Raw genomic sequence first — 144179 nt, 5'->3', positions numbered from 1 at the left:
AGTTTCTGTCTCACTCGGAAAGGAACGCTTGATATCCAGCAGCAAGTAAATTGTCTGACATCAGGTATCTCATTAAGGCTAATCAGTTTGTAAGACCAAAACTTTATCACATTACCTTTAGAAAAACATAATGAAGTAAGAATATAAAAGTGGTAGGAAGCAGAAAATACATTCAAAACATTGGAGCATCCAATGCTCAATTATTACAGCAAATAAATTCCACAGTTGGGTTTTTCCCTCATGTCCAGCGTCTATAAAACAGTGTAAATTGTGGCATCCTTACAGTACAGCTCAGCTCCGAATGATTAAAACTGGATTTAAACCAGTATGCGGGTCACTCATTGGTAGCGTCATTTTCTCTTTCTGACGTCCGTTTTTAGGGACATCATCTAACAAGACAGCTCTGGGCTATAAGCGTTTCTAAGCCCCTTGCTCTCTAGGCTCCCCTCGCGGGTTAGGCAACAAACAGCAAAAGCAAGGCTCTGTATTTCAGCAGCTTAAAAATTAAGTTTCTGCCCCATGACTTTTCTCTTCTCCCTGTTGCTTATTCCGTGTGCCTGCACTTTCAAGGGAACCAAAGCAAGCACCGTGAGCTGCGCTGGAAAACCCGTGATTTCAGCAAAAATCCGGTACTGGTAAACCACTCTTAGAAATCCTTTTGCTCTGAAACAGAAATTGTTTTATAACCCATCATGGGTGTTTTAGAAAATTTTAAACGGTGTTTAAATTTGGGGAAAAACTAAGGACATTTTATATCTTCAACCCTTATTACTAAAACTGTTTTCTCCCTATCGGAGAAGACTTTTGCAACAAAACGTTTAAGAAAAAAGTCATCAAAAATCCACAGTACAAAGAAATAAAACAGCGCTTCTGTCTACAACTTAACGCTAAACTAAATGTTTTCACTTGCATCGTCTTTGAAGCATAAATGAAAAAATGTCATGAAACAGGTCGGCGACCAACACTGAAGAACATTTATGTGCATCCCCTGAAGGTGTAATCAAAATAACTAGAAAGGATACAATTGCGTGTTTGCAGTTTTCTTCAATGTTTTCTAGCAAATAGAGATCCAGCAGTGCCTGAAATGAAAAATTAAAAGTTCTGAAAAAACGCCTGTCTTCCCTAAATCATTGGCTTTTGGGTGGGGTTTGGCGGGGAGGGCGGCCGTTTGTTGTTGTTCTCAGTGAACAGGACACTCACATGCAAGCTGGCAGGCGGGTATTTCCCAGTTCCTCCTGCATCTCTCCGCCACAGCTTCTCCACTTGGTCTCCTAACTGGGAAACCATTCCATCAACCATCAAGCAGTCCGAGTCCCATTTTCCTCTGGAACAAAAGGTAGCAAGGATTTGGACAGAGTTAAACACTAATTCCAGCCTCCCAGTGTGACGGCTTTCCTCCAGTCTTCTGCTGACTGCAGCCCTGCCCTTTAATCTCCCGATGGCACAAAGCAGAAAAAGGACACTAGAGGCTCTGTGCTTCGAAGGAACACACAAGCCTGTATGTAAGTTACTTGAGAAGTAAGCCAAGGAAGATGAACTTTGAAGTCAATACCTCCTACCCTGCAGCTTCCACCTTAACTCACCTTGCAGCCTCTTGGTCACAGTGCCATCGCCGAAGCTTGGTCAGGTCTTTATTCAGTTTTCAGTACAATTTCCAAAGAAAAACCTATTATCGGCTAATCCAAGGCATGCCGCCTATGTGCTAGGCAGCTAGTCCAGGAAAGAGAGCTGACGTTAGCAAGTGCCTTCTATCCGACAGCCAGGAGAGTGCGAGGCGTGCCAACTCCATGTAACTCCAACCATCTTACGAAATCACACCACGTACTTGTGAGAAGGGGACTTAGGCCAATACAGTTATGACCCTCTATTGGTCATGTGGTCATAATCGGTCATATGGAGGTGACTGATCCTGTCCTAATCACATGGCCTTTTTCAGTAGTCAGAAATTATACACATTAGCCAATGAATAAAGTAGACTACCGAAAAATGATGATACCAACCAGTGGTACTAAGCAGAGGTAGATATCAACATTTTAACACAGGAAAGTAACCTCTCTGTTCAACAGAACACACGTGTCACTGAAGTCAAGAGTATTGCTGGCAGCGGCATTACGCATAGCCCATGCAACTGTTGAGATAAAAGCCATTCCCTTCCACTTCTGAATTTGCCGTGGAAGTGTTCTAGAGTCTTCCTCTAGCTCTTACCTTGATAAACGCTCAAGTTTCTGTCGGTGACCAGTATAGTAGCTCTCAATCAGAGGATAATTGTAGAAAGGTCTTGACAAACGCGTATCGTCATCTACAGGCAACAAAGTAGAAGCAAGTTAAAGCAGTCATATCACACTTGTAAACGAAAATTTTTGCCTAAAGAGACAGAAGATCGTACAAGCTAAGCATCAAGAAGCCTCCAACTCTGAAAGAAGCCAATCCTCTTTCTGCCTTTGCTAAAAGAACTCTAAGAGACAAGACTCACTTCCTTCTTGCCCCAAGTGCCGTTTCAAGGTTACAGTTCACGCAGCATTCACAACATGTAGGGTAAGCTGAAGTTCACTATAAAAAAAACCACCCAGTTCTCAAAGGGAATGGTTTTAAAACTATTGTTTAAAACAATTGTTTGTGAGACAATTAAGGCTGACAATGGAATTTATAATCCATCCAACTAAAGAAGGATTTCCAAGGTGTACTTTCTCCTCAAGCAACTGATAGAAAGTTCAAAACATGCAGGTAATGCTCTCACTGTAAAAACAAGCATTCCGGTACTTGTTGTTTAATAGTACTTTGTTTAAAATCTCAAGTAGTTCAAGCTGTGGACACAAGCAGCGCCTTGATGTCAGGGGTCCATTGCTATTCCTAAAATCCACCCAGGAAAGAAACTGCCTGCCTCATTCTACGCTGTGTACTTGACAACCCAGCAAAATCTCAACTTCACCCACAGAACTTCAGCACACCCTGCCAGTGAACCAGCACGACTTCTTCCTGACGAAACCGTTACAAAAACATGGCTAAGCACGCGTTCGTGGGAGTCACTCACTGGACGGTCGCCTTGTTACAAACGTATGACAGGTCACGCTTACCTAAACCCTCTGGAAGGAGACCGGATCGACAGAACCAGATGACCACTCGTGCATACAAAGAAATGAGGCCGGTTACCGCTTGCTTATTTGTCACGTCTGCAAAACCTGAAAAAAGGCAGGAGATGATTAGCGTTATGCAATTCTGTTCATTTTCGCAAAACTCCCTTCATCCTACTAAACCAAAAGTATAAAAATAGCACATTAGAAATCTTTGTCTTTGCGTTTTTCATGCTGTATCGCTTTCTTATTTGAAGAAAAAACCCACTATCACCACCAAAACAAAAAGCAACCCCTATAAAGAACTAAACTCACTAAAGGCTAAAATAAAAAAAAAAAAAAAAAAAAACCCCAAAGCCTGAACTACTAAATGCACGCAGGAATAAGACATCTGTTTCTCACGTAGCAGAGATTCTTCTGATAGCAAAGGGATATTCTTTTCTTTTCTCAATAGGCCAAGAACCATTTCTAAGAGAAAAAGCTGTAGAAACTCAAGTAACTCACTTTGCATGTTACTCGTTTACGCTTCCTTCGTATTGTTTAGCAATTTGCAACACGGTGTCTGCATGCAACTAGAACTTGCTAGCTAAGAATTCAAAGGAATAATTTTCAGCAATACCACATTCGGTTGCTGTAATTTCAGCCCAGTTGCCTACAAAGCTTCTCTCTGAATGTAGCCTCCCCCACCCCCTTGCATGAGCTCCACCATAAACTGTTGCCCTGAACTCAATGCGTGTTTTGTGGTGGTCCCAAGCGCTCAGCTTTAAGCCCCTTCTCCCAGCTAAATGTGACTGTCTTCCAATCCTCAAAAACAACAAAAGCCCATGTTGCCACAATTCCAAATCTTAATAAAACATACCAAAGATTTTGTAGCACTACTACAAACCTTTTTCAGTAAGCTCTTGTGCTTCTGTGAGAAAACAGTTTAAGACCGTGCTAAGGTTGCTCAAAAGCAACTGGCAGCGCTGGAGAGACCGTAATGTCTGGGGGTCAATGAAGTTGCAAGAGCCATCAAACAGCGGAACACCTTTTCAAGAATAAATATTAAATCGTTAGCCGACAGAGCAATTCCAGAGTTTCAAGGCGCACTTCAAGGACCGCGTGCAATATCCTATAGCGGCGTATTACTGAGGAAGCTCAATCAGAAAGAACGACTTTAGGATTGCAGAATGACTACACTAGTACTCACAGATTTGGTCAAATTCTTCTTTTGTAGAGATCACTTGGTTCCATGTCCACTCAAGAACAAACCGTAAATTACCAGCAGACCTTGGCTGCTCTTTAAACAAAGAGAACAAAAAAGAAATGAATCAACAGGCTCCAACTCAAAGAGGTACCACGTAAAAAAACAACGTTCGAAGTATTACCTTCAGATATCCAATGTTTAATGCATCCAGTCAGAAGTCCCACAGAATGTGTCTGGACAGCAGCTGACAATACTGCTTCCAGCTGCTCCTCCTAAACGTAACAGACAAACTCAAATGAGAATCTTACCTACTTGCACCATGTGAACCATCAACAGTAAATGTTTCTTTCTAACTGTATACTCATTCAGACATCACAAAGTCAATCAGGACACAGGCCAGGAATGCCACATCCTTTCTCTTAATTCCAGCCACAGGCTGGACTGCCCACTGCTCTGAGGAACACATTAACATGCTTTTCCTCTGACATTTCAACTTACTGCAGCCTAATTCTAATCTTTCTTCGCATGCCTCTGCATTACAGTCTTCACGTACTGAGTTCCAACTATTTTCAGAAACATCCTCTGCTATCACCTGTTACGCATTCTGTGCATGTAGGTTTGCCATTGGAGTGCACGAAGGGGGCAGAACAAATACACTGTTTGCTTGGAAACACTTGAAGCTACAGCCAAGCAGTTTTCTAGACTGTGAAGACATGAAGCAGGTCTCATACCCAAAAACACTGTTAGAATTTTCAGTCAGCCAGAAAATTAAGTTATAAGTCAGCCAGAAAAGGAAGGTCAAAAAAAGCGTACCCCCTCCACGAGCAGTGCTGGCAAATTGGTAACAATGCCCAGTGACTGGAAAAAGGGAAACACTGCACCCAATTTTTAAAAATGGTAGAAAGGAGGACCCTGGGAACTACCGACCTGTCAGCCTCACTTCTGTGCCTTGGAAGATCGTGGAACAGATCTTCCTAGAAGCTATGCCAAGGCACACGGAGGACAGGGATGTGATTTGAGACAGCCAGCATGGCTTCACCAGGGGCAAGTCCTGCCTGACCAACCTACTGGCCTTCTATGATGGAGTGACTACACCAGTGGACAAGGGAAGAGCTACGGGTTCGTTTACCTGGACTTCTGTAAGGCCTTTGACATGGTCCCCCACAACATTCTTCCCTCTAAATTGGAGAGACAGGGATCTAATGGGTGGACTGTTTGGTGGCTGAGGAATTGGTTGGATGTTGGCATCCAGAAGGTAGTGGTCAATGGCTGCATGTCCAGATGGAGATCAGTAACAAGTGGTGTCCCTCAAGGATCCATATTGGAACCAGTACTGTTTAGGATCTCCATCAGTGACATGGACAGTGGGATCAAGTGCACCCTCAACAAGTTTGCAGATGACAGCAAGCTCAGTGGTGCGGCTGACATGCCTGGAGGATGGGATGCCATCCAGAGGGACCTGGACAAGCTCGAGAAGTGGGCCTGTGTGAAGCTCATGAGGTTCAACAACGCCAAGTGCACCTTGGGCAACCCCCAGTATCAATACAGGCTGGGGGATGAAGGGATTGAGAGCAGCCTCGAGGAGAGGACTTGGGGGTACCAGTGGATGAAAAGCTGGACATGTGTCAACTGTGCAGCACAGAAGGCCCACCATATCCTGGGCTGCATCCAAAGAAGTGCAGCCAGCAGGTCGAGGCAGGTGACTGCGCCCCTCTATTTCGCTCTCCTGAGACCCCACCTGGCGTACTGAGTGCAGCTCTGGAGCCCCTAACATCAGAAGGACATGGACCTGTTGGAGCGGGTCCAGAGGAGGGCCACAAAGATGATCAGAGGGCTGGAGCACCTCTCCTGTGAGGACAGACTGAGAGAATTGGGGTTGTTCAACCTGGAGAAGAAAAAGCTCCGAGAAGACTTTATTAGGGGTTTCAGTAGTTAGAAGGCGGTTACGAGAAAGATGGAGACAAACTTTTTTGCAGGGCCTGTTGCGATAGGACACAGGGGTAACGGCTTTAAACTAAAAGAGGATAGATTCAGTCTAGATATACAGAAGACATTTTTTACAATGAGGGTGGTGAAACACTGGAAGAGGTTGCCCGGAGAGGTGGTAGATGTGCCATCCCTGGAAACATTCAAGGTCAGGCTGGATGGGGCACTGAGCAACCTGATCTAGGTGAAGACGTCCCTGCTCACCGCAGGAGAGGTTGACTACATGATCTTTTAAGGTCCCTTCCAACCCAAACGATTCTATGAATTTTCTGAAATAACAGAAAAGAAGTGAAACATTTCCATTCTAATAGGTTTAAATTTTAGGCTCTTCAAATACTGGATTATAATGTAGTGCTAATCCTTTAGAAGAATAATTCACAGGCATGCACAGACGCGCGATATTAAGTAGTAGCTTGTCTCAGCTGGAGTTCTCATACTTCTTTCAGATGAAAGGATCCCTCAGAAAAGTTTACTTTGGGGTTTATTTTTTTCGGGGGGGGGGGGGGGGGGGAGGATGGGAGAGGGGAGATTTGTTTATTTGTTTGTTTTTTTAAACACATTGAAAAGTATCTTTCCCTTCCAGGCAAAATCATGACATTCAAAGCGATTTCTACACATTAGAAGACACATGAGATATTTCAACCTTTTCTGAATACTGGTTTCAGACAAGGAAACACACCAAATACTGCTCACAGTGGCAAACAAAACTGCAAAGCAAGCTTCTTGACCCTACTTCTGAAATTTGTCTTCCTAACACTCACAGGAAATCCCTGCTCAAATGCATAACAAGCCTGATGCAGAATCCAGGAGACAGGAAGAGGAGGGCAGCGGGAAGGCTGCTCTCCCCTTCCTGCTGATTGCTCCAGGGAAAGGTTGGTGCATTGCAAATGGAAAACCTATGGCAGGGGGAGTGAAGTCACTGTGGTGGCATAAAGCCCATAGAAGGTAGCGAGTGTCATGAGATAAAGGTGATTAAGGTGTTGCAGCTGCAAGAGGGCAGTCTCAGAGGAGCAAATTGGGCTACTGCAGCACAAGGCAGAGGCTACAGAGGTGAAGATCCGCCCGGAGAGGATGCAGAAAAGCCTACCGATGAAGGGAAAACGAGGGCAAGCCGTGAAGAAATTGCCAGGGAGAGCTGACAGCAGTAATCCTTTACCACAGCCCACTTCCTTGGAAGCAAATGATCACGTACAGTGCAGCAAGCCGACGTCTGCAAGAGCTCGCATCCCAGTGAGACGCCCCCATCGTCGGCTACTGCACTGAACCACTGCTTTGAGAAACTGACAGGGATGGGGGTTGCTCTGGGGGACACATGCGTTATGTTGGGCATGACCAGCACTGACTGCACGCTTCCTTGTGCGCATCTGTGTGTGGCACCGAATTAAGAGAGGGGTCTCTAAAGACAGATCTCTTAGGGCTGTTCCCAGTCAAAGTCACTACTTTGGATCTAAGGATACGATTACTTCTGCTAGCTCAGGTCAACACCTGTATTTCAAATTGGAGTATCGTGTCTTGTAGCCCCTCCAGCCCTGTCAGACCAGATGGATGTATTTCCCCCTTGATTCCCTCATAGGCACTCACCTGACTCAAACTGGATGGCTGGACATCAACTGGTCTTGGAGACAGCAAGCCAGCTACAAGACACCTATTGTAGCTATCCTGAATGGCTTCCCATATCAAAGGACCAGATTTCTTCAAAAAATTCAAGGTCTGAAACATCAATCGAAAACCACAGATTAAGACAGCATTGTTATTCCGTCACTACGCTTCTGGATAACCTCTAAAAGGAAGAATCTAAATGTTCACTGACACCGTCAGACAGCCTGAACCACTAAGATGCTTTAGGTTAGCAATCTGCGTAATTAAGTCTTTTCTACCTTCTCTGTCTATACACAGGCCTTGCTCTTTCCCTCAACACTGACACAAAATACATTCTATATAAGCTAAGCTAACATGCAACTTCACGCTTTGGAAGATCCTTTCTATGCCTGTTCGTATGGAAGCCGATTCACGTTGGAAACATTTAGTGAGCTGAAACTTCACTCAAAATTATCTGTCACAATCTGTGCCGTGGCTCAGAAGTTATAATTTGGCCGAGTTTGGGAGAAAACAAAATTTTCACTCCTCAAACAGTTATGTGATTTTTCATTTTCTCCATTCCCTCCTTTTTCAAGAGAATTGGGGATCAAAACTCTAACTCAAGACTATGCAGGCAGTTCGACTGAGGGGCAATAAAGAAGTAACACCTTGCCCCGCCTTCTACAGTGGTTTTGTTCTTGCTCCTGGAGCAACGTTGCATTCCTTTCTAGACATTCAATCCCCGATCGTGCTTCAAGAGGAGACAATGGCAGTTGTACAGTCCCAAGAGGGGACCTAAAACATTACCATTTGCATACAACTGGCGACAGGATACAGTTGCAACTATGCGTGTGGACGGGCAGGATGAGCGTGAAACGGTCCCTAACACGGAAAGCAGTGCAACAGAAAACTTAGAAAAGCTACATCTCCTGCCACTCGCAATAAAGATACAGTAAAAGATCACCTCCTTCTGGAAGCCGGTGCAAGTCATGTGAACGACTCCGGAGGTCAGCAAGCACGTACCATCTGCAGAAACAGGGAACGTTTGACAACCTTCCGTACTCTCACAGTTATGGCATGACCAGTTTACATTTTTTACACACCGGTATCTAGAAACATATAACTGAGTGCTTTGAGCTTCAGTTCACAGGCATTTCAGGCTATAACCAGCACCACTTCACCGCCTACATTACAAAAGCACCAAAACTCAGCCGGCTGTCAGATATGTTCCACAATAGTAAATACCTTGTCAGTACAACGTGATCAGAGTTGGGTTTGTGAGCGACTGGGTGTTTTTTTGGTTTGGTTTGGGTTTTGAATGACAAACAATGACTGAACAAGAGAACCAATGAATGGCATTTGACCTCATTTTAAGCTTATCACTCTCAAAAGCAGTGAAATACCTACCAAAGTTATAGTTGCCTGGATGAAAAAACCGCTCAGGTGGTGGATAAGAAGGAGGAACTCCCCGACTTAGACTCCGCTCATGGACCAGAATATCCAAAAGGAGCTTCGGAGAAGTCACGCTCACTACAGTATCCAGCGACCACAGTGCAAAATAGGGGCACTCATGAGGGAATTCTTCCGGCCTTAAAGAAAACAAGCGCGTAAGCTAAATGCCGACATTCAAATGAATTATTGGCAGGCATATGGAAAACTACTGAAGAAAAATCTACCTTAGTGAATCTGGCATTTGAGCAGAATACCAGCGATTAATGTCAAATACACCCAGGTAAGTAGATGGTTTTCCCTGACCGTACGTATTCACTTGCCAACTGAAGACTGAGACACTGGTGTCAGGAGACGTGACTGTAAAAGACAAGACATTGTTTCTGACTTGTAGAAAATACGATAGATCCGATATTTTTAAAACACCACTTTCTATTTTGGCTTCATTCTGTTCTGTCACTCGTGAAACACAACACTTCCTAAGAGTGATTACAGTACTTACGGAATAGCAAACATCTCTGTGATAGGTTTCAGTCACACTGCCCCTTTTTCTTGTCCCCTCGTCCAGATCACTGGTCAAGATACTAAAGAGAAGTGGCCCCAGTGCAGTGCCCTGGGGAGCACCACTTGTGACGGGCTACCATCTGGATGCAGATGCGGACATCGGTTTGAAGAAGGGAAAAAATTCTGGTCACATTCCTAAGCAATGGAGAGTTTGAACTTCTTGTTCAAAGATGGCAGCTGGAGGAGTAAAACGACTGACCATCATCATACAAACGGCCCCACCATACATCGCGATAGCATGTCAGCAAGCATAAAATAAAACATATATTTTCCCTTAAAGAAGTCCCACATAACTTAAGCATCCATTTTTTCTTCGTAAATAATCCCAACAATCTAGTCTATGCAGATAGGCAAGACTTTCAGACTGTGGGGACAGAACAGCATTCGTTGCTTAGGTTCCAAAAGCACTTCTTTTAAAATCACCAAACACGGACATCAGAACAAACCTTCATTTACGCTATCCTCTCCGTCAACGTCGCTGCGGAATTTTTCGACAGTCTGGCAGCTGATTAATTTAGTACTCATCTGGCCTCTCAAGGGAAAGACTCCACCCGTGAGATCTAAACTGAACTTTTCGCCACGGTATTCCAAACCCTGGGGGAAAAAATCAGAGAAGAGAGCAAAGGTCATTCTAAGATAAAAACATACATTATGGCTAAATATGAAAGACAGTCTAACAGAATAGGCTTATTATACTGTGTATTTCGCATGAGCCTATTTCTGATGGTAAATAGAAACTACGCCTGACACGCAAGAGAATGCAGTGTCAAATCGTAACGGGTAAGTTTGGCTGTAAAGGCTTTGCACTTTTTCAAAATTTAGAATTTCCCTAACATTATTCAGATCTAAACATGTTTTGCAGAATTCCTTGCGACATCCAAGAATGTTCTTTGTAAAAATAAATATATCGCTACAAAGAGATATCTAAAATGATGCAACACACATGCATGCAAAGCTCTTTGCTCCATGTCTTGATTGCAGAACTGATGAAGTTAGAGAAGCCCCAGCATTAGAGCAGCTAAAGCTGTCAAGAGGTATTTTCTATGGGCACACCACCAGAGTGACCGTGCACCCCTCTCTAGTTACTGTGAGAACTTCATACTGATTAGCAATCTTCTTTCAAGCCACATAAGCTATGACAGCTCCTCCTCTCATCTTGTCAGAGACTAACGGGTGAAATATCCCTCAGCTCCTTCACCAAGCACAGCCAACAGCAAAAGGGAAAACCAGAAAGGACACGGGGTGCACGTGGCCAAGGCTTTTAGCATCACAAATTACTACACAGTAAACAAACTAATTTTGAGATACACAGAAACCCCGGCACGATTGTGGTGAACCTCTGATAGCGCCATTTTTTAAGTTAAGCGTGAAGTGAAATACCGTCTTTCCAAATACAGCATTCATTCAAACTGTCTACCATACAACACATGAATGGGTGTACTGGGGACAAATAGCAGCTCTATAATTAAAAAAAAAAAAAAAAAAAAGAGGGAAAAAGAAACCCAACCCACACAACCCATAAACTGATAACGCCACATTCTACCCAAGTTTCCTAAACTTGCAGAGCTCTGAAACGAACTGGCATGAAACCACACATTCCCGTATGATCTCATAGGATACATCTAATTCACCTAATCTGAGAAGAGGCGAGCTTTCTCTTAATGATTCCAGGAAGTGTTACAAATAAATATGAAGGTTGTCTAAAAAGAAAAATTAAATAATTAAAAAAAGTCTTTCATAACTAAAAAGAAAATGCTTCTGAAGCAAAGCAGTGCATTTTAAACTTTCCACGCCGGGCAAAGTCATTCTAAGGAACTCCATTGTATGGGAGATGTTAAGTAATGACTCCATTGACTAGCAAAACACAAAAACAAGTTTTCAAACGAGATGCACTGGTCAAACTCTGATATCAAAGTAGAGAGTGTATACTCTGCCCATCCGCAAGCATTGTGCAGAACGAGGGTAAAGATGTGCTCTACGATCGTGATTTGATGCACCAGATTTAGCAACTGCTGCGACAGTACAAAAAAGGTCTTTGGAAGCATTACTTAAACATACCTTTCTGTTTAATTACTTAAGCAGACTTAAACCAGCCTTGAAGGCAATGGAGACAAGAGTTTGACACGCGTATAGAAAAACACAGTACCACATGTTCCATAAGTCCTATTTGTGACTTTTACCATGACACACAGTCAAAGAGGCACTGCTTCATAGCCTCAAACCTAATTCCTGGAACAAAAAGCACTGCTGTATTGAAAAAGTCTTTTGAGCTCCTATGAACTCTATCCAATGAACAAGGATCAACAGTAGATTCCTCCTTCTTCACTCAAACTTGGCCTAGCAAACGGGAGACACTTAAATTTTCTACCCCTGAAGATGGACAAGAAACTTGACTCAGACAGCCATGCAGGCAGACAGTCATGTAGTACTAACCAATCTGTGACTACAAGGAAGTGTTCTGAGACTAAAAGTATCCGCTGGGGAGCACAGGTCCCGCACATCAACAAAGATAAAGAGATAGCATCCAGCACGCGATGAATCACTGGAAGATCCTTCTACTTGGTCACCGTGATAGATAATGCATTTTAAAGAAACACCACCTTTTCCAAACACCTAACCTCTATCTATGCAAAAGCAACAGTGGCAAATGAGGAAGCACCTTTCCTACACATAAGCAAAACACTCAAAATCTAAATTAATCCAAAAAAATCAAAAGGCACAGTCCCTACAAAAACCAGAGTACCACGATACAAGAGTCACCCCTGTTTCGTTCCATAGCTATTGAGAACATGCAAGACAAAGTACCAAATCAGGAGGAAAGACTTGCTCTGAACTAAGATTACTGTCCCCTCAAAAAGATTTTGGAAGACTTCCAGGCGTACAACTGAATGGAATTACACATCTAACAGATGCGCCTTGTCTCTGTTAGCTATCTGAGATACAAGGATACCTCACATCTGTATTTTAAACGCATCCTCTTGGAGCCAGATCTAACATTTAGGTACACTCTTCTGACCAAATTACATATTTTCCTGGCTTTAAGAGTAGATTGAATAGGTCACCCAGCCAAAAAGAAGAACAAGTTATCTTTACAGCTACTAAGTGTCAGGATCAACACTGAAGAGACACTCTAGGTGCATTTCATGTGAAAAGTCCGGCTGACAAAGCTCTAAGAGAAACCAAGAATATAAAACCGAAGATCAGCAAAGAATAGAGTATGACTGTATTTTAAGAAAGGGAGAGAGACAGAAGCTTATTCAAGTCCCAAGCTTGGTTAAACCAAGCAATTCAAGGCCCAATCTTCTCTTCCTACATGCCATTCATTTGGTATTTCAGAATAATTTTATTTGCAAAAGCCGCGTCCTCTTCAGGAATTTCATTTATACGGGCTCTTTGCAGATGAATCTAGCTGGAACACACGACACTGCAGTATAAAATGGTATGCCTTCTTTCCAAAAGGTATGGACAAAGGCCGTGCCCAAGAAGACTCAGCAAAACATTATTATTTTTTCAGCCAGCTCTGAAGTTTGATGGTAAATCTCACCCCTGTAACTCAACTGATACTCCCTTAGAGAAAATTACTATTGTCTGCTTTTCCCACGCATGCACCTCTTACCTCATACATGACTTGTCCTGAGGCCACGCGTTTTCTGTCACCAAACGCTAACTGCAGCAGGTGTAAACTCACCACATCACCTTCACTGAAAAAGGGATAAATTATGAAATTTGGTTACAAAGCTGCTTTATAGTCCTCATCGTCGTGTTAGTAGACCTAGACGTTTTCTTAATAGCATGCTCCTGCTGAAAAGAACACCACCTCTTCCCAAAACATGATCATCGGCCACATTTAGCCACTGAAACATGAAGGAGGGCGTTTTGACACTAACAGCTTCAGGGGCAAAAGCCAACCGTACAATTGGAAAGCTGTAATATGTTGTATGGACTAAGAATTGTTGGAAATAGTTCTTCACAATGAAGAGTTCTCCATCAAAACTGCTTTGAAGTCAAATTTTAAAAGACTGCCACTCTACCAACAGCTGAGCTGATGGAATCGCTTGCTGATGCAGAAAGAGAGATCTCTCTGCCCTTCCCTTACCACCAAAGTTCCCCTCCCCCTCTTGCACACTCTGCACCCTTCCAAGTCCGATTTGATTCAGCAGAACAGCAGGAACCCGTTGGCTTTTCTGCTGAATCGTTTTCTGCCAGGGGAGCTGCACTGGCTCACCAAGGCTCCACAGACTGCTGACGCTGGCACAAGGCCATCGGCAATACTGTCACCGCCGCCTTTAGGGGCGGCAGGCTGTTGTGTGGGCACATCTGGTGTTCTAGATCTGCAGCCTCAACTGCTCCTAGTGGTATTTTAATACCACGGTGTGACTATCAAACAAATGATGAAGCGGTCATCGAGGAACAAAAGCAAACCATTTGAGAATGCGAGCAGAAGAATATGGCCACTGTTGCTTTGCCTTCTGACAGAAGGCAGGAACTAGTAGGTCCCTCTTCACGTCTGGTAAATCCTGTAAAAATTGCATTCTAAGTTTAACACCTTCCGTACCGGAAAGAATCGCAGACACACAACAAATACACATGTTCAACTGTATGGGAACAAATATCCTTAAAAAAAAAAAGAATTAATTCAGTGGCTGATAGTTAAAGTTTTTATTCACCTTTCCTGCGTAGACTGAACAGCCCACAAGTAGCAACAATTGCGAGGATCATTCTCAGGCTCTTGAAAAGTGACAGCATAGACAGGAATCCTCCCTCCTTCAAGCTGAGAGTGGTGCCTACAGGTTTAGGGGAAAAAAAAAGCAAAACGAAAAAGAAAACAAAAGGTGAGCCTAGTGGCCCAAACACAGGTAGTTTCTCGTTTCTTGGACTATGTCAAGCATTGTTCTTCCTGACTTCTGAACCTTATTTGTACCTCCACACTCTACTCTTGCCACCTAATTATTCCTCCACTGTCTATTTATGCATCCAACAGCTTCTGGGGAGTCAGTGCAGATCTGCTGAAGTGAATCCCGACCAGAAGTTAGCCAAATATTTCAGGTGAGATTGCTCTTTCGGCCAAAGCTGACATGCAGGAAAGAATACATTTTTCAGGCACAGGTCAGCTATTGAGTTTTCATGTCTCACTAGTTTCACCCTGGACACTTTAGAGAATATCGGCACCAAAATCACACCACTGACATACTTCAGCCTTTCAATGGATGCCCCAGTTGCAGTAACCGGTTCTGAAAACCCCAGGAAGCATGCTTTCCACAGTTCCTCAATCCACAGGCACAATAAGGAAAACAATCCTAGTCCACTGGGGAGAAGGCGGACCACTTGATCCAGGTATGACTGAAAAGTTATGTCAGAAGAGGATTTCTGAACGTGCCAAGATTATACTCATACTCATGTCAGTCCCTGAAAAAGTTCTCTTTACATTCACATACTTCCTTAAGCAACAAATCGAGAGCCCCACACCTCCAGGCATGGCCAAGTGTAGAGGCCTACTTACTCTCTCTTCAAAGTTTTCATATTCCAGAGCGACAGGTAGCCATCCGAGAAACCCACAACGAGCTGGTTGCTTCTGCTTATGTAGCACAGGGCTGATACTGCTGTTCCGGAAGCATTTTGTAGTTGAAAACAGAGACACCTCCATTCGCTGGTCACAGTTTCTCTTCTTTGTGCAACTTCAGCAGGATTTTTAGTGACAACTTCTAGATCTACACACACAAAACCAAGCAATAAATGAATACGTTATGCCATTTAGGCTGCATTTTAGGCACTGATGTGACAACCCCTATCATCTAATGCTACCGTGCCAGGCAAAATAGCCATTTATGCAACACTTTTTTTTGCCATTTCCATTATGTATGTCTTCAAAGAACATAAGAACTCTCGGATAAGACAAGTATTCTCACTCACGTTTGAAAGCTAGGTAAAAACGTAACCTTAATAACGTAACCAAATTCTTCCTGGACTCTGAAAAGCAGGAGTTTGGGCCTCGTGATGAAATTTGAAGTGGCACCTCGTGTTTGAAGTGGCACCAATTTCTGAAGCTGCTGTTGTAATAGCCAAAACGGTGTATGCAATCTGAGTACACCTATTCGAGATTTCATTCATCCAAATGCATGGGTGTTGGTAAGTCGGGTTTATTTTAAAAAACAAGCCCAAAATTTGCCCCAAGTCAATTAACACAAGCAGAAGAGCATTCCCGGGAAACAGGGCTCCTCCAACACAACTTCCTACCAGGCGGCCGCACCGGCTCACGTGGCAAAATTCCTACACCTCTCTGGCAAGAATCATAGTGGCACAGGGATCTTGGTGGGAGGGGGCATTTACAACACTGGGAGGAGCAGTCAGACACTCCCAGGTTTAATCAGGTCAGGACTATACGATGTCAAACTGCCACCTGTAACCAGTCGTCAGAAATGTCTGACACAAGGGTCTTCAAAGTGGGATGCATACTGTTTCGTTAGAAGACAGAAGTTTTCTTGCGTTTAAATTCATGTGGAAAAACTGCAGGCTTACCCAATGCTTCGATATCATTCTGAGTGCAGGAGCAATCATCCAAACTAAGGTCAACCAGAAGGAGGTGGCCAGCATCTGTAGCCACTGCTGCCACCCCAAAGAGCCATCGCAGACTCTGATGGAGGTGCTGAGTGCTCACGCTGGGTCCTCCGTGATTCGCTATGGGTTCTATAGCGGTTACCTACAGGAAAACTACAAGTTACTATTTGAGCTCTTTGACAAGCTCAATAGAAAAAGTAAATACAGGAGCATCAAAGCATTGTTTGCAATTAGATCAAGAAAAGAGACAAAGACAAAAAAGCCCCGTACAAAAACCTGTTACTGCCTTCCATTTACTAGATTTCCTGCGGGTAAGTGACTTAACTTCAACTTACATGGGGCATTCTATTAGTACAGCTTAGCAATTTCCATTTCCTACTTCGCAGTAATTAACTGGAGGAAAACACAGAAAATCAGTTATACGCAAGAAACTTTATCGTATTCAAGGGGCTTAAGACAGACAAACACAACTACATCGAGGTCTCCCACCGCTCACAGCCCACCAGCACCGCGATACAGTCTATGCCTTCTTTGACAAACGGGCGTTAGGATAAATCAGGGCTCGAGAGTCAGACGAGGCAGCGGCCAAGTTGCATGGGAGACACACCATTTCCATGGGAGTGAAACGTATTTAGAAAGCGTTGAAGGGAGAGACCAGCTTAGTAAAATTCACACTAGTCCGCATTTAGAAGAAAAGTAACAACCACATAAAGGAAAAGAAGCTTTAAATGCACACCAGCGCTTTCACGAATGTTGAGAAAAATGTTAAAAGCCAGCCTAAAGCAGCAGCTTCTCAGATAAAAAGGTGACTCCACCTAAAGGAGGAAGCGCACGCTGCTCTTTCACGTGCCCAGCAGTCTGCACGCAACTGTCTCACAAGGCGAAGACAGACCTTTCAGCACACGTTGCAGCACATCCCAGGACAACACTGACTGCTAGAGCAGAGACACGAGCACACGAAGACTCCTGCGCTAAAGCTGCACGTATTTCTCTCTCTCAGTGACCCCAATACGAATGCTTACTACTAGTCATCACACTGTAGCATTACAAACAAACAAAACTCCACCTGTATTCTAGCAAGTGAAACCAAAGCACCTGATGGAAAGCTGGCTAAGAAGTTAGTTAGCTAGTTGTTGCAGATTCTAAGATGATAAAAATGAATCTTCATGTTCTATTGACTTCCACCGATTCTTGTTTACATTAAGATAATGAGGCTAGGGGACACACATCATTTGAGTTTCTGGGATACAGAAGACAGAAAACATCAGCAACATTACACCAGTGTGTCCCATCTACACAAACACACTAGTCAGAGAGCAGAGATTCAAGGACTGCAGGCTGAAAGGTGACCTCCCAACAATCTGTCAGATAACTCACTAGAGGCTCTTTTTTCCTCTCCTAAGTCAACAGAAAAATGTGTTCTCCTCAGCCTGCTTGCTAGGCTGAGATTCAAGGCAATGTGTCGAAGTCATTTACAGCACAACTATGGAATTCTGAGCCATTTTAAAGACGGTATTTCTGATGGAAATCAAGCAATTAGGGCCAAAAAAAGGTGCTTTTCAATGCCTTTTTGTGGAAGGAGAGAATCAGGTAACTTTGTGCTCTACAATAAAACCAGAAAACTTGTTTTACTCTCAGTAAACTCAAACAATAATGGCACATTAAGCCCAAGATTTTACAGCAACACCGTCTTGACTGGATACTCTCAAGTGACAGGATGTTAACGCACAATAGAAAAAATACCTCCTACAAAGAGACGCTCCAAAGCTTGTCCTAAAACAGGCCTACGCAGCACCTAACAACATCAAAGCTTCGTTTCTCCAATGAAAAAGTACCTACCCTCCCGGGAAGAACAACTGCTTTAACCACTCTTGAGAGTCCAAGGTCGTACAGACAGAGAACACTTCCCTCTGCGTCTTCCAACCCAACCAGCAGTCCAGTTCTCTTCTCCCAGGAAAACTCCTTCACCACACGAACAGTGGGAGGCTGTTCATTGACTCCACTGAAACGGTACGCAGAGAGCCGCTCTCCTGTCACAGAGTTCACCACCTCAAGGTGAGGACCACGTGCCAACCACGCCAGGCCGTTTCTCCCTGTGAGAGAAAAGAAAGAGGACTGAAGCAAATGTCCAACGGAAGACTGAAAACAGCTGAAAAAAAATCACAGTGCCTGCCCCTTTCCTTCAATAAACGTACCTAGCAGAGGAAGACCGACCTACCTCATTCTAGTCAATGATTCAAAATCACCCGTTGAAATCCCCAAGCAATCCCTCCTAAAATTAACCACCTTGTTATTTTGCATTTGTACTTGTCATTCCCGCACCGAAGAATCTGGGTTGTTTGGGATAAAGATTACAAGGTCCTGATCGACAGCCTTTATACCATATTCGCCTTGGTTTTGCTAGAAATGATCTAAACGCATATGGGAATACAAGTCTTGGAGCGTAGAGGAAGAATTGAAGGCATTTTGTTTCACTGAACTACTGCCAGCCCAAAGGAAGTATGAGCTCAATTCCTGCATTTACACTCAGGTAGATAGATTCTACCTGGTCTTAACAGAAGCCTAGACCTCCAGATAGGCACCCAGCTCTACTGTCACATCACCTGGAAAGTCCACTTCAAAGTTTAACTACACTCACGTTTTAATATTAGCATTTGTCATCGCTGAAGCACCCTTTTTGTTCTCTCTCTCTAAACAGGATGCCCCTTAACAGCACCAACCTGACACAGCTGATACGATGACCTGAGGCTTCAGGTAGCCTCCAGGCAAGAACAGCTTTATACCGAGACCAAATTTAAAGGAAAATGCTCACCTCCAGAAAACCTCCCGCACAGCACAGAGCCGAGGGTTCCCTCATCTTCCCCAAGTGCCTGAAGAGTCACCTCTGGGAACTGCAGCAGACTGCTCGTTACCTCAGCTGTTAGGTCTTGCATTCTTCACTGTAAATACAGGAAAAAATTGCACAACTAGACTCACGCCAGCCAGAAATATTCTTGAGAGTGACACAAGTTTCATCAGTATGCAGTGAAAAATCCCCTAGACGTCACCTCTAGCTCTTTTCCTTGCAAATAATGGCACTCGGGAGACTTTTTGCTCTCCCAGCAGAGCAAAAGGAGAATCCTTTGCTTTTCTGATGCCTGTGAGATCACCAACAAAAAGTGACCCAGACGTATCAACAGAGAAATAACAGGAAAAAGCCCAATACACTGAGTTCAAGTCTACTCACACAGGTTAGGAAGATGGGAGCTGAGAAAAATCAGATTTTAAAAAGCTTCTCAGTAACAGGTACAACTTTCCATTTGTCCTTTCCCTTGATTTCGTACTTTACCCTTTGTTACTTATTGTCAGTTGTCTTCTAGCAGCCAAAATTACCATTGTTCTTCACCTTAGGTACTTATGACTTCCAAACTATTTCCAAAGAAAGGAGCGTAACACGAGTCACAGGCTGAGGATAGATTTTTGCATTAAAAAGCTCCAAGAAAAATAAACATGGAGAAATTACATGTTCAAGCAGAATCGCATTCAGCCAAGTCAGGGTTCAGGGACGTCAGTTTTGACTGACGGTAGTACCTGAAAATCCGTTTCAAGGGCCAACAATGCAATGGGCTTACTGACGAAAAAGCTAAAAATATGGCCAGCCGCAGCTGAAGAGATGGTTTCACAAAACATGCTGACTTCCCGGCCACCAAAAGAGAGGACTTGCCGCCGCCTCCCATCTCTCCATCTGCTCCTTTGTTCTACTACTGTACTCCTGTGGCTCACCTCGCACTGCCTTAACAGTGCCTTAGAGCACTTTAGGAGCCAAGTTCACTCCCTGAGCAGGCAGGAAACTCACCCAGAAAAGCAGGTGGTGTTCCACCAGCTTCGAGAGCTCAACTGCCTTGCAGAGACAACCAGCAAGCATAAGAGGTGGCACAAGGAAGGAGGCAGGACCACGCATCGGGAAGAAGGAGAGGGAATTTGTCCATCTCCTTTTTGTGGCAGTCAGCCCGGGCTGCTAGCTCATACCCGGGTGAAACGACACACTCCGTTTGCAGGGAGGGCTAAAAACCCCTTTACTTTTAGAAAGGACACCACCCAGGACACAGTCAGGCATCTTTTAAGGCAACTTTTAACTCCCTCTTGCACGGAGAGACTCCCTAGCTCTCTGGGAAAGGCTGCAGCTGACAGGCGTCGTTCTTTCCTTCCGCCAGAGGTGGAAGCTAAAGTGATTTCAGGGAAGGGTTATAAAAGGGTTTATAAAAGTTATACCAATTTTTGAATTGTTGTTAATGACTGGTTCCATGACATTTTCCCCAGAGAAACAGGAAGCAACTCACAAGCACTGGAGGAGCAGCAGATGGAAAAGTCACTTTCTGCACTCTCGTAGTCGTCAGGTTCAGTGAATTTGCACTTTGCCGGATTTTACTCCTGCAGAAAGAGGATTTAGCGAGTGAGTGAGCAGGTGATTTAGGGAGTACCACCGGGTCAGGTCTTTCCCGCTTAGGCAGAAAGCCTCCCCGCTCCCGGCGGTTTAGGCAAAAACCCTACATTTCATCCAAGCCCTAAGCTGTAGTCTAAAAAGCCACCAGCGTGACAGAGACGGTCTGTACCAGAATCCTACAATCGGCCTTATTTCACTCAAGTGCAGCCTACAGATTGTCTTGCAGAGTTTGTGCAGATGCTCCACAAGCACAAAGCTACGGCAGAAGGTGAGACGAGGAAAGAATTTCAGCTCTCTACCCCAACAGCCCCCAACAGCGAAGACCCTGTGTCTGATGCAGACCACAGATTTGACATCCCTCTCCATGAAAAAACAAACAAAACCAACACAGATCAGAACTTGACGCTGGAGCCACTTTACCCAGCTACCTCCTGCGGTTATTCCCCAACACGACTATACTTCCGTTCAAGAGTTGCAGTCCCCGTCTACCGTGGCGAAGCTCGCAGCAGTTCCCAAAGGCACTTCTGACCTTACGCTCTTTTTTACCTTGCTCGGTGCACCTGGACAGACAGACGTAGGCGCTGAGTGTCTCAGGACAGAACATACACGCAGCCTTCCCAGCACAGGGAGACAGTGGTGAGCAAGGCACTCCCAGCACACCACACCGCTCGCCTCTCCCAGCACGAATTCCAGAATCCCAGCACGGATTCCAGAATCCCAGCATCACAATGAAGAGAAAGGCCTTCCAGAATCACTGGAGGTCCTCTGGTCCAGCCCCCCTGCTCAGGCAGGGTCACCTACAGCAGGCTGCCCAGGACCGTGTCCAGGCGGCTTTTGCGTATCTCATTCTGAAACATACTTTGACAAAGAGCAACCTGACAAGCCCAACTGCAAATGCATTTGCAACACGTGCAACAGGCCCGGCTTGTTGGTGACTCTCTCCTGCCAATTTAAGGCTTCTCTCCACCACACAAGTCAAGCAATACCACACCAGCAAAGCCTTGTCACCATTAGTTCTCTAAAACTGTATCCGACAGCTTCCTAGGTAGAAGGCACAAAATTAACAGAAGCCTGATTACGTTCTATTCTATGCACATTGCAAATTTCCCACCTCCTTCATTTGGCAGTTTCCCATGTTGAAACAAAGAAATGGTCTGCAAGGAGCAACTGGGAGGGGGGCAGCGTATGGCCTTTCAGTGAAGCTGTGCCTTGAATGATTTATTAAGTCACCAGCAGACCCCTTCCTTCCCAGAGCAGCCTGTCGTGCACTCCTTGGCTCCTACACACCACAGCATCCTCCTGAAATGCTTCTGTCTGGCTAAGTACATTGTGTTAACATTGGTTGCTTCCAGAAGCATGCCCAAAAATTAAAAGCAGTATTAATTCAGGAAAAAAAAAAAAAAAAAAAAAAAGAACAAAGAGCACATCTCCCCACGTTGTGGGATGTTTATCTTGTGACTGGTTTTAAAGTGAAAATCTTTGGTTCTCCCTGTCAAGGACTCTGCAATGACACAAGTCTGAGCTGCTTTGACACGACTCGGTGCTTTCGGCAGCATCTTTTATTTCAGTAATCATTTTTATAACTACAAAATGAAAACAAGACAGTCAGGAAAACCCTCAGGGCCTTGGTTAAGGGGCCAGGAGCACAAGTTGTGTTCTCCTCTACCCCTCCAGCTGCAGGGTATAATGGGGGCAGAAATAGGAAGACACTCTGAGTGTGGCATCTCCAGGAGGACTTTGGGTATTTTGGTCATGGTTTGGTTTACATGACACCAGGCCAGCAGGCGACACACAGGGTACAGCGGTCTCAAAGGGGCAAAAAGAGTTTTGCACAGGAGTTGGCAGGGCTCATTGAAAGAGCTTTGAGCTACATTTGAAGGGGGAAAGGGATAAAACCAGGCTCACCAGAGACAAGCCTGGGGGCGGCACATCAATATTTGTGGGACAGCATGCTAGTGAGGTGCTTTGGTCTGCCATCGCAGGGGAGGGAGGGGATGGAGTGCCATGCGGTAGCAAAGACACAAGGGATATTGATGGGTTAGAAATCATGGAAGCACCTGGGAATGGTCAGGTAGAAGCTGGGGTTTTCCCACCGCCCCCCAAAAGGTGGTGGGATCAGTAGCACAACTGAAGTGCCTCTACACCAACGCATGCAGCATGGGCAACAAACAGGAGGAGCTGGCAGCCATTGTGCAGCAGGAAAACTCTGACATAGCGGCCACCACAGCAACACGGTGGGATGATACGCACGACTGGAGTGCTCCATCGGATGGCTATAAACTCTTCAGAAGGGATAAGCCAGGAGGGAGAGGCAGTGGAGCGTCCCTGTGTGTTAAGGAATGTTTGGGCTGTCATGAGCTTAATGATGATGATGACAGGGTTGAATGTATACGAGTAAGAATCAGGGGGAAGATGAACAAGGCAGATATCAAGGTGGGACTCTGTTACAGACCACCCAACCAGGATGAAGAGGCAGACAAAATATTCCATAAGCAGCTGGGGGAAGTCTCACAATCACTACCAGTTGTTCTCACGGGGGACTCAACTTACCAGATGTCTGCTGGAAATATCTTCGTCAACAACCTGGACGAGGGGATCGAGTGCACCCTCAGTAAGTTTCCAGACGACACCAAGCTGGGTGCGAGTGTTGATCTGCTTGAGGGTAGGAAGGCTCTACAGAGGGCACCTGGACAGGCTGGATCGACGGGCCAAAGCCAACGGTATGAGGTTCAACAAGGCCAAGTGCCAGGTCCTGCACTTGGGTCACAACCACCCCATGCAGCGCTACAGGCTTGGGGAAGGGTGGCTGCAAAGTTGCCTGGTGGAAAACGACCTGGCGGTATTGGTAGACAGCCAGCTGAATAAGAGCCAGCAGCGTGCCCAGGTGGCCAAGAGCATCCTGGCTTGTATCAGAACTAGTGTGGCCAGCAGGACTAGGGACGTGATCGTCCCCCTGCATTCGGCACTCGTGAGGCCACACCTGGAGACCAAGTCTCATGAGGAGCGGCTGAGGGAACTGGGGTTGTTTAGCCTGGAGAAGAGGAGGCTGAGGGGAGCCCTTCTTGTTCTCTGCAGCTACCTGAATGGAGGTTGGAGCGAGGTGGGGGTCGGTCTCTTCTCCTAAGTAACAAGTGACAGGACACGAGGACAGGGCCTCAAGTTGCACCAGGGGAGGTTTAGATTGGATATTGGGAAGAATTTCTTCACCCAAAGGGTTATCAAGCATTGGAACCGACTGCACAAGGAAGTGGTGGAATCGCCATCCATGGAGGTCTTTAAAAGGCGGGTAGATGTCACGCTGACAAACCTGGTTTAGTGGTAACTTGGCAGTGCTAGGTTATCGGTTGGACTTGATGATCTTAAAAGTATCCTCTATCTATCGCTCTGCGCTCCCGAGCCCAGCCAGTCTGGACAACACTTTGGTGTTTTCAGCCTTCAGTTCCCTCAGCAGCTTCTCACCAGGACTTGCCTTTATCACGGCTTTGGTCCTGATCATTTTTGTCCTTTTAAATATGAAAATATATAAAAGACAAAAAAGCACCTGTTACCCAGACAATCCCAGCAAACAAGATTTCCTGTCAAACATGATTTTTTTTTCTTCCTTCTTCTTTTCTTCTTTTCCCTGTTCAGAAATATCTCAGGTAGCTCTGGAACTTGACAGGTGAAAGAGTCTCGCGGCCACTTCGCTCCTCGGGTGGAAGTATCTGCTGCCCTCTCTTGTACCGCTACCAGCAATCACAGCCTGGTTTGGTTTGGACCCTGCCAGCCCAGGAAAATCCTTCTCTTCTCCAGCTAAGCCTAACGTGCAGCAACGTAGCCATAGCTGCTGTGCCTCTCATATGTGGGGCAACGTGGGATGGGAAACTTCAAAACCAGACCTCATCCACTCTAACTGCGGGTACGCCAGGTAGGCAGGCAAATGCCCTGCAGAGACAACGCCAGCTGCCCCTGCACAGAGCTGGCTCAGGCATGGGGAGCTGCTTGGTCTGCATTCGTCAGCACATGAAAGCAATTCAGCTCTTTGCAGGACTGAACTGGTGCGGGAAACGATAAATCTTCTGCTCCTGGTATCTCCTCGTAGCCAGGCAGCTGCAGCCACGCGGTCACTGAGCCATGAATCGCGTTGGGACAGCAGACATCTAAGTGCCTGAGCTCTTTTCAGGGGAGCTGGAATAAGAAGGAATAATTAGTGCTGGAGTCCCAGCGAAAGCCTGTCTGGAAGGACTGCAAAGAGGGCCGTTTTCAGTTCTGAGCCCCAGAAAGGCCAGGAGGAGAGAGGGAACCTTCTCTTGCAGAAGGAGACGAGGGACTGGGGAAGTGGCCGGGAAGCAAACTGCTCCTGGGCAGGAAGGAATAGCTCTGTGTGGCACTGTCGCTGGGATCCGGCATCGGGAAGCAGAGACAACCAACGCCTGGCAGCAGGGGTCATCTGTACGCTCTACGTTTCAACTCTGTGCTGCATTGCCGGGAGAGAAAGGGAAGGAAAGAAGCTGAATTAAGCCACGCACACGAGAGAGACCCAGAATTCTCAGGAAAAAGAGCTACCTCCGTCACATAACTTAGCTGTCAAAATATACGCCGTGCGTTAATAAGAATACAGAATAAGCTCTTAATATGCTGCCCTCCCTTATTGGCACATTCACCCTTTCCTTCCTCCTCAGCTGTCAGTCACTTTGAGCTGGTATCTCTTCTCATTTTGCCCAGCACCTGACCGCAATTGGCACCGAGACCAGAGCGGGAAAAACTATGAAAGTGTGCCTTTCAGCGTATCGTCAGGTTGACAGAGTTCCTTCGTAACAGAGGTCTGCTGGAGTCTCGGCTGCAGTCTGTGAGCGTATCAAACGTATTACCTGCCATTGGATTTTGAAGGAGGTTTTTAAAATTAGTTTTAAACCCTACCAAAAATGAGATAGGGATTAACATGGAAAAGATGACCATAAAGTCCTTAAACATAAAAGAAGAATCCTAGTGTCTTAGCAATCTGGCTATAAACTAACTCTTTTTAGCAGGTTAGCAATTTAGGAGAAAGAGAGACAGACAGATGAGAAGACAGAGGTGGTTTTTGTCAAAGTGAATACTGAAGGTGCTCAAATCCTGGTAACTCTGCCTTACGCTAGCACCAACGTAAAAAAAAACTCAAAACCACGTCGATGGTATTGGTACAAGTAACAGTTGAAGAATCTGTCCTTAAATTTGTTCAGAACAGTAAGAAAGTTAGCATTTGAAGAAACTCAGGTAAGCTGTTTGAAGACTGTCAGCATTTACAGTCAACATTTTCACATGTGCACGTTTTCTAGTTGTATTCTTCCATCTTTCATTTGATAGTACTTGCTTTAAGAAAAAATACCTCTTCAAAGGTGCTGGAGTATACAGTTAATTCACCCGAGACAAAGAGGACCCTGTGGGGGTTTCATCTTATTTAGGAATGCAACATCTGGTGCACAGGACCAACAGTAATCTCAGAATTCAGGAAATACAAATAGCTGTTTCATAATACTGCCTCGCTTTATGTAAAGAACACGGCGTTTATATAAAACAGGTGCTTCTGAGTTTTATAGCTGCATTTATCTCTATCTAGGTAAATTTTTCCAAATATGCAGAAAACTCTTGCAAAAGAAGTGGGGTTTCAATCTCTAACGTAGAAAGCGAGAGAGAGATTTTGTGTCAGCCACGTTTCTGGTCTGAAAACAGAAATGGTCTCCATTTTAGTAATGTATTTAGTAGCGTTGAGAATCTTTTGAGCAGCGGAAGGGTCCTCACCTCTGTGTTGCACAGAAAGCAACCTTAACTTTTAACCTACGCCCGCTTGCACCAACGTTAGAGCCATGCAATTCCATTTCAGCAGGGAAAGTGGGTTATAAATGCAAGAATCAATTTACCATGATGGTCCTGCTGTTTCTCCCCAGAGCAGACTGCAGGAGGTTCCTCAGGATCAAGCCCCTTTCTTTGCTGTAGCAACCTCAGCCAGAGCACTAAGGGAAAAGAAAGTGAAAATATGGGAACAGTATAAGCATAAATTTCAAAAGCAAATTTAAAGGGGGGAGGTTGAACTGGATTGTGATGACCATTTGAGACCAACTGCTTGTGGCATTCATGGTAGCTGTAGCTGTTGTTCTCATCTTATTCCCTTGTTCCATTAACCTCTTGGTCTGTGCGTAATTACCACAAAGCATCGGCTTCAAACTGTCCACATAAAAACCCCACTGCTGCCCTTCTCTAACCTTGAGCCCACCAGGCTTCCTGGTTTTAGATAGTAAGTCTGTTACCTAGGGAAAGAGACTTATAGCCAAAATTCGTTACTAAAATAACAACAAAAAAAAATATTGTTACAGTTAGTAAGGATAGAACATAAATTAAGATTGACTTCAATTGAGAACAGGGTGCTTATTTGGTCTTTACCACGTTTAGAAACTCATTCCCAGCAAGTTCCGCTTTCCAGGTAAATTTAATCTACATTGAAAGCTCACATCTTAATAAAGGTTTCATTAAGGGCAAGTCGTGCCTGACAGACGTGGTGGCCTTCTATGACGGTGCTACAGCATTGGTGGATAAGGGAAGAGCAACTGACATCATCTACCTGGACTTATGCACAAAGCACCTGACACTGTCCTGCATGACATCCTTGTCTCTAAAGTAGAGGGACGTGGATTTGACAGATGGACTGCAACTCTTTGAGTGGTCAACAGATCGATGTCCAAGTGGTGGGCAGCGTCGAGTGGAGTTCCTCAGGGGTAGGTACTGGGACCAGTGCTGTTTAACATCTTTGTCAGCGACACGGACAGTGGGATTGAGTGCAGCCTCAGCAACTTTGCTGTTGACAGGCACAAATACAGGCTGGGAGGAGAATGGCTTGAGAACAGCCCTGAGGAGAAGGACTTGCGGGTGTTGGTGAACGAGAAGCTCAACATGAGCCAACAATGCGCACTCACAGCCCAGAAAGCCAACCACATCTTGGGCTGCATCAAAAGAAGCATGGCCAGCAAGTCAAGGGAGGTGACTCTGCCAACCCTCCTGTCGTCGGCAGGGACACCTCCCACTAGACCAGGCTACTCAAAGCCTCATCCAGCCTGGCCTTGAACACTTCCAGGGATGGGGCATCCACAACCTCTCTGGGCAACCTGTTCCAGTGCCTCACCACCCTCACAGCAAAGAATTTCTTCCTAATATCCAACCTAAATCTCCACTCTTTCAGTTTGAAACTGTTACCCCTCGTCATATCGCTACACTCCCTGATAAAGAGTCCCTCCCCACCTTTCCTGTAAGCCCCCTTCAGGTACTGGAAGGCTCCTATAAGGTCTCCCCGGACCCTTCTCTTCTCCAGGCTGAACCCCAACTCTCTCAGCCTGTCTTCATAGGAGAGGTGCTCCAGCCCTCAGATCATCTTCATGGCCCTCCAGTGGACCCGTTCCAACAGATCCATGTCCTTCTTGTGCTGAGGACTCCAGAGCTGGACGCAGTACTGCAGGTGGGGTCTCACCAGAGCGGAGTAGAGGGGCAGAATCACCTCCCTTGACCTGCTGGCCATGCTTCTTTTGATGCAGCCCAGGATGCGGTTGGCTTTCTGGGCTGCAAGTATGCATTGTCAGTTCACGTTGAGCTTCTCATCCACCAACACCCCCAAGTCCTTCTCCTCAGGGCTGCTCTCAAGCCACTCTCCACCAGCCTGTATTTGTGCCTGGGATTGCCATGACCCAGGTGCAGGACCTGGCACTTGGCCTGGCTGAATTCCATGAGGTTTGCACGGGCCCACCTCTCAAGCCTGTCCAGGTCCCTCTGGATGGCATCCCTTCCCTTCAGCGTGTTCAGCGCTCCACACAGCTTGATGTCAACAGCAAAGTTGCTGAGGCTGCACTCAATCCCACTGTCCATGTCAGTGACAAAGATGTTAAACAGCACTGGTCCCCGTACTGACCCCTGAGGAACACCACTCGACACTGGTTTCCACATGGACATTGAGCCACTGACCGCAACCATTTGAGTGCGGCCCCCTTTTTTCTTCAAAAAGGAGGAAAGCACAGAAAGGAGAAAGAAGAAACGCACCACAAGGAATGAAACAGCTTGGCCAGGGGTATGGCAGAGCAGCCGGGTGGCTCAAGCAGCAAAACGATGCTCTTAGGTCCAGGCAGCACCCACACACTTCAGCCAACATGCCCAGAAGGGTCACGTTAAGAGAGCATAAAGGATGATTTTCAAATTACAACGAGCAAAAAAGAAATCAATGTACACAGAAAACTAAGATTTGTTAATACGGAAGCAAAGCGACCTCATTACCTGGTCATTATAGATTTCCAGCACGTTGAAAGTGATCTGTAAAGACAAGAAGTAATTAGAAGGTAAAACATATTTGGAAAAAAGCCACAAACTTAATGGAGTTTCATCCCAGATTACACAGATCAAAACTTCCCTTGATCCCAAACCCGTACATAAGCTTAATTCTTGCAGTTATTTATCAGATCCTTACTGTTTCATCACAATGCTGTTTCTTCTCCAGCATTTCCTCCTCACCTACCCTCATGTGCATAATCCTCATTGCTTTCCAGGTAGATGCCATCATATGTCTCAATGAGTCATTTTACTTAAGTTTTAAGTTATTAAGCATCTAAAGAGCATTGTAGAAAATTCAAGTGTGAATTTTTAATTAATTTTTGATAGCTGGGTAGGGTGGTTCAACCAGCATTTATTTTTTTTCTCTATCCAAGACCTCTATAAAATAGGCATAACTCTGCTTCAAATAGGGTTGTTTTTTTTATTTACGCATTGATACGGCAACCAAGATGGGAAGGAAGGAGTTTTCACTGTCGTGTTTATCACAAGGGCACACAGTGGATGACGATGTCAAAGGGACACAGAAACATGCTTACAAATGGCATCCTTGCATCATTTCTGCTGGTACAGAGCTGGGGAGGCTAGTTAGGGAAAACAAAGCGCTCTTTCTTAAGGGAAGTAACACAGGAGTAAATTGCAAGCAGCCTTCAGTGACCAGGGTGGTACTTCTGTAGGCAGAAGGCACTACTGCGCTAGAGCAAAGCTTCCTGCTTACAGATGTGCTAGAATCCACTGGACTGCAAGCACAGAAGGATACTGATGGAGTGGGAGCATCCATCAGCTACAGAAGCTGTACTGCAAGGCTAAAAACATTGCTCCTACCATATAGGAGAGGTACGGCACTATAAAGCTTCTGTACACTATAAAGAAGAAAGCATTAGTTTTCTCTACTGAGGTGCTGGAAAGACTTTCTCATGAATACCCTGTGCAAGAGCGAAGCTAGGGAACATAACAGACAATAAGGAGCAGCTCACTTTATGGTACATAAAGGAAGATCAGTGTTTGCAACAGCTCTTAAGAAAAGGTTTACTAAAAATGAACATTTTTGGTTCTCATGTTAGGGATCAACTAGTTACACCTGTGGCAAATTATCATTGTAGGACTTATCTGCAAATCTAGTTGTACTGCATCAATTTTGTTTTCAACATTATTTTATAGGATCCACTACGGCTTGTAGTGCTAAGTTGCTCCATATACTCACAGTTTCTCTTTTTTGCTGATTCACTGAGACTTTGAAAGCACAACCTGGAACGATCTTGGCAATAAATGACACTTTGTGCTAATCTCACTTGGTAACGCTTGTTCTTTTCCAGATTCTGGGTGGCTTTGAAGAGCTCTTCACACACAAGGGGCACCAGGCACCTGTTTGCACCCTATCTGATCATCAACTAGCTCTTCCCTGAGCCAGTCTGACCATACGTTAGCAGAGTAGCATTATAGCCTTGACAGGTGTTCTCCAGAATCCTTGACCAAGATGATGAAAGACCACTCTAAACAAAGGATCAAGTGCATCCTCTTCATAGATGAGCCAGCAAACGCATACACAAACGCTGCTGTCTGGTAGGAGTGCCCCCACTAAATTAGAAATTAACATTTGCAAACACACTTGAAAGTAATACTGAGTTTCACAATGATGGAAATGTAGACAAAATCTAGATAGTGCTTCAAACCAGTAAACGGATAAATGCCAGTCACTTGCATTACTCTTATATTAATGTTAATAAGAGGAGATAAATGAACCGACCAGTCTACAACTGTGTATTAGGTAAAACTGCTTTTAGTTGGTTCTTTGAATAAAATCTTAGCTGGCCTGTGCAACTGTTGGATCCTGCTGAAGCCACTACAAGACCAATAAAGGTTTTCCTGTGCCATATATGCTTGTGCTGCTGGGAGCTGATAAAAAAAATCACGCACTAACTTCCCGCATCCTTCTCTCTCTATTAAAATTACAAGTCACTCGATAATAATTCATGTTTTAGTCTGGATTTAAATCAAGATCAACAGCAATGCACACCACACCAATGACTGCCGTGGGATAAGCCTGCTCTTGAACCACAGCCAAGGAGCAAGTGACCTAAACAAACAGACACATCGGTAACCGTAACTTGCATTTTTCCCTCTACCTCACATATTGGTCATCCACACAGCACAGTGCTTTGGAAAATGCATTTTATTTTAGGAACAGCTTTAATTCAAAAGGAGCCACAGTACATTTATCTCCAAGCATATCAAAGAGACTCATTACCTTGACTACTTTGGTGAAAAAAGCATTCCTGGAATGGAAACCTGCAAATTTTGCACAGAAGACAAAAGTACAAACAAAATAAGAAACAAATGCTATCTTATTACTTGAAATTCTATTACTTCATAGTATTTTCAGGGTGGCCTAGACTAACAGGTTACAAGCACTGCCTAACAACTCACGAGAAGCTACCAACTGGCCTCTGCCTGTAGCTTCTTTTTTCCCCACCAGAAATCAACAGCTAAGCTATTTATGACCAGTTACATGGGAACTGATGACATTGCAGCAAATAAGTTTATTGCGCTGACAACCCTGAGAATAGTCTTCCATGAGAGGAAGTTCTGATTAAACCACTTGGTTATCTGTGGCCTTATTTGCACACTGGGCATGTACAAATATTAAGGCAAATAAACTAAGTCCATGTGAATCAGTCAATGCTTTAAGCACTAAACAGCTATCAAAAGTAAAATGGATTTGCTCTAATTCTCCTTCATGTTATAACCTGGAATTAATACTTTCATCAGCCTTGGCTTATAAACATTTGAAGAAAAAAAAAGTCTTATGAGTGTTTGTGTTAAATCTCTGAAGTAACTCACGAACCATTTCTACTGAAACGTCTATTTTCTTGACAAATTCCCTTCTAACAACAGCCCTTAATCTGATTAAAAGTCATTCTCCCTTCACTAATAACTTCGCAAATGTGTTTCCTGGAAATAAAATGTGTCATTACACCTACTTTTGTTCTTTCTGAAAGGTGAGAGTCTACTCCAAGGTAGTTAACCTTCCAGTGGCATTTCTCTGGGGTTACGGCCCCAAAGATACAGATGCACAATTTAGCTTCAGCTTTTAGCCGTCTGACATTAGATCAAAGCAGATGCAGGACAACACTCTTGAGAAAGTCTAGTTTTTCTTTAGGGCGAGAAAAACACACACCCCTCGAGCAATTCAATTTCCTACAGCAAACCTTCAGAATTGTTGTGTTTAGTGATGAACTGTACCAAGTAGCTCCCGGGAAATTCTCATCTTGCTCACAAGAGAACTGCTGCTCTATGCCCCTAGAGCTTTCTGCACGCATCCACCACAGCGGTGCGTCATCCCTCTTTCCTGCTCTTCTCTGGCACCACGAACATTAACATCCTCTCAAATACATGTGCAAGCACCTGCAAGTCTCTATTAAAGACTCCTAGCCTGCTCAGCCACTCATGTCCAAGCCATTTTAATCTTTTAAAAGGCAAGTCTCCTTCCCAATTCAACCTCACTGTTAAGCAGCACTGCCCATGCGCTGGATCCCTCTCACCCTTGTTGAAGTGATCTTTTCCCCTCTACCCTTCACATACTTGTAGCGAGCCTACACAAGAAAAACCCAAAGGAAAATCTATTTTCTCCACTTCGTTATAAATTCCTTGAGTTGCCGTCTTAATGCTGTTAGCTAGCTTCTTTTCCTTCTCTCAGGCTCTACCAAAAAAATCCCCAGTGCCTGCTTTTGCTTCGATTTCCTTCTACGTTCTTCAACTTTCTGAAATCCCATTTCCTTGTTATACGTTATGCTTACACTCCTGTTCTTCTTAAACTGCTCCCTGGGGAAACTGGTCAGCACACAAGTACTGTCCAGTGATCTAGGTAACTGGAAAAAAAAAAGGGGGGGGGGGGGGCGGGGAGGAAAACATTTTAACATGTAATTGGAATAAAACTCCATTAAGGTAAAAAAATTACTAGACTATTACAAACCTTTAGGAAGTTATTAAATCACATGCCAATTTTCTTATTATTACTACTGCTTTCTTTTTTCCTCCAAAGCATTGCCAAATGAAGAAAAATCAGCTGAGCTGGTTATAAAATTAAGAGGTTAAAAATGACTACAAATTAATAAGACTAGCTAATACGTTTTCATTTGATTCCATTAATTTTCAGACCAAAAAATATACTCTAGTATAAATGACAGAAACATGTTCAAATCCTATTAAGTGATCTTCATTAGCATTTCATCAGTCAATTCTAGTTGATCAGAAATCAGGAGCATTTTATAAATACTCTTGTGCCCTACACAAAACATACATTCAGATTTGACATCAATTTTCTTTTCCGGGTTTGAAAGTCTGACCTTTTACCTCATTTTCTGAGCTATTCACTGCATTTCTCTACTATGTGAATTTAAAAAAATATTGCTAGAACTTCCCCCACCTTTCCTCTTTGACTATATTTATATTGTAGTTCAAGTACAAAATACTCCGAGTAAACAATTACTAGCCTGACTGAAAGGACTCACTCGAACTGCCACTTTCACACTGTCAACATTTGTCATTCTTTTCTCAAGCTTTCATTCAGTCATGAATACTCCCAAAGAGAAAAATATCCAAGCGCATGCAGCTCCTTCTCTAGAATGACCTGTTCTGAGATAGAAAAGCCATGGCCCTAGAAGCAGCTTCTTTTACAAGCTTAGTCTGTTATTAATACATTCATCCATTATGTGTAAGGTATTAGTTAACCAATAAATTATTTCTTGGAGTAAATGTAGTAGTTTTTACTCATTGAAGAGTTTAATGTCAGGTTCCACCATTCCGTAGTCTTCAAAGTTGCATCCATGTATAAATTGACATACATAAAAATAATCCATTGTGTAAAAGACTGCACATCAAAATAGTACTTCCGTGTCTGTTTTTAAAAGAGTATTTTTTTTGAAGTTGCTTTTACAAATTGAAACCTTACAGGGACATTTACCTCATAACCCACAATTATTAACGAAAAATTATTCAAAAATACGGTTTGTAATGAAGATTTCTATACATTTTTGTACCTTTTTCAGACTACTACGTTAGCTTTACCATCAGGTTTTCAGTGCTGTGATATGCAGGCTTCAAATATTGCAAGCTATGTTTACAGACAATAATTATTTCAATTATAGTAGCATTCTTACTAACCTTATGAAAATAATTTTGGCTCAAATTTCAAACTATGTGGGTAATATCCCTTTAAATTTGATATGCTACTGTAAGCATCACACTCTCTATACAGTTAATTTTTTACTGACAACAAATTGTAAACAATGGGGAAACATCTGAGGTGTGATACAGTTTTATGAGCTAAAGAGCAGCTTTCCCAAAGTTTAAGACAAATACAAAAAAATATTGCACAGCTTAAAATACAATTGTTTACATTCTGACTTTGATACAATACAACTTAACTGTGAATGTAAGGAATTATCATTTTGTATTGTAAGCCCAATTATTTGTGCCAGAAGGTCAAAAATCATTTATAAAATTTAAACTAGTACATTTTACACGATTACTTGTTAAAGGACTTCTAAGCAAACTTTAAAAAGCTTAAAAAGCTTTTGGCCTCACTTTCGAAGGCTTTAAACACTCTTGCAAACCAACATTAACATTTCTGACCTATAAAGGCCATTCAACCCTATGTTCCCTCAAAAAGCTATCAGACAGTAAGCATGTTGTGAAGTATACATTTTTATTTAAACATTCCTAAAATAAGTTGTATTTACATATTATATAAATGTATGAAGTCTTACTATAAAATAGAAAACTGCATTGACGGAGGAAATAACACTCCATATGGAGTTACTTATTGAAGACCGTTTGTTTATGAAATTTTACAATAATTTATATAAATTAGCTCTTCCAAATTAGATGATTTTTTTTTTCTTTTTACTAATCCACACAGTTTTGATGACTTTACGAACAGTGGTGTGTGTACATTATAAACTTAAAAAACTGTTACAGCATCTTCCGGCGCACAACTGGCTTTGGAAAATTAGACAGTCTTTTTTTGTTCTTTCGTAGAGTCTTCTCTGCCATGTCTGCGGTTTCTTTCTGTTTGCTTTTTGTTCCATCTGCTGGAGTTCCAAAAGGAGAGACGAATTTTATTTCCACTGGTGGAGGTGACCAAGAGCCTTCTTTTCTCGTGATCCTAAAAACAGAGAGAAGTATCAAATTGATTTTTTGATTACCAACAGTATTCAGTAGAGGAAAACGTTTTGTAATTTTGGAATTACAAAAATCGATGCCAAAGAATTGTTTGTGGGCTTCTTTGAAGATAGGGTCAAGGCAGAAAACATAGAGAAACAAGCTTCCTTTTGCTTTCGTTCCTTACCAGACTGTCCCAAGCATTCTCACTCACTATTCGCGTGAGCTTTTAAAGCCCCCCTCCCTCCTCCCCCTGCTGGGATTTTAAGAGGCAACTCTCCTCAAACACTTTTCCAGAAGGAACTAAAGACCGTAAGAGCGTGGTTTCGTAAGGTGGAATGACAGGAGAGCACGCCATCATTGCAAAGAGTAGCATCCACTTGGCCTTTCCTAGCCCCTCCCTCTTCTGGTTCCAATAGAAAACTGAACCGTGAAGTGGGGAAAACGGTGCCCAGGAGACCAGCAAGCTGGACAGGCTCGCAAAGTCAGAGCAGAACTGTACCGCCAAGTGAGGAAGAGCAAGTGAGGTGGCCAAAAGCTGAATTGCTACCAAAATAAAGGAATGCAAGTAAGCGTTCAAAAAGCTTTTCATACTTGCTTGCTTTCTTCATTTTTGATTTTGCAGTTCTACCTCTCTTCAATTTTTGCTTTCCCACAGACTCTGTAGATTTGGCATCCTCCTCCTCCTTAGTCAGAAGCTGCTATGATAAGGCAACAAAAACATTACTTATTCACAAGTTCTTACACTTCTACAGAACACAGATGAATGTTTCTTTCATGAACAAGCCATGACAAAGGTACTGCCAAAAGCATTACAGTTTCCCTCCACAAAAACAAACCTTCCATCTCAAACTCTCACACCAACCTAAAAGCTGAAATTCAGAAATCAACAGATAACACACCCAGTACATTTAAGGAAAGCCACTGTGCCTTTTCTGAAAAGCAAAGCAATGCTTACTAATCCTTGACTTAGGTAGATTCAAAATTGATTTTTATCACTAGTTTTCATGAAGGAAAAAAAATAATAAGTTGTTCCCCTGATTAATTTCAAGTTCTCTCTTTTCAGATATACGTTCACAGAAAAAGGCAAGCCGTTGCAAAGTATGATTCGAAAAAGCATGACAGAACAAAAATTAAGAATGGGAGACAACTACAGTTTTACTTACCGGTTCTTTCCCAATTCGGGAAACGCTAGATACATTTTTTCTCCTGGACCTCAAAAGAGGAGGCGAAAAGACAAATTGAGAAGACAGGTCCGGGTCCAAATCCTTAAGCTGCACAGAACGGTCTGCTTCTCCAGCTAAAACCACAATGCACTGTTAGCATACACGGACACTAGACATAAAGGACAGTGACCTTAAATTGCAGCTGATAATCAAAAGCACAATAGCCTTCTGAAATAAAAGGTCCAATCAGGTTCATAAACACTCAATGTGGAGGTATTTTTCCCCTAGTTACTGCCTCTTAGGATCCATTCTTTGGCAGTACATAGTGAAACAAAAATAATGCGGTGCAGTGATTTTACCTACACTTAGGTAATCAAAGATATTGCGCTCAAGAGGCATCAGCAATCCTTAAACATCTCAAAAGAGTTCTTCTTATCATGTACTCTAATACAAAGAGCCCAATGCGCAGTAACGTCACTACCAAAGTATATGTCCATGAAAAACAGTCACATCATTAAACAGCTGGATAGTTTGTTACAAGACGCAGCTCATTTTAAGTTAAAAACTGAACAGGATTTTGGAAGCATGTCCCCTTTGTTTCTCCACTGTGGGGAAGAGATGTCAATCACATATTACCAGATACCCTCCAGTTTTTGAAACAGGTAGAAATTAAGCTCACGATAAAAATTCAGATTAAATTTCATATTACTCTACTCAGATCAGCCTCCTCCACCACTAGCCAGCCAGTCACGTAGAGTTCAGAAAACAGATGAATCATCTCCTCCCCAATTTTTTTTGTATGGTTAGATTCTTTACAACGCTTAAAAGCCGTCCTCACAGTCTGTTTTCTGTGGTTTACAAAACAGCAATATCCCCTATTTTGCGTATAAACATAATGCTCCTACCTTTACATTTCTTTGTCAGCTTTGTGAGAGGAGGGGAGAAAAGGAAGGACGCATTTTCCTCAACAGGCAGTTTCTGATGCACGGCAGTTTTGCGGGATCTGGTGCTCATAACGCGATCTGTTGAAGTTCTTGATGTTTCATCACGTCCTGATGGATTTAAGTCTTCAAGCAGCAAAGGACTGCCACCAGGTCCCTGGGGGAAGGCCCCCTCCCCTGTGCTCTCCTCCAATACTGCTCGTCTCTTTCTGCCCCGACGCCCTGTCCTTACTGCCGTCCTGGGTGGGGTTAATTCCTCCTTTGGCTGTGCAGGTGTTTGCTCATGAGTATCCGTTTTTTCTGGCTTAGCATGTGGAACTCTTCTGGTACTTCTCCTGGGAGTAGCAAGGATTTCCACCTTCCCGCCTGAATGTATGCCTGCCTGAGTAGAGAGAGATTGTGTCTCTGCCAAGAGATTTTGGGCCCCCTTCCTAGCACTTCTTCTAGGAGTCACAGGAAGTTTAAATTCTGTTTGAGGAAGTGACGATTTAGACAGATCAAGGTCAGAATTTTCTGAAACTTCTGATGAACTCATCTTTCTTCTTCTGCCTCTTTTAGTTGGCACAGGTAAAAGGACTTGGTCACTAGACTGCGCCTCTTGGTCCTTGACAATACTTTCAGTAAATTGTGAATTAATGCCCTTCAGTTTTCCTGCCCTTCTGCTGGGACTGACGGCTGGTTTTACCTTATGATCAGGGTCAGCCTGGCCAGGTCCTTGATCTCCTGCTGAACTTTTTCCTCCTCTAGTCCTCTTGGAAGCAGCAGAAGCAGTAATGCTACCCTCAGAAAGAGACGTTTCCTCAATAGCCTCTTCCAAGACTTCAGACGTAGCTTCCTTTGCTCTCCTTAATCCTCTTCTTGGAGTAACGGCTATGGACTGCGTACTGACGGACAATGTTTGTCCGTCAGAATGGCTGCTTTCTACTTTCTGTACGTTAGTCGCTTTAGGCTTCCTACCTCTCCTAGGAGTAACAGGCATCACAGGTGTTTGCTCACCTTGAGCATTTTCTTCTGTTTGAAGACCAGAAGTCTCAGGGGCTTCTTTGGCTCGCCTGGTACTTCTCCGAGGAGACAGTCCAACCAGAAACGGTTTATCTGCCTTCAGAAGTTGCTGAGCACCTGCAGATGGAATACTTAAACTTCTACTCAGTTGTCCCCTTGTGCGTGTTCTAGGAGTGCTAACATACTCCACTTGATGGATGCTGGTTTCATCTTCCACTCCTTCTGGCACAGTTGTTAAAGGAGCTCTGGCCTTCTGGAATCTAGTTCCCTTTTTTCCTATGGTTTCATGAATAGATTGTTCTACAACTTCAGACGTGAATTCTTTACTTCTTGTGTCTTTGATTACATCCAGTAAGTTCTCAGCAATAGCCACCTTAATGGGTTCAGGCACATATGGAAGCGACTCTACAATATTTTGAGATTCCTGATCATTAGTTACAGTGGACACTGAGTTTGTAACATGTTCTTGGTTTTCAGTATTTCCTAAACTGTTCACAGGTTTCTCCTCTGTTGTTGCGCCAGCCGGCTTAGAAGCATCTCCTAGTGTAGGGTCTCCCATCTCCCCTTCACCACCTTCTTCTTCCAAGACTAAAGTAAAATTACTCTGAGATATAAAAAGCTCTCCATCTCCCTCAGCTGCATCACATTCACCATCTTTATCGTCAGGCAAATCACATGCAAACTGCTGCTCTATAGGATCACAGGTGTATGGAAGATTGCCTGATGGATGTCGTTCACTATAGGGGGGTGTTTCCGGTGCCTCTTCAGAGATTTGTGCCTTAACCCCACTGTCTTCAATCACCTAAAGTTAAAAAAGATGCCTGTTCATGCAATAGTCATTACCAAAGAGACCGACTTCAAACTGACCCAGACGAAACTGAGGACAGTGAAATGCTGCTTTTCCTTTCGGATCACTGCTGGGTGTAAAGTCAGAAACATACAGTGTACTCCCTGCTACCGATGACAGCTTCTGTGTTTAAGGGACAGAGAAGAGAGTGTTCAGTGTACGCCATCGCGTGCTCCATTTACCATCTAACAGGGTAAAAGGCAACGATGAGAGAAAAGCTGAAAGTTCCAGTCGGCAACACTTTGTCAAACTGGCCAGCTCTCACATCCGACAGCTCAACCCTGCACTCTAAGGAGCCACTTGGATTGCCTGAGACAACACAGTATATTCTAAATAGCTCCACCTCGTGTTTTTATGGTGCGAACAAAGGCAGTATCTGTTACGTATTTCCAGGGACTCAGATGGTCAAGATAATTTAATCCACGTGTAAAGATCTTTTCCCAGCCCTCTAAGTTGTAGAGCTAGCCAACACCGGCAGAAGGAAGAAACCCCTCAAGAGCACTCCCCAGTCTCCATAGAACCTGCTCATTTTCTTGCCTCCTGCTTTGTCAAAAGTTGCTACAGCATCATATTATAGCAACGCGTCATGCTTCAAAACTAAATCCGAGAAATACCAGTCTGCATAAACTTTCCTTTTATGCTTACAACTCTATGAACAAGAAAGCGGTAAGCAGTTTGCCCTAAGTTTCCCAAGTCTAGAACCATCTTCTCTACAGCATTGTCCTAAATCCCAAAGCCCAGACGAGCTACATCAGTGACTGCCTGTTTAACTTCCTCTGCAATCTGGGACACCGAAACGCATTTTCTCTTACTTAAGACCAATCTATTTGTGGTACCCCTACCTTTCAGTTTGTATTTCACTCCTAACTATTACTAATTCCTGTGACTACAATCCTACAGGAAATTGACAGTATGCTCTGCATGGTACGTGGATTCATTGTGGATGTCCCCTAAAGAACTCAGCAGCCCCAGCAGAAGAAAGAATAATGGGACAACTAGAGAATCACCAGTGCTAATTTTCACTCCACGTGAACAACCTTTAAAAAGTCCTCTTTTACAAAGTGGAGATGTTGCAAAAAAATGCTGTTGTACTTAAAAAAAAAAAAAAAGAGCTTGAAGTACCTGGAGTAGCTGGAAATATCTTGACACTGAAATGAACTCACTGCTGGGATTTCTGTTTATGTTAATAAGGAAGAGAGAGGAAAGGATCCAAGCACCTAAATCATTCTGAAAATGAGTTTGGTTCCCGCATCATTTTGTCCTTTCGTAAACGGCCCCCAGCATCAACAAGCTGCACTCCCCAACTTTTTGTATCATCTTTAACAATTAAACTACTACTTTGTTAAGTCAAATAAGAAACGTTTACATTCCAGGAAACCAAATGAATGCACGGTTATTTTAAAAAATAGTTTAGACATTTGTTTGTCCTTCTACAGCTCTCAAAGGCCCAAGTTTTGACAGGTTCTATTTGGTGCTACAGGAGCAGAAAATGCACAGCAGAAAAAGGGATCTGCCCTTATGGAATGAGGTTTTCACTTGTGTTGACCAGCTAAAGAAACGCAGATGTTTTTGTGTGCCTTCTAATTGTCAGTAAGATGGGACTGTCCTCAACACTTGCAAAGCGTTTTCTATTTTGTAGAAAATGGGAAAAGAGTTTACTTACATTCGTTTCCTCAGTTTTAGGAAGATTGAGAGAAAGAGTTATTTCTTCCTGCAGAAAAGGAACATTTTCTTCAACTTCAGCTGCTTCCTGGTTCTGTTCTTCAGGTAAATCCACACACTTCCCCTCGAGGCGATTTTCTGAATGAGTACTGACCATGTCCTCACTGTCAAGGATACTTATCACAGCTGGAAGAGATTTTTATAATTTAAACTCAACTGCTGTATAAATGACACAGTTGTAAGCAACCAGAAGTAACAGACGGAGCAGGAGCCAACAATGGTAGTCTCCGTCCTGCCACCTATATTGGGCTTCCTCCAAAAACTAGAAGCCAGAACTATCTACCTGGTGAAGGAGGCAGCCCCACAATAAATTAAAAAAAAATACTAAAAAAAAAAGGAAAAAGAAAAAAGAGGAAAAGGAAAATCAGCTGGCAATTCCATAGAGAAGAACAACAAGAGAGGAAAGGGGGGCTGGAAAGGCACACTCATAGCGAGCTCTTCTTCACAGCCTGAACCCCGAGGATGCATCGTCTTTTAACGCAGGAACTCAAGCAGCAGATCCCTGTCCTGGTTTCAGCCAGACGGACTTAATTTTCTTTCTAGTAGCTGCTGTCTTTTGGATTTGGTATGAGAAGAATGTTGAGGAATGTAGATAACACCGACTGTTTCAGTTGTTGCTAGCTAATGTTTATATTGGTCATGGACTTTTTCAGCTTCCCAGAGAAGGAAGGCACCTTCCTTCTAGTGCCACCACCTAGGCACCACCAGGGGGATATTCCATACCACAGGCGTCATGCTCAGTACATAGATGGGGGTTGGCTGGGGCGGAGGGACGGGCAGGGATCCGCGATCACTGCTCAGGACAGGCTGGGTAACGGATCATCGGGTATTGTATCGTTTTATCTTGTATACCCTGTTACCATAATAATTATTATTACCACCATTGTTATGACTTTCCTCTTCTGTTACTGTTCTATTAAACTGTCTTTTTCTCAACCCACGAGGGTTTTTTCTGTCCCCTCTTCTCCCTACCCTATACTGGGGGGAGTGAGCGAGCGGCCGCGTGGGCCTAGTTGCTGGCTGGGGTTAAACCACAACAATCCCATACCACACAAATTAGTAGTGGTGCACAACAGCCAAATAAATACTGATCTCTCCCTCTAACATTTTAAATTCTACCAGTTTTCTCAATGTCTTTATCAAGAACTGGAACATTCGCTATGCGCCTTCTACAAGGACTTTGTTTGAGGAGGGTTTTTTCTCTACAGTTCAATGAAAGTTGGCAGTAACATGCTAGTACTACCTCAGTCTGAGACACCTCTAGTGGTATGGCCAACTACACATTCTACTTCAGGAGTCCAGCTACCTCAACTCACATAACAGCTCCAACGCACTGTACGTACACTCACCGTCTGTCTCCGGGGATGCAGAAAGCTGTGCATTTGGTGCAACTGCTATGGCTTTTTCTTCGGACGAAGAGGACATTTTGGACTCCTGGTAGTTTGTTTCACTTCTTGAACAGAAAAAGAGAAATGCCTCATTAAGCTTCAAAACAAACCTTGCAGAACTTTACTAATGACTAACATTCTCTCAAAAAGCAGCTGCAGCTTTTAAAGCATCTGGTGAGAAAAGGGCTTCCCTTTCCATAAACAAATAGATGCTAATTGAGCATGCAGAGAAAATAGAAATTAAGTGTATAAAACACTGCCAGAAAGTATTCAAACCCCCAAATAAACCCGCTTATGTTACAGGAACCTCAGGTGTAACTTTAAAAGCTACACAGTTTTCAGACAAAAGCAGGGCTTATGTATGTTCGCAGTATCTGCTTAATAACCCTCAAACTATAAAAAGGTTTACATAGCCTGTTGAATGAAGTCTTTATCACCACACTTTGGGCCCTGCAATGATTTGAGAAAAAAGGCTCAAATGGACAGCTAGTCAATTTGACTTATATCCATGCCAAATTAGTTCTGTTTCGCAGACAGAAAGGAATAGAAGGGCCGTTACCTAGGAGAACACAGGAAAGAACCCATTCCAGGTCAAAACCATAGATTTCCAACACAGCAAAGGCAGCAGCTACGTCTTGTGTGAACCCAAAGTCTGTTTTATAAACTTACCTTTCACATGCAGTCCCAAAAGTAGCAGCCTCAGCTGCTTGGAACGCCAATTTCACATCCGCAGAAAGCGCAAGACATTCAGCATTTGAATCTTCCACGCATCCTAAAAAAAAAAAAAAAAAAAAAAAAACACACACACACCAAAAAGTTGAGGAACTTCAATAGCAACAATCGCTCTCCAGGATCCTCCCGAATCCTCTCAGACTTCAGACGAATCGGGATGCGTACGGTGCACTGATCCTGGAGTACACACTCACTACTACAAACTGTTTCGAGACCTCAGACCCAGAACTCTGACACCTGCATCCGTGCAGAGGTAATAAAACACAAAGGTATAATTGCGAACACACAAGAAGCTGGACTGGCTTCAATGAGTTGAATTCAGCTGAATCCCTAAAGACCAACTGAAATGGGCTTGGAAAAGGCTGCATAAGCTGTTGAGCCAGCAAAATGAGCAAGCATAGCTGTAAGGAGAAGCATGTACGCAAGCAGACTCACTTCCACAAGAAAACTACGTAACTGAGCACTAACGAGGTGGTTAAAAAAAAAAGAAGAAAACAAAATAAGTCTATCGAGTCAAAGCATGCAATACAGTAAACTTGCTGTAAAAAACCTGCAGCCTACAGAAATACCCCTAAAACATAATGGGAAGGAAGTGCCTGGGAGACTTGTGAGTGCTCATTGTTAACTGTCGCACCCATCAGTAATTTAACCTTTTAAAGACACTTGAAAAATCCAGAGACTTAGGTTATCATAGGATGAAACACTCCAGCTTCTTTTCTTAGTTCTGATGAATCTGGTTGTTCCATCTGGAAAGGTTTACCTTCAACCATTTCACTGCCTTCTTCCTTCTCGAATTCTTGAAAATGGGCGGTTTCTTCAGTGGAGGAATGAGCTGCTTTAGCAGCTATAAAGATGACGTCATCTTCCAAATCACCAGGTGATTTTGCATCATGATACTCCAAAGTCGTTTGGTCTGACCTGGCAGAGATGTTACTATTTTCTTTGCTGACATCCATTTTCTCCAAACCATCTCCAGGTATGCTTTCTGAAGACTCTTCCGTTTCAGCACGATCATCCTCGGGATTGCTCAGAGTCAACAGAGTTGGTTTAGCTCTACTTTCCGACCAAGCATCCTCCACCACTCCACGATGATGATGCTCAGACGAAGGTCCAGACAGCACTTTAGCATCTTCTGTCACCTTTTTTTTTTTTTTCCAAAAAAATAAAATTGACAATCAGTAACACGCAAATGCTCTTTGTCAAAGCAAGAAATAAAAAAAAAAGGAAAAACAAACTGATATACAGTATAAGGATTACAAGCGTCAGCTTAATCAAGGTGCTACAAAATTAATTCTTATTCTGGCACTACGTTAGCTTTTGAAGCCAGCTGTCACAATTAAGCATGCTTTTGACGCCTCATTGAGTTTCCACGACCTTGGGGGATTAGGATGGAGTGAGTCTTGAAAGAGATCGCTTATACTGTCATCTCAAGGCGGTTCATTGGGTTCACTGCTGTCTCTTCAAGAAGAGGAGGAGCTTTACGTACCTAAAATCATAACTCAAGATTTCTCTTTCTTTACGTTTGCATTTTTCAACTTGGACGCACCACTCAAATATTTCACTCTTCACTATGCCCGGAGCATGGAACAAGGAAATTCATGTGCTCACGCTACAGTGTCAGTAAGAACTTTGTAGAGGAGAGGGAGCCTCTTGCTATAATTGAGTAGCTCTTTGTAACAGGCAATAAAAGGTATAATAAAAACTGACTGTGACAATTTGTTAGTACCTGTACGGAAAGCTCGTATATGTAGACACTAGCACGTGCCCCTGTTCTGCCCCTGATTTTGGTACGTTACTTCGACAACTGCAGGACGAGCTGAATGAGGGAATCCAAGCGAGAGAACAAAAGGAGGAGGGGAAGGGGACAACTTTCAGGTGCACCAACTTCCTTTGACCACTATCCGAATGCTACCCCTGGTGCAAGGCAAGAAGCAAAACTGAGCACCTGAGGGCTGAAGAACAGACAGCGCTACAGCTCTCTTCATCTGGGGTCTGTTTTTAACGTCCCTTTAGTAAATCCAGCCTTGCGAAAAGAGAGACTAGAAGGTAATGCAGCTCATGACTACGCTGCTTTCAAAGGTGTTTAATTCACCAAGTTTAACAAACCCAAACACCTGGCTCAATCTATATTCCTTTCCTGCCTGCCATACCACCCCTTCACAAGGTTTAGCAGGAAGCTGAACTAGCAATCGGGAACACTCACAGCTCCTAACGACACTTGAGTAAAAACCACCAAGATCACTGGTATGTATTATGAAGGTGTTCCTGCAGGCAGGTGATGCTACAGAAGGTCTAACACAGCCGTTTAGGACCAAATTCAAGTCTGCCATTCTGATTTGCAATTCCAGTTCTCAATTTAAGGAGGCAGGCAAACTCTATAAAAATCCAAATCCAAACACAGTCTATAAAGACTTTAACTGGAAAAAGATCACTCACTGCAGCCCAACTTACCCCAACAGTCCACGCTGCATTCGAGTTCTCCTCCCTGAATGATATCCTAGGCTCCTTTGCTCGTAAAGGAGGAGTGACCGATCGTCCCGGAGACGCGGAGGGAGTAGCTAGGGGAGTGGTGCGAAGACTGGATCTGAGAATAGACTGAGGAGTAAACCCAGGAAAACCAGAAGCAGATGTGGCCAAAACTTTAGCTCTCTAGGAAAAAAAATAAAAGCACTTAATTTAAAACCCATTAATGTTCAAAACAGGCGGCTTCCCTTGTCAGAAGTATGAGTTTAAATTACAAACTAAGGTTGCACCAGCAGAGAGGACCATGTTTTGCCTCTACACTGCTCTTTTTCCAAAAGGTACAAAAAATCTTAAAACATAACAAGCATTTTTTTATTGGGTTTTTTTTTGCTTTTTTTTAATGCCAACATAAAACATTATTTTTCAATTTAATTTCCTGAAGAAACAAGGATATAGCATTTTGTTGTTTGCAATGTTATCTCCCATTCCAGTACTTTCAGCAATTTCTACACTGCTCTTCTAAAAGGCATAAAATTTCAAATGTTACACCACATACAGTGACTGAAAACTCTGCCACGTGAAGCAGCAATCAGCAAAGCCATAGTGATAGCTTATCTTTTCACGAATTAACCAATCCCCATACTAGACTAAATTAAGTGGCACTGCTGTAAAAGCACCTCCACATCTTCACCTAGAGGCGTTCATTCAGCTCTTCTTACCTCAACCCGAAAAACAGTTTACAGTATTGAAAGGGTTTAAAAGGAGAATAATGAAACTAGCTTAATGATATGGACAACATGTAATAAGAAAAAAAAGGTTGTAACTCAAGAGATCAAAACTATTTTGTTCAGGTAGGCAATGGCAAAAAGATCAACAGCAAGAAGATAGGTCAAGTGTTATTTCCTTGCATGATTAAGAGTTTGATGGCAGCAAGTGGAAATACAATTTAACACAAAACCTAAAATTACTGTAAAAAGCCATCACTGAATTTGACAGAGTGATATCACTTAACTGACATCATTTAGTTATCACTCACTTAAGTGGATTAATAAACTGAAGCATATACATCATTGTTTGTAGGGATGCCAGTCAAACTACACAGAGCTACCGAGCACTTCAATAATGAGATGGTTGAGCTGAAAGTTGCATCTTTAAGTTTCTCAGCACACTGAAAAGTCCAACGTTAACTTACCTTGTTCATGCAACATAAACAAATGTATTCAAAAATGCTATGGGACAACCTACATGCTGCAATTAAATTAGAATGACACCTTCCCTCTTGAAGACTGGTCCAAATGACCTGCTTCCATAAGGACTATATATACAATAACAACATGCATATTGAAACTATTCCACAATTTGAATGCCACAGTGTTTGTGTTAAATGCTTTGGAGGTTTCACTTTAAACCAAGTTTACAGGCTTTTGGTTTATTTGGTTGTTACTGGCTGTTTTTTTAAAGTACAAACCTTAACCACAACAGGAGTCTCGAGTAAATTCAGCTCTGATGCTCCTAAAAAATTCTTTTGTGAGACAGAACCATGCATATCTGATCTCAATGGGCTGGATGCCATGAATGAAGTGGAAGTTCTGCATGGTGAATGCCAGCTACCACCCTGTGCTGGAGAACATGAAGGAACTGGACGAACCACCAAATCCAGCAATCTGTTAAGACAGACAATTTAAAAAAGGAAAATATATAAATAAATGGGGGAAAAAAAAATCATGCTGCATTCAAGAAATCTGGCATGACACATAACAAAAACATTCAATCAACAAGAAATACAGGTGAGCCTCACTGTTCAGGTGATTTTCCTTTTTTTAATTATTTCTCTACATTTCATAATTAATTTACCAAATCATTGCCTCTGAGGCAAGAGTAATCCCATTTCAAGTTGCACAAGGCACATAAGTCTCACGTCAGAAGAAAAAACATCTACATTTCTATGCTGGGACCACTTCAAATTCTCCACTTAGTCGTGTCCCTAAGCTGACTTTCTCTTTAACACTTACTCAAAATTGAATACAAACAGAACACTTTGAAAACACAGAAAGTCTGAACACACACAGACATACATATATATCTGTGAGAAGCAACACCTTTTGGAAACATTAATTCTGTGGCTGTACTGTACCTGGAACGTTTCCATGAAGATTTCGTAACTGGCGTCCCAACAAATGCATCGCGCAACTCTGCACCAGGGAGAGGATGTGTTATGGCTGGTGGTCCTGTAGCTCGAGGTCTAGAATTAAAAGGAAAATGTAACTGACTGTCATTCCCCTGAAGTCCACACGTACCAGAACTCAAGTTCATTCGACCACGCCACTCATAGGAAAGTCATCTGACAACTACGAGCCTCCTTCCTGCTCTTTATAACTCTGCCAAATTTTAAGCAAAAAGGGCAGAAACAAAGCAGACACTGGGCAGGAGGTGGTAAAACAGGACTATTTGATCCCACAATCAAGTCTATCAATATCTGTACACCCATACCTTGATGGTAATCATAGTCTTAGTTTCAGCTACCTTAAAACCTGTAAACACACTTCCTGGAATGTAAACATATATGTATTTCCATAAATGAGATTACCATAGCAGAGAAGCTCTCTATCCAAACAGTACTTATGAAGTATTGATTCTTAAATGTAATACGTTGAATGTGCAAAAAAGCCAGATTTATTCAGGTGCACCTTCCCTCCAAACACTCACGTGGTGTAAAAGGATTTTTCTCTCTCTCTCCAAACAAGGAGATCAAGACTAAACTTTGTCAAAAGGCTGTTTACCTATCAACTTGTGAGAAACCGGTTTCCTGCACATTTCCTTCCCAGACTTCTCCAATTTTAGACAATACAGTACTGATGAAAGTTGCTTTCGTATGCACGTTCCCTGCATTAACTTGTTTTGTTACTGTGGATAATGGCGTTGGTCTTGAGACTGGAAAGCAAGAGGGGAAAAATATCAGCCTGGTGCCATCAAAGAGGCGGATATTGTCCACCATATTTCCCCCCCTAAAAGTTACCTTCTCTTAAGACCGATGAAGGCAAATGGTAAGGCTTGGTTCTCTCTCCAGCCAGCTTCCTTTGAACTCGTGGAAGGATCTTGCCATACTGCTCTAATATAGAATTTCTGGACACTGCTCTCTCTCTCAAGCGAGGATCACGATCGTTCTGATGAAGGAAAAGAATAAAGGAAAATATTAACTAATTACAAGTAGTTCATTTCACAGACCTCTCCGTGCTATTTCGCATTAGTGAGCAGATTTCCTCTACGGGTGTGGTAAAACACCTCCACTGCACAGAACAGCGGCAAGTTCTACCCATCCGCACACACCGATTTCACCTGGTACTTTTAGCAAAGTGGAAGGAAGACTGGAATAGCAACAGAGCCTACAACTTGAAGTTAAAACAATGCTGGCACTCTGCAGAACCTTCTTCTGATACACCTGTTACCACCTGCAATTTTCTGATATCACCTGCAATTTGCAAACGACTTACTACATAGCAGGCTTTCCCTTGTTCTTCCTGAAACGCCAGTGCCCTGAATATACGGGACAACTGGAAATTACCCTGGACAACATGATGTGAAGATTAAAACAAGCAAGAAAAAGCGACCTACGCACACCACCTGGCCACATGACAGTTTTCAAATGCAGGACCTACGACTTCCAAAACCACCTTAGAAGTTTGAGTCACTGGAAAACTATGATTCCAGAAAACGGCAAACGCGTCACAAATCCAGAACACAAGTTCATGTAACACAAAATGTAATCTGGCTATTTTGAGAAATAGAGGTTAGACAAGAATTTTTGTCATAAAAGCCGTGAAATGAAAGTTGTGGAATTGGAGAGCACACTATAACTCGCAGAAATTAAAAATACAAACAAAGCCCACACAAATTTAACATGTGGATTGGCATCTAGCCTGCTCTCAGCTAGAAAAATACAGTTGCGTGCAAGACACAAGCGATGACGTACAACCTACTCGTCATCCCACAGGAAGGAGTGACACAAACAACTTCCAGTAATCTAAGCCACGCATAACATACGTATCTCAATAACGGAATGGTAAGATTGGCTGATGGGAAAGATACATGTTTATTCCTCAGATGCAAACAAACTGTTCTCAGTGGGGTCAACAGTGGTGTGTAACATTTAATTTATAGCTTCATAGAGTAGCTTTGGAGTAGTGACGTATATTGGTCAACATTTAGCTTCAGCTGTAACCAAAGGTGTAGAAAATTGTTCCGAGTGTTTCAAAGACTGGTATGAAAAAAACAAAGCAGGATTTTTATTGAGTACTATCAAAACCAGTTAGTAACACCCAGCAGAAACGTGCACGCTTGACAGAACAGAACTTTCACGCTTACCATAAGATTTACATTCATGGATTGATTCAGCTCTAGTGCTGCAATGTAGTTGGCACGCTGCAGATGGTGAACTAAAAGGAATTCTTGATTCTGAACACCAGCACTGGTCCTTAAAAACTTCTCCAAACACTCCTATGAGAAAAAAAAAAATCATTCCAAAAATCTGTTATGGCTCTGCCTTTTCTCTTTTCAAAGAGACGATGAACATTTTTCCTTGCTCCCACTTACTTGTTCGGTGTCTGTGAAAGGCAGCTTCAGTAACTCTTCCATCAGGCCCATCTCCCGGCACATTTCGTACATGTGTTTTAAGAGGTCTTCTAAGTTTGCCTGAGTGGCATGTTGGTGCAACAGACCCCAAGCCTCCACCATGCACCTGTAATTAATTTTTCAGACGTAAAGGGATGTTAATAGCATAAGCAAAGAGATGCCCCAAGAGTCTTGTACTCAAAGTTTAAAGGAAACTTAGGGGATGATGATTTCTATTCTTTGTTCTCCATTTTCACAAGATTTGCGTGACAAAATGGTGGGGTATATTTCTTTACCTATTGGAGAGCAACACAGTGAGGAGAAGCTGCACTTCCCCGCTGCTTGACACTGACGGATTCATCATCTGGATATATCTGAGGGCTTGCCTATGCTCCCCTTGGCACAGGAGGGATTGAATAATTCTCTTGTGTTGCCATGACGCGGTTTTGATTGTAGCGGGATGAAAGAGCAGGGCCAGTGAATTCTGTACAAGTTAGAGATCGGGTTTTAAAATCATTTTCTAGATTATAGCTTTGTACTGCAATGTATGTCTAACTCAACTCTACCATACTTACTTCGTAATCATTGTGATCTAGAAGCCAACAACCTTGAACAAGTTTAACAAGACCCCAAGGGATGCCAAAGGCAGTTGGGAAGGAGTCGATTGAAGTTTCTGTCTTATTCGGAAAGGAATGCATGATATCCAGCAGCAAGTAAATTGTCTGACATCAGGTATCTCATTAAGGCTAATCAGTTTGTAAGACCAAAACTTTATCACATTACCTTTAGAAAAACATAATGAAGTAAGAATATAAAAGTGGTAGGAAGCAGAAAATACATTCAAAACATTGGAGCATCCAATGCTCAATTATTACAGCAAATAAATTCCACAGTTGGGTTTTTCCCTCATGTCCAGCGTCTATAAAACAGTGTAAATTGTGGCATCCTTACAGTACAGCTCAGCTCCGAATGATTAAAACTGGATTTAAACCAGTATGCGGGTCACTCATTGGTAGCGTCATTTTCTCTTTCTGACGTCCGTTTTTAGGGACATCATCTAACAAGACAGCTCTGGGCTATAAGCGTTTCTAAGCCCCTTGCTCTCTAGGCTCCCCTCGCGGGTTAGGCAACAAACAGCAAAAGCAAGGCTGTGTATTTCAGCAGCTTAAAAATTAAGTTTCTGCCCCATGACTTTTCTCTTCTCCCTGTTGCTTATTCCGTGTGCCTGCACTTTCAACGGAACCAAAGCTGTGAGCGGCCCTGGGAAACCCATGATTTCAGCAAAAAATCCGGTACTGGTAAACCACTCTTAGAAATCCTTTTGCTCTGAAACAGAATATTTTACCACATCATTCTAGTAAGAAGCCATTTGCTACAGATAGGAGGGTTTTAAAAAATTTAGAAAGGTGTTTAAATTTGGAGAAAAACTAAGGGCTTTTGTTTTTATCTCCAGCATTTCTTACTAAACCTGTTTTCTCCTACCAGAGAAGTCTTTTGCAACAAAACGTTTAAGAAAAAAGTCATCAAAAATCCACAGTACAAAGAAATAAAACAGCGCTTCTGTCTACAACTTAACACTAAACTAAATGTTTTCACCTGCATCGTCTTTGAAGCATAAATGAAAAAATGTCATGAAACAGGTCGGCGACCAACACTGAAGAACATTTATGTGCATCCCCTGAAGGTGTAATCAAAATAACTAGAAAGGATACAATTGCGTGTTTGCAGTTTTCTTCAATGTTTTCTAGCAAATAGAGATCCAGCAGTGCCTGAAATGAAAAATTAAAAGTTCTGAAAAAACGCCTGTCTTCCCTAAATCATTGGCTTTTGGGTGGGGTTTGGCGGGGAGGGCGGCCGTTTGTTGTTGTTCTCAGTGAACAGGACACTCACATGCAAACTGGCAGGCGGGTATTTCCCAGTTCCTCCTGCATCTCTCCGCCACAGCTTCTCCACTTGGTCTCCTAACTGGGAAACCATTCCATCAACCATCAAGCAGTCCGAGTCCCATTTTCCTCTGGAACAAAAGGTAGCAAGGATTTGGACAGAGTTAAACACTAATTCCAGCCTCCCAGTGTGACGGCTTTCCTCCAGTCTTCTGCTGACTGCAGCCCTGCCCTTTAATCTCCCGATGGCACAAAGCAGAAAAAGGACACTAGAGGCTCTGTGCTTCGAAGGAACACACGAGCCTGTATGTAAGTTACTTGAGAAGTAAGCCAAGGAAGATGAACTTTGAAGTCAATACCTCCTACCCTGCAGCTTCCACCTTAACTCACCTTGCAGCCTCTTGGTCACAGTGCCATCGCCGAAGCTTGGTCAGGTCTTTATTCAGTTTTCAGTACAATTTCCAAAGAAAAACCTATTATCGGCTAATCCAAGGCATGCCGCCTACGTGCTAGGCAGCTAGTCCAGGAAAGAGAGCTGACGTTAGCAAGTGACTTCTATCCGACAGCCAGGAGAGTGCGAGGCGTGCCAACTCCATGTAACTCCAACCATCTTACGAAATCACACCACGTACTTGTGAGAAGGGGACTTAGGCCAATACAGTTATGACCCTCTATTACCAGTCAATGACGGAGATGATTGTTTTTTAAAAAACACGCTTTCTTCTGCTTCCAAAACAATTGTTCTGTGAACACCCTGCTTTGCTGAACTGGAGGTGACTGATCCTGTCCTAATCACGTGGCCTTTTTCAGTAGTCAGAAATTATACACATTAGCCAATGAATAAAGTAGACTACCGAAAAATGATGATACCAACCAGCGGTACTAAGCAGAGGTAGATATCAACATTTTAACACAGGAAAGTAACCTCTCTGTTCAACAGAACACACGTGTCACTGAAGTCAAGAGTATTGCTGGCAGCAGCATTACGCATAGCCCATGCAACTGTTGAGATAAAAGCCATTCCCTTCCACTTCTGATTTGGCCGTGGAAGTGTTCTAGAGTCTTCCTCTAGCTCTTACCTTGATAAACGCTCAAGTTTCTGTCGGTGACCAGTATAGTAGCTCTCAATCAGAGGATAATTGTAGAAAGGTCTTGACAAATGCATGGCATCATCTACAGGCAACAAAGTAGAAGCAAGTTAAAGCAGTCATATCACACTTGTAAACGAAAATTTTTGCCTAAAGAGACAGAAGATCGTACAAGCTAAGCATCAAGAAGCCTCCAACTCTGAAAGAAGCCAATCCTCTTTCTGCCTTTGCTAAAAGAACTCTAAGAGACAAGGCTCAATTCCTTCTTGCCCCAAGTGCCGTTTCAAGGTTACAGTTCACGCAGCATTCACAACATGTAGGGTAAGCTGAAGTTCACTATAAAAAAAACCACCCAGTTCTCAAAGGGAATGGTTTCTAAACATGCCACGTGAGCATCTGTGAGACAATTAAGGCTGACAATGGAATTTATAATACATCCAACTAAAGAAGGATTTCCAAGGTGTACTTTCTCCTCAAGCAACTGATAGAAAGTTCAAAACATGCAGGTAATGCTCTCACTGTAAAAACAAGCATTCCGGTACTTGTTGTTTAATAGTACTTTGTTTAAAATCTCAAGTAGTTCAAGCTGTGGACACAAGCAGCGCCTTGACGTCAGGGGTCCATTGCTATCCCTAAAATCCACCCAGGAAAGAAACTGCCTGCCTCATTCTACACTGTGTACTTGACAACCCAGCAAAATCTCAACTTCACCCACAGAACTTCAGCACACCCTGCCAGTGAACCAGCACGACTTCTTCCTGATGAAACCGTTACAAAAACATGGCTAAGCACGCGTTCGTGGGAGTCACTCACTGGATGGTCGCCTTGTTACAAACGTATGACAGGTCACGCTTACCTAAACCCTCTGGAAGGAGACCGGATCGACAGAACCAGATGACCACTTGTGCATACAAAGAAATGAGGCTAGTAACCACTTCCTTATTTGTCAAGTCTGCAAAACCTGAAAAAAGGCAGGAGATGATTAGCGTTATGCAATTCCGTTCATTTTCACAAAACTCCCTTCATCCTACTAAACCAAAAGTATAAAAATAGCACATTAGAAATCTTTGTCTTTGCGTTTTTCATGCTGTATCGCTTTCTTATTTGAAGAAAAAACCCACTATCACCACCAAAACAAAAAGCAACCCCTATAAAGAACTAAACTCACTAAAGGCTAAAATAAAAAAAAAAAAAAGCCTAAACTACTAAATGCACGCAGGAATAAGACATCTGTTTCTCACGTAGTGGAGATTCTTCTGATAGCAAAGGGATATTCTTTTCTTTTCTCAATAGGCCAAGAACCATTTCTAAGAGAAAAAGCTGTAGAAACTCAAGTAACTTACTTTGCATGTTACTCGTTTACGCTTCCTTCGTATTGTTTAGCAATTTGCAACACGGTGTCTGCATGCAACTAGAACTTGCTAGCTAAGAATTCAAAGGAATAATTTTCAGCAATACCACATTCGGTTGCTGTAATTTCAGCCCAGTTGCCTACAAAGCTTCTCTCTGAATGTAGCCTCCCCCACCCCCTTGCATGAGCTCCACCATAAACTGTTGCCCTGAACTCAATGCGTGTTTTATGGTGGTCCCAAGCGCTCAGCTTTAAGCCCCTTCTCCCAGCTAAATGTGACTGTCTTCCAATCTTCCAATCCTCAAAAACAACAAAAGCCCATGTTGCCACAATTCCAAATCTTAATAAAACATACCAAAGATTTTGTAGCACTACTACAAACCTTTTTCAGTAAGCTCTTGTGCTTCTGTGAGAAAACAGTTTAAGACCGTGCTAAGGTTGCTCAAAAGCAACTGGCAGTGCTGGAGAGACCGTAATGTCTGGGGGTCAATGAAGTTGCAAGAGCCATCAAACAGCGGAACACCTTTTCAAGAATAAATATTAAATCGTTAGCCGACAGAGCAATTCCAGAGTTTCAAGGCGCACTTCAAGGACCGCGTGCAATATCCTTTAGCGGCGTATTACTGAGGAAGCTCAATCAGAAAGAACGACTTTAGGTTTGCAGAATGACTACGCTAGTACTCACAGATTTGGTCAAATTCTTCTTTTGTAGAGATCACTTGGTTCCATGTCCACTCAAGAACAAACCGTAAATTACCAGCAGAACTCGGCTGCTCTTTAAACAAAGAGAACAAAAAAGAAATGAATCAACAGGCTCCAACTCAAAGAGGTACCACGTAAAAACAACGTTCGAAGTATTACCTTCAGATATCCAATGTTTAATGCATCCAGTCAGAAGTTCTACAGAACCTGTCTGGACAGCAGCTGACAATACTGCTTCCAGCTGCTCCTCCTAAACGTAACAGACAAACTCAAATGAGAATCTTACCTACTTGCACCATGTGAACCATCAACAGTAAATGTTTCTTTCTAACTGTATACTCATTCAGACATCACAAAGTCAATCAGGACACAGGCCAGGAACGCCACGTCCTTTCTCTTAATTCCAGCCACAGGCTGGACTGCCCACTGCTCTGAGGAACACGTTAACACGCTTTTCCTCTGACATTTCAACTTACTGCAGCCTAATTCTAATCTTTCTTCGCATGCCTCTGCATTACAGTCTTCACGTACTGAGTTCCAACTATTTTCAGAAACATCCTCTGCTATCACCTGTTACACGTTCTGTGCATGTAGGTTTGCCATTGGAGTGCACGAAGGGGGCAGAACAAATACACTGTTTGCTTGGAAACACTTGAAGCTACAGCCAAGCAGTTTTCTAGACTGTGAAGACATGAAGCAGGTCTCATACCCAAAAACACTGTTAGAATTTTCAGTCAGCCAGAAAATTAAGTTATAAGTCAGCCAGAAAAGGAAGGTCAAAAAAAGCGTACCCCCTCCACGAGCAGTGCTGGCAAATTGGTAACAATGCCCAGTGACTGGAAAAAGGGAAACACTGCACCCAATTTTTAAAAATGGTAGAAAGGAGGACCCTGGGAACTACCGACCTGTCAGCCTCACTTCTGTGCCTTGGAAGATCGTGGAACAGATCTTCCTAGAAGCTATGCCAAGGCACACGGAGGACAGGGATGTGATTTGAGACAGCCAGCATGGCTTCACCAGGGGCAAGTCCTGCCTGACCAACCTACTGGCCTTCTATGATGGAGTGACTACACCAGTGGACAAGGGAAGAGCTACGGGTTCGTTTACCTGGACTTCTGTAAGGCCTTTGACATGGTCCCCCACAACATCCTTCCCTCTAAATTGGAGAGACAGGGATCTAATGGGTGGCCTGTTCAGTGGCTGAGGAATTGGTTGAATAGTGGCATCCAGAGGGTAGTGGTCAATGGCTGCATGTCCAGATGGAGATCAGTAACAAGTGGTGTCCCTCAAGGATCCATATTGGAACCAGTACTCTTTAGGATCTCCATCAGTGACATGGACAGTAGGATCAAGTGCACCCTCAACAAGTTTGCAGATGACAGCAAGCTCAGTGGTGCGGCTGACATGCCTGGAGGATGGGATGCCATCCAGAGGGACCTGGACAAGCTCGAGAAGTGGGCCTGTGTGAAGCTCATGAGGTTCAACAATGCCAAGTGCACCTTGGGCAACCCCCAGTATCAATACAGGCTGGGGGATGAAGGGATTGAGAGCAGCCTCGAGGAGAAGGACTTGGGGGTACCGGTGGATGAAAAGCTGGACGTGTGTCAACTGTGCACGTGCAGCACAGAAGGCCCACCATATCCTGGGCTGCATCCAAAGAAGTGCAGCCAGCAGGTTGAGGCAGGTGACTGCGCCCCTCTATTTCGCTCTCCTGAGACCCCACCTGGCGTACTGAGTGCAGCTCTGGAGCCCCTAACATCAGAAGGACATGGACCTGTTGGAGCGGGTCCAGAGGAGGGCCACAAAGATGATCAGAGGGCTGGAGCACCTCTCCTGTGAGGACAGGCTGAGAGAATTGGGGTTGTTCAACCTGGAGAAGAAAAAGCTCCGAGAAGACTTTATTAGGGGTTTCAGTAGTTAGAAGGCGGTTACGAGAAAGATGGGGACAAACTTTTTTTGCAGGGCCTGTTGCGATAGGACACAGGGGTAACGGCTTTAAACTAAAAGAGGATAGATTCAGTCTAGATATACAGAAGACATTTTTTACAATGAGGGTGGTGAAACACTGGAAGAGGTTGCCCGGAGAGGTGGTAGATGTGCCATCCCTGGAAACATTCAAGGTCAGGCTGGATGGGGCACTGAGCAACCTGATCTAGGTGAAGATGTCCCTGCTCACCGCAGGAGAGGTTGACTACATGATCTTTTAAGGTCCCTTCCAACCCAAACGATTCTATGAATTTTCTGAAATAACAGAAAAGAAGTGAAACATTTCCATTTTAATAGGTTTAAATTTTAGGCTCTTCAAATACTGGATTATAATGTAGTGCTAATCCTTTAGAAGAATAATTCACAGGTATGCATAGACGCGCGATATTAAGTAGTAGCTTGTCTCAGCTGGAGTTCTCATACTTCTTTCAGATGAAAGGATCCCTCAGAAAACTTTATTTTGTTGGGTGGGAGGATGAGGGGAGGGGCGATTTGTTTGTTTGTTTATTTTTAAACAGATTGAAAAGTATCCTTCCCTTCCAGGCAAAATCATGACATTCAAAGCGATTTCTACACATTAGAAGACACATGAGATGTTTCCACCTTTTCTGAATACTGGTTTCAGGCAAGGAAACACACCAAATACTGCTCACAGTGGCAAACAAAACTGCAAAGCAAGCTTCTTGAAGAAATTGCCAGGGAGAGCTGACAGCAGTAATCCTTTACCACAGCCCACTTCCTTGGAAGCAAATGATCACGTACAGTGCAGCAAGCCGACGTCTGCAAGAGCTCGCATCCCAGTGAGACGCCCCCATCGTCGGCTACTGCACTGAACCACTGCTTTGAGAAACTGACAGGGATGGGGGTTGCTCTGGGGGACACATGCGTTATGTTGGGCATGACCAGCACTGACTGCACGCTTCCTTGTGCGCATCTGTGTGTGGCACCGAATTAAGAGAGGGGTCTCTAAAGGCAGATCTCTTAGGGCTGTTCCCAGTCAAAGTCACTACTTTGGATCTAAGGATACGATTACTTCTGCTAGCTCAGGTCACGCCTGTATTTCAACGAAACTTTGCAAAGAATCCAAAAATTGGAGTATCGTGTGTTGTAGCCCCTCCAGCCCTGTCAGACCAGATGGATGTGTTTCCCCCTTGATTCCCTCATAGGCACTCACCTGACTCAAACTGGATGGCTGGACATCAACTAGTCTTGGAGACAGCAAGCCAGCTACAAGACACCTATTGTAGCTATCCTGAATGGCTTCACATATTGAAGGGCCAGATTTCTTCAAAAAATTCAAGGTCTGAAACATCAATCGAAAACCACAGATTAAGACAGCATTGTTATTCCGTCACTACGCTTCTGGATAACCTCTAAAAGGAAGAATCTAAATGTTCACTGACACCGTCAGACAGCCTGAACCACTAAGATGCTTTAGGTTAGCAATCTGCGTAATTAAGTCTTTTCTACCTTCTCTGTCTATACACAGGCCTTGCTCTTTCCCTCAACACTGACACAAAATACATTCTATATAAGCTAAGCTAACATGCAACTTCACGCTTTGGAAGATCCTTTCTATGCCTGTTCGTATGGAAGCCGATTCATGTTGGAAACATTTAGTGAGCTGAAACTTCACTCAAAATTATCTGTCACAATCTGTGCCGTGGCTCAGAAGTTATAATTTGGCCGAGTTTGGGAGAAAACAAAATTTTCACTCCTCAAACAGTTATGTGATTTTTCATTTTCTCCATTCCCTCCTTTTTCAAGAGAATTGGGGATCAAAACTCTAACTCAAGACTATGCAGGCAGTTCGACTGAGGGGCAATAAAGAAGTAACACCTTTCCCCGCCTTCTACAGTGGTTTTGTTCTTGCTCCTGGAGCAACGTTGCATTCCTTTCTAGACATTCAATCCCCGATCGTGCTTCAAGAGGAGACAACGGCAGTTGTACAGTCCCAAGAGGGGACCTAAAACATTACCATTTGCATACAACTGGCGACAGGATACAATTGCAACTATGCGTGTGGACGGGCAGGATGAGCGTGAAACGGTCCCTAACACGGAAAGCAGTGTAACAGAAAACTTAGAAAAGCTACATCTCCTGCCACTCGCAATAAAGATACAGTAAAAGATCACCTCCTTCTGGAAGCCGGTGCAAGTCATGTGAACGACTCCGGAGGTCAGCAAGCACGTACCATCTGCAGAAACAGGGAACGTTTGACAACCTTCCGTACTCTCACAGTTATGGCATGACCAGTTTACATTTTTTACACACCGGTATCTAGAAACATATAACTGAGTGCTTTGAGCTTCAGTTCACAGTCATTTCAGGCTATAACCAGCACCACTTCACCGCCTACATTACAAAAGCACCAAAACTCAGCCGGCTGTCAGATATGTTCCACAATAGTAAATACCTTGTCAGTACAACATGATCAGAGTTGGGTTTGTGGGGGACTGGGTGTTTTTTTGGTTTGGTTTGGGTTTTGAATGACAAACAATGACTGAACAAGAGAACCAATGAATGGCATTTGACCTCATTTTAAGCTTATCACTCTCAAAAGCAGTGAAATACCTACCAAAATTATAGGTGCTTGGATTAAAAAACTGCTCAGGTGGTGGATAAGAAGGAGGAACTCCCCGACTTAGACTCCGCTCATGGACCAGAATATCCAAAAGGAGCTTCGGAGTAGTCATGCTTACTACAGTATCCAGCGACCACAGTGCAAAATAGGGGCACTCATGAAGCAGTTCTTCCGGCCTTAAAGAAAACAAACACATAAGCTAAATGCCGACATTCAAATGAATTTTTGGCAGGGATATGGAAAACTACTGAAGAAAAATCTACCTTAGTGAATCTGGCATTTGAGCGTGATACCAGCGATTAATGTCAAATACACCCAGGTAAGTAGATGGTTTTCCCTGACCGTACGTATTCACTTGCCAACTGAAGATCGAGACACTGGTGTCAGGAGATATGACTGTAAAAGACAAGACATTGTTTCTTACTTGTAAAAATACAATAGATTCAGTATTTTTAAAACACCACTTTCTATTTTGGCTTCATTCTGTTCTGTCACTCGTGAAACACAACACTTCCTAAGAGTAATTTAAAAAAAATTACGGAATAGCAAAACGTCAGTGTGATAAATTTCAGTCACACTGCGCCTTTTTCTTGTTCAAATTGTATTAGTTCTAAGCCAAATCAAATACAAAATTACCAGCTAATTAATTAAATTTTCCATACATGTAGAGCTGGTCAAGATGTTTAGCCAGATGAATACTTTAGCAAAAAAAATATGCTAGAATCACATACATTGCTACTTTTAGAAAGCATACCAATAATTGTCGCATACACTTGTATTCACACAGCTGGCATTATTAATTTCCAGCTCCAACTCAGTTACAAGTTTGAAGAATAGCTCCTTTCCAGCATAGAATAGAATGAATCATAGAATGTGTTGGGTTGGAAGGGACCTTTAAAGGTCTTCTAGTCCAACCCCCCTGCAGTAAGCAGGGACATCTTTAACTGGATCAGATTGCTCAGAGCCTCATCAAGTCTGGCCTTGAATGAAATACTCAGCTTACTCAGAATGGAAGAACACGATTATCACACAAAATAAATTTAAAAAGAAAAAACAAACCAGAAAGTGGAATAAGGATTTTAACATAAACATTCACGGTGTTATACTCCAGTTCTCCCAATAACTGGAATGGTCTGTCTTCTTTAGGGAGAATGCATTCTCTAGATGTAAGCAAAGTATGTGATACACCATTTACCTAACAGAGTAAAGAAAAAAATGATAGCTTGTTTGGCCAATGTTTCTCTGTTGAATTCATCATTACCATTCAGGGATCCTCATATACTTTGCTATGTTTCATTGTGAGCTCCTGTGCCATTTCAGTTGTGTTAGCTGCTGAAACTGCTTTGAAGATAATAATTATTTTGATAATGTAGAAGACAGCTTCATTGCTAGACTCAAACCGCATCCAATGGAAGCTCATGTTTGCCTAGAACTTAACTTGAACAGATTCTGAATAAAAGCCAATAAAAAAAAATTACATATTTATCCATGCTTCATACTTCATAAGAAGAAGACAGAAAGGGGTCTGGTTTGGTTTTTTTGGGGAAGCACAGGGGATGGTGGCGTTTGTTTGGTTTTAACAAGTTTTTAGCATGCACTCTCCTAGGAAACATAAGTGGCAAAAATCCAAAGGTGTTTTCATTAGATTTTGACACACTGTTGATAGAGGATAGCATCACAAAAGAGAAGGAAGCTGCCACTTCAGGACTAAATCAAAGATAATTAACAGAAATAGCCTAGAAAGATCACGCGAGTGTCTTCTTTGTAACATCGGACATAAGTCAAGGCCAGTAAGAAGAGGAAGAAGGTGAGTAATGCACTCAGAACAAAAGGCTATGAAAGTTATCTCTGCAGCTGGCTCAAAGATATGGTCAAAGCATAACTGAATTTCTAAACCCAGAGATGTATATTCAATTATTGCAAGATAATGAAAGACACCATAAGAGTTTTAACTGTGTCTATGGACAAGGAAAGCTATTGCTTTAAGAACTTGTAGGGGTAGGAACCTATTAGACTTAGAGAGGAAAAAATGGACAGGCAGATCATAAAATCGTTTAGGTTAGAAAAGACTCTTAAGATCATCAAGTCCAACCATCAACCTAACACTGACAAGTCCACCACTAAACTATGTCCCGAATCACCACATCTACACATCTTTTAAATACCTCCAGGGACGCCCACTTCCCTGGGCAGACTGTTCCAAAGCTTGATAACCGTTTTTGTCAAGAAATTTTTCCCAATATCCAATCTAAAACTCCCCTGCCACAACTTGAGGCCGTTTCCTCTCATCCTATCACTTTTCACTCGGGAGAAGAGACCAACACCCACCTCACTACAACCTCTATTCAGGTTCTAGACAGCAATAAGGTTTCCTCTAAGCGTCCTTTTCTCCAGACTGAACAACCCCAGTTCCCTCAGCCGCTCCTCGTAAGACTTGTGCTCTAGACCCCTCATCAGCTTTGTTGCTGTTGGGACATGCTCCAGCACCTCAAAGTCTTTCTGCCAGGGCGGGGCCCTAAACTGGACACAGTACTCAAGGTGAGGCCTCATGAGTGCTGAGTGCAGGGGGACCATTACTTCCCTAGTCCTACTGGCCACACTATTTCTGATACAAGCCAGGATGCTGGTGGCCACCTTGGCCACCTGGGCACACTGCTGGCTCATACTCAGGTGGCTCTTGACCAACATCCCCAGGTCCTTTTCCACCAGGCAGCTTTTTGCAGACACTCCTGCCCAAGCCTGTAGTGTTGCATGGGGCGGTTGTAACCCAAGAGCAAGACCTGGCACTTCGTCTTCTTGAATCTCATATAATTGGCCTTGGCACATCGACCCAGCCTGTCCAGATCCCTCTGTAGAGCCTTCCTACCCTAAACCAGATCAACGCTCCCGCCTGACTTGGTGTCACCTGCAAACTTACTGCGGGTGCCCTCCATCGCCTCATCCACATCACTGATAAAGATATTAAAGAGAAAAGGTCCCAATACAGAGCCCTGGGAAAGCCAACTTGTGACCTGCCACCATCTGGATGCAGAATGATTTTATTCAAAGATGACAGCTGGAGGAATAAAATGACTGACAAGCATTATATAGATGACCCCACCATACATTGCGATACCATGTCAGCAAGCATAAAATAAAACATATATTTTCCCTTAAAGAAGTCCCACATAACTTAAGCATCCATTTTTTCTTCGTAAATAATCCCAACAATCTAGTCTATGCAGATAGGCAAGACTTTCAGACTGTGGGGACAGAACAGCATTCGTTGCTTAGGTTCCAAAAGCACTTCTTTTAAAATCACCAAACACGGACATCAGAACAAACCTTCATTTACGCTATCCTCTCTGTCAACATGGTTGCGAAATTTTTCGACAGTCTGGCAGCTGATTAATTTAGTACTCCTCGTCTGGCCTCTCAAGGGAAAGATTCCACCCGTGAGATCTAAACTGTACCTTTCATCACAGTATTCCAAACCCTGGGGAAAAAAAAAAAAGAGAAGAGAGCAAAGGTCATTCTAAGATAAAAACATACATTATGGCTAAATATGAAAGACTATATCTAATATAATAGGCTTATTATACTGTGTATTTTGCATGAGCCTATTTCTGATGGTAAATAGAAACTACGCCTGACACGCAAGAGAATGCAGTGTCAAATCGTAACGGGTAAGTTTGGCTGTAAAGGCTTTGCACTTTTTCAAAATTTAGAATTTCCCTAACATTATTCAGATCTAAACATGTTTTGCAGAATTCCTTGTGACATCCAGGAATGTCCTTTATAAGCCTAAATACATTGCTACAAAGAGATATCTAAAATGATGCAACACACATGCATGCAAAGCTCTTTGCTCCATGTCTTGATTGCAGAACTGATGAAGTTAGAGAAGCCCCAGCATTAGAGCAGCTAAAGCTGTCAAGAGGTATTTTCTATGGGCACACCACCAGAGTGACCGTGCACCCCTCTCTAGTTACTGTGAGAACTTCATACTGATTAGCAATCTTCTTTCAAGCCACATAAGCTATGACAGCTCCTCCTCTCATCTTGTCAGAGACTAACGGGTGAAATATCCCTCAGCTCCTTCACCAAGCACAGCCAACAGCAAAAGGGAAAACCAGAAAGGACACGGGATGCATGTGGCCAAGGCTTTTAGCATCACGAATTACTACACAGTAAACAAACTAATTTTGAGATACACAGAAACCCCGGCACGATTGTGTTGAACCTCTGATAGTGCAATTTTTTAAGTAAGCATGAAGTGAAACACCGTCTTTCCAAATACAGCATTCATTCAAACTGTCTACCACACAACACATGAATGGGTGTACTGGGGACAAATAGCAGCTCTATTTAGTTCTCTCCTCAACTGCCTTGTAAGATTGGTTCGTGTTTCAATCTTCCACGACACTCATCACGGGCATGCAGAAACAGCAGGGGAGGACAATATCTCAGAGCCAGAGACTGGTGCCCGACACTTCTTACAAGCCTGTGAATGTGTTACTGGCTGCATAGTCGATAGAGGGTTAAAAGTCTTACATTTGACCTCACCACAGCTTTCTCGAGTCACAAACACAACAACGTTATTTAATTATTCTGTGTGCTTTTTCTTTACAAGAGTGTCAGCTGGCATTTCTAGTAGACCCATTGTTAAAGGCTCCTGAAACATTTCAGCCCTCTGAGGTAAAACCCGACACTCATCACATCTGGTTCAGTAAAATAGATGAGCAAGACAAAGAATTGCAAAGAGCGTTTTAACATTAAAGTGTTGAGACAGAACAAAGTAGCCACCAGAGAAATGGACACAGACAACTGGGCGTTTTTTTCCCAAAGAAGTACACAGTACGAGGTATTGCCTTTGGCACTACTAAGACTGTCGCTAAAAATAAAAGAGGATAAACAAAGCAGAAGTGAAAAAGTGAAGCTGGAGATAGATTAAAGAAACTTTCTCCTATCAACCTGACAAAGTGCTTAGAGCATTACAAGAGATGCATCAGTGAATGGCAAGGAAAAATCCCTTCTAAAACTAAAACACCCAATCCGGGTGCGCTGCTCCTCTAGAGCAACGTATGTTTCTGTCATAAAAACCCTGCACATCAACAAAGATAAGGAGATGGCATCCAGAACGCGCTGAATCACTGGAAGATCCTTCTACTTGGTCACCGTGATAGATAATGCATTTTAAAGAAACACCACCTTTTCCAAACACCTAACCTCTATCTATGCAAAAGCAACAGTGGCAAATGAGGAAGCACCTTTCCTATAAAGGAAAACACTCAAAAATCTAAACTAATCCAAAAAAATCAAAAGGCACAGTCCCTACAAAAACCAGAGTACCACGATACAAGAGTCACCCCTGTTTCGTTCCATAGCTATTGAGAATATGCAAGAGAAAGTACCAAATCGGGAGGAAAGACTTGCTCTGAACTAGATTACCGTCCCCTCAAAAAGATTTTGGAAGACTTCCAAGCGTACAACTGAATGGAATTACACATCTAACAGATGCGCCTTGTCTCTGTTAGCGATCTGAGATACAAGGATACCTCACATCTGTATTTTAAACGCATCCTCTTGGAGCCAGATCTAACATTTAGGTACACTCTTCTGACCAAATCATACCACTATTTACTCTATTTACATATCTTGCTGGCTTTGAGAGCAGATTTAATAGATAGCAGATTTTAACAGCTCACCCAGCCAAAAAGGAGTTATCTTTACAGCTACTAAGTGTCATTAAGGGATCAACACCTAAGAGACTCTGTAGGCATATCTCATTTGAAGTCCAGCTGACGGAGCTCAAAAGAAAACCAAGAATATCAAACCAAAGATCGTCAACAGAGAGACATAGGACTGAATTTTAAGAAAGGGAGAGAGACAGAAGCTTATTCAAGTCCGAAGCTTGGTTAAACCAAGCGATTCAAGGCCCAATCTTCTCTTCCTACATGCCATTCGTTTGGTATTTCAGAATAATTTTATTTGCAAAAGCCGCGTCCTCTTCAGGAATTTCATTTATACGGGCTCTTTGCAGATGAATCTAGCTGGAACACACGACACTGCAGTATAAAATGGTACGCCTTCTTTCCAAAAGGTATGGACAAAGGCCGTGCCCAAGAAGACTCAGCAAAACATTATTATTTTTTCAGCCAGCTCTGAAGTTTGATGGTAAATCTCACCCCTGTAACTCAACTGATACTCCCTTAGAGAAAATTACTATTGTCTGCTTTTCCCACGCATGCACCTCTTACCTCATACATGACTTGTCCTGAGGCCACGCGTTTTCTGTCACCAAACGCTAACTGCAGCAGGTGTAAACTCACCACATCACCTTCGCTGAAAAAGGGATAAATTATGAAATTTGGTTACAAAGCTGCTTTATAGTCCTCATTGTCATGTTAGTAGACCTAGACGTTTTCTTAATAGCATGCTCCCGCTGAAAAGAACACCACCTCTTCCCAAAACATGATCATCGGCCACATTTAGCCACTGAAACATGAAGGAGGGCGTTTTGACACTAACAGCTTCAGGGGCAAAAGCCAACCGTACAATTGGAAAGCTGTAATATGTTGTATGGACTAAGAATTGTTGGAAATAGTTCTTCACAGTGAAGAGTTCTCCATCAAAACTGCTTTGAAGTCAAATTTTAAAAGACTGCCACTCTACCAACAGCTGAGCTGATGGAATCGCTTGCTGATGCAGAAAGAGAGATCTCTCTGCCCTTCCCTTACCACCAAAGTTCCCCTCCCCCTCTTGCACACTCTGCACCCTTCCAAGTCCGATTTGATTCAGCAGAACAGCAGGAACCCATTGGCTTTTCTGCTGAATCGTTTGCTGCCAGGGGAGCTGCACTGGCTCACCAAGGCTCCACAGACTGCTGACGCTGGCACAAGGCCATCGGCAATACTGTCACCGCCGCCTTTAGGGGCGGCAGGCTGTTGTGTGGGCACGCCTGGTGTTCTAGATCTGCAGCCTCAACTGCTCCTAGTGGTATTTTAATACCACGGTGTGACTATCAAACAAATGATGAAGCAGTCATCGAGGAACAAAAGCAAACCATTTGAGAATGCGAGCAGAAGAATATGGCCACTGTTGCTTTGCCTTCTGACAGAAGGCAGGAACTAGTAGGTCCCTCTTCACGTCTGGTAAATCCTGTAAAAATTGCATTCTAAGTTTAACACCTTCTGTACTAGAAAGAATCTCCTGCACAGCTGAAGAAACACAACAAATACACATGTTCAACTGTATGGGAACAAATATCTTTAAAAAAAAAATAAATCAATTCATTGGCTGATAGTTAAAGTTTTTATTCACCTTTCCTGCGTAGACTGAACAGCCCACAAGTAGCAACAATTGCGAGGATCATTCTCAGGCTCTTGAAAAGTGACAGCATAGACAGGAATCCTCCCTCCTTCAAGCTGAGAGTGGTGCCTAGAGGTTTAGGGAAAAAAAAGCAAAACGAAAAAGAAAAAAAAAATGTGAGCCTAGTGGCCCTAATTGTTTGTAGAAGGATAGAAGCATCTTCTGAGAAAAGAGCACCTAGCATACTTATCCTCAAAGTACAGAATGTCATCCTTCCATCTCAGACACGTGAGCCAAGGAAGAGACTACGTTTTATGCCAGAGTCAAGAGCCAAAGAAATTACTGTCCAGCAAATGCAATAACCTGCGTTTATGTCATCCTCTGCCTCCAGAGGATGAATATAACGGATTCCTTCAGCTGCCAAGCAAAAGATTGTTCCTACTGTTGGAGGCTACTTCAATATCAAACTTAAAATGCAGCGTATCTTCTGAACAAATGTAAAACAGGGCCAAACACAGGTAGTTTCTCGTTTCTTGGACTACGTCAAGCATTGTTCTTCCCGACTTCTGAACCTTATTTGTACCTCCACACTCTACTCTTGCCACCTAATTATTCCTCCACTGTCTATTTATGCATCCAACAGCTTCTGGGGAGTCAGTGCAGATCTGCTGAAGTGAATCCCGACCAGAAGTTAGCCAAATATTTCAGGTGAGGTTGCTCTTTCGGCCAAAGCTGACATGCAGGAAAGAATACATTTTTCAGGCACAGGTCAGCTATTGAGTTTTCATGTCTCACTAGTTTCACCCTGGACACTTTAGAGAATATCGGCACCAAAATCACATCACTGACATACTTCAGCCTTTCAATGGATGCCCCAGTTGCAGTAACCGGTTCTGAAAACCCCAGGAAGCATGCTTTCCACAGTTCCTCAATCCACAGGCACAATAAGGAAAACAATCCTAGTCCACTGGGGAGAAGGCGGACCACTTGATCCAGGTATGACTGAAAAGTTATGTCAGAAGAGGATTTCTGAACGTGCCAAGATTATACTCATACTCATGTCAGTCCCTGAAAAAGTTCTCTTTACATTCACATACTTCCTTAAGCAACAAATCGAGAGCCCCACACCTCCAGGCATGGCCAAGTGTAAAGGCCTACTTACTCTCTCTTCAAAGTTTTCATATTCCAGAGCGACAGGTAGCCATCTGAGAAACCCACAACGAGCTGGTTGCTTCTGCTTATGTAGCACAGGGCTGATACTGCTGTTCCGGAAGCATTTTGTAGTTGAAAACAGAGATGTCTCCCTTCGCTGGTCACAGTTTCTCTTCTTTGTGCAACTTCAGCAGGAATTCTAGTGACAACTTCTAGATCTACACACACAAAACCAAGCAATAAATGAATACGTTATGCCATTTAGGCTGCATTTTAGGCACTGATGTGACAACCCCTATCATCTAATGCTACCGTGCCAGGCAAAATAGCCATTTATGCAACACTTTTTTTTGCCATTTCCATCATGTATGTCTTCAAAGAACATAAGAACTCTCGGATAAGACAAGTATTCTCACTCACATTTGAAAGCTAGGTAAGAGCGTAACCTTCATAGACAAATTCTTCCTGGACTCTGAAAAGCAGGAGTTTGGGCCTCGTGATGAAATTTGAAGTGGCACCTCGTGTTTGAAGTGGCACCAACTCCCGAAGCTGCTGTTGTAATAGCCAAAACGGTGTATGCAATCTGAGTACACCTATTCGAGATTTCATTCATCCAAATGCATGGCTTTTGGTAAGTGGGATTTATTTTAAAAAACAAGCCCAAAATTTGCCCCAAGTCAATTAACACAAGCAGAAGAGCATTCCCGGGAAACAGGGCTCCTCCAACACAACTTCCTACCAGGCGGCCACACCGGCTCACGTGGCAAAATTCCTACACCTCTCTGGCAAGAATCATAGCGGCACAGGGATCTTGGTGGGAAGGGGGCATTTACAACACTGGGAGGAGCAGTCAGACACTCCCAGGTTTAATCAGGTCAGGACTATACGATGTCAAACTGCCACCTGTAACCAGTCGTCAGAAATGTCTGACACAAGGGTCTTCAAAGTGGGATGCATACTGTTTATTTAAAAGACACAATGTTTAAACGTTAATGTTTTCTTATATTTAAATTCATGTTGAAAAACTGCAAGCTTACCTGATGCTTCAATTTCATTCTGACTGCAAGATAAATCATCCAAACAAAGGTCAACCAGAAGTAGATGGCCAACATCTGTAGCCACTGCTGCCACCCCAAAGAGCCATCGCAGACTCTGATGGAGGTGCTGAGTGCTCACGCTCGCTCCACCATGATTCGCTATGGGTTCTATAGCAGTTACCTACAGGAAAACTACAAGTTACTATTTGAGCTCTTTGATAAGCTAAATAGAACTCATTCAAAAGTGAAGGCTGAATTAGCACATCAGAAACAAGAAAGTAAATACAGGAGCATAAGACTTAAAACCAAAGCATTTTGTATTGTCTCCAATTAGATCAAGAAAAAAGAAAAAGAAATAAAGCCCTGTACAAAAATCTGTTACTGCCTTCTGTTTACTAGATTTCCTACGGTTGACTGAATTCTACTTAAATGGTGCATTCTATTATTACCGCTTAGCAATTTCCATTTTCTACTTAGGAATAATAAAGAAAACATGGGAAATCAGTTACATGCAAGAAACTTTATCATATTCAAGGGGTGTAAGACTGACAAACAAAGCTAAATCTAGGTCTCCCACCGCTTGCAGCCCACCGGCACTGCGATACTGTCACAGAATCACACAGAATGGTAGGGGTTGGAAGGGATCTCTGGAGATCACCTAGTTCAACCCCCCTGCCAGAGCAGGGTCACCTAGAGCAGGCTGCCCCGGAATGTGTCCAGGCGGATTTTGAATGTCTCCAGAGATGGAGACTCCACCACCTCCCTGGGCAGCCTGTTCCAGTGCTCTGCCACCCTCAAAGTAAAGAAGTTCCTCCTCATGTTTAGCAGCTTCCTATGTTCAAGTTAGGTGGAACTTGCTATGTTCAAGTCTGTGCCCGTAACCTCTCGTCCTGTTGCCAGGGACCACTGAAGAGAGCCTGGCCCCATCCTCCTGACACCCACCCTTTAAGTATTTATAAGCATTGATAAGATCCCCCCTCAGTTGTTTTTTTTCCAGACTGAAGAGACTCAAATCCCTCACAGCCTTTCTTCATAAGAGAGGTGTTCTAATCCCCTAATCATCTTCGTAGCCCTTTGCTGTACCCTCTCCAGCAGTCCCCTGTCCTCCTTGAACCAGGGAGCCCAGAACTGGACACAGTACTCCAGATGCGGCCTCACCACAGCAGAGTAAAGGGGGAGGATGACCTCCCTCAACCTGCTTGCCACATTCTTCTTCATGCACCCCAGGATGCCACTGGTCTTCTTGGCCACAAGGGCACATTGCTGGCTCATGGTCTTCCTGCTGTCTATGCCTTCCTTGAAAAACAGGTGTCAGGATAAATCAGGGCTCGAGAGTCAGACGAGGCAGCGGCCAAGTTGCATGGGAGACACACCATTTCCATGGGAGTGAAACGTATTTAGAAAGCGTTGAAGGGAGAGACCAGCTTAGTAAAATTCACACTAGTCCGCATTTAGAAGAAAAGTAACAACCACATAAAGGAAAAGAAGCTTTAAATGCACACCAGCGCTTTCACGAATGTTGAGAAAAATGTTAAAAGCCAGCCTAAAGCAGCAGCTTCTCAGATAAAAAGGTGACTCCACCTAAAGGAGGAAGCGCACACTGCTCTTTCACGTGCCCAGCAGTCTGCACGCAACTGTATCACAAGGTGAAACAGACCTTTCAAGCACAGGTTGCAACACATCCCAGGACAACACTGACTGCTAGAACAGAGATACAAGCACATGAAGACTCCTGCACTAAAGCTGTACAACAAAAGGACATAGGCTATTGTTTAGCCCTCTCACAAAACACAAGGCAAACAGGAAGCTTTACAGCAACAACAAAGCTTTATATGAAAATAAAGCAAAGAAGTGAGCATCACAAGATACTCCATTTTTTAATATATTATTTTTTTACCCCCAGAGGTGGGGAAAAATAACCAAATCCCTGAGCCCCAAAGGTTTCTCTTCTCCCATATCAAGCACTTGCTATCATTACACTGCCAGGCAGTCTACCCCAGAATTTACCTTTCATCTTGCTCACAAGAATGCTAATCTTAGAAGTACCTAGAGCACTTTAGACAACTCAAATTTCCTCTTCCAGATCTCCTGTAAATCAAATTAAATTTCCAATCTTCTCTGCTACTCGAAGGACTGTCAAAAGCCTTTTGATTATTCCAACTCTTGCTGCTCCAAGTCTTGATGATCATTACAAGGCAAGCAGAAATACTGTACAGAATTTGGCTACAGAATTAGCCAAAGTTCAAGTGCCGATTCCAACTTCTTTCTGTTTTAAGATTTTTTTCGCTGTACAACTGGCTCCAAATGAGTCTTTTCCATTTTTGCATACAGTCTTCCAAAAACGTTTCCCAATTTTAACACTTCAGTTTTCCATGCAGAAGCTCCTGAAACTGCCTATTTTTCCACTGCACTATGCAGTGCCTTTTCATATTCTCTTAGACTAATGACAACTCATTCTGGGAATAAACAAAGAAAACTTTTCTCAGCTCACTGAATCTGAATGCTACCCTTCTGCCTCATACAAACCAGGAAAGGTTGTGAAAATACCCTTCAATAGTTCTGAAGCCTTATAAACCCATTTAACAGAACTGATGTTTTTAATTCAGATTTGCTTTTACTAGAATCCAATTCAAATAATACTGCATTAACATTTTCAGTTTTCTGCTACATTTCACAATTTCACATGTATATCATCCAGAGGGCAACAAGAGATGCTCACACACAAAAAAAAAAATTATGTCAAATGTCTTTCTAAGCTTGTGAGTTTTGTTTTTTAAACTCATTCCTTTTCTCTCTGAATGACTACACACCTCTCTTCCACTAAAAGGCAGTCATATTGTCACTAGAAATAACCTGTATTAATACTCTAATGGCTTGACACCTTGGACCAGAGCTATTCTCAGTTCACAGAATGGTTTGGGTTGGAAGGGACCTTAAAGACCACCTAGTTCCAACCCCCCTGCCCTGGGCAGGGACACCTCTCGCTAGACCAGGCTGCTCAAGGCCCCATCCAGCCTGGCCTTGAACACTCCCAGGGAAGGGGCATCCACAACTTCCCTGGGCAACCTGTTCCAGTGCCTCACCACCCTCACAGTAAAGAATTTCTTCCTGATATCCAAATCTACCCTCTTTCAGTTTGATGCCATTACCCCATGCCCTATCATTACACCCCCTCATAAAGAGTCCTTCCCCATCCTTCCTGTAGGCCCCCCCCTTTAGGTACTGGAAGGCTGCTATAAGGTCTCCTCAGAGCCTTCTCTTCTCCAGGCTGAACAACCCCAACTCTCTCAGCATGTCTTCATAGGAGAGGTGCTCCAGCCCTCTGATCATCTTTGTGGCCCTCCACTGGACCTGTTCCAACAGGTCCATGTCCTTCTTGTGCTGAGGACTCCAGAGCTGGACGCAGTACTCCAGGTGGGGTCTCACCAGAACAGAGTAGAGGGGTAGTTGGTGTTAACCTGTACAACTTAGCTGTCCACAGAAGTTTTATCTACACAGTTTTGCTTACCCTTACTCCCACTGACAACTTGGAAGTTAACAGTCCAACTACCAATACCTGTGTCCTGTCTATACTCATCTAACTAACATAATAGCAAAAAACCAGGAAGCGAAATGAAAGCAACAGACCAGACATGCTTGTAATCAAGAGAGTTCATGGCATAAGAGGAGAAATTCAGATAAGCTTTGGCTACATTCCAGAATTCATAACCTTTATCTCACAACCACCAACCTTTCCCGCAAAGGCTTCATCATATTTTCTCCTGAACCACTTCTTTGTGATATAGAAAAACTCCCTAATATAACTGAGAGTTATAACTACATTCAGTTTCAAATCACTTCTGTAGACACAGATTCGATATGTGTCATGAACCTTCCTACCCTTTCCTTTTCCTATTCCCAGCTTCCTTAGATTCACGAAGGAAAACTAAGCTATGTCCTTTTTCTCAAACATAATTTACTTACTGATTATATGCTTATGTCAGTACACAGCTTGTCTTTCCAGCTACAACTCTTAAGATTTATCAATCTTAGATGGGTAAATTACCACAGTGGAGCACCAACCCAACTCCTATCTCTATAAGTGACCCCAATACGAATGCTTACTACTAGTCATCACACTGTAGCATTACAAACAAACAAAACTCCACCTGTATTCTAGCAAGTGAAACCAAAGCACCTGATGGAAAGCTGGCTAAGAAGTTAGTTAGCTAGTTGTTGCAGATTCTAAGATGATAAAAATATAGCGCATCTTGATGTTCTATTGACTTCCACCGATTCTTGTTTACATTAAGATAATGAGGCTAGGGGACACACATCATTTGAGTTTCTGGGTTACAGAAGACAGAAAACATCAGCAACATTACACCAGTGTGTCCCATCTACACAAACACACTAGTCAGAGAGCAGAGATTCAAGGACTGCAGGCTGAAAGTCGACCTCCCAACAATCTGTCAGATAACTCACTAGAGGCTCTTTTTTCCTCTCCTAAGTCAATAGAACAACGTGTTCTCCTCTCAAGTCACCTGCTTGCTAGGCTGAGAAGTCATTTACAGCACAACTATGGAATTTTGAGATATTTTAAAGACAGTATTTCTGACAGAAATCAAGCATTTTGGAAACGTATGTTAAAGACAAGTTAAAGAGTGTGGGTTTTTTTCCTTTTTCGCTCAGGACAAAAAAAGGTATTTTTCAACGCCTTTTTGTGGAAGTGGACTATCAGGTAACTACGTGCTCTACAATAAAACCAGAAAACTTGTTCTACTATCAGTAAACTCAAAAGATAACGGTACCATTAAGCCCAAGATTTTACAGCAACACCATCTTGACTGGATACTCTCAAGTGACAGGATGTTAACGCACAATAGAAAAAATACCTCCTACAAAGAGACGCTCCAAAGCTTGACCTAAAACAGGGTTACGCAGCACCTATCATAAAAGCTTCGTTTCTCCAATTAAAAAGTACCTACCCTCCCGGGAAGAACAACTGCTTTAACCACTCTTGATATTCCAAGGTCGTACAGACAGAGAACACTTCCCTCTGCTTCTTCCAACCCAACCAGCAGTCCAGTTCTCTTCTGCCAGGAAAACTCCTTCACCACACGAACAATGGGAGGCTGTTCATTGACTCCACTGAAACGGTACGCAGAGAGCCGCTCTCCTGTCACAGAGTTCACCACCTCAAGTTGAGGACCACGTGCCAACCACGCCAGGCCGTTTCTCCCTGTGAGAGAAAAGAAAGAGGACTGAAGCAAATGTCCAACGGAAGACTGAAAACAGCTGAAAAAAAAATCACAGTGCCTGCCCCTTTCCTTCAATAAACGTACCTAGCAGAGGAAGACCGACCTACCTCATTCTAGTCAATGATTCAAAATCACCCGTTGAAATCCCCAAGCAATCTCTCCTAAAATTAACCACCTTGTTATTTTGCATTTGTACTTGTCATTCCTGCACTGAAGAATCTGGGTTGTTTGGGATAAAGATTACAAGGTCCTGATCGACAGCCTTTATACCACATTCGCCTTGGTTTTGCTAGAAATCATCTAAATACATACGGGAATACCAAGTCTTAGAGCGTACTCCACACAAAGCAAATCTAAGCCTATTCATTTCCGGTTTATTCATTTTACTTGACACATGCCTCCTTTGGGCAAGGATTTGGACTGCAACAAGAAATTATCCTAACAAGGGCACTGTGTGAGTAAATTTCAACTTTCACACGTGCTGATCACAGGAAGAATTGAAGGCATTTTGTTTCACTGAACTACTGCCAGCCCAAAGGAAGTATGAGCTCAATTCCTGCATTTACACTCAGGTAGACAGATTCTACCTGGTCTTAACAGAAGCCTAGACCTCCAGATAGGCACCCAGCTCTACTGTCACATCACCTGGAAAGTCAACTACCTGATCTGCTTAGCCACTGTCAGCAGCTCTCCCTGGGTACTCAGCTGCATCCTATTAGATACTTTGGAAATATAGCTGCAGCACTTAACAGTCTTATCCTCTTCCTTCTGGTTTTAGTCAGACTGGAAAAGAAAAAGCACGGGGGGCTGCCCCTGTAACACTGTAGGAGAACTATTTCTGCATCTGATGTTACAATGGTCACAGAGCTCAAGCTGGTGCAAATAAATACCACCCAAAACAACACTATCACATTTTTGAAAACTGCCTTTTATTTCATTAAAAATTGAGGAGGGGTCACTGACTCCACATGTTTAAGAGAATTATTTTAATAGCATGAGACTGGTGCAGGTTTTTTAACTTCAAAGTTTAACTATACTCACGTTTTAATATTAGCATTTGTCATCGCTGAAGCACCCTTTTTGTTCTCTCTCTCTAAACAGGATGCCTCTTAACAGCAACAACCTGACACAGCTGATACGATGACCTGAGGCTTCAGGTAGCCTCCAGGCAAGAACAGCTTTATACCGAGACCAAATTTAAAGGAAAATGCTCACCTCCAGAAAACCTCCCGCACAGCACAGAGCCGAGGGTTCCCTCATCTTCCCCAAGTGCCTGAAGAGTCACCTCTGGAAACTGCAGCAGACTGCTCGTTACCTCAGCTGTTAGGTCTTGCATTCTTCACTGTAAATACAGGAAAAAATTGCACAACTAGACTCACATCAGCCAGAAATATTCTTGAGAGTGACAGAAGTTTCATCAGTATGCAGTGAAAAATCCCCTAGACGTCACCTCTAGCTCTTTTCCTTGCAAATAATGGCACCAGGGAGACTTTTTGCTCTCCCAGCAGAGCAAAAGGAGAATCCTTTGCTTTTCTGATGCCTGTGAGATCACCAACAAAAAGTGACCCAGACGTATCAACAGAGAAATAACAGGAAAAAGCCCAATACGCTGAGTTCAAGTCTACTCACACAGGTTAGGAAGATGGGAGCTGAGAAAAATCAGATTTTAAAAGGTTTCTCAGCAACAGGTACAACTTTCCATTTGTCCTTTCCCTTGATTTTATACTTTTTACTTATTGTTAAATGTCTTCTAGCAGATTACATGCATCACTTATGTCTTGTTCACTTTCAGCGTGTTTATTTTGAACACCAAGGAATACAAAGTTCTTAACTACCTCCACTCTCAAATTATTCCAGAAAACATGCTGTTGATATTTTCTACATTACAAGCAATAAAGACTTTTATAGCTCATCAATTAGAAAGTAGTTTTCCATACACTTATGATGTAAACATAACACAGCACTTTAAAACACCAATTTTATTCTGTACTTAAATCCTTGTATTCCTTATTCCAGTCCCTTCCTTCCTATTGCCTGTCTCTATAACATCTCTGCAGTATTTTACAAAAAATTGTAGGCCACTCAGAGTGTTTCCACGCTTCTGTAGGTGCTCCACAAAGTGTTCACATTTCTGCATGTCAAGATCAACGTTTTGTGGAAAAACTCAAAAGCTGAAGGGATTTACGAGATTAAATAGGTGGCTAAATAAGAGATATTCTGTACACATGAAAATACAAACTACTTTAAGGAACTACATTTTTCAAGTTCACTGGGTTATTCAAAATGCCCCCAGAAAACAAGACAGCTTTAATTATCTCGTTCAAATAGCACTGCTTTCTTCATGAGGTCTCAAAAGGAAGATATTATACATGGTTCACTATTCCTGGGTGTTACACAAGCTGACCAACTCGGGCATCAAGCAGAATCCTTACCCTATGCTACAAACCAGTACAGCCAGCCACTTAAATGTGCACACAAAGCCTATTGGATTAACTGTACCATACATGTTCTCCTGCAAATTAAGTTTTATGATTGTTTCTTCCAGCATGCTCCAGTAACCTATTTTCCTTAGAGCACAGGAGGTTATAGCTAGGTTTGAAGACAAGACTCTGGAAGCAAGACCAAGTTATCAAACAGAAATGTTTATAAATAGTTACAATTTATATTAATTGTACTTTTCTGAAGAAAGATTACGCTTTAAAGCCCGGCCATTGGAATCTACTATATTTCAAGCCAGAAGCACTCTATTTGACATTACATTCCTGTATCTTCTGCCAGCATGAACACAATGAGCACGTGAAACACAGGAGGTGTACATCAGGGTCCCACACTAAACACAAGTCAACATTTGGAAAAAAATGTTGCCGATGGCAAAGGCAGTATCGCAGGACGCTGCTGTAGCCTGACCGCTCTGCCAGCATTCACAACCAGCCCAGATCAAGTTCCAAGTGGGACAACTTATTTGCAGTACTTTTGTTGGGTTTGCTTTTTGGTACCTGTCATTGTTTCAAACTGACAGCAGGATGAATTTTCGCGCTGCATCCAGGGGCTCCAGAGAGTAAAAAGGCCCACAATTTCACCAGCATTCTGGCTTAGTTTATCGTAATGACTTAATGAATATATTTTATGAGTAACCTGTAATACCAAATACTAATACAGATATATTGGGTTGGTGAATAGCATCTTTTAAATGCTTCAGTCTGTGCCCACTGCCTCTGGTCCTGTCACTGAGCACTGCTGGAAAGTACTTGGTTCCGTCTTCTTTATCCCCTCCCTTCGGGTATTTATATGCACTGGGGACATCCCCCCTGAGCCTTCTCCAGGCTAAACAGTCCCAGCTCTCTCAACCTTTCATCACAGGAGAGACATTCCAGTTCCCTCTAACCATCTTTGTGGCCCTTCGCTACACTCTCTCCAGCACTTCCATACGTCTCTTATGAAGCTGAGGAGCCCAGACCTGGACACAGCACTTCAGGTGTGGCCTCACCACCGCTGATGAGAGGAAGGATCACCTCCCCTGACCTGCTGGGAATGCTCCTCCTCATGCAGCCCAGGCTATCATCAGCCACCTTTACTGCCAGGCCACATTGCTGGCTCATGGTCAACTTGGTGTCCACCAGGACACCTAGGGTCTTTTCTGTAAAGGGCTACCCAGCTGGGCAGGCCCAGGCATATACTGGTGTGTGGGTTTGTTCCTCCCCAGGTGCAGGATTTTGCACTTCCCCTTGTTGAACTGTATGATGTTCTTGTCAGCCCATTTCTCCAGCCTGTCAGTCCCTCTGGATGGCAGCGCGAGCCACTGGTGTGTCAGCCACTCCTCACAGTTTTGTATCATCCGTCAGCTTGCTGAGGGGACACTCTGCCCCGTCATCCAGATCATTAATGAAAATGTTGAACATTCAACCCCACCCCACCAAAGCAGCCTATTTTAAAATATTCAGTTGGCCAAACCTCCTTCAAGGGAGAACACTGACTATGACAACATCTATTAAGGAATTTTATAAAACAGCACAAAATTCCAAAAACAGCATATATGATTGTAGTGAATAAAAAAAGACATAAGTAAGCATGGAGATGTCTGAAAAATGGGTCTGTGTGCTAAGTACTTCATGATTACTAACACATTATACTAGTAGCAAGATAGTTTTAAGAAAGAGAGTCAACAAGTATCTCCCAGTAGGGCAGGTAACAGCATTCAAGAAAACTTCTCAACCGCACGCTCTCTGAGTAACCCTGCCTTTGCAACTGCTTACCTGGACAGGCGAAGAGCACACCTGGACCATTCATGTAACTTTAAATTTAATCATGCCGCAATTATTAACTGCATATGAAAACATGTGAAAATGCTAAAGCATCAGGCACGTCCACATTTCCTCCAGTAAGCCAATGGGCATTTTAAACATTTTTATTCCCCAGATATCTGCACTGGCAATGAGGAAGATAAAATCCATAATAAGTTATGAACAATATATATAGTGATCTGGTTATTAGGATGTTTTACTTGCATCATTCTGCTAAGTTAAACCAAGGATTACTGGGAAATCAAAACAGCAGGAAAACACTTAGACAGAGCCAGGTTAAAGGCATGAAGCCTCTTCCTTAAGAGATATATCCAACACTAACTGCATTTCTGCTCTCTTTGAAGACAAGAACTACAATCATATCCCTATTTCTGTCTGTTAGAAATGAGATTAGTGTAAAACACCACAGGCTTACTTCATGTTCAGGAGTAAACCAGAATCCAACCTCTGAGCTGTATGCTGTACCAAAGCGGTCTGTGTACAAGTTGACAAAATTAACCACTGCTCTTCACCCTAGGTACTTTATGACTTCCAAACTTCACAAACTATTTCCAAAGAAAGGAGCGTACCACGAGTCACAGGCTGAGGATAGATTTTTGCATTAAAAAGCTCCAGAAAAAAATAAACATGGAGAAATCGCGCATTCAAGAAGAATCACATACAGCCAAGTCAGGGTTAAGGGACGTCAGTTTTGACTGACGGTAGTACCTGAAAATCCGTTTCAAGGGCCAACAATGCTTGCTGAAGAACAAGCTAAAAATATGGCCAGCCGCAGCTGAAGAGATGGTTTCACAAAACATGCTGACTTCCCTGCCACCAAAAGAGAGGACTTGCCGCCGCCTCCCATCTCTCCATCACCTCCTTTGTTCTACTACCGTACTCCTGTGGCTCACCTCGCACTGCCTTAACAGTGCCTTAGAGCACTTTAGGAGCCAAGTTCACTCCCTGAGCAGGCAGGAAACTCACCCAGAAAAGCAGGTGGTGTTCCACCAGCTTCGAGAGCTCAACTGCCTTGCAGAGACAACCAGCAAGCATAAGAGGTGGCACAAGGAAGGAGGCAGGACCACACATCGGGAAGAAGGAGAGGGAATTTGTCCATCTCCTTTTTGTGGCAGTCAGCCCCGGCTGCTAGCTCATACCCGGGTGAAACGACACACTCCGTTTGCAGGGAGGGCTAAAAACCCCTTTACTTTTAGAAAGGACACCACCCAGGACACAAGTCAAGCATCTTTTAACTCCCTCTTGCACGGAGAGACTCCCTAGCTCTCTGGGAAAGGCTGCAGCTGACAGGCGTCGTTCTTCCATTCCGCCAGAGGTGGAAGCTAAAGTGATTTCAGGGAAGGGTTACATGGCGATCAGAGAACAGACAGCATTGTGTGACGCTGTTCAGATGACATTTTCTAAGGAAATGGGACAAAGAGTGGGAAGAAGAAGCCAAAGAAGAAGAAGAAATGGAAGAAAAATTAAGCACGAATTCCAGAATCCCAGCATCACAATGAAGAGAAAGGCCTTCCAGAATCACTGGAGGTCCTCTGGTCCAGCCCCCCTGCTCAGGCAGGGTCACCTACAGCAGGCTGCCCAGGACCGTGTCCAGGCGGCTTTTGCGTATCTCATTCTGAAACATACTTTGACAAAGAGCAACCTGACAAGCCCAACTCCAAATGCATTTGCAACACGTGCAACAGGCCCGGCTTGTTGGTGACTCTCTCCTGCCAATTTAAGGCTTCTCTCCACCACACAAGTCAAGCAATACCACACCAGCAAAGCCTTGTCACCATTAGTTCTCTAAAACTGTATCCGACAGCTTCCTAGGTAGAAGGCACAAAATTAACAGAAGCCTGATTATGTTCGTTTCACTGTCTTAACAAAGCAAACCCCAGGCAGGTCAATGCAGGAAAACCAGTTGATGCAGCAGGTGAACAAGAAGCTGTCCTCAGCAGAACAGGGTACGGTACTGTGTGCCCAAACGCCTGTGCCAGCTGCCAGCCAAGACCGATACAACCATCCAGAGGGAGCACCTGAACGACCCCGGTTAGCCATACACCCCACACAGGGCTCAGCATTCCCGACAGAATTAAGTCCCTAAATTTACCATCACTTTATCAAACATGATCAGGAAGCAATTATTAGACCTGAGAGACTGACACCACACTTCCTTTCTATTGGCAGAAGCTCCAGACCTAGACACATGGTTTATTAAAGAAAAAAATCAAGGACTTTTGTTTGAGTCAGCACCTCTGCTGCGTGATGCATGCTTCATGCAGAAAATCAAGAGACACCCCCACCCCCCCAAACGCGCTGGGTTCCTATAAAGCTGTGCTTTCCCCATTAACCCAGCCCTCTTCCCGCGATCGCCGCTCTACGCAGATCGCGAATTTCCCGCCTCCTCCTGGAAAACCACACCGAAAAGGGGGAGGGGAGAGAAAAAAGGAAAAAGAAAATAGTAGAAAAGGCAAACTCTTCAAAAAAGTGACCGATACGCGAGGGCCGGCGGCGGGTGGCCGGACAGGAGGGGAACCTCCTGGCGGCAGGCGCCACATCTCCCACGCCCCCCAGCCTCTGACGGCCGCCTCCCGGCTGCCGAGCGTCGCACGCCACCGCCTCCCATGTGCGCTGCACAGGCCGCCCCGCCAGCCGCCCCGGCCTCCCCCCGCCGCGGCCGGGCCACATGTGGCGGGGCACGGCGCCACAGCCCGGGGGTCACTTACATAAGGGGCCGGGCCCGCCGAGGGCCCCCGCTGCGCCAGCGCCGGCGGCCTACCCCGCCTCAGGAGCACCCGGTACCTGCTGCTACGGGCGAAGGAAGGTCCCCTCCGCTGCCTTTCCCCTAACCGCCCGCCCTCACCGCCCACTCCCGCCCGCTGGGTGTTGGTTTTTTTTTTTTACCCCGGTACGTGCCGATCAGGGCGGCGGCATCTCCCGCAGCGGTTAACGGCGGCCTCTGCCAGTCACGGGCCCGCCCGCCCGGCCGAGCCGCCCCTCACGCTCCTGCGCAACTCAGTGCGCCCCGCGCCACGCTCGCCACGCTCGCCCTCCTGCGCCGCCGCGCGCGCCCCGCGCTGTTCGTTCCGTTCCGCACCGCTCTCCCTCCCCCCGGCGCGCGGCACCCACCTCGCTCGCTCACCCGCCTCGCGGGGGGCGGGGCGGGGGGAGGGGCGCGCGGGGAGGGTGGCGAAGTTCTCGCGAGAACGGTCGCAGCTACCGCGGGAGTTTTCAAATCGGCGGGACGCGGCCCCGGGCGCTGGTCACCGCCGAACTACGTGTCCCGGCGTGCCGCGCCCCCGGCCCCTTCCGCTAACAGGCTTCCTTCCGCTGCGGGCCGCCTTGGCGCGGGGCACGCCGGGAACTGTAGTTCCTGGCCTACGACAGCGCCCGGCGCTTTGGTGGGTGTAGGGGAGGTACCGTTTTGCTTCGGGGCCCTAGCGGCCACCCCATCCACCGGGGGACGCTGAAGGGGGGCGGTCCCAGAGCACACAGGGAGCACGCCCAGCACCTAGCAGTGTGGGGCCGTGTCTGCCCCCTTGTCCCTCCAAGGGGGAACCCACCGTAGAATAGTAGAATTGTCCAAGTTGGAAGGGACCTTTAAGATCATCGAATCCAACCATTAACCTAACACTGACAAAAAACACCACAAAATGATGTCTCCTAGCACCGCATCTACACATCTTTTAAATACCTTCAGGGATGGTGACTCAACCACTTCCCGGGGCCGCCAGTTCCAATGCCTGATAACCCTTTCAGTGAAAAAATTTTTCCCCATATCCAATCTAAACCTCCCCTCGTGCGACTTGAGGCCGTTCCCTCTTGTCCTGTCACCTGTTACTTGTGAGAAGAGACCGACCCCCACCTCGCTCCAAACTCCTTTCAGGTAGTTGTAGAGAGCAAGAACGTCTCCCCTCAGCCTCCTTTTCTCCAGGCTAAACGACCCCAGCTCCCTCAGCCGCTCCTCATAAGACTTGTGCTCCAGACCCCTCACCAGCTTCATTGCCCTTCTCTGGACCCACTCCAGCACCTCAATGTCTGTTTTGTAGTGAGGGGCCCAAAACTGGACACAGTACTGAAGGTGGGGCCTCACCAGTGCCGAGTACAGGGGGACGACCACGACCACGTCCCTAGTCCTGTGGGGAGATGGCCTGCTGGGGCCAGCCCTGCCCACGCCTGTCCCTCTGATCGCAGGGGCCGCCTGTCCCCCTCGAGGCACTTGGTTGCTGCTGAAAATGGGTTTCAGAGGAGTTTGTCCCTCCCCAGGCACAAGGTCCCGCTGTCAGGGGCAGCATCCCTTGCCACCGGCCTCCCTCGAAGCAAGCTTACCCTGCAAATCAAGCTCCTCACTAGCAGTTTGCAGGCTTGGCTCTTGTCTTTTTTACACCTCCTTACAGACTCTTGCCAGCACAGCTGTTTCAGCGACAGCTACAGTCTTGGCAGTGTTAGTGAAAACTCAGGAGAAGATGCAACCTTATTTCAGTGAAGCTTAAAGCCTGGTACCAGTGTGTGCAGTGCCTGTAAAAGCAGTGGTTCTGTATTAGCATCCTTCAGCAGTCTGAGGGGGGTTTATGCTAGGAGTATTTGCTCCTAAAATATGCCAAGTACCAATGAGAGGAGGGCTTCGTACGTTTTGTAAATAAACAGGTTTCCAGGTGTGCTTGATTCGCGGTCTCAAGTTTATTGCAGTTGTTCCTACTTGACTGCAAAGGTCTAAACTGCAAAGAAGCAGAAACACAGCTAGACTTTAATGAAATAATACCAGCAATTAACAATACTAAAAATAGTTTAGGTCTAGACATTAGATAAAATTTTAGCTTTTAAAAAATACCCCTATGGCAGCATAAATTAGCATTTCTTTACAAGTAGAAACTATGATTATCGCATGCATTCACCACTGAAGAGAGGGCAGCTGGACATACTTACCTGTACAAAACTATTCTTTACAACCATCATGCTGATTGTTCTTTGTCAACTCACAAGCTGAGTTGTGACCTTCTTTCCATTTACTTTACAACACAAGGTACGTGTCACCATCACCTGGGCAAGATACTTGCCCTTTGGGGTTTTGCCTCTTGAAGGTAAAACATCAGCAATGTCAGGAGAGAGAAGTATCACTGTATTTGTGAATTATTATTCATTGAATCCTAGTTCATGACTGTTGATGTTCTGGATGTTGTTTTAGTTGGGATGAGACTGTGGTAACAGACTGATCCCTTGTGCAACACTGTTTATAACATACAGAGAGTGAGCAAAGTCCCATTATCTTACGCCGAGCAAGAATTAGACTACAGAAGATACTGCCAAGAACTAGGAACTTTTTCTTTTTTACCATGTGTATTCAAATATCCATGAACATGCAGAAGACAGCTTTTAATCAATCTGCACATGCCTATTCAGAATATGGTTAGCCATCCCAGCTTCAACACAGCGTAATGCAGTCACTAACACACTTAAGTGGCAGCCACCCAATTTCTTTTATGTGAATATTTCGCTGTTGTCACAAGTTAAGTAAAGCTCACTGAACTTACAGTACAGCCTGCAGCCTAATTTATCTTCATCCCTCAGTTTAAACTAAGGAACTAAGTCTTCTGTTTTTAGCTTTAAAAACAACAGGAGAGAATTTTGGACTTTGGCATTTTAACAGAATTTTTTCTTTCATGCTATTTTTTCTCCAGCCCACATAGTATCCTTCACAAAGAGATTCATTGCACATCGCATTCAAGATAATTTTCATTACAATTTAGAAATTGTCCAGAAAATACCAGAGCTATTAAGTGTCACTCCAGCAGTTTAATACCTACCTTTTCTCTCACACTCCCACATATATGTCCTAAAATACCCTAAAAATGGTAAAAGTGAAAATCAGAATACGAGGCAGTTCTTGCATTCCAGACCTCTTCACCACATCCATAATGAGTTTAATTGATTTTAGAGCAAAGCAGCTAAACTTTGAGATAAATGTTTAAACCCACAACACAGTAATACCTGCTCAGAGAGGTTTACTGAAAAAAAAAAACAAACCAGGTAATAACACTAAATGATCCTACTTGAGATTCCCCTATACTCTTTCAGAACAATAGCTTCTTGTAAGTGAGGACTAATCTGTATCCCATCGCAGCAAGGGGTCCCTGTTAGACTCAGAGTTTTTTTAAGGACACAAATTTATTCAACACAAAAATCAGAAGAAAAAACCCTCAATATAAAACATTTCCACTGAGCACTCTAGAATATTGTCTATGCAGACCATCTAAGCCACATGATTCAAAGATGACTAGCAGACACCCACCTCTTTCTTCACCTCCTGTTTCCCAGGAGAGGAAGCCCCTGCCAATATCCTAAAATTATCTGATAACTACTTGCGCCCCTTCCCAGTCCCTCTGGATTTTAAGAGACTAGGCTACTTATCTGTAGTCTTCCTCTTATTTTCCGTAAGAAAGCATATGTAAAAATCCAACCCAGTAAACATAAAACTAAGGTTACACCGTTAGTCATTGAAAGGAGAGAAAGTACATATGAAGCAAAAAGTGCAAGTGTAATGCTACCCCTTTTGAGTGTATGTATGGTAACATGGTTAAAACACTCTTTGACTTTAAAACAGATGTTTTCAGACATTAGTAAACAAATACACAATACTTCCAAGAAGTGGCAGGATCATCAAAGGAGTGACAAGTATGTTCCATTTCTCCCAGCACTATTAACAGCATACATTATGTCTAAATTACAGCTGTGCCTCTTAAGGTTAAGTCTACCATTCTTCATGTTATTATGCAAATTATGATCATGACTAGGTGGCTGCTGTTGCCATTTTAGATCAATTAATTTGTAGCATGTAAGAGCGCCAGTCATGGACAAGGAGCCCACCATGCCAGGTGATGAAGTCGCATGGGACAACCCAGCTCCTGACCTAACGGGGGAGGTTGTGCACACTGTCACGAGGTGTCGGTGAGACAGCATTTGCCTGGACAAAAGGAAGCCTGACTCTTGTCAAGCGTTTCGTGTGAGGAGAAGGGGAACTTTGAAGGTACGTGTGGAGGCAGCTTCTCCCAGACATGCTGGGCAGCGTGATGCCTGTGGGGCTGCGCACGAGAACGTGGCAAGCGGGATGATACCACCGGCTGATGGGTGATGGCAGGGCCGACTCTCTCTTAGGCATGAGAGGCTGTGCGTGAGACAGGCAGAGCTGGGGTGGAGCACGAAAGGTCTCATCTGATGCGACAGAGAATGAGGGAGCTAGGGGAGAAATGCAAAGACAGGCATGGCAGCGCGGAGGACCAGCTAGAGCCATATCCTTTGCCGAGGCATTTAGAGTGATGACGTGCAGGACGGGGCTGCCTTTATTAAGGGCAAGTGCTTCAGCAGTAAGCACAATTCAAAGTGGTAACAGCTTGGATGAGAGCCTCAGCTGAATGGATGGAAACAGAAAGGCTCCGTGTCAGGAATTTTTGTAGAGAGCAAACCTTGCAAGGCTCAGACATGGCCTGAATAAGGCCCCAGGGAGAGGTCTGGACCAAAGACACACCACGCCCCCAGTTATAGGCGTGCCTGAACACTGGCCTAAACAGTGGCTGAGGAGCACCATGATGAAGTGGCCTGTTTTAGCTGAGCCTGAGCCTGAGCTGGCAGTGAGGCTTACCGGGGCAGGCATCAGAGAGGCGGGCAAGGCTGTGTTTGAAAAGAAGGTCTGGCATTCATCTTTCTTACCCAGTTTTAAGTATCCACAGTGCAGTCATCAGCATCAGAGCTACCCAGCTAAGCTCCCTTTTTTTTGGTAGGTGAGCGGAACAGGTTTTTCACGGATGCCATTCATTTTCCCTGCGTTAGATACCTCCTATAGGATTAGCTGTAAAGGGAGTCCAGATGACCATTGCAGGCGGAGATGCCTGCAGTGTACCCTTTTATTTTTGGTCAGGTTAATCTCACCTTGAGAGACTGATCTGAATAGAGCCCTGGATCTTTAAGTTGCTCGGCAGCTGAATTTATGTTTGTGGTTGGGATTACCCAGAGATAAGGCATAGAAGAGAAAGGGGACAAGGACAGAGCTTTGTAGCACCTGTGCTGGGGTCTGGAGAGTGAGATAAAGAGGAAAAGCCATGCTGGTTGAGTGAGGGAAAAGGGAGAGCAGGGCTACGAAAGATGGAAGGAATAACCTCTCCGGGAGGGAAGCTCCATTGACTTGTGGAAAGTGCCTGACGGACAAACAGAGATGTAGGGGAGAGCTGTGGCTGCCTAAGAGGAGGTCATTCAAGGCTCCCACAAAAGCAATGCTGACTGAGTGCGGGGGCAGAGGCTTGGTGAGGGAGAAGGAGCCGCAGGAGGAAGACTCCAGGCTTTCACTGAGCTTACAAAGCGAACTGAGGTGCATGTTGTTTAAAGGAAAGATAAATGTATAAAGAGTAGTTACTAGGGGCAGGGGAAGGAGGCTGGTTGGTTGTAACCAGTAAGAGGTTTAACAGATGCATTTATTGAGATGATGAAGAGCCAGAGAAGGGTGAGCTATTAAAGAGATAAAATGAGAGTGAGGCTATTAAGGAAATGAGAGAAGGTGGAACCAGGAGCAATCAGAGGAGCTAGAGGAGAAAAACAAGGGAGAGAGCTCTTGCGTCTGTGGCACTAGCAAAGAATTGGAGAGGGATAAGTGGAAGTGGATGTGAGAGAGTCGGGGGGGTGGGGTGGTGTCCAAAGTCAAGGGAGGGAGGGAGGGAGGAAGGAAGGAAGGAAGGAAGGAAGGAAGGAAGGAAGGAAGGAAGGAAGGAAGGAAGGAAGGAAGGAAGGAAGGAAGGAAGGAAGGAAGGAAGGAAGGAAGGAAGGAGAAGAGAGGAAGGAGAAGAGAGGAGATGCAGTGAAGAGCGGCTCTGGCACCGCTGCTCTCCCCACCGAGGCAGACCCTCTCCTTCTGAATTACAGGGAGCCGGAGGTGGGGCTCCGGCTCTTCAGTGGTGTCCTGGGCAGCACAGCCTTCCTTCCAAGTCAATAAGTCGATATCTAATGACGTGTGAGACTCACTACATGGTTTGCTGCTTTGTGCTGCCCTGGCACTGCCATGCGACTGTCACTCTGGAGTAACCAGTCGGCATCTACTTTTGCCTTCGTGTTGCTGTACCAAAATAAAGCAAATCCTCAGATGAGGAAAACCCTGCGTTAAAACGAAGTTCAGACTGTAAGTATATATCAGGGATGTAAAGGTGAAACAAGAAAGAAAATTCTGCAGTGGTGTGATAATGATTTTCAAGCACAGGATTGTTTATAAACACAGGATGCTGAGCGATGTGGTTATACTTACCCAAATATGTAATTACAAGGATACAAGTTTAAAAACAAGAATTAAATACTGCCTTTCAGTAATTACATAGGAGGAATTTATTTGGAAAACATGTCCGGTGTCCTTGAAGCCCAATATTAAAAAGCCTCAAACACAACAGAAAGACGTTTGGGCTGTCTGAGAGGTTTCATTGTGAATTATTTCAACTGAGAATTTTTTTATTTAGTCTGTTTCATGGTTTTTAAAAGACTAATCTTAATTTAATTTTCTAGATTCAGAATGCTTGGTTATGAGATAATAGCAATTACTTCTATTCATCTTTTACTCTTAAGTAATTTATAAATATTCTCAGCCTTTAATTCTACTATATATTTCATTGGGAATAAATATTTTCTATTTTTCATTTAAAATGGCATTAATTCTATTGTAGGGCATTACTAATATTACACATTAAAAGCATTAATTAGTGCTTTTCAATATCAAACCCAAAGTAATTAGAAACTTAATGAACCAAAAATAGTATAACAGAATCTCTTCTATTCTCCACTAGAGCGTCAATAATTTAATATAAAGAGAGGCTCTCCAGAATTTCCCAGAGAAACAGAAAATTAAATGGTGGTTGGAACTGCAGTTGGTCATGCAGCCATAAGAAAAAAGAGAGAGAAAAAGAGGGAGAGAAGCATCCACATTTCAGTTAAAGCAGAAAAGGGGACCTTAGGAGACCTTGAAAACTTTTTTCTTGAGCATTATACTGTGTATTGGTCGCATCTTGGTTTCATCTGTAAAAAATGTTACAGCCTGATTGTCAGAGCTACTCCCAGCTGCATTTTATGCATTAAAAATTATATATTACAAAGTTTTGATTTTATTCTTTTTTCTGTTGGGGGTAATTGTTTGAAGCCTAGACCTCTTCCTCTTTCTGTCCTTAAACCAAGTTGGGACAGGAGGGTGCATGGCAATTGGGGAAGTACTGTAGTTAGCAGGTTCGGTGTGAGCTGTGGCGCTGAAAAGACCTGTCTTTGCTCGTAACACTTAGTTCGCATACATGCGTTCCTAACTGAGCAGCAGAGAGAAGACAAACGCTGTAATGTCTGGCTTCAGGGAGGTGGGAGCCTCTGAGTAATGTTAGTTGCTTGACTAATGCCATTCAGGCTTTTCATTTCATAATGTAGGGACACCATGTCATCTACTTAAAATCTACAAAAAGCAGTCACTTAGAAGTGAGGAAATTAGGAATTTCAAATATTTTACATTGTCCACATAAGCAGGTACTTTCTCCTCAAGTACAAGCATTTCTTCACAGTGCAATAACCTTCATGTTAACTCCAAATTAATATCATTCTGTCAGTAGCGAGGCTGAGAAGGAATGCAGACGTACCTTCAAGGGAGATGATTGCTTCTAGAAACAAACTGCTTATTACGACAGGATTTAACTCACCTAACTTTAGCCATATGAAAGATGAGTATCTAGTTTAAGTGTGCCCAAAATACTGTTTTTCTTCAGCTATGCTGACTGATCCATAAGTCAGATTTCCCTCGCTTACAACCCTGCAGTGCCCAGGAGCTTACACTCTCCCGCCTACAGGACCGCTGCCAATAAATTGCAGAAGTCATCTGGGCTCCCTCTGTAGCTGGAGGAAAGAGTATGCACTTCAGGAGACCTTGTTTGTCCCATTGCAGGAGAGGCACCTGGGAGGGTCAGCACAAACATCCCTCTGGGATGTCCGCGTTTCCCTCTAACATTCGAGGGAACCCAGACAAATTGCAGGGAAGAGTGCTTCGCTTTTAGATAGCTACCAATGGCTGGCAGGAATCGCTCTGTTCATCACGGGTTGGGAAGCTGCTGCTGCTACACCTTGTTTAGTGCGTAGCCAATTAAATCTCCTTAAAGCGAGCTTCTCCCATATGTTGCACCTGTTAGACTGCTCTTGGACCTTCCAGTTATCCACGCTGATCATGAAATGAAAGGCAAAAAAACCTCCCCAGACGCAGGAGTCTCTAATTATATATCACAGTTCTTTATAGGGAAGTTCATGACCAACATTTGTTTACCCTTCCTTTTATGTTTCTTTTTACGTCCTCGCAGGTAAAGGTAGGTGGTTGCTTCAGTGTGTTTAAAATGACCAACCTATCAAAACACACTAAGGGTAAGTTGTGCTAACATGGATATACCTCACACCAGTTAATTCACAGCAGGCAGTTTCTTTCTTTTCAGTTTTTTGTTAGCTGACCACACAAAAAATTCCCAAGTTCTCCGGCAGCGTTTCACTGCCCAGCCTTTTTGATAACTGATGTCCCTCATTGTGCAACATGAAGGTCACACAACAAAAGTACCCACCAGCCAACAAAGTGGGATGTTCACATTCCAGTAGGTTGGTCTGCATTGCACATTTTGAGAAAATTGGGGTTTATACTTGGTAGTGTAAACAACAGATACTCCTTCACATAGGAAAGGAATAGAAGTTCCTGCATAGCATGTGTGCAATGTAGCTGAATTAATCGTACTGTTGAAGCGCGACGGGTTTTATGCCTATGGTTTTGCTGATAAATCCCAATGGTCATTTGTCCAAAATCAAGCTTTTCCCACAAAATAAAAAAGAGATTTTTTTCAGATCTGAGGTTGCATTTCTGGTCTCTCTTATGGCCCTGACAAACCCCCATCACCTTTCACGTTGAAGCAAAGGAATAATGAGTTTGCACATTTGGAAGAAAAGAAATTAATCCTAAAGAGTAAAGTCTTAAATTTTAACTTTGAAATACCGCTTCCCTGTGATTTCTGGTGCAGAGGGATTTTTGAACTGGGTTTATGCAGTACAATAGCAACAGGCAGTGCGCTGGGACTGAGGAGTGGGTTGCTGTGCTGAGGTGCTGCAAACTAGCCTGCAGATGCTTTCTAAGGTCTAAAATAAAAACACTCCAATAATTAAGCGGGGGAGTGTGTTTCATTGGCACCAAAATCACTCTGCTGACTACAATTCATTATCACTGTGCCAATACTCATGTGTAAGGTGGTCTATACCGTGTTCAAATTTGGAGTGCCCTGATTTAACAAAACTTGAGCTGGGAAGGGATCAGTTTGAGATTGTTGGTATTAGGCATTTTCTTTGGTGGTTATAGTCTCCCTGTGCGACCTTAGGTCAAAATATCAATAAGTGTAAACTAGAAAACTTGGAGGCAATCAAATCCAAACTTATGTAGTGAAAACATGAATGCTGGAAAATACAAACCGAAAAAGGAAAATAAATCAGACCGGCTTCTTTCCAGAGGGAATGTGGTCATATATATTGAAATGACGGTCAAGCGCAGATTTTTAAAAAGTGTGCAGTAGCTGGCAGTTCCTCTCTAAGCAGACAAAGCAAATTATAGAAGTTCCTTGTGGCTGTGTTCAGGGCAGCGCAGGATATCCATGTTTCCTTGAACCATCTGCAACAGACCAGCTCTTGAAAATATTTGGAAGAAATAGTAATTTTCCTGTGCAGGTAAGATTTAATGTCAGTGTGCCCAGCTGTGCAAAAAGCACTGCTGAGTGGGAGCGACTCATACATTTGCCAGCACAGCAACTGTGATGCCTAATTTATTGCTGTGTGAGCTGTCTGGGTAGCTCAGCCCTGCAGCCTTTTATTCTGCCAGATGCTGATCACCTCCTGAGAGGTGCTAAGACAACTCATTTGTCAATGGGTGCTTGGCGCCTTCCAGAAAGTGATCAACGCCTTCTCGGGTGTGACCCACTAGTACTGAAAAATAAAGGTTATCCATCCTCTTGCCTACAGAGAGAGCTAACACAAAGTCTGTGCCCTTGAAAGAGCCACTGTGACCTCTGGTGTGTGCAATTTAGAGGAGGAGACATCACTCAGTCTGCTGAATCTGCTGGAACAAAGATTCACTGTGAATAAATAGTCCTTTTTGCTTCTCCTAGTCCACCATTTCAAAGCTAGAAAATATTTTTCTGTAAGTGGCATAATGGAAATGAACTGAGCGCCACCAGCTTGAGGGTCTCCCTGGGCAGCCTCAGGCAGGGGGCAATGCCCAGCCGGGCTCAAGGGAGGTGGTGGAGGTCAGCCCCCGTGCTTCACCCTCCTGCCTGCTGCCTCTGCCTGCAGGCATGGTCGGTTTGTGCTGAGATCGTGTCCCCAGCGGCTGGGGCAGCTCCCAGCACTGGCACTACCTGAACCTGCATCAGACTTTGCATCTTCACCTGGGGCTCCCAGGGGCTTTCTGGGGAGGGGTGTTTTCCCTGCCAGGGAGCCCCAGCTCGTATGTAGCACCAACTCTGTTGAAACACATCAGCTGAGGCAGGGATCGTCTGAATTGTCTCCCCATCTCCACCAGAAACTACACCGTGAGCTTGTACCATGCTTATTAAACAAGTCAGTGCAGCATACAGGAACAAATTGGATGCTGATGTCCTACATGAAGCATTTAAAATGAGTTTGCCAATTTGTGTTGCTGTTCCTTTGCTGATTGTAAGAAAATATTTTTTTAAGTGAGGAAACAAACAGGTATATTCACTATTTTCTCCCTTCTGCTAGCAAACATTTCTGCCACAGGTTATATGGCTTTCAGCACCAGCCAGTGGGAAAAACATGGCGTTCCCTGAAAAAATGCTGACAAAGAAGTAATTTATTGTCTTGTTTCTTTGCCCTCTCCTTTTACTCTAAGCCTCACACAGTGGATGAATCTAGGAATTATTTCAATAGCTCAATAAGGGACGCAGGGCAGGGCGCTGCCTCCCTGCTGCCAGCGCCTCCAGCAGAGCCAGCTCCTCCTCCTGGGTGCCACCACATGCAGCACATCTGCATGGGACCGACCATGCTGCAGCACCGTGGCTGGCACCCTGGTGCCAGGTAACTACATGGTATTTAGCTTCTTCCCGTGGAGTGTTATTTCCATCCATAATTTTGTAGGATTCAGAAAAGGACTGAACACTTAAAAGCTAGCAGGGATTTCCAGAGCAAGGAAGAAAAGCCAGTACATGTGTCCTGTTAGACATATCACCAGTTGTGTGACCACAACTGGTTGTGTGCAAGTTGTATGATTTCACTTACAATCATTTGTATTACAGTGGTGTCTGAACCAGCACTAGTCAGTGAGAGGATCCTGGCCAGGGATCTGGCTGAAAACAAGTTTAGCCTGGTTTCACTATGTGACTTGTCCTGCAGTTCTAGAGGAGATCCCAGATTTCCTTGCAGTCTCCCAATCACTTCAGTGTGCCCCGGCACTGCTGCTGCTGGCAAACAGGCTGCTGAGCCCTTCTTCTTTTTTTTTTTTTATTATATATAACTAGCTAAAAAATCTAAGTTCAACAAGTTTGGTCTAGATACGCTGGCTGAGATAGGAATCCTGTTTCATTAGATGTCATATAAAGACAGGATTTTACACAGTCTGTCTCACAAAGTGCTTGCAACTTGACAAACTGGAAGGGAAACAGCTATAATGAGAAATGCCTTGCTAAAATTCATGCAACAGATCAAATGCTGAGCCAGAAACTTTAGCCAGGTATCCCTGCCATCACTTGTTCGAGTAGACCTGCTTCAAAGTGGGTAGCATGTGGTTCTGTGTATTTATTCATACCAGAGGCTGCTGCCTCTTAAGAAATATGCTCAAAAAATTACACTGCTAAATTAAATATGCTTTGGAGGAATTGCTGGGCCCTGGCTGAGCAGCGCTTCAGCCAAGGAACAGCTCCAGCAGCAGCTGCTTGTGCTGGATGATTAACATCACCTTCCTTGAATTTTGCAAAGCTAACAGGATACAAGGACCTACCAAAGGGCCAGATGGCACCATTGGCTTCTAGTCCTCATTCGCCCTTGATTTCAACAGAGGATTCTACCTAAAAATAATTGCTGTGACTTGCCCCTGGCTTTGAAGAATAAAGATGGATAGATTTTTCAAGCTGTAAGAGGCTAATTCAGTATTCTATGATGAGAACAAATCACTGGATTTTACCTAGTCGTTTTCACATCAAGATCGTGACTTGGTCCAATGAAAAATTATACTGCTATAGTATACATGCTAGCTGGGCGCCTCCCACTTCAGCTGGAATTAAAGCGTGGGAGCGGGAATCCTCCTCCCCAGCCCCCCGCCCTTCTGAGTGAATGTGGTTTGTCCCAAAGTATCACAAATTATTTTAGCTCCTTGCATATGTGATAGGTTCTAGCTGCTCTGCACCTTCTGCTTTATTAATCAAAATTAGCTCCCGGTGAAGGAGGACTAGGTCTAGAATTTGCTTTTGACTGTGTTGCCCGTTAGGTCTGCCAGAAAAAAAAGTACCACTGTAACTTAAGAAACATAACCCTGGAGATCGATGCACTTGATCCCTGGGCACGCACTTAGAATTATGTACTTAAGATTTCTGTTGTGGTTAACTCGCTGCATTTTTAATAAGGGAATTCCAAGTCCTTAATACTAGTCAGTCTCTTTTAACACTATTTTGCAATGAGCTGATCCAAATTGTTTCACCTCAGCCTGAAGTCTTTTTGGACAGTACCAGGATATAGTGCAATGTACTGGTGAGACGGACAGAGGGACCAAGGTGAGGTCCTCAGAATGAAAAGGAGAAAAACAAGGAACCAAACTGCGGAGGTTACGTACGGTGTTAAAACCTCACAGCCAACTGTGGGAAATCAAGGGTGATGCTGAGGAAGGGAACTGAGCAGCTTGGCTGCAAAAAAAAAAGAAGAAAAATCAGAAATCAGGTATTGCCTGTACTGAGAAGGCGATTTTTTTTTCTGTGATACATAGTAATAAGGATAGGGTTTGCTCAGCAAAGGTTTAGCTGCCCTGTAGGGCTAGCGCTATATGGAGTGCTGGTTGCTCTACTACCAAGGCTGCATTGACAGAGCAGTTTCCCCAGAGAAAACTGTTCTTGTGGCAGCAACACTGAACAATTATAAGAAAAAAGCTGCGTGCACCACCAAAATGATGTGTTTCCATCTACTTCGTCGGCTCGGGTAACGAGAAGTCATATTTCTGAACCAGGCAAAGCTTCCGAGTGTCTGCCAGCAGCAGAGAGCAGAGCAGGCGAGCAGCCACGCGCAGGGGAGCCCCGACGTGGTGTTCAATTGTCACAGGGCAGGCATTTTCTCAAGGCCCAATGTAAAACAAATAAATAAAGTTTCTGTCAAGAAAGTGACTTGCTGCCAAGAGGGAGAAGGAGTGCAGTTGTTGATGCAGCAACAGAAAAGGACTTGTAGGAAATCTGAGGCAGCGCCCCACCAAGCGCCAAGCGGTGATAATTTCTGCTGCTGCCACCCTTCTTCCCAGGTCAGTGAAAGGGGCAGGTCTGGTTTCAGAGCCGTTACATCTCCATATGGCCAGATTATTCTTGTTTCTTATTTGAGTGCCAGCCATAGGAAACGAGTTCAATTCATTGCACGCTTTTTACTATTTTGGGGTTTTTTTTTGTTTGGTCTGTTATAAAATTCTGTATGGGATGAGCATCAATAGGGCAAAAATTACCCTTGCCAGAGGCAACAGCTGCTATACTTGTGCTTGAAAAGGAAGAAAGAAAATCTTTCTGCGATGACTGCCAACAACTTCTTCACGGTTTTTGGATAAGAGTGAAACAGCAGCTGGTACACACACGTGTTCCTCTCCCACCCCATCTTGCATTATTAACAACCATTAGTGCAAGTCAAAATAATAGTAATTCACTGGTAATAAGTAATTTTATCTGAAAATAGTTAATTCCCTACATGTGTGAACATGTTCTCAAAAGGAAAGATACAAGTTAGTCATGGTAATTTTATTGAAGTAAATGCAGGGTTAGGCTGTTTGGACTGAAACTTGCGCAGCATCTGATGTTTGTGGCTATAGCAATAAAACAATCATGATATTTTCATCAAATCATTTGAATGAGAGGCAAGAAACTTGTAATGCTCCATCTGAGAAACTAGTAATGTGACAACACTCTGCATTATGCAATTGCAGCATTGCAGTTGGTAGGAAGTGAGACTGTCGACATCTCCTCAGACTGAGGGACAAAAACATCACCAAAACACACTTGGCTGCAACTGAGAAATCTTTCTGGTGAAGAGAAATAAAGCACAATACCAAAGGGTTTCAAACCCAGCATCAAGAGCAGGTGACATGCAGTGCTTGGCATGACTCAGGCAACGTGCTATTGATGAGCTGCTCCTCCAGCTGCCTGCCTTCTCCACTCCTTGCTCCTCAGAGAGGAACAGGCCCAAAACACCTTTGCTTTCACCATTTCTGCCCGGGATAATGTATCGTTGCTTCTGTTACCTTCCTCAACTCAAGGAAGAGCCAGGGAAATAAATCCGTGTCCTATCTTGCATGCATATATTTGTTTTCCCAGGGGAAGGAGCGCGCTTTAGTCTTTGAGCTCTTCTGAATACATTTCTTATCCCTTCCTGCCATTTCCCATGATAGCACCTGGGCGACATATTTTCATACAGAAGGACTGTCTCCAGCAGGATGGGGAGGGCACTGCGTCCCTCCTCAGGAGAGTGAGCGTGCACCTGTCTCTCACAACAGCCTCTCTGCGACAGCTCTGTCTGGAGGGTGGTACCAAGAGCTGCTTCTTGCAAGGATCAGCTGCTCAAGCTGAGTGGTTCTCCAGGCTGGACAAAGCCTCCACAGGAGGTCCTTCCAAGTCCCACAGAGATCCCTTCAGCAGGTGTTATGGGTGGTCACCATGGTGCATGAATCAACCACAGGACCATGACGAGTTCCCAGTGCGATACAGACATGAAACAAGGTAAATATATGGTTGGATGTGTCAGGCCCGGAATTTTCAGTAGGCTTTGGAGCTATTGCGTACAGGCAGAGGTTGAGCCCTCGCTTGCAATCCCGTGACTAAGCCTGGTCACTCATGTTCAGGGAATTAAGTCAGATTGAAGCAGGTGAACATTTGGGACATTTTTTGGAAGAGAATGTGCTAAAAAGTGCCAAGAAGTCACTGTATCCTTTGTCAGGGTTGCTAGTGAGGAGAGCGTGCTGGGAGCATCTCCAGCCCCACCGCTGCCTGAGTTGACAATGCCAGCCCTGTGATATAAGGCTGCAGCCTGTGAGCCAGCTCCACCTCTGAGTCATCCCTCGGCCTCCAGCCTGGCCGTGAGTCATCCCTCCTTGGCTGTTCCTCCTCTCAGAGTTTCATCACGTCAGAAAACCCCAAACAAAAGTGTGTTGGGTAGAGGAAGCGTGATGCTCTCGTCAGAAACTGCCACACACTCACTACCCTCCTGAGGGATGCTCAGGAGGACCTGCTGCTTCGGTTTAGATCTTTCCCTCTCTGTAACATACTAATTGCCTGGGGCATCTGGCATAATCAAAACCATTCCTTTGATTTACTCAAATTACAGTTTACACAGTTTCCAGTTGCTGCTTCACCCAGGGGAGCAGGGGTGGCTGGGGCTGGCGAAGAGCTCGTCGTGTCCTCTGAGCAGCAGCAGTGATGCAGTGTCAGTAGACCTCAGACAAGATGTGGTCGCAGCCAGAAAAAATGAGGAAAGACAGTGCTACAGCACTGGCTGACCCATAAAGCCAGGGCTTGGCCAGAGGCTGTGGATCGGTTTCACTGAATATTGGTTGCAAATTAATGATGACAATTAGTTAGATATAACCAATGATGTCTGATTATAATAACAGAAGAAATTTAGACAAATGGGTAAGTTTGGGCAGCATCAGAACCCACCTTAACTTATAAAGGAATCCCAATTGGTAAATTTTTTCTTGGTAGTCTTTCTAGCCAGGAGTCGTTCACCCAGTCTGGGATAAGTCAGAGACAGGCTGGGTCTAAACAGAGCCCTGGCCAACAGAGAGTCCCAGGGGACTCACAGTCCAGCATCGACTGCTAGCATCACCTCACTTCAGGGAACATAACACCATGCTCAGAGCAAGTATGATGCCCTGAAAATGTGGAGCCATAAACTGCCACCCAACAGAGCTGATGTTAAAGATACTCCGTCCTTAGCCTGAAGAGCTAAGTCTGGGGGTGACTGCTCTGGGCAGGGAGCACTGGCCCTACCATTGCCTTCACGCCATCCTGACCTCCCTCCTCAAAGTCCCCAGTGACCTTTCCAGCCACACACATGTAGCTTTCCTGTTTCTTACTGTCATTGAACATTATATGGAGCTCCTTGTCTGACCTGGTCTGACCTCCCAAGCAAGCCAATCCTGCCATGGACTCCCTGCCCTAGCCCAGGAGCCAACTCTTTTGTCTCTCCCAGGGGGTGCAGAGAAGTTGCCCCGTATTCGTCCCCTCTGTGACCTGCTGAAGGATGGAAATTCAGCTCTCTTCTGGCCTCTTCTGACTTCACTTGCTTTTAGAGCAGGAAATGCTGTTAGTTTTCCTTTCTCCACTGGCCACCTGAGATTGCAGGCTGCACGCTGGGTGTATGGAAGCATGCAGGCTACAGGTTTATATCTCCCAAGGTGGCAGAATCCCAAGTGCAACATCCCAGAGAGCCTGAAGCTCAAATCCTCCAAGTGGAGGGCAAATGCTGAGATCCATTTTAAAGGCAGCAGAGGAAAAACCCAAGAGAGGTGCAAGAGATGGCAGCGTGTCAACCCCACAGAGCCAAGCCAAAGCTCAGGGACTGCCAGCTCAGGTGGAGTCCGAAGGATGACGCTAGACTTGCTGACACAGACCCAAACAACACACCACACATTTTAGAAGACTTCAGAAACCTTGAAGGGGTTTGAAGGAGAGGAAGCTCTTCAAGGAGCTTGTTCTTGGCACGTGAACAAGAGAAAACCAATGCAAACTGTAAGTTAATCAAATGGGATCAAATGTTTTGCCATCAGGGGATGCTGAGGGAGGAAGAACTGTGTGGGTTGGCCTCCATCCTGCCAGAAGGGTTAATACCCTTAGCTGGGCTGCAGGAATGGCACTGTCTACTTGAGGTGGTGGCTAAACCAGACTGGAGAGCGTTAGTCTGATAACAAAAAGAAGGAAAAGGCATAGGGGTACAAACTCAGTCTATTCTACTCCCCCTTGTAAGTCATGCATTGAGAGCCCAAGATGTAGGCAGAGAAGAAATTCCAAAAATACCTGTGAAACAGCATCTCAGTCAGCAACAGGGGGAAGTGGCAAAATTGCTTTATGACAAGAAGCTTGCCTGAGATGCTATGGCTAACACATGGCCGGATGCTGGGTAGGAACAGTGCTGAAAATCACTGGCTACAGGCCACTCATATATCTGAACAGAGAAAACACAAGTGAAACCAGAGCCTTGCTGAAGTCAGGGAGAATTTCACTATTTGACATGCTGCAAAGTGATGGTTGCCAAGCCTGAGTTCAGCCCAGTGTTATTAGCACAGCTCGAGGGCAACCGGCCCAGTTTTGGGAGAGTCACCCTGTTTTGCTGTTTATGACTTTGTGTACAGATATGATAACAACCACTCGGGCTCAGGTTCTAGCTTGCTGGCTGTGAAGCCAAAGTTGTATCACATGTAAGAGGACTGCCTGACATAGCTCAGTTAACACCCCCAGAAACATTTCTCGGTGTTTGAGGCTGCCAGGACATGTGAGGGTAAGGTTTCACCCCGCCGTACAGAAGGCAGGATAAGTATGTTCAGTGCTGAAATATGCATTTTCCTATTTACTACCAGAGTGCCAAACCTAATTCCCAGCAGAGGGAAAAGAGGATTTACATCAGGCGGATCCATTGATGCAAATGTATTTTAATTCCTTCAAACCAGCTTTTTATCCCAAGAGTGATGTTTGCTGGTATTTTAAAATTGTCTGTAGGCCTAGGGCCAGAGCCAGCTTCCCACATCTCTAGAAATGCACCGTGAACAAGATTTTCTGTGTTTCTTCTACTTGAATGCCTTCCAAGTTTGTAATTGGTAAAAGGACAGGTTTTCTGTCCCTGCAGAGATCTGAAACACAGATTTTCTGGTCAAATGGCAGAGATACTATTTTAGCAGGGGCAGATTTCCAAGACATCTGCAAGCTGCTCTCTTGCCAGGGAGACAGGAGTAATTTCAGGAGTTTCCATCAAAGAAAACAGATTCACTCAGGGCTGGCCACGTGTACCTGGCCCCACTGGGTGAAGAGAGCTTTGCTCTGGTGTAACATCCTGAGCTGTGGCAGTCCCCTATTAGGGAGGAGAAGGATGAGGGTGAAGATGAGGATGAGGACTCTCCTGGGGTTACTGGAGAGCAGAACTCCCCTTCACAGTTGTGATACCCAGTGCCCTGTGGGCAGGGGAGCCCATGGCCAGCTCCCGAGGGCCAGTGGGGACAGCATGGGGGCACAGGGGGCTCGTGGAGCAGCTCCCCCTCTCAGGCATGGGAAATACACTCCACCCAGATTTGGTTTAGGCCCAAGCAAGGCTGCTGTGAACCCGTTAAAATGAACTCCTCATCAGGCTCATCACCTTTTACCACACAGCGTAAAAATGCAATATATCCCCATACAGTGAAGAGCCTTTCCTTGGGGCAGCAGCATCTCAGGGTGAAAAAAATTCAGCCTGAATAGGCATGGTGTGTTTGCTTTAGTAGGGAAGTGTGGCTGTGACAATATTGTGTGTAATCTCACGTGACAAATTTGGGAAAAGTAGGCAAGTAGACCAGAAAGCAACCTGGCAGGTGCCTGTGATGCTGGAGCTGATATGAGAAGTGTTTGAATAGGATAACTCAGGTTCTGGGAATGACACTGCAGGTCAAAGTGCCCAAGCACAGCTGCCTTCTGCCTGGCCATAAGCAATGGATATGCCATTAATCGATGGATATGAGCTCACTGGGGTGTACTTCTAGCATCCCTGTCTCCTACGTGGGATTGTAGGCTTCCAGCTTGGGTGTTGTGAATCACTGTCTGGAGGAACTAATGTCTCCACTGACTCTGCTGGGGGAAAGAGGCCTCGGCCCCTAGCTGAAAGGCATGGTGGTGGGATTGTTCCAAACATTGCATCAGTTAAGCTCAGTCTGTTCTCTTCTGAATATGCAAAGAAACTTAATGGACTTCTGAAAACTGTGTATTTTCTTTGACCTTTTAGACTTACAGAGCTAAAGACAGGTTCATTGGAAAGGCATTTGTAACTTGTGGTAGCATAAACCAGAAGAAGACCTGAACTTCTTCCTTTACTTTTCCAGGTGTTACCATTAGGCACTTCATGTCTGCCCACCGACTTTGCCCCCACAGAGATCAAATTTGCTTTCTCCATTTGTAGTGAATAATGGCACATTCTTGAGCAGCTCAGTGTCCATCAATGCCTTTAATCACAGAATATGTTATGACTCATGAGGAACCACCAGGCCCTGGCCCTGAATTACTATCAGATGTCTGTGTTTCCTAGATCACATTACTCATGCAGGGACAAAAGTGTTTGGGTTTGAGAGGAGACGACTCTAGAAAATCCCACTCTGAGAAATTAGACCAGTTCAGGAGGACCCCAGAGGTGGCAGAAGAGAGGATCCGAGGCTTCCAGGACTATGCTTGGATTTAAATGAGTCCCTATGGTGATTTGCATTAAAAAGGATTATGTTAATTTGACAAGTGAATCAAATACAAACAGGCAATCCCTCCGCTGTCAGCAAATGATCCTAAAGTTCAATAGGTGACACGTAATAGCCTTTTTCTTTCACAAAATACCACAGAAATATCTTGTTAAGATGCATTTCAGTGCATTTGGATATCTTATATGACTCTAGAATATTTTGCAATATTATAATAACTCTGTCTCCCAAGAATATGCAACAGGCTGTATCTTATTTGTGTTATATCAGTATCTACAGGCCTCAACTCAGTTTAGGACTGCTTTACTAAGTACTGTGAAAACAAATCCTAGCCTTCAAGACCATTTCCAGAGACAAGCAATAGAAAGGAAAGCACCCGGAAAAGTGGTGAGTAACTTGCTGAAGTTTGTCAGTCAATCAGTGACACCATCAAGAGTACAAAATAGATATTCTTGAGCACAAGCCATTAGAGCACTCTGCCTACCGAGGGAGAGTTCCTCGGTATTTGTGGTTCCAGGACACCCTGTGGTTTGGTATTTCTGCAGAAACATTCAGAGCTTCTGGCCAAGCGTAAGAGGCTTCACGTTCCAGGAGAATAATGGGAGCAGGGGTGCAGCTCCCAGATGAGTGCTTTCCCTAAAGACAGTAATTCAAAGGCCAAAATTGGGGTTTTGTTGCCTTTTGTGTAAACATATTATGTAAAATATGTACTTTAAAACAATAGCTACAAATGCCATATGTTGCCTGGAGCGGGTTTTCTATTGTCTTGAGTGACTTCTTGTCTGAAGCATGGACTGAAGCCAGGCGAAGGCTGAAGTGTGTGGGGCACATAGAGACGGGAATGAGGGCTGGCAAGTGCCATTGTTCTCCTCTTTGCCTCCCAGTGAACAGTGTCTAATTCTGTTTTCGGTTGTCAGAAGAGATTAGATACCTAAATTCTGGTATCAATAAGTGGTCTGTCTGATCACTTAGGTGCAGAAAACGCATTTCACAGAAGAAACTGTCGGATGCATGATGAAGCCATTTGTGTATTACCACAGCGATACAGTGCATGTTTACGGAAAGTCAGCTTTTCAAAAAAGCACTCGAACAATACAAAAATAATTAAATTAACAAGAGTCCTGGGGATAAAGGATTAATTTTCCCAGCAGGCTGCCAGAGGGGATGAAGGCTGGGTTATCAGCTCCACGTAGAGAAGTCTTTCTGGCAGAGCAGCAACACTCAGAGCTGTCCTGAGGAAGGCCCTCTCCAGGGAACACCACCCAAACATAAATGTTTCCCAAAGATAAATGAAAACTAAAATGTGAATGATGGGAGGAAACCAAACAGAAAAACAGTATTGCAAAACAGGGAGAAAAGGAATGAGCTATTATTTTAAATGCTTACCAGCAGAGGACACTTATGTTAGTTTTTGGCAGAACAAAAGCACATTGCAAAGAAAGTCAGAAAAGTGCTGCTTTTCAAAACACTTTCCAGTCAACTCTAAATCATATGTGTTCATAGCCTCCAGAGGCTTGAGCAGAGGGATATGAGAATGTCCACTGTGTTTTTTCTCCCAGAGTCAAGAATATATTTTTCCTTACAAAAATAAGGGATGATGAAAGAGATTTCTCAGGAGCATTGTGGCTCCAGGTGTGCTGCCCTGGGGCATTCCTGTGCACAGTGGGGCAGGCTGGTGTCCCTGCAGGGAGGGCAGCAGCCACCAAGCCCCAGGGGGAACTCAACATGGAGACAGCCTGTGTCTCCTCTTCATCACGACTACCTGCAATCGTTGGTTGTAGGGGTTTTAAAGCGCATGTGTGTCAATCCTGCTCTGCAAAAATGCTACAGGAGGGGGCAGAAGGAAGACGTGCTCCTTTCCTGCCTGCAGCCCTTTTCCATGTGTCATCTCCGAGGCCCATGATAGAGAGGAAGAAGTTGCTTCTGCAAGCAACCAAGCACCTCGAGGCACCCTGTGGTGGACCGGTACGGGGGTGCCAGGCTGTGGGGGCCCCTCAGCCTGCAGGCAGGCCATCGCCCACCTTGGGCCGGCACCAGTTCTCCCACCCTGGCCCTCGTCTCCTTGCAGTAGGTATCAGGGCCTGGGACTGACAGTGGCAGTAACAGTCCATCTGGTGCAAATATTAATCAAGGCAAAATAAATGGAGGGAATAGTCCTGTTCTGACGGAGGGGTAGGCAGGCGGGATGCAGAAGCCTGCACAAGCCCTGTTCTGGTCCAAAGGGTGAAGCAGAGCTTGGTCCCTGCTCTCCCCCTGGCTCAGAAGTAGATGGAGGAGACAGCAGCTGGGAACGTGTTTCAGTCCATATTTCAGTCATTAAAAAACAGCACCCATGGGCTATTTGCTGTCTCATCGCTTGCGAGGCTTTGCAGGGGGATGGAAAGCGCAAAGAGGAATCGTCAAGGAGGGTCTGCTGAGGCAGGGGGTGCTGGGGAGCACGGCCGCCGCTCACACTCAGCATCCGCTCCCCGGGGAAGCGGCCATTCCCTCCCACCCAGCATCCTTGCCGCCTCCAGCCTTTCTGTCCCTGACTTCCCACCCGGCAACCTCCTTCCCAGTGTGTTTCCACATGGGGGATTTAAATAAGGAAACAAAAGGAAAATACGTTCATGATGCTGATGTGACATCCACGGCCTGTGCAATGACAATTCTGTGCCTTATCTCATCCTTCCCTTCCCTTTGCCTACACATGGCAAAGGGTCCGGCTCTCCTGTGCGCTGTGCAGGGAATAGTGCAATGGGACCCAGCCTCAGCTGGCCACTCTGCTCTGCGGTAATGAAGACAATTAATAATACGAGCAAGGATGGGAGGGTTTGCCCAGAAGGAGGAAGCCAGGCGTGAGCAGGAGTAAGCAACAAGCCAGGCAGTAAGCAACATCACAGAGATTTGCTTCTGCAAATAGTAAGTTATAGGCTAGCACAGGTCTGTGTTTGACATAAATTTTATTGTGTTTTGGAGAAAATTGTGTACAGTCAATCAGGTTACTCCAGCAGCAGGTAGTATGTTTTGTATGTGTGGTCTGGTCTTCTTTCCAGCCACTCAGCATAATTCTTAGCAGGATTTTATGCCCTAAAGCGTAACTAAAACTATCAGCATCTGTGAGGATGTCTCTTCCTATAGGGGTTAATGACATTTTTGGGAAAATTCCTAAATATATTCTGAAATTAAGAAGAGACATCCTGTGTTTTTGTGACAATTCGATAGTATCTCTATCGTTCCCTAATATGAGTATCTAAAAATGGTCTTCATAGACAAAATGTACTGCCAGTGTTGGAGAACATTTTCTTCAACACAGAGCTTTTTATCTGTTGTAATTTTTGTCATACATCACCATCTCAAGTATTTTTATGAATAACAATTGAGTGGTTTTGAGTGGACAAGTTTTTATTCTGAAAAGAGCTCTGGATTTGCAAAAGAAAAAAAATCCTAATGGAGCTGCAATTGCTTTAACAAAGTACATTAAAAAATAAAAACCCTGATGGCTGATGATTAATCATCTGACAGTGAGGAGAGTATTGCTTAAAGAAGGAACACAGACATTGTGCTTGTGAGTGCCAGCTTAAGATACTTCCATCTCTGCATACTTCGCACTGCCTCTGTGTCGTGGCACGCTGGTCCCAGCCTTGTGAGAGCACAAATATCCTCTTGTTGCATTATGGTTCTGGGAGCTAAGCTGGCTTTTAGACAAAAAAAAATGGGCTGAGTCATTTTCCTGGCAAAGGAGACCCCTACTCTCTTTAAAGTGTGGAAACACCTAAAGCAGCGCTGGCAGAGCGAGGGCACATGTGCATGGAGGCAGGAAGAAGCAGCTGCAGAAGTGCTATAAATTGGAGTGGCTGCTGAAGACTCTGAAGTCATGGGCTTACTTTCTACTTTTCTGTATCAGTTTTTAGCCAATGCTTTTTCTCTGATGTCAGTGCAGTTACATATCCATTTTCCATAGGTAGGACTCCACTGACAAGCAAACATGTTGTCTGGGGAGTCCCTTTGCCCACAACTATCTGCAATTTCCCCTGTAATTAAAAACAAGAACTTCAGTTCCAAATTACCTTCTTGTCTGTTACAACCCCAGGTTATCATTTGTGCAATTAATTATAGTCAGACCTAACATTAAAACTAGGAATTGAAAAAAGCCCTATAAAAACAGAAAACAGAGTCCATATTTCAGTCATTAAAAAACAAAAGGAATCAAGGCTTTCCTTGATTTTGGATAGTCCGTAAATGTCTTGAGATAGTACCTGAAAGAAAACAAGCAAGAGAGTGAACCTGCATACATACAATGAAACCGCACAGTTGCAATACAGCTCAGCTGAGGAACCTTAAAACTCCTCCACACTGCCTTGCTCTGTAATCTCTGTGTGTCACTCTGCAAAAGAGCGTTCCAAAGCTATTTACACCAGGTTCATTAATTAAGCAAAAGCTGATAATACTGTCAAGGTCCTAACAGACCTAAAGTAGAAACTTTAGGAATTCAGAGCAGGGGACCATATCTACTCCAAAGGATTCTGGAGGTTGCAAGGGAACCCTTAGGAAAGGTTCACATTCGCAAGGCTCAGTAAAAAGAGGCTTTAGCAGGGCGGAAGCTGTGATGTGACTCCTGTCGGATTAAATGACTATCAATCAGGCCCACTTGACTCAACAGGGGCTCCAGCCGACTGCTTGCTTTCGCCCAGTCACAAATAAGCCAGTACACTGCTTTTACATAGTATTAAATGTCTATTTTATCTTGAATCTTGTCCCTGCTCCTCTGCCCCTCCCTGGCATTTTGCAAACTGCACTCCAAGAGCAAGCAGCAGCATACGGCAAGAAACAGTTTGATACCTGTGATGGTGATAAGCACGTGGCCCGATGCAGCAAAGAGTAAAAAAGGCAAAGGCAAAGGCTGGTAGGGACCAGGTTGCTATGGCAAAACCGAACCATTCCACAATTTCTCCAAAGTAGTTGGCTCCAGAAACATAGGTGAACAGTCCTCCTGCATCGACAGACAAATAGGTAATTTTTACAGTTATCTCATGCACATGGAAAGTTCTTCCCCATAAAGTCAGCAGCACAATACGCTACCTTTCTTATTCAGAGCTCATAACAGCAACTTAAACCTGAAGCCAGTGGAGGCATGCCAAAGGAGGATCTTGTACAAGTACAAGAATCAAAGGTTATTCTAACCCAGAGGCTTCCAGCACTTTCACAATCATTTATTTTCATTTGGAAAACGGCTTAAGAAAGCCCATTATTAAATATAAATTAAAATTATTAACGTTAGTCAATTCTCTTTAGGCCCTAAAAAATATTTTGCAAGGCCACTGCCTTTGGGGAACGCAAAATCTGGATCTCCGTTTTCCATCTTAGCTAATCACATCATCTCCAAGAGGCAGGTAAGTATTGGAGGTGATAAACTCTGGGGGAGAGAGATTACCATCTGTAACAAGCCAGCAGAAGCAGTCAACACTAAAACCAGGAGACTCCTGGATCCCCATCCATATTGCTCTACACAGAGCTAGGTATTTTCCCGGTTCACTGCTCTGGCCCACAGCCACTCTTCCTCACCAAGCCCCACTTTGAAGGAGATGGAAAGGAAATTCTGCACCTTGCATCCTTGGTGTTATTTTTTCCCCTAAAGTTTACACTTTGAATCTGCCTTTTGCAGTGTAAGAAGTCCGCTACTTCTTCTTCCTGGGCATGGAGAAGAATATTACCCCTTTGCAGCTGCGTTTTACAGGGCTGAAATCCTCTTCCTATGTCCCACTTCAATCTTCTCTAAATTACCCAGCCCATTTCCTAAACCCTCTCCTCACAGCTCGTGTTTTCCAGATACTCTTGTTGGTTCTCGCGGACTGTGTGCAGCCAGCTCACGCTAGTCCCTGCAGCTCAGAGGGGCGCCTGAAACGAATACCTGCGCCGTACTGGCATCTCTGCTAGTACCGTCGCTTTGCTGTGAATTCAGGCAGAAAACATTATCTCTCCTGCTGCCCTACTTTCTCCAAGGAGGTGGGGGATAGGAATATACCTTGAGGAATCTTGTAAGTGACTTCCCCAGGTTTCCTCAGCTGGCGCAGCAGGAGATCACTGTGAATGTTGATTCCCATTCCCAGCAGAAATAAGAGGAGACCTAAGAAGCAAACAAGAAATGGATTAGAAAGACGGCTCTGCCTAGTTATACCTACTCAAGCACATATGTGAAGTTTATCTTTGGAGCAGGCAGATAGGAGACCTAACATAAGGTGGGTGGATTCTTTTTCAAGTCACAAGATGTGCTGCCGCTGAGAAGGCTACTGCACAAGAGAAGCATAGGTAACTGGTGACAAATAACCCTATATCTCTGTCAGTTGCGGGGTCACAGTCATCTGGGATCGCCTGCATTGGATAGCTTCAATGTGGAGAGAAACTCTGGACAGAACAACGACCATCCTGAGCACACTGTTGTGTTGGTGAGACCAAAGCACTTTCAGCTGGTGTGAGAAAAAACTGAACTTCCCAGCTGGCCGTAGTCACCATTTATTGGACATCAAGGCAGGGGACAAAGTACCCAACTGACACTGATGGCAGCCAGCCACGGCTGTGGACGTTACTGCAGAGTAACCACTGAGTGTAGGCCAGTACTGTGACTCTCGTTTTACATCTGGGGAAGCAGGAGCAGAGAGAACACAAACTTATCCAGCACATCAATGGAGCTGGGGTGGGAACCTACATCTCAGCGCAGCTCAGGCCGCTGCCAGCGAGGCCGCTTGGACAGAGCTATGGGCACGCACACGGAGTAGTCACTCGCTGAAGGATGCTGACCGCTTCTGGACAGAATAATTCATTGACCATACTCCATTTATCTGAAAAACTAGAGGCGTTTGATTGAGAGACTCTGCAGGTGGCATGCCCTACATTTCATGCCACATTAGACTCTGAGAAAACCACCTCTGACAATGACTGGGAAGCAAGGAAAGAAATAGAGGTGGTGTGTGCTACCAAGTATAGAAAAAAGACTAAGTGCTGATAAAACCTCAACACTTCCAATAGCAACAGAAAGTTGGTAAGAGTCTGTAGAGGAAGCATATACTGTTTGGTTTTTATTTAATATTTTAAGTACTGCCAATGCTCATTTCCTTTTTTTTCATTAAATATGTATTTTATTTATCATGCAAATTATGGGATGTGGTGTTTTCTTTGTTGGGTACGGAGCTCTTACTAAAAAATCTCCAGGATGCTGTCTGAAAAGACTGAACTTGCATCCACAGTCTGAAGCGGGGTACAGGAAGTACCTTGTTTATTTTGTACTTGTCACATCCAAAACATTTCCTCAGACCTCCACGTTAATCTTCATTTCTATGTGCGCGTTTAAAAAACATCCTCTGTGCAGCACCAACTGTGTAATGCCACCTAGCTGCTCTTGCTCAGTTATTCTCTCAGGAATTTTAGAGGGTGAAATTCAGCTAGGCTATTAAATTACGGAATATAAAGGAACCGTATTAACATACAACCAGACTGTGAGTGATCTCTAATCTTCCCATGTGCCTTACAGGAGAAAAAAGAGCCCTTTGTCTCTAAAGCTTCATTTATCCTGGGGTTTTGCCCTTCTTTTCTCTCTGGGTCGGAATAGCTGCGTCAAGTGCAAAGCTCCCTGGTGGGGAAGAGAAAGCCACAGTTTGCGCCCGCACACGGCCGCTGCCGGGTGGACACTTCTGGCTGAGCAAGGGCACATCCCCGTTCAGCTGAGGCCCGAGATCGCACCTCCACAGCCCGTAGCGGTGGGGGGCTCTGGAGTGGTGCCAGTAAAACAAGGCTGGTGATTTGAGACCAGCACGTTACATCGTATGCCCTGGAAGGTGCCTGCCTCGCAAAAAAAAAAAAAAAAAAGTCACTGCACATTTATTTGTTTTATCCGGGCCAGCAGGCAGGTTTAATGCTGATTTCCATCACAACGGATTTGACTCACATGTTCAGGGAAGATTAGGACATAATTCAAAATGCTTCCAAATTGCTTGGAGATTAGATCTTGGGAATCCTGCAGCTCTAATTACCTGATGTAAATCTGATGTCGGTGCACCAATCGTTTGGATATTCAGCGCAGTAAATCAGGTAGTACCCCTGGAGGAAGCCATTATAGATACAGAATAACGTGCCAAAGAAAAGCAATTGCAGTGGGAAAGGTCTGCCTCTAGTGAAGAAGGGGTAAATGAATGTCCTAAGGTAGATAAGAAAACAAAGTCAGCACATTACTCGTGATAACGTTGTATTTGCAGTTTCTCTGCTGTAGGAAAAAAATCAACTTAAACAAAACACAAAATATCAAAAAGGTCAATAAATACAAAAAAAAAAAAAAGGAAAGCAACTGTAGCTAAATAAGATCAGCAACTAATGGGAACAAGAAATACTGCAGATACCCACATTTTTCTGATCCTTCAGGACTGAACACAGGGCGGGAAGCTAGAAATCTCATCCGGAGTCACCGCCACCTCGGGAATGTCTCTCTGCCTTCCTTCTCCCTTGTTGGTAAAATGGGGAACTCATGCCCACAAACAGCACTTTTGTTTTAAGACCTTGGCTGCCCTTCGCCGTAATGCTGCAGAGGGCTGAGCAAAGGATGCTGCGGAGGCACAGGGCCACACTGATGTTCAGACCAAAGTATTGCGGGGCAGTACCAATCGCAATATTGATTCCCCAAACGAGCATTGCTACGCCACATGCACTGCGGAGGAGCTTTGTTATGGAGAAGACGTTTCTGTTCCTGCTACGAAGACTGATCCCTGAGGGCTTTAGCCCATGGTGGCAGATGGAGTTGAAGGCAGTGTCGAGACCCCTCTGGCTCCCTCCTCCCCTGCAGTGTATAGCCTGAGGTGTAATCCCCTTTCCCAGCCTCTCCCGCTCCACTCAGATGACCTCTGCTCATCTCCGACACGCAGGAGCTCTGTCCCGCTCTGCTCGGACACTTCGACACAGAGGCACAGCAAGGTTGTTGGCTTTGCCTCCAGTCGCTGCCTCTCCTCCATGCTTTCCAACTTTTACTTAAATAACAAGAGCTCAAAGCCTAAGTTTAATAGGCTAATCGCCAAGATTTCCATGCAGCTTCAGCAGCTGGGGCTTCCTTAGACAAAAGCGGTGCCAACATTAGCAGTGATGTTTGTAGGAGGAAATAAATAGTGCTTGTATAGTTCTAATTTTCACATATCTTTGGTTCAGGTGGGTGTATCGCTCTTGTCACTTTGGACAATCCGTATCATCCTTGGGAGAGTGAAATGAAGAAGTTACATTCATATTTACGAGGCATTTTCTTACCTGGCCAATTCAGTTCTCTATGTGGTAAAATTTACACTCTTAATTTCTTCCTTTTGCCCTCCTGGGCTTTGGATGGTGCTTATCATACCAATATACAAGCACTGTTGATAGTAAATCCACATCCTGGGTTGCCAATATCAATTTAAGCAAGCTGAGGCATAAAATGTCATAACATTATAAATCTAGACTAAATCATACTGAGCATGTCTAAAAGTGAGTAAGAAGAGTACAAGCAACAACATGTTAATGTATTCACTGCTTTCCAAAGCAAGGTAAGCCAGCTTTCCAGCAGTTAAGACAACTGTGATGCAGAAATGCTAAATATTTCTAAATATAGCGAAACCTAAGAGGTATGAAGAATATTTTTCAGACGGTGATATCACATTTGTCATATTTATGACAGTATGGAAAGGAATGCATTTTGGAGTGATGTTACCAATAATCATTGGTTTTGTCCTTCAGGAATGGAATGCTGGGTTTATGAGTAGGCAAGGCCAGCTTCAGCAATCTGACCTGCCTGTTGAAGTAATATCGACAAATCGGAGCTGAACAGCTATGAGAAGAAGTCAGAAACTTGCAAGTGGAAACTCGGAGAAAGCAAATTGTGTAGAAGAGAGAATGATACCAAAGCACACAAAGTGAGTTTAGGAGGGGAATTCATACAGCAGGTCAGAGTGGGACTTGCACTGCTTTGTCCTTTGTCAAAACCAGTTGTGTTTGAGAGTCTCTCAATTTTTACAGCTGATACAAACAGAAGTTTCCAGCATGAGCTGGCATTTCTTAGCTCCCAGCAAAGTTGATTGTTACCATGGCGCATCCCGATGCTGCTGTTGCAGTATAAAGGCGATAGGCCCTTGAAGGTGACTTGTCCTCCAGTAACAGGAGGGCAAAAATCAGCAGTAGACCTATCTACCCTGGATGCAGCGGATGCAGGACAGAAAGAAGCGGCATGTAAAGTATAATTACAATTGCAGGGGAGCCAGGAGGTGTCAGCTTTTCTTTTGTTGAGGGAGTGAAATCCTGGCATTGCTGAAATCCTGCCTCATAGCAGTTTTGAAAATCCAAGTCAGGATTTCATCCAAGAATCTTTGTTGTGGAGAAACTCCTCTGAGGAAATCTGCTTGGGTCTGTAAATCCAGAGGTCAGATTCAGTTCTCTGTATCTGAACAATGCCTAAGTCTTGTTTTAATACAGGACTTGTCAGCTTGTACTACGTAGCTACTTGAGGGCGTATAAGCTATTCCCCATGGGTTTTGAAAAAGCAACTGAGATAAACTGGGGACACTCAGTAGGTTTAAATATTCCGTGGAAGAGTCTGCATCTCTGCAGGAATTATTTTGCAGTGTGAAAAACAAAGGGGGACTAAAGGCCACCATTTTAGAATAACAGCACAAAACCTGGCCTTTTGGATTTAGACCAATGACAAATTTGACCTTTTTTCTTTCAGTGGAGTATTGATGACTAATCCTTTATCCCTTTATTATCTTTACTGGTCAAAGGCACTGCATCTGACTAAACCATTGCCAACAGCTTCTTTTTAAATGAGTGAATAATAAATTATTCATCTTCTTCTCCATCATTCATTTTCCAGAAGAACAGGTTTTGAAGGGAAAATCATTTGACATTGCATCAAATTTCATCTTAAAGGTATTAGTCCAGCACCTGAGACCCTCACCCAAACCAGAGGAAACTCTAGCTTTGCTCTTCTTCCCACAGAAGGTGGAAAACTTTTCACAAATGTTACCATAATCCACTAAGAGTGGGCTCTCAGTCCTCCTCCAACAGTTTGTTAATTGGAGATGTTGATGCTGCTGCTGTGTCTTTTCCTCTCAAGGGCTCAGATACAGTAGTTCAGATAGCAGCAGTTCATGTTTTCCAGCCTGGAAACTTGAGGTGTTTCCAGTGCTCTTGAGGTGTTTTACACCTGGGGCAACTGGGTTAAGGGCTCAGGGCTGGCAGCTGAGAATGGGGGACAGGCAGGGCTGATGTGGTGCCTTTCCCTTTGAAAGGCAGGTGGTGGCCATAACCCAGCTTGTCCTACCCACGCCAGGGCACTGTCTGAATGCCCTGACCTGTCCCCTGTGACCCTGACTAGCCTCCAGAAGAGAATTATGGACTTCTCCTGACCACAGCTGCTCTGAGTTCCTGCAGGGATTTTTCAGCTGCCCTGCATCCCTGGCAAGGACGAACCAACATGCTGATGCCTGAGAACCACTTCCACATGGTCTGGGCTCCACACGCCCCGGTTCCTTGCTTGTGCCACCTGTACATACAAAAGGTGAGGAGGGCAGGTGGTCCAAGCGAGGCCAGGCAGCCAGGGCCCCGTGAAGGTGATGTATCCTGAGCTGACTCCACAGCCAGCTGGGGCTGTGCATTGGAAAACACCTCACCGAGCGGTGGGTACGGCCACAATCATTGCAGGAGTCACACAGGCAGGCAAGCCGTGCCCCTCCTGAAGGGGAAAGACACCCTGCTACACTGAGAGCACATCACAGCCCCTTCTCTCGCTCCCTGAAATCCCCTGGCTGAGGTGCTGTCTGCACTTCTCATCACTTTATTTGTACCTTCTCAACCAAAGGCCTCTCTAAGTCATAGGAGACCCTCCCCATCTCCTTCCCACCCTGTCCCTGGCCTCACCAGCCGTCCAGGGCACCCGGGGAGAGAAGGCTGATGGAAGCCATCCTGATGGGCACAGGCCTGATTTCCTCTCCCTGTCCTGCTTCTGCCTGATTGCTCCGTGGATGCATTCAGGAAGGGACGGATACTGCAGTGGACACTCAGCTCTAGTTTCACCTTTGGTGCTCGGTTTTCAGTTTTGACCCTTTGACTCTCACATGGTTCCTTTTCTTGTCACTGTTTGGGACTATTATTATGTCCTCCGTCATCATTTGGTCTCTCTCTCTAGACGCTTTGCTACAGGTCCTTTCTTAGGGGCATGCTTTTTGTTTTCCAGTTTGTACAAATACTGTACACAAAACTGTATGATTTGTGTTACACTACCTACAAACCAGTCAGACCTGAAAGGACTTCCCTGGTATGAAACAGTGGAGTTCCCTTCGATCTGCCTTGTGAACAGGTTGAAAAGATTGGTGCCCAAACCTGGGGAGATTACACCGACCTCAAAACAGTTTCATTTGCACCAACAATTAACTCCATAGGAGCCTTTGCCACGGGTCATCACCAGAATCACGTTGCTGGGGAGCTGCTGGCACCCTTGGCGCACCTGACCATTTGGATGAAGGCTCAAGATATTAACAAATAAGATTGACTTCCACCTGGGGTATCTGTGATGTCCTGTGCAAAGCCTCTGATTATTCTGGAGACTTATGGATGTCATATGACACGTCTCAAAGACATCTGCTGCTGAAGAGTCTGTGATAAAATCTGCACATACTTTCCCTTTTTGAGCCCAATCCTGCAGGTTATTTGTGGATTGCACGCTGAGGTAATTTTTAGCTTTTACTGTTTTTGAGTTGTGTTACACTGATTCCCATTGGATACTTATAGGAGAAGTCTGTCAAGTCTATTCTCCAAGTATAGTCAATATCAGGGCACAATCTGGCATCTAATTTTCCTGTGCCCGATTCAGATTTTTTCAGTTATCCCAGATTGGGTTTAAACAAATATAGCAGTTAAAATGCCACTTCCAAGCAGTAGGCAACCTTGCTATCAGTTCAAAGGGAAAGTAAAACAAAACACCCCAAAATACTTTCAAAAGTGAAACAAAGCATTTTAACCCTCTGTCATACAGATGCCCTGGTGTCACAAACTGGGGTGGAGCCTCCTCACCCCTCGTTTTCCTCTCCGCAAACATCTTACCCTGAGATGGCTTTGCCCTTCCCCTCTTATTCTTATGGGCTCTGCAGTAGCCCAAAAAGGTCAACAAGCCAGGTATATTTAATTAAGGAGACCAAGTAGGTTATTAGCAGCCACTTTTACTGCACAGGGTGGACTCTTTGCTAAGAAGGTATGCACAGTGACACATGCTCTGGCACAGCCTCAGGAACAAGATCCAAGCTACGATCCAGGCCACACGCACACCAGCAACGCCGGCAGGCAGGAATGCCAGACTTGCCTTTAAGCCTCTGGCAATACCCACTGCAGGTACAGGACAGACGGCAGATCTCTTGACCGCAGCATTGCAGTTGTGTCTCATCTCCTGATGGAAGGAAGGCTGTAAGTTCAGAAGCTGGGCTTTTTTCTGGAGCTGATGTCTAGCTGTAGCTGCCTGCAGAGCCCGCCTGGGCAGAGGGTACGCAGTGGCTGTGCGTGCCACTGAGTGACTGCCAGCTGCAGGGCACATCTTCCTCACTGGGGTGGGAGGCCATTCCATGACAAATTCCTGCATCACTGGGACTGTGTGAAACCACCAGATAACTGTAATCACTTGCTGGCCCATGGCCCAGTTTGTAAACTCATCTTAAGTCACTGTCCGGTGACTGTGATGGGAGCAAGAGGACTCCCCTTTTATTTTAATCATGCAGATTTACAGATCTAGTTATGACTAACACAAAGTTGGAATTATTTCTCCTTTCCAAGCCACATGCAAAACATCCTATTTCCACGTTCCTCCAAAGATCTTTGGACAATCTTTTGACAACTGTAATTTAAGGAACAAGAAAGATATACATATTACTGAAAAGCTTACAATTCAGCTGTATAAAACAATAGTAAACCTGTCATGTCAGGTTCATTTCCAAGTATTCCGCCTAAAAAAAAATTAGCTCGATTTACAATCCTTGGGCTGTTTGTCACCCACTTATGAAATTCATCCAACCTGAAGTCTGTTTGTAGGGACATCCTTTCTTTGTTGTCTTTTAGTAGCAGGTTCAGGGTTGGATGAAGACATCTGGCAGGAGCAGACTCATCTTTCCTAGGCAAGAGCCGCAGGCTCACATCTAATCAAGGGATGTGAGAAGGACTGAGGAAACCCTGAGACAGATGGCACCATGGTTGGATTTGAGGAGTTCTTGAGAAGAAGGGCAATGGCGAGCAGAAAGTCTGAGCAGCACTGGTTTAAGGCAACGACAGCAGAAATGCAGAAGGTTTCGGTGGCAAAATAAGAAGAGGCGTGGAAGAGACTGCCATAATGAACTGCTGCTGAATTTGGACTGGAGATTAATAAGAACAGACATATTAGAGATAAAAAGTAACGTACAATATTAGAAAATAATTTACTTGGGACAGCTAAATAGCTGTGACCAAGAGTTTTCATGATACTGAAAGGAAGTAAGTTTGAATACAATGAAATGAAATCTCCGTAAAATGTAATATAGAAACAACATTGACGCAAAGAGCTTGGTAGGACTGGGGGAAGAAGGGGTATAACCACAGGTTACAGACACAGACAGGTCCTTTAATAAAGAGATGAAAAACTCTAAAGGTTTGCAATGCATATTTGTTTTTATATTTCAGGGGATAAATTATATTACATTTAAGAGAGACATAAGGTAGCAGCTGCCCTGGGCAACAGATGGCCATTTACTGCACTTTCTTCTGAATGATACGATATTGGCTTCTGCCAAGACAGAATACTGACTGTGAAGGACCTCTGCTCTAATCCAGTGTGATAGCTTCAGGGTTTCACAATGTCTCATGACTCATCTAACAACATTACACACAAACTGAACAAGTTAAAAATGATAGAGTATTCTCCCTAGAATAGACAAGCAATTGCTTAACACCACCATTTATGAGCGAAGCTCCAGAGTGATACTCGCTATCCCAAGAAGGCTGACACCATGGATGGCAGCACTTGCAGAAGCCAACTCCATCAAAGACTGGCAGTCAAAGGGAATCAGCAACTGCACTTCACTTGTGGCCACACAGTTAACAAATACAGACTTCACGTGGAATCCTTGGTGCCAGGTAAGAAAAGCTCGGTTGCTTACAACTGCATTTGAATAAAGTGGGATTATAGGAAAAAATATACAAATATTTGCAAAAGCATGCGTATCTGATGCGAATGGCTAAAAATAAAATGCTGCTTCTATATTACTGTCAGTCATCACTGAAAAAAAAAGCCATGATGCATTTGAGCTCAGATGAATTTAAGGAATCTGAGCTACGTAACGTTCAGTCCCAATACTATAAACACCTAAAGTCAGTCATTCTGAGCACCTAGCACTAGCCAGTACTCCCTCATTGATTGTTTAAAATTTTAGGCATGCTATACAATTAGCAAAGTAAGAAGGACAAATACAGTTTAGGGATGAAACTGAGTTCTCTTCACATTGCATACAGGAATTATTAGATGTGCTATACTCAATAAAATACAAGTGGTCGAAAAAAGAAAGGAAAAGGGAAGGGACAGGACCTAAGAATGGGTATTTGTTTGTAATTAGTAAGGAACTGTGTAGGCTCAACTCCAAGACATAAGTTTTTCCTCTTCTAAATTCAATACAACAGTGGGCAGGTTTCAAAAGTGGTTTTCAAGTTTATTTATAAATTAGTTCCTTACTCCTCTTGTTCTTCTTCCATTATTTCTGAAACTGTCACTGGAAAAATCTGGTATCTCCCTGTGATTACCAGCATCCAGTTAGAACAAACAAAGGAGAATTCTTCCTTACCACTAGTAAAAAAGGCACTGAATCGTGAAAAGCATTGACCTTTTCTACTGGCATTAGCAGGTATAGAAACAAAACTCTATACTTCAATTATTATGCATTTTCTAAAGGGAAACCAAGAACAGAATTGTTGGGTTTGGTGCATTAACAAGTTGCATCAGCAAGTCACAATCCATCAGCGAATTACACTCAGTATGCGTTTATATTGGTATACTTGTTTCTCAAATGTTTCCATTTTGGTATACAAACACCAAATAGGTTTTAAATACCCTTAAATATGAAATATTATTTTATTTAATTTTGCTATTAGCTAGCCACTTATTTCTTCCTTTTTGTTTGTAATGTGGAATGGAGATCTGAATGAGACCTGAACTAAACATTAGGAAAAATTGATTGAATGCCCATAACCAAAGGCAACTGAAGCAAGAGCCCAGAACCACCTGTTAATACCTTTCTCGCCAACTGGGCAAATTCATTGGAAAGATGGGGATTTTTTTTTAAAATATGTTGCTCTTTCATAGCCAAAAAGGTAAAGTGAAGCTAGTAGGGCAAAGGAAATATATCCTCTATACAGATCCCTGTTGAAATCAGTACCATCCTATACAGACCCACAGTTTGTCCTCAGACACTAGACAGTCAGGATCCTGGAGTCCAGGATGTAGAGCATGATGGACCTTTTGTCTAAAAAGCTAGGCACTAATACTTGTAACAGCCTTCTTGACTGGGAGTGCTATATATCTACAACAGCAGGAGGCAGGACTCATTTCTATATTTAACTTAGGTAATGCTATTTTCTTAAAATAGGTTTGTTGAGTGAAGGAATTGACATAAATTGGATTTATTATAGGAGAGAAAATCTCTCTTGGTGAAAAAGAGGCTCTGACAAGAAGCTGGGGTGCAGAGATGAGATCTGGAATCAGCTGAGCAAAAAAATTAGCACAAGCAAAATCTTTTACTGAGGCTGAAGACTGAACTCAATGCCAGGCCAGCTACCTCAGTTGAAACCCTAACTAAAATCGGTACAGATTTATATTTGTATGAGTATCAGAGGACAGGACAAGGGTTAACACAACTAGATGGATTGTGGTGATGACATGATGCTTCATGCTGACCTCTGCTACTTGATAGTATCTAAAAGGCAGCAGTACTTAAAGATTATGAGAATGGTTGTAGTTTTATCTAAGCAATGGTATGTCAAAGGCTTAGCCAGCCAAAGCATATATTTCAGCAAGGTATCTCACTCTTTCCTTCTCCAGAAATAACCACTTGATATTTATGAAGACAGATCACTTTGTTCCTATTGCTAAACTGTAGGTGTCTGCCAGAAGCATGAAATGTGTGCCAGAGTAACTTAACCAGACACTACGCTATGCACTTCAAAAAGCTCACTGCTCCACTGGAGTGGAGAGTTCAAAGAGTTCACAGAGGCTAAGAGTGTGAGCAGAACAAAAGGATGCATCTGCATGAAAAATGGTACAAAACCCAAGGATGCACAAATCTGTGCTCTTACAACTCCACTTAGAGAAAGTGTAATTACTTTCCATGAATGGTCCATATGGGCCTGAGAAATGACCAAAGGAAGACAGATATTTGGTAGACTATCCATCTCCAAAGCTAAATCTTGACCAGACTGTATCCGACCAACATACAGTAGTCTCTAGAGTTGCAACTAGTGTTGCAAGACACATTACTAATAGCCTTTAAAATACTCTTAACTGGCTTTTTCCACTCTAGTAGTTCCTTCTTTTCCTCTTTTATGCCTAAACTCCTGCTCTGTCTCCATGTTGCTCTTCCAGTCTTCCTGACTTTGTCCTTTCTTTGTCCTTCTTCAGATTCTCACCTCCTTTACGGCTCTTCATGTGTTTGGGTTTTTTTCCAATTAGGATTTGTCCCTCTCGCTTCCCTATCACTCTTCCTCTCTTTCATTGTAGTTCTTTCATCTTTGTCCTCCCTTTGCAGTTATGGCTGTGCATCTTCAGCAACAGGATTGCTCCTTCTGGGCTTTCTGAAAGGTCTTTGTTCCCTCTCCAGCATCCTTTCTGGATCCTGTAGCTGGAAAGGACTCAGCAATGACACAGGATTAGTATGGTTTATACTGACCTGTACGTGAAATGCATCATACTTCCTATAGTATTTAATTCCACATTCCATTGGCTTTGCACTGCTTCCATAGTGTCATGTTTCAATAAACTACAAACTCTTTGCATAATTGGGACATATAACAGCATCGATCTACACAGCTGCTGCAATAGAAGCTGGCTGTTTATTCCAGAGCAATGTTGGGCACCTGTGGACATCTGGGGAGGTGCTTATCTCCTGGGTTTCCTCTCTCCCAAGTGCCCATGCAATTGGTTTGTGTGTGGGAGGTACAGGCCAGGTACCTGGTGGTGGAGGGTTTCCAGTGCCAGTCTCTATCTGGGGAGCGTGTCCACCCTCGGGGACCTGTAAGCATGTGTTCAGAGTCAGAGGCCGCATGCCCACTGCTCCCATGCACAGGGAGCTGGCTCCCAGCTGCTTCGCTGGTCATCCCAAGCAGCCATGTCTGGCAGAAGGAGTCACAAGGCAGAAACGATGCTTTGGGGTTACAGGAGGCTGAGATACACACCCAAGGACACAAGTGCATGAGATGACAGCCAGCTGCAGGAGTCTCACCCTCAGCACATGAGACTTGACACATCTGGGTTGTTAATTCTGCTACATGAAATAGTTTGAGATTGTAAGCAATGTATTGCTGTAAAAAAAAAAAAAATCTGTGAGAAAACTGAGGTTGTAAACTAAAGCAGTTTCTCTCTAGCTCTGTTTTATAGATGCTCCTGTCAAAAACAGGTCTAAGTCCTGCCTCTGCTGGGAGTGCTTCTTTCACCATGCAGCAGGGTAATGGCAGAAGGATTTTTGACCGTTTCACCACAGTCCATAGAGTTTAGAAGTGCAGCACGGGGTCATAGAATTGTCTAGGTTGGAAGGGACCTTTCAGATCATCAAGTCCAACCATCAAGTTGTCTTCTTCCTTATTTGTTACTATGCAAAGAAATAAGAAACTGAAAGATTCAGCAATAAACCTCTGCAGCAGTTTAGACCTGTTGTGTGTTGGGAAAGTCCTCTTCATAACTGAAATGGCAGGAAACACTGCATATATTTTTTTTCCAAAATGGTAAAAAACGTTAAAGCTAAAAATTATACTTTCTAAATCCTTAGGTGCGCATTTTGAAGAACATTGGTTGAAATGTCTTACACTTGGAAAGGTAGTAATCCAAATTTCTTCTGAATTTGTACAAGTTCATGGCATCTGTGGCAGAACATACACACAGAAAGGACGCAGAGAGGAACAGAATTTGAAGTGGCCAGGTCAGGTCCTGAGTTTGTGCTCACATTAAAATGATCAGAGGACTTAATGTCCTCTTTGTTTTCCAAGAAAAACCTCTCCCATGGGCTGACTCTGAGTCACACTCATCTTTGCTCTGTCCCAAAATGTGTCAAAAGATTTCCCAACACTGAAAATTGCTAAGTGAAACACTCAACACATAGGAAGTGTCAGCATTAAAGTGTCTCTTAATACCTGGATACTGCCCTCTCACATTATCTCTTTTTCTCTTCCATTTCTTCTCACTCCTGCCCCGCCTTCTGCCCTAGCTGTTTTTAACAATTCTCCTGCTTGTCCCTTTCTGTGATACTCTCTTTCACCTGACCTTTTATCTCTTCCCTCCTTCAAGCCCTGACTGCAAATTTCACAGTGTCTTTTATTTCTCTGCGTTCAAGACAACTTGTATTTTCCAAATCCATTCTGCCAGTACTCCAGCTAGGAGATCACTTCTTCCCTGTTGAGTACCCCACCAGCCAGAAATGCATGAAAAGTCCTGCTCTGCCCCTACAGTGCTGACCTAGACAATACTTGTCTGGATTGCAGCTCACACACTGTGGTCCTGCATAAAGCCTCAGATGAACCAAAGGAACTGCTCTGCCCAGGCAGACTCTAAAGATGATAGCTGACAAACTTGATGTTTGAACAGATACAAAAGCATTTCTCAGAAACAACTCAGCCAAGTTTAAATTGGTTTTCCTAGGAACAGCCAGAGACGCATCTCTACATTTTAGTAACCTTAACCCAGGCCAAGTTTGAAAACATGAATGCCTTAATCATTCTTTTTTTTAAAAAAAAAAAGGTTCTAAAGAGACGTAAACAAACACAAAGCACTCAATAGCACAATGTAAATACAACTTTTTTTTCTCTCTCCATTGTTCTCCGGCGCCACAACAGTTTTATAGACGCACATGCATTGTCCTGTCCCAGATGTGTGACAGGGGTCACCGGAAGGTTTGTTTAGGACAATGCTGTCCAGAGGTATTTCCATGTGCAACTCTAGCAGGAGACCATGCTAATGTGACTAGACTACTTTAAGTAGCCCAGCTAGCTTATTCAGAGCTCTCTTTAGCCTTCCTGCCCCACACCAAATGATGACATGAAGACCTAGCTCAAGGGGATTTGGCCTTCTAGGAAAGCTGCCCAGCCCATCTTTACCAGTCAAAGCGCTGCATGTAGTCACTCTGGCCCAGGATCTGCTCCAGCATAGTCCTGCCTGGGAATGGATCTGTTCCTTAACATCTCTGATAGGCAAACCCTCATTCTCTAGTGGACAACACATCTCTTTGCAGACAACTTTGATAATAGTGACATTTTCCAAAGATGTTTCTGGAAGGCAGTCTCCCCGCATGAAAAGTGATGGATTAAGTTGGTGAACTGTAGCACAGTTAAAAGCAAAATAGTATCTTATATATGGCAAAAGTTGACTGTGGGTGTTGCTACTTTAATACATATTTATAAAGAGTAATTAGGAAGGAGGAGGTCAAATCCAACTTCCTTCAAATGTGACATTTTGATGTGCCTTTCTAGGAATGGTGAAACTTTCTGCCCATCCTTAGGTATTGATACGGTAGCAATTGACGTTTCAAAAGTTCAGAGCTAGATAGAATTTAGCTGGGTCTTAACATGAATTTGGATCTATAGAAAAATATATACGTTTTTGTTCCTATCAGTTGACTTTTCCCATCTTCCCACACCAAACATTTTATCCAGTTTAAGTACCTTTTTTTAATGAAATAATTTCATTGCTATTCTTGTATCTATGAGGTGTCCCAAAAACAATTACGATGTCAGCTGAGTGGTCAGCAACGATTAACACAGCTCTTATGTTCAAATGCATGTAGATTTACATGAATTTAATTATTTGAACAAATTCAGTAGGGATCACCCTACTTAGCAATTCACCTGCCTCATTTAAATCAACATCTAGAGGGAGAGAAGGACACTTCAAGGTGTGTAATTTAAGAATAGTCTCTTGATTTATAGTTTGAAAGTATTTCTTTATCATAATTCTTCTTGACCAAAATTACTTTAATTTGGAAGGAGATACCAAGAATAGAACTTACAGAAAGGAAAATAGCTTCAGTGTCTGTGGTGGACATTTATTTATAATCATGCTACTATGGTTATTTCATAAACTTTTATTCTTAACTGAGCTCCCCAAAACTGTGAAATGATCTAATTGTATAAGCTTTTGAGTACACAAAGGGGCTTGTGAAAATTTGTGCTTTTATCAAACTATATTTATTGGCTCAGTACAAAAGTGCTACCTTCCCTATAATGGCTGCCTCTCTTACAATAAGAAATCAAAAAAAATAGACTTGTGGACCTTGAAAGAGCAAGGTCCATAACAGATTTCCCACTGCATATATGGAATGAGCCTCAACACTTTTCCCTTGCTTTTTATTTCCCATTTAAAAGAACCGCCACAATAAGGGAATACTACAGACATCCCATGATTAAAGCAAGTCATTTCCTTGTTTGGTAAAAGCATTATTATTTTTAAGTAAAAACATTTACTGAAATTCCTGTATATATTTTAATCTTTTTTCTCTCTGTCTTCATACAGCCTTTTATAACTCTGCTTTTCTGATATCAACAGCAGGAATCTGGTAATGCAAATCCAGATCTTTATATCCTCATCAGTCTTATCAAAGCTCAGTGGAGTTCAGTGCTCAGAATGGATCTTCCAATAAGTCTTTAAACTCTCAGGATAACAAGCGTTGAAACTTCCTCACTGGGCCCCAAACTCACATAGGGGACATCAGAGGGACCTACTTTTGCCTTGGTGACAGCCTTGTGGCTGGGACTTCAGGTCTCTGTCCTGGGACTGCAATTTGAATGGCTCTCTGCAGAGCAGCTGGGACTGAGCGCCCACCAAGACTGTGTATTTACCAGTGACAGGTAAATAGGAGTGACAGAGAAGTTTCAGAGCAAACATGAATACTCCTTTAGCTATGGCCCTGCTCCAGGTAGCAGAGACGGAACGAGCAGGAAAAACTCCTGTGACATGCTCTCTGTGTACTGTGCTTCCCTTTCCTTCTGGAGGACAGAACAGTCATTCCGTGTATGGAGCTCAGAGCAGTGGACTGACTGCAAGACAACAAATGTCACCTGGAATAATAAAATATAATACTGTGCAGCACACAAGCATACAAAACATTCTTGAAAAAACAGATTAGGGAATTATGGCCTTAGGTGGTACAGTAGGAGTAGTGGATACAATGGGGAATGGAGAGCAGAAACTTGGCACACAGTAACGCCTATCTGGGAAGAAAATCTGGAGTGCAAATACAAAACCATAAAGAACTGTAAAGCTGCCTCATAATGACAAAATAGGGCAAATGAATTGGAATCAGATGGAAACATACTGTTAACAGGCATGCTGTCTTGAAAAGAAGTGAAGAAAGACAGAAGTCTTAAGTTATCTCTGCAGAAATTCCTCCAGTCCAAGGGATAAAAGGAAAAATTTTGTGGGTACACTTTGGGCTGGGCAAAAACTATAGGTTTCTGTAATGTTAGCCCACTTTCCAATGGGAAAGGAATGTTTGCAATTAGGATTATTGAGAATAGGATTATTTGTGCTAATAGTTAGGAAGGCAATCAGCTAGTATTCTATTCTGAGAGTGTAATTAGGAAGGTATTTAATAATGCTAGATGAGACTGCAAAGAAGCAAACTCCATATCAGCACTGGGTACACAAACATTTTACACTTCTGTAGCAAAGCATACAGAGATTTTTTTGTTGCCTATTCATACATTAATTTGAGGAACCTCAGTAAAAATAGCAACGAATCTAGTATTTTCACTGAAGAGAAGAAATTAGATATTAGCATTACTGAAACTCAGTGGGATGAATCACAAAAAGTTAAACTCATTGACTGGGGAGCAAGGAACACATGAAAGAGGCAGAGCGAACGGCCAGCCTCTGTTAGGGATATCAGTAGCAGATCTAGAGTTACTGGTAAACCCAAACAGCGGGAGAGAGGATGCAAATGTATTACCATGTAGCTGATGAAGGCCAAAAACATCGAGGTGAAGCAAAACAGAGAATAGGATTTGCTACTTGTCCAATACTGCATATTGTACATTTGGAGATTAATAATAGAGGTTTCACAAGGCCAATAATAAAAATTTCTTCAGTTATTGACACTTAATGATGGTGACTTTCTAAAACAAAAGGATAAAATAACTATTTCTGTGGGGAAAAAGAATCAACATCTGTATTGAATCTGGTGGTTATTATATGGTCTGTTTATATTCACTATTAGCAAGGAGATTACCACTTAAAAATTTATAGATATACTTAATCTAATCTCTCTGTTTATCCACTTCATTTTTCAAAAAACTTAACAAAAACTCCTTATGAACTAATACAAAATACCTCTAAAAATTATGAGCAAATTAATTTATAAATGACTTACTCATTTGGGGTCTGCATCCATGCGCACTTCTCTGGAGGCCTGAGCTGCTTTTCTTACTGATCACAAGAAGGCACACCTACATGAAAAAAAATGACCAGCAGGCCCAGGTAAATGCTGCACCCGCCTGACCAACTAGGCAGTACAGGTGGGCTAAAAAAGGGACTACATGAGCACAGTCTGCAGAGCCTGGGGAGAGGGAGAGTCTCTTTCTTTCTGCCCCCAACTTAGTTTTGGAGAGAGGGGAACTGGCCAAAAGAAGCGTAAAAATCTCATGCAGGGATATTGCTTTCAAATGCTCCCGGTTTCCCACTCTTTTGCCATGAAAGCCTGCTTTCCCTGATTTTCCTTTTCCTTTTCCTTTTACAGGCACACCAAATGGGTCACCTGCAACTAAAGGGGTTTGGGAATCCAGCTGTGCCCAAAAGATCAGCCTACTAAATGTCAGTCAGATTCATCTGAGTGCACTTCAGAAATGACAACAGCAATTACTTTTTTTTATACTCTGAGTAAAAGATTATGGGTTTGATTGGAAACAAAGTTGCAAGAGAAGAAAATAAATAACTAAATGTAACTCTAGGTAGTATTTGAAACTGAAATCGCTCTTTAAATTGCTGATGCCTCAGCTACTATGGGCAGCACCCTGTCTTTTACACCAGTATCAGGATTAGCTTTGTAGGTCAGTGAGACAAGGCCTGCCTCCCCGCCACTGTGCACAGTGGCATCTCCTCTGCTCCCTCACCACTCTGTCTTTCTCAGTTCTAAAAGAAATATAACATTAAGGTTTATATGGAGTTTGATTGTGATGGCTTCCTCTCATCATCTTATATTTTGTTTTCCTTATTGTTTTTGGTTTTGAAGCTGGACTGCGAAATGGAAATGCAGCACACTCTCATGTGGGCATGAATGACACCACAAGCCAGAATCTGGGTAGAATCAAGGAAGACTACAAAGCCCTGGGCATGCAAGCAAAAAGTTTTGGTGCCCAAGCTACCTTTTCTTCCATTTTACCAGTTAGAGGAAAGGGAGCAGCCAGAAATGGACAGATAATGCATATCAACTCCTGGCTATGTGGCTGGTGCTGTCATGAGGGTTTTGGCTTCTATGACAATGGGACATTCTTTGATGAACATGGCCTGTTAGAAAGGGATGGAATTCACCTGTCTGGAAGAGGCAAGGCAATCTTTGGCAGCAGGCTGGTGGTAAGGTGGGCTTTCAATTGAAGAACTCAGGGGGCAGGGTCCACAGTGGCAACACTCAAACCACTGTAACAAACTGGGGAATACGCCAGGCCAACATGCCAGGCCAACCAGAGCAGAAACAAATATGCCTTAGCTGCCTCCTAAGATGAGAACCAGAAGACCAACTACCTCAAGTGTAGGTATACCAATGCATGCAGGCTGGCAAACAGACAGGAGGAACTGGAACTCCACACCCAATCAGAAAATTAAGATATCATAGGAATAACTGAAACATAGTGGAACAACGCACATGACTGGAGGACTGTGGTGAATGGCTACAGGCTGTTTCATAAAGACAGGCAGGGAAGCAGAAGAGGAGGAGTCATGCTCTATGTTAAGGAGAACCTTGAATGTATAGAAGTCAGCTACGGCAATTGTGGAAGTCCTATCAAATGCCTCTGGGTCAAGATCAGAGGGGTCGTCTCCAAGGGGGATCTTACAGTAGGCATCTGCTACCGACGTCCAAACCAAGACAAAAAGGTCAACAAATCATTATGTGGGTCACTTAAGCAAGCTTTGGGTCAACAGAACCTGGTTCTTATGGGTAATTTGAACTACCCAGACATCTGTTGGAAGAACAATACAGCAACTTACATGTCATAGAATCATAGAATCTTCATGGTTAGAAAGGACCTTTGAGATCATTGAGTCCAACCATACACACACAAAAAAAACCAAACCCCTACAATCTCTGCCCTTCAGAGCATGCCAGGACCAGAGGAAATGGTCTGAAGTTGCGGCAGGGGAGGTTTAGATTAGATATTAGGAAGAATTACTTTACTGAATGAGTGGTCAGGCACTGGAACAGCCTGCCCAGGGAGGTGGTTGAGTCACCATTCCTGGAGGTATTTAAGAAATGTCTAGATTTGGCACTTCAGGGCATGCTCTGAAGGGCAGAGATTGTAGGTTGCTGGTTTTTTGTTCGTTTTTTTTTTGTGTGTGTGTGTATGGTTGGACTCGATGATCTCAAAGATCCATTCCAACCATGAAGATTCTATGGTTCTATGATTTCCTCTAGTCCTGTCATTATTCACCTGGGAGAAGAGGCCAACACCCACCTCTCTCCAACCTCCTTTCAGGTAGTTGTAGAGGGCAATGAGGTCTCCCCTCAGCCTCCTCTTCTCCAAGCTAAACATGCCCAGCTCCCTCAGCCTCTCCTCATATGACCTGGTCTCCAGACCCCTCACCGGTCTGGTAGCTCTCCTCTGGACATGCTCCAGCACTTCAGTTCTGGGCCCCTCTGTACAGGAGGGACATTGAACACAGTACTCGAGGTGAGGCCTCACCAGTGCCAAGTACAGAGGCACGATCACTTCCCTACTCCTGCTGGCCCCGCTATTCCTGATACAAGTCTTCCAACAAGTTCCTGGAATGCATAGAGGACTACTTCCTCATACAAATGTTAGATGTGCCAACCAGATATGAGGCACTGCTGGACTTGCAACTCATGAACCAAGACCTGCTTTGTAATATCTCGGTTAGTGATAGCCTTGGTTAGTGATATCTTGGTTAGTAATATCTCGGTTAGTGATAGCTTTGCAGTGATCACAATATTGGGGAGTTTGGGATCCTGCTGAGCATGCTGAAGGTTAGCCCAAAGACAAAGGTTTTAGGTTTGAGAAGAACACACTTCAGCTCGCTCAGAGCTCAGCTGGGAGGGATTCCGTGGGAAGCTTCCATGGAGGACAAAGAAGGAAGCAAGTGCTGGGATTTTTTTGAGAATGTTCTCCTGGGAGCACAAAAACAGTTCATCCCCTTTAAAGGGAAGGGAAGCAGGTGGAGCAAGGGACCCCCTTAGCTTAAATACGAGCTTCTGAGTCTGCTTAAAACCAAAAAATAAGCGTATCAAGAGATGGAAAAGTGTACGAATAACCATTGAGAACTTCAAGGGCGTTGCCTGGGCATGCAGAGATGCAATTAGAAAAGCAAAAGCCCAGCTGGAATTGAAATTGGCCAGAGATGTCAAAAAACTACAAGAAAGGGTTCTTCAGGTACATAAGCAACTAGCACAAACAGGAAAGGAAATAGAAGGAAAATATTGGCCTGCTGTTAAACAGAAGAGGTGAATTAGCCACCAACAGTGCTGAAGAGGCAGAGGTTCTCAACACTTTCTTCACCTCTGTCTTTACGAGCACTGTCGGGCCCCAGACTTTGGGAACAAAAATCCAGATTGATGCAACCATAGACCCACCACCAGTGAAGGAAAAGTTGGTATGTGAACTATTACAGAAGCTTGACCCCTACAAATTGATAGGCCCTGACAATATCCACCCAAGAGTGTTAAGAGAGCTAGCTGATGTCGCTGTGAGGCTGCTCTCCATAACCTTTGAGAAGCTGTGGAGATCAGGGGACATCCCAGAAGACTGGAAGAAGACTAATGTCACCCTCATCTATAAGAAGGGCTTAAAGGAGGATCCAGGAAATTATACGCTCATCAGTCTTACTTCAGTCCTGTGAAAGTTATGTAACGAATCCTTCTGAGGGCTATCACAAGACAAATGAAGCACGTGATTGGGAAAAGCCACCACAGATTCATCAAGGGCAAATCATGCTTGACAAACCTGATCACCTTCTATGACAAAGTAACCTGCTCAGCTGATGAGGAGCTAGCGGTGGACACTGGTTACCTGGATTGGTTACCTGGAACCTGGATATGGTTCCCCACAGGTTCCTCCTAGAGAAACTCATGTGTTACAGTCTAGACAAGTGGTCCGTGTGATGGGCAGGGAACTGGCTGACAGGCTACACCCAGAGGGTGGTGATAAATAGCTCTTTTTCAAACTGGCAACCTCTCACAAGTGGGGTCCTCCATGGATCAATACTGGGCCCAACACTGTTTAATATCTTCATAAGTGATCTAGATGATGGGATCAAGTATACCCTGATGAAGTTTGACAATGACACCAAACCGACTGGGGTAGTGGACACTTTGAAAGGGAGAGCACCTTGCAGGAAGACTTGGATAGGATGGAAGAGTAGGCTAACAAGAATCTTACAAAGTTCAACAGGGACAAGTATAAGGTGTTGCAACTGGGAAAACATAATTCAGGAGCACAGTGCAGGCTGAGATCTACCTGGCTGGGGAGCAGCTCTGTGGAAAGGGACCCAGGGGTCCTTGTGGACAACAAGATCAATATGAGTGAGTGGTGTGCAGCAGTGGCAAATAAAGCTGACAGGATGCTGGGTTGCATCAACGAGGGCATCACCAACAGAGATAAAGAAGTCATCATTCCACCGTACTCAGTGCTTTTCAGGCTGCACTTGGAATAATGTGTTCAGTTTTGGTTCCCACTATGCAAAAAAGATGTGGACAGGCTGGAGAGGGCCCAGACAAGGGCCACAAAGATGATTAAAGGACTGGGAAGCCTGTCATATGAGGAAAGGCTGAGAGAATTCAGTTTCTTCAGCCTTGAGAAAAGTAGGCTTAGGGGAGACTTTATCCCCAACATTCCAGTATATAAAGGGTGGCTACAAAAAAGATGGGAAGAGTCACCTGGAAAAGACAGGGGTAATGGGTACAAGTTACTCCTAGGGAGACTCTGACTGGACACAAGAGGAAAATTTTTCACAAAGAGAACTATCAATCAGCCATTGGAATAATCTCCCCAGGGAAGTGGTGGATTCCCCAACATTGGACACTTTTAAGATTCAGCTGGACAAGGTGCTGGGCCATCTTGTCTAGACTGTGCTTTTGCCAAGAAAGGTTTGACCAGATGATCCCTGAGGTCCCTTCTAACTTGGTAATTTATGATTCTATGATTCAAACGGGCTTCACCTCACCACCTGAGGGCTTCATCTGGCATTCTCACTGTACTCCTTAACCAACACAGCCCCTCTAGCAGGAAAGGCAGTATTATAAACTAAATTTCAAAGCAAAATACTTTGTAAGTCACTTATCACAAGAAGTATTCCTGTACATACATCTTATGCCACTCACCGTTTTCAGCTCATGGACAGCTTTTCACTGGGATTACATACACAGATGGCAGACTTGGCTTTCAGTGCTTTTCTCATTTTCTTCCTCCTTTTCTCTGCCTTCCCACCCCATCAGTTTTGGAGACCCTATCATCACAGGCCCTACCTTATGAAAGTGAAGAAGTAACAAGCTTACCTAAAGCAGATGTGATAAATTCAGATTTTTATAGGACGTTTGCCTTAGCAGCACAGAGCATTTGGATTTAATTAAATTCACACCATGCTGCAGTAATACAGTGCACATCAAGAGATAAAGAGATAGCAGACAAAGATGCAGGGGTAGTATTGGGGATTCCTCCCTTCCCTTTCCTCCCCTCAGCACCAGCAGTCTGCCATTCACGAAAGCCTCAGGGAATGCACCATCTTGTGCTTGCCACAAAGAGAGAGGCTGCTGCCTAGCGGTGGCAGAGAAAGACAGAGAATGTACTGCTGTCTCAATTCACCACAGGCAGCTGGGCTGCTGCTCATGGACCAAGGTGGGAAGCAGGGAAGGTCTCCTGGCTCCATCCACCTCCCTCTTGCATCCTCTTGGGCAGCAAATCTTGGTATTAGACTGTGCTAGGGGAGGGTTGGCTCTTTGGCCAGCAGTTGGTACTCAGATGACCATCTCCCTTCTCTTTCAGCAGTGGGCTAGATGGGAGCACACCACCTGCCAGACCCGGCTCACAGGGCTCCACTGGGCAAGCAGAGAGGTCCTACAAAGTCCTGTCAATGAGGAGCCATCAGCACTAACCCAGGGAGCTTCCAGAAGAGCATTAGAGTGGTCCTTACAACACTCCAGCGTATTCTTCAAGAACCTGACAATAAATACAAAATTACCACTGATAAAGCTGGCACATGGCACAAATTCTAGACAAGTGGTAAACATCAATGTGGGTAGAACGGCATTACTGAGCACTAAGCCCATACACAAAAGTTACTTTAAAAAACAAAGAAATGCAGCCACACAAACAGAAATAATTCCTAAGGAGTGGGAGATTGTAAACGTGGTTACAAGAGTGGTTACACCATCTGCAAGGTGCTGAAGTAGCCTGGAAACACAGGACTTCCTAGTGTGACTCCAAAACAAAAAGCACTCTTCCAATCCATAAGCACAGGAGTAGCATATGGGAATAGAAAGGTGATGTTGTCTCTAGGTATGCTACTATAATTCTGGTATCATATTCTACATCCAACACTGATGTCTTCATTTTAAAATGAATGTAGGAAAAGAAAGGAAAAAGGCCGCAGAAATTATCTGAGGGCTGAGGGAAAAAAAATGTCTCGCACTGAGGGCCCTCAGCTGTGGATCAGTTACACAATAAATCTAGTTTAGGAAACCTCAGATCAAATAAAAAATGTTGCAGCTACTTGACACCATGTGCAAAAGCAGGACAAATGAATTTTGCTGGTTTAAATCTGTTCCTAAATTTATGAAAAGGTAATTTGATCTTGACCATCTTCATGATGGATGAAGTATCATGTGTCTCCACCACTCTAACTCTATGTCAGACCAGGTAATGTCTGTTCCCCCATAGCTGGCATAAATCCACCATAAAAACATAAATCCAGCATAAGCACCATATCATGTGCAGTAGCTAATTAATCAGAAATATGATCATGTGCTCCTATCTTATATGGCTCACACTGGTGCGGATGGAAGACCTGACAGCTCTGTACAAGCAAATTGAAAGATGATCTGATTACTGGACAAGTGATATCATGGTAAGAAAATACCAAAGGATACTAAGAAGTACTTTAAATTAGCACAGAGTGAGAAATAACAAGCACCACTGGGAATAAAACAGGGCTAGTCAAATTCAAGCAAGACATTTTAAACACATTGTTTAAGTGATAGTGAAAGCGTTCAGAAGACTACACTACCAAAGAAAACAACAGATTCTCCATAGAAAATGACAGATCCACCATCTTCTGGGGTCTTCAGATCAAGACTTGAAGTTACTCCGAAATACATGCTTCAGTTAAACACAAGCTACTGGGGCAGCACAGCTGGTCATAACACACAGGAAGTCAGAATAACTAGCATAGCAGTGCATTAAAAAAATCTACGTTTCTCCATTATGGACTATATTGTCCTTCTGAGCATACCTCTTATCAAAACTTCCCTTCCACATGCATGTTTGGTGTAATAGATGAGACAAAATTAGGAATTATAAAAGCTTCCCTGTGGAGAGAAAGAAGTCACTAAATTATGTAAGAATATACAATGAAACTTTTCTCTGTTTCATCCAAACATAAAGGAACGCTTAAAAACAGATGTCAGATGATCAATAGCAAAAGTAGGAGTAGATTAACAAAATCTATTTATAATTAAAAGTGGAACAGCTTTATTCACTTCAAAATTTTAAAGTCAGGAAAACTGCAGTAGGCTACATCCATTAAGTAACTGATTTTTTTTATTGGTCAATTGTATGTTTTACTCATTACACCTGCAGTCAATTTGAATCACAAAAGTACCTAAAACTCTTATTGGATTATTAAGATAATAAATTGAAAAAAATATAAAGTCTGGCTGTTATATCAAAGTACTGAACTTCTTTTCAAATGAAATGCCCTAACCCGGTGTGACCAGTACCCCCTGCTCCTAACCCCTGGTAATATGGATAGCATAACCAATGCCATTTTATAAGGCAAACAGCCACAATATGTAAGCGCACTGATCACTTATTCCCCCCTGCCCCGATTCTTTCTACTGTTTTTCCATATTGCGACAAGATAGTTTGCCGACCAGCGTTGTCAGCAGGATGGTGGCACCATTATGGAACAGGGAAGCATAACAGCACATGAGCTTACAAAATCCATCAGCAGCAAGTAGACTTAGACAGGAATTGCTGCTGGATGGCACACCCCGTGATCCCCTGATGGTCAGGGATGCCTCCACCGTCATCTTCTTCCTCCAAGGACTGATTAACTCATGTTCTTTTAGGTAAAGTCTGAGTCTAGATTACAATTATTGTATCATACACTGATTATTAAGAATTTCATCAGATCTGCAGATGGTCCAGGTGACTAAAAAGTACAGGTAAATAAAAATTCTAGATAATATGAAAGCTACACAAATTCTTAGAAACTCTGTTTAACTGTAAGCTACAGTAATTGCTAAAAATTCTGTGTAACAATAAGCTATGCTAACTGCTAGAAACTGTAGATAACAATACGCTATGCTGATTATTAAAATTTTTATGTAGTAATAAAACTCTAATTATAATCACAACCCTGTGGCCACTGGTCATTCTACCAAGGATCCCTTGAAGAACCTGCCTGTCCCCATACCTCAGGTGATACCCCAAAAAAACTCCTAATTCATGATTTTTTGTTGCTCGTTTACATAAAAACAGAGCATTACTATTTAACACAACATTTCAAATATTAATTGATTTGGTAGAATCTCAGAATGGCTTGCACGAGAAGAGGCTGCACACTGTAAGAATAACACTGGAATAACATGCAGTATTGGAAACAAAACTGTTTGTCACACAGACTTGGTTAAAATGAGGGCTTTTATTTTTATAAGTGAAAAAGTATACTCCAGCCACAGATGAGAAGATGCCCAAATTATTTGAGAAAGGCAATGTATGAAAAAAAAATGCTTCTGCCTAAGTCTAGCAGTAATGTTGAAAAAGAAGCCACTGACTCAAAAAATGTATGCATACTGGTAGGGTAACATTTCTTTCAGTTGTCTAGTGGTGCTCGTTGATTTCTGTGGTTCCAAAACAATCAGAAATTCTTGAGAATAGCAGAATGCATTAAATTTAATTTAGTATAACTACATATAATTAATACATTTAGCTTTCTGGGAGACGAATGTGTTATAGGTAGTGTCTCCTCCAGCTGACTTAGTGCAGCAAAGAAAAGACAATGTTAGCGATAACGAATATATCTCTAACATAGTGTTTTAGCACTTTAAACCATTCTCTATTTTAAATTTATCTACAACAGCCTAGAGTTTCTATCCTTAAACTGTCTGTAATTGCAGCTGGATTTTCAATATATTGATTTTGGTTGAGTTGCAAATAATTATTTCTGATCAATTATTACATGACTGTTTTCTATTTCTAGTAAGCAAAATAAAAAATAGAAATAGGAAATGGGGTAAAAAATGGCAAACCAAGTCAGAAAAAGCTTTGCCTCAGAAGCCACATAGCTTTTTACTACATAAGGGCATAACGTGGTCATAGACACTTGCCATTTGTGAAAAGCCAGTTTTTTCCACAAACGGAGAACCAAAAGTCAAATTCCTCATGAAAGAACTCCATAGAAAATGGAAGTGGAGCAGAAGATAAAACACACTTGGCTTGATATGTCAGAAGATACATTCTGCTGATACGCTCCAGAACCAAGTCCCTCCAACTGCAGAACCAGGTGCCAATTGTACAGCTATGTCACTTCAAAGTTATCACCAACAGTGGGTGAAAACTCTACTTTTTCTTTGAGCTCCTGATTAGTAAATACAGAATTAATTAGAGTTACAGCATTCATTGACATCTGATATGACAAAGTTTTTAAAAGGAAAAAAAATAAAAACAAATTGGTATTTTTCTAGTGAAGTGGGAATGGCGAATTGAGCATAAAGAACCAACTTTCCTGTTGTGGTAGAGAAAGCCTGCAGTGACTTTGTGTTTTCCTGTGCTAACTGCACAGCAATGCGGCTCATTCAGTCCTTGCGCCCTCACTGCTGTAGTGGTTTTGCATGCGGGCCATCCTCACGCGTGTTCCCACCGATTGCTGTGGCGGCCGGCGCCGCTCCCGCCGCTGCACACGCTGCGCTTCTCCTGCTCGCAACAAGCAACTTGCCGTGTTCCTTCACATCTATTTGCATTAGTTTCATCAAAAACTTTGCTCCGTCTTAGCGAAACCTCGTTCTATCATTTTTATATTTTTTTTAAAGCTAAAATCCAAAGCATGTATCATCTCCCCTGCTTCAAGTACCACCTGCTCCTACCCCCAGCGGCCAGGGGACGGGGGAGAGATGCCGACCCGAGGCCCCCGCTACGCTCCGAGCAAAGCCCAGGGGCGCGAATGAAGCTGCTCCCGCTCCCTCCCGCTGGCGATCGTCAGAAGGACCGCGCCTGACCCGGCAGGGAGAGATGCTGCCACCAAGACCTGCCCCAGCCCCACCGCCCACACGGCCCCGGCTGCGCCCATTCCCGCAGCCTCCCTGGGTTTATCGTTTCTCCCCGTTTCCCGAGGGGAGGCCGCAGCTCTTCGCAGCCGCCGCTCGCCCCCGGAGCGCCCGTGTCGGAGCGGCTCCGGGCGGTGGGGGGCGGGATGGTGGGGGGGATTGGGGGGAGGGGGGGACTGCGGGAGCCCTGCCCGGCGGCGGTACCTGTAGAAGTAGTGCCAGCAGAAGAGGCAGCAGAGGAGGCGGCAGCCGAGGGGCTCGAGGCGGGGCGGGCTGCGCAGCGCCAGCAGCAGCGCGGGCACCAGGAAGGAGGGCAGCTCCTGCAGGAACCAGGCGCAGCGCGCCGGCAGCCGGCCCCGCGGCCGGCACAGCCGCTCCTCGTGCTTCCCGTAGCGGGACGGCACCCGGAGGTACAGCGAGAGCTGCAGCAGCGCCAGGGCGCCCAGCAGCGAGCTGAGGGCCAACACCAGGCTGGGGAAGCACTGCATGCTCGGGGGCGGGTGGGGGCGCCGGGCAGCGCGGGGCACCTAGGCAAACAGCCCTCGGCCAGCGCCAGCCCCGGCCTTATTAGAGCCGCGGCCGTCACCCCGCCCCGCCGCGCTGCCTCCCATCGGCCGGGCTCGGCAGAGGGCGCAGCCCCTCTTGCCGGGGCGGGCGAGGCGCCCCAGCCCGCCCCGAGGGGAGCTGCCCCCCGCCGGGCCCGCTGCGGTCCCTCCCTCAGCCGACCGGCTGGCGGCCCCTCCGCCGGGCGCGGCCCGGGGGGTGACGGGCGGCGGTTGGCGGGCGGCGGCTGGCGGCCGTTGGCGGGCGGCGCGAGGGCGGGCGCTGAAGGGGCGGGGGTCTCGCGGGGGCGTCTGAGGGGAGACGGGGCGGCCCAGAGGTGTTGGGTGTGTGATTCCCAGCAGGAGGCGATTGCTCCCGGTAAGCTGGGAGCGGCGGCGTTTCCTTCCCCTCTGGCCCCGGGGAGGTGTTGGCCCCGGGGAGGTGTTGCAAAGGCTTTGGCACATGGCGGCCTGGCTGTCCCAGGCTGTGGAGCGCGGTGTGACTTCTGGGTCACCCAGGCACGAGGCCGTTGGCAGGCCCTGAAACGATGTAACCCAGCCTGCGGTGCTTCTGTCACGGCGAATGGCGGTCACTCACCTGGGGGTCTGCGATGGGCTGGCTGAGCAGCCTTCTGGTAGCCGGGAGTGCCGCTGCTCCATTCGCGTGCAGGTGGAAAGGCAGAGAGGTGCTAAAGGCCAGGTGAAAATTAACAAATGTAGGTGCCCGTGGTAGGATGAGGGAAACCCAGTCCAAAGCCTACGAGTCTGGCAACTCCAGATGATATTTGGCATAACCAAGCCATGCTTAAACTTTCAAAGTGTCCCAAGTTTTAGTGAAGATGGTCCTGATATAAGTGCTAGCTTTGGGATAGGCTCAGAAAGCCTGCTGTCTCAACCACATGAAGCAGTTTTGACAACAGTTCGCCTAAAACTACAGTCCAGGAATTAGGCTTTTCTTTTCTTGTTTCCTCAGGGATCTTCATTTGGTAAGGATTGTCAGGGCATTGAATTTCTGTAGGAGGGCTAACAGAACATTAAACTCTATTGTTACTGGCCCTTACAGCGTATCACCTCAAGGCCATGAATTACGATTGCATCCATCTCATTTTGCATCTTCACTTGAAAAAGCAGCTGGATCCAGCTCCACAAAGGACTGGACACCACACAAAATGCTCTTGTGGAGCAGAGGTGCTAATTGTTTTTTATTCAAGGTCTGAGTGGTGAATGCGCTAATGTGGGATGTGGGAGACTTGGGTTCGATTGCCTCCTCTGTTTAAGGGGATTCTGTTTCTGCAGAGGCTGGCCAAACCACCAGGCTACAGACTGTCCTGTAGTCCAGGAGGCACTTGTACTGTTAGGTTGGCTATTCTATGGGGCAGTTACTTAGAGGAGCAGAGCTCTTTCAGCCATGGACAATTTCTCTGTTATCATTGTGGAGTGTTGTAGTCGCTAAGGTCATGTTTGTTGCAGTAAGTAAAACAGGTCAAGGCTTTTCTGGCATCAAAGATGTGTGGCATATTATGGCTGTCAGCCACATGCCAGAGCACTCTGCCCCCACAGAAGATGCCTGTCTGCCTCCAAGCTGCCTGCTGGAGATAGCCTCGGGCACATACCATTTCCCAGCTGTGTATAAAAGAGTGCTAGGTGGGCTGGACCAGAACTGTGCTAGCTATGCTGGCCATAAAACTGTATAGATCATAGCAGGCTATTGGCATCGGCACCTGTGTTCAAGCAGCAGTTCCTGGCTGTGAACTGTCAGTGGAGGAAGGTGTCTGTAAGAAAGATTTTAGAAATCTAAGGTTGGGTCTGAATTAGGAAGAAGTGCAGTCCAAAAGAAATGTCTCTGTAGCAAAACAGCTGGATATGAGGACCCAGCATCCATAATATGCAAGTTTCACGGGGAATTACTTCAAACTACCTCTAGTCTGATCCCCTGAATTGAACACACATTAGTGGTAGACGCACATTAGGGGCATTCATGGAGTGCATCTTCTGGCTTAGTTTCATCCGAAGGAGAACCAGTGATGGACTAGGACTGTTTGATGAAGCAAACCAAAGCTCAGTAATTAGTTGGGGATGATTGCGGGAATCACTTCAAAAGTATGTGTTGGGTTCAAAGGGTTGCAAAAAAAAAACCCAAAAAACTCAAAGGGTTGCAGTCAATGGCTCAATGTCCATGTGGAAACCAGTGACGAGTGGTGTTCCTCAGGAGTCAGTACTGGGACCAGTGCTGTTTAACATCTTTGTCAGCGACATGGACAGTGGGATTGAGTGCAGCCTCAGCAACTTTGCTGTTGACACCAAGCTGTGTGGAGCACTCAACACTCTGGATGGAAGGGATGCCTTCCAGAGGGACCTGGACAGGCTTGAGAGGTGGGCCTGTGCGAGCCTCATGAAGTTCAGCCAGGCCAAGTGCCAGGTCCTGCACCTGGGACATGGCAATCCCCGGCACAAATACAGGTTAGGCAAAGAATGGCTTGAGAGCAGCCCTGAGGAGAAGGACTTGGGGGTGTTGGTGGATGAGAAGCTCAACATGAGCCGTCAATGTGCACTTGCAGCCCAGAAAGCCAACCACATCCTGGGCTGCATCAAAAGAAGCATGGCCAGCAGGTCAAGGGAGGTGATTCTGCCCCTCTACTCCGCTCTGGTGAGACCCCACCTGGAGTACTGCATGCAGCTCTGGAGTCCTCAGCACAAGAAGGACATGGACCTGTTGGAACAGGTCCAGCAGAGGGCCACAGAGATGATCAGAGGGCTGGAGCACCTCTCCTATGAAGACAGGCTGAGAGAGTTGGGGTGGTTCAGCCTGGAGAAGAGAAGGGTCCAGGGAGACCTTATAGCAGCTTTGCAGTACCTGAAGGGGGCTTACAGGAAAGGTGGGGAGGGACTCTTTATCAGGGAGTGTAGCAACAGGAGGAGGGGTAATGGTTTTAAACTGAAAGAGGGTAGATTCAGATTGGATATTAGGAAGAAATTCTTTACTGTGAGGGTGGTGAGGCACTGGAACAGGTTGCCCGGAGAAGTTGTGGGTGCCCCATCCCTGGAAGTGTTCAAGGCCAGGCTGGATGGGGCTTTGAGCAGCCTGGTCTAGTGGGAGGTGTCCCTGCCCAGGGCAGGGGGGTTGATACTAGGTGATCTTTAAGGTCCCTTCCAACCCGAACCATTCTGTGATTCTATGATTCAAACCAAAAATCTGAAGGAAGCACAGCATAAGAACTAGATGGGGCTGTGATCTTGAGCACAGCACTGGTGGGTTCAGATAGTCCCCTGCTCATCATCCAGGTTCGTCTGATTCAAGCTGAAAGGGCTTAGTTCTACTCATTTACAGAGTAAAAGACAAATGGGGTATGAATTCTTTTAATGTTTAAACAGTGAGCTAGTCACATAGAAACTACTTCTAGTCCACGGAGATAAAGAGGCACTTTTAAGGTGAGATTCATCTCATCCAAAGAGGTAATAAAACAGATAAATGAATCATAATGTAGAAAAGCCTGTTTCTCTCCGTTGGCTTTAAAAGATGTCTAGACAAATGTGTCAGGAGAACTGAATCCCACTCTTGCTATATAAGTTAGAGCTCTGAAGTAATATCTGTGAACAGACACTCCTCTAAGTTAAGTACCACAGAATTTATGTTCGTTGTTGAAAACAAGCACTGGGTGATTATTCATCACATTCAACCACTGCACAAATCTTCCCCCGAGAATTCCTTCTTCTTGCCTAAGTACCACACCAGGAATTGCGATGAGAAAGGTGAAAGCAGTGCTGCAGAAGCCTTCTTTGTATACATCAGTGCGTTTTGAGAAGGCGGCAAGGTGCAGTGCTGGAAGAGTGTGGTTTGTATAAAATCACCAAAACTTTATTTTAAACCAAACTTTAGTTTTCCCTTGGGTGTGCATGTGGATATTCATTTCACCAGCCCAAAGGAGCACCAGGCAGTAATGCATCTTGACCTGGAATTATCTCAAACCAGCATGATCAAGCTACAAAACACAGACCATTTAATTCAGACTTTTTCTCCTCCAGTAAATTACAGATATTCTGAATGCTTTTTTTATGTGTCAAGAGTAAATAATTCAGTGGGAGTATTTGTTGGAAAAAAATACTTCAACGCTAAAGTGTTCGCAGGCCTGCTCAAATTGAAGGGAGAGGGGAAAAACATACAGTCTAAGCCCTGTTTGCATATCTGATAAAACTTGAGAACTCTTGGCTTTTTTTATCTTTGAAGAGAAAAATCCAACTCTTCTGAACAACTGAATTGTACAAAATATACAGGAGGTACAAAATTAGGTATGTCAGAGGTAAAAATTTATAAATAGGAATTATCTGGAGAAAAACAGTGGGTCACGTAAATCTAGAGGTCTGTGGATTTAAGAGGTTTTTCAGAAGAAAATTATAGATGGAAGTCAAGATGGGTTTGTACTACTGCAGGTCTCTCCCCTGAGTTCAGGAGGTAGCCAAGAATCAGTATGGCCCACTGCAGGATCTCAGGGTGGCCGGAGTGTAGCATTCTCAAAGCGCAGCCTGCCGCCTTCTGACACGCCTGTGCCTCCTCTGATATCATGGTGTATGTCCCTGCTCTGGTAGCTCTGGGTGAGAACAGAATAGTTCTGTTGATTGCCTTTCTGCAGTCCACAGACACGTCTTATCTGAGAGACCTCCTGTAAACCAGAATCAGAGCACAGTGGAAGTAAAAAGTGGTCTGTCACTTTTAACAAAAGGACCTGGAGCTTGGGTGTAGAGAGTACTATTAGGTGTGCAGCCCTTTCAGTTGCACATATAATTTTAAGGATTAAGTTCTGAATGAGAACACTCAGAAAGATAAACAGTTGCATAAGGTAGTTCCTTAGATCTCCCAAAAGTTTATGTGCACTGGTACAATTTTGAACAAATCTCTTTCCAGTGCTGACATGAATGTAGCTAGGCTGAATTTAAGAAACATTGTCAGCCATCAGCTGCTGCTGACACTTTGTTTTACATCATATGTACCCTGCACTGAATAAGAAACTGTTCATTTCCTCATGGTTCATTTCCTATTGTGCTATCCTTGTGTAATTTTTGATTTCACAAGAGCACAGAGTTAATAATCCAATATAGACATTTCCCTCTCAGTCACAAGTAGTCTTTTAGTACTTAGCAGGAATTGTCATCTACTGACATAAGAAGCTGCATGACTGTCACTTTCATATGTTAGATCCAGCAGGTGAAATTTAAAACATTTTAAAAAAGAGAAAATTCTTTTCATCTTCCTTCAGTCAAAGATGTTGGTGCATAGAAAGAGTAGGAACGAAAAAACATGTGGTTAGTAAAACTACATTTTTAAAGGCTGGTTCTGTGACTTATGCAAGCAACTGTAGGAAAGCAATTAGAACTGCAGAAGCGTGCATTAATTTGGCTTGTGAAATTTAATAAATAAGCCGCTGCTGTTGTTTGTACTCCTAACACTGACGGAAGTGTGAGAATAGGTTTTGAGAAAGACAGGGCAGGTTACTCCAGCATGTGTGAAGAAGAAGGAATAAATCTCTTGAAGGATTAACTTTAACCTAGTGCACATAGAGTTTTGCAGCAAGTTATTTTTAATAGTGTGTTCACATCATTACTGGGATGAATATAAAAACTATGACAAACAAAAGCCCACAAACAATAGGGAGAGACTTAACATTTTAAGGCTGTCTTTCCTTTTACTTCAGATTTTCTTGATCAGCATCTATATAAATCAGCCACGAGACTGGAATCTGAACCCCAGTTCTCTCCTTCAATTCATTTTATCTAGTGACATTCTTGCTGTGTTGTCTGGTTTTCATATTCTGATCCCTGACAACACAGTTCTTTCAGCAGAGAAGGAAGACACCTTTATACCCACACTGCCCCACCTATTCCAGTTTGTTAGCACTAAAACATCCTAGCCACTGAATGTTACGAGAAGATGAAGAAACACGCTCAAGTTAACTGTCTGGGCATTGAAACTGAGCCAGAGAATCACAGAATGAAAAGCAGGGGGAGCCTGAGGAGCACAAGAGAATTTTCCTCATCTGATGTCTGGTGTAAAGGACTGAGTCCACACAGCACAGAACTGCAGTTTCTGCGCTCACCAGAAGCTGGGACATTGTTGTTGCAGACAGTTTATCCTGGGAAATTAGCTATAAACTCAAACATGTTTCTCCTGATCATTGTAAACCACATATTTTCAAAGTCTTCTTGCTTGGCATGTCCCAGATGGGAAGGCCACCTCCTGACATGTTTCATGTGAATGCTACAAAGCTTGGGGGTGCTGGAGCAGCTCAAAGAAAATGTCACTACTTTTTTAGCGTGGTTAGTTACTTTCTTTTCAGAAACAGTTGAATTGTTGGCTGACCTTTTCCAAAAGCTTTGAGCAGGCACCAAACTTGGAAAACCGCAGACTGTATGGTTAGAGCTGGTAAAGTTATAAACAACATAAGATGTGGCCTAACAATTGTTAATGATTTTTGGTATTTTTTCCCCCTACCTGCCATGTATGGAAGTAATAAATGAGATAGAGCAGCCCCTATGCTGCTATGTTTTCCTGACTGAATCCCAGCAGCAGGGGTTGCCACTGTACCACTGTTGCTGCCTGCCCAGCCTATGATTCAGTGGTGTGGGTGGTCTGAGTCAGCAGTGTGTGCACCTTGTAGAAACTCAGGCTGTGCTGGATTGCTGGGCAGATGCTTTCCCTGGAACTCCTAGGCCCTTTCCTGTTAAAATCAGGGACCTGCCTGGAGTGTGACACAGCTTCCAGCTGATGCAACTGGATTTCTCCTCTGTGGAAATGGAGAGTCCAGGAAGGGGACAGGACCTGGACAAAATAGGGCTGGTGTCCTGAGGCTGGAGTCAGCTGGGTAGTAAACTCTGAGTACCCAGGTCCTGCAGATACATATTTATGCCTCAGTTGCCTGTGTAGGGCCTGCTTCCGACCATGTAAATTAGAGAGGGTTTGGGTTCTGAGCTCTCTTGATGGTTAGCAAGTCCCAAACCAGCAAATTTGATGAATGCTTTAGGTTTGTGGCTTGCTAAACATCTAGCAATTGTTTTGTGTGACTGGGAGGCATGGAAAGTTTTGTTTTCTCACCAGCAAGCACCAACCTTTCTAGCTGGCTGTGCTGTTTCATTTTGCCTGTTTGCTTTGTACTGAGGCAGCAGTCCCACTTTGGCTTCTCTGAGCCACTCCAGTATCCAAATTACCTCCTGAAGGCTCTCCCATATCTAAGGAGACTCCATAGGTGGAATTTGAACTGCAGCAATCCTCAGATGCTAGAAAACCATAGGTAGCCTGCGACAAACCAGGTAGTCCAAGCCCTTACAGAAAGATAGAGTAGGCTGCTTGGGTAGTTCAGCGTGATACACAAGACCATTGTCATGAATATATCTATATGATCATCTGGTTTTACTGTATAGTATCTTGAACTCTCAGAACTGTGATAGCACAGCAGTATTAATGTTCTGCCTGTCAGTACTTTATAGCAAGTCATCTCTAAATTGGGCCCTTGCGGCAAAGGCAGCTGACAGTATCCTGGGCTGCATGAGGAGTGTTGCCAGCAGGTGAAGGGAGGTGATCCTTCCCCTCTACTCTGCACTAGTGAGGCCACACCTGGAGGCAGTGTAAGAGAGACACAGACATACTGGATGGATAGAATCCAGCGAAGGGCCACAAAGATGGTTAGAGGGGATTGGAGCACCTCTCCTATGAAGAAAGGCTGAAAGAGCTGGGACTGTTCAGCCAGAAGAGAAGGCTCAGCTACGCGTATAAATACCTGAAGTGAAGGTGTAAAGAAGATGGAGCCAGGTGCTTTCCAGTGGTGCCCAGTGACAGGACCAGAGGCTTGGCGCACAAACTGAAACACAGGAGATTCCATCTGAACATCAGGAAACACTTTTTCACTGTGAGCGTGACCGAGCGCTGGTACAGATTGCACAGACAAGTTGTGGAGTCTCCATTCTTGGAGACAGATATTCAAAAGCTGTCTGGATGTGATCCTGGGTAGCCTGCTGTAGGTGACCCTGCTTGAGAAGAGGGGTTGGACTAGATGACCTCCAGAGGTCCCTTCCAACCTCAGTTGTTCTGTGATTCTATGAAATTCTGTTGTAATTTCTTTTATACTGAAGTAGCAAGTTACCAAGTGAACTATTTACTATTTGAATGTTGCTAACAGGTTTTTTTTGTAACTGGATGGATCTGTTTATGCTTTCAGTGTATTTTCATTTTACCACAGATTTTGTGATTATAATCACAGTG

At 44.1% G+C, this 144179-nt stretch overlaps 3 protein-coding genes across 3 annotated transcripts in view; all 3 read right to left on the bottom strand.

Annotated features, from left to right (window-relative positions):
• Nucleotides 1-19322, bottom strand: part of LOC128907908 (protein ELYS-like) — a 21935-nt gene extending 2613 nt beyond the window's left edge. The window contains exons 1-19 of the mRNA XM_054197299.1: nucleotides 19202-19322; nucleotides 18229-18482; nucleotides 16351-16531; nucleotides 15335-15542; nucleotides 14502-14618; nucleotides 13451-13535; nucleotides 10281-10428; nucleotides 9498-9630; nucleotides 9229-9410; nucleotides 8786-8847; nucleotides 7825-7953; nucleotides 4439-4529; nucleotides 4261-4350; nucleotides 3958-4098; nucleotides 3075-3179; nucleotides 2206-2299; nucleotides 1201-1324; nucleotides 1023-1079; nucleotides 1-54 (exon numbers count right to left, since the gene is read on the bottom strand). The exon at nucleotides 1-54 is cut by the window's left edge and continues 93 nt beyond it. Coding sequence (XP_054053274.1) covers nucleotides 1-54; nucleotides 1023-1079; nucleotides 1201-1324; nucleotides 2206-2299; nucleotides 3075-3179; nucleotides 3958-4098; nucleotides 4261-4350; nucleotides 4439-4529; nucleotides 7825-7953; nucleotides 8786-8847; nucleotides 9229-9410; nucleotides 9498-9630; nucleotides 10281-10428; nucleotides 13451-13535; nucleotides 14502-14618; nucleotides 15335-15542; nucleotides 16351-16531; nucleotides 18229-18482; nucleotides 19202-19322 — 2376 coding nt within the window. The remainder of the gene's footprint in view (nucleotides 55-1022; nucleotides 1080-1200; nucleotides 1325-2205; nucleotides 2300-3074; nucleotides 3180-3957; nucleotides 4099-4260; nucleotides 4351-4438; nucleotides 4530-7824; nucleotides 7954-8785; nucleotides 8848-9228; nucleotides 9411-9497; nucleotides 9631-10280; nucleotides 10429-13450; nucleotides 13536-14501; nucleotides 14619-15334; nucleotides 15543-16350; nucleotides 16532-18228; nucleotides 18483-19201) is intronic.
• A 14572-nt stretch (nucleotides 19323-33894) lies between these two features.
• On the bottom strand, nucleotides 33895-81878 carry LOC128906956 (protein ELYS-like). The gene is made up of 36 exons (XM_054195134.1): nucleotides 81666-81878; nucleotides 75694-75820; nucleotides 74206-74459; nucleotides 69239-69419; nucleotides 68212-68419; nucleotides 67062-67178; nucleotides 65999-66083; nucleotides 63084-63234; nucleotides 60023-60155; nucleotides 59754-59935; nucleotides 59311-59372; nucleotides 58350-58478; nucleotides 55349-55439; nucleotides 55173-55262; nucleotides 54870-55010; nucleotides 53993-54097; nucleotides 53128-53221; nucleotides 52056-52179; nucleotides 51878-51934; nucleotides 50741-50887; nucleotides 50462-50649; nucleotides 50148-50292; nucleotides 49920-50051; nucleotides 48574-48721; nucleotides 48338-48488; nucleotides 47692-47799; nucleotides 47026-47221; nucleotides 45546-45743; nucleotides 43855-44233; nucleotides 43032-43134; nucleotides 42324-42427; nucleotides 40916-41100; nucleotides 37368-39207; nucleotides 36463-36596; nucleotides 35891-35997; nucleotides 33895-35300 (listed from the first exon to the last, which is right to left on the bottom strand). Exons 2-36 carry the CDS (start codon nucleotides 75812-75814, stop codon nucleotides 35108-35110), a joined length of 6783 nt encoding a protein of 2260 aa, XP_054051109.1. The 5' UTR covers nucleotides 75815-75820; nucleotides 81666-81878; the 3' UTR covers nucleotides 33895-35107.
• Nucleotides 81879-105558: 23680 nt separating this feature from the next.
• SRD5A2 (steroid 5 alpha-reductase 2) lies at nucleotides 105559-135883 on the bottom strand. The gene is made up of 5 exons (XM_054196416.1): nucleotides 135594-135883; nucleotides 109452-109615; nucleotides 107450-107551; nucleotides 106267-106417; nucleotides 105559-105683 (listed from the first exon to the last, which is right to left on the bottom strand). Exons 1-5 carry the CDS (start codon nucleotides 135875-135877, stop codon nucleotides 105617-105619), a joined length of 768 nt encoding a protein of 255 aa, XP_054052391.1. The 5' UTR covers nucleotides 135878-135883; the 3' UTR covers nucleotides 105559-105616.
• Between the last annotated feature and the right edge of the window lie 8296 nt (nucleotides 135884-144179).

The sequence above is a fragment of the Rissa tridactyla genome, chromosome 3 (assembly GCF_028500815.1).
Source record: "Rissa tridactyla isolate bRisTri1 chromosome 3, bRisTri1.patW.cur.20221130, whole genome shotgun sequence".
NCBI lineage: Eukaryota > Metazoa > Chordata > Aves > Charadriiformes > Laridae > Rissa > Rissa tridactyla.
Note: the sequence above shows the minus strand (reverse complement) of the source record. Positions and strands in the feature narration are given on the sequence as shown.

Coding starts and splice junctions, on each gene's coding strand:
- LOC128906956 (XM_054195134.1), bottom strand. CDS start 75,814: ATGCAAGACCTAACAGCTGAGGTAACGAGCAGTCTGCTGCAGTTTCCA. Junction 50,052..50,147: donor CTTTCACAGACACCGAACAA/GTAAGTGGGAGC, acceptor TTTTTCTCATAG/GAGTGTTTGGAGAAGTTTTT. Junction 36,597..37,367: donor GCTGACAAAGAAATGTAAAG/GTAGGAGCATTA, acceptor TTGTGGTTTTAG/CTGGAGAAGCAGACCGTTCT.
- SRD5A2 (XM_054196416.1), bottom strand. CDS start 135,877: ATGCAGTGCTTCCCCAGCCTGGTGTTGGCCCTCAGCTCGCTGCTGGGC. Junction 109,616..135,593: donor TGCTGGCACTACTTCTACAG/GTACCGCCGCCG, acceptor TATCTACCTTAG/GACATTCATTTACCCCTTCT. Junction 105,684..106,266: donor CGTGCTTATCACCATCACAG/GTATCAAACTGT, acceptor GTTTTCTTTCAG/GTACTATCTCAAGACATTTA.